The sequence below is a fragment of the Oryzias latipes genome, chromosome 22 (genome assembly GCF_002234675.1).
Source record: "Oryzias latipes chromosome 22, ASM223467v1".
Taxonomy (NCBI): domain Eukaryota; kingdom Metazoa; phylum Chordata; class Actinopteri; order Beloniformes; family Adrianichthyidae; genus Oryzias; species Oryzias latipes.
This window is the reverse complement of record NC_019880.2, coordinates 24,645-148,239: the sequence shown is the minus strand read 5'-3', so window position 1 is coordinate 148,239 and position 123,595 is coordinate 24,645. Positions and strand designations below refer to the sequence as shown.

General features: G+C 47.2%; 3 protein-coding genes and 1 non-coding gene across 10 annotated transcripts; all 4 read left to right on the top strand.

Moving 5' to 3' along the window:
- Positions 1-7,083: 7,083 nt before the first annotated feature.
- On the top strand, positions 7,084-33,673 carry asxl2 (additional sex combs like 2, transcriptional regulator). Of its 3 annotated transcripts, XM_023952047.1 has the most exons (14): positions 7,085-7,302; positions 11,880-11,928; positions 13,800-13,882; positions 14,013-14,015; positions 14,306-14,414; positions 15,101-15,236; positions 15,835-15,953; positions 26,403-26,517; positions 26,806-26,865; positions 26,993-27,153; positions 27,234-27,330; positions 27,408-27,513; positions 29,001-29,574; positions 30,159-33,673. In XM_023952047.1, the coding sequence occupies exons 3-14, from the start codon at positions 13,827-13,829 to the stop codon at positions 31,641-31,643; spliced, it is 3,021 nt and encodes a 1,006-aa protein (XP_023807815.1). In that variant the 5' UTR covers positions 7,085-7,302; positions 11,880-11,928; positions 13,800-13,826; the 3' UTR covers positions 31,644-33,673. The 3 variants fall into 3 exon arrangements, with proteins under 3 accessions (XP_023807814.1, XP_023807815.1, XP_023807816.1); XM_023952046.1 differs by lacking the exon at positions 11,880-11,928 and having other exon boundaries at positions 7,084-7,302; XM_023952048.1 differs by lacking the exon at positions 14,013-14,015.
- Positions 33,674-34,221: 548 nt separating this feature from the next.
- On the top strand, positions 34,222-87,797 carry LOC101172217 (dystrobrevin beta). 5 transcript variants are annotated; one of them, XM_023952053.1, is made up of 19 exons: positions 34,222-34,378; positions 39,828-39,954; positions 40,444-40,511; positions 40,574-40,654; positions 40,718-40,931; positions 42,829-42,914; positions 43,058-43,212; positions 43,286-43,388; positions 60,312-60,478; positions 63,151-63,275; positions 64,087-64,177; positions 64,680-64,768; positions 71,131-71,244; positions 71,356-71,452; positions 72,144-72,164; positions 79,706-79,865; positions 79,949-80,038; positions 80,114-80,164; positions 87,514-87,797. In XM_023952053.1, the coding sequence occupies exons 3-19, from the start codon at positions 40,445-40,447 to the stop codon at positions 87,531-87,533; spliced, it is 1,731 nt and encodes a 576-aa protein (XP_023807821.1). In that variant the 5' UTR covers positions 34,222-34,378; positions 39,828-39,954; position 40,444; the 3' UTR covers positions 87,534-87,797. The 5 variants fall into 5 exon arrangements, with proteins under 5 accessions (XP_023807821.1, XP_023807820.1, XP_023807819.1 ...); XM_023952052.1 differs by having other exon boundaries at positions 43,283-43,388; positions 64,683-64,768; XM_023952051.1 differs by having other exon boundaries at positions 43,283-43,388.
- Positions 87,798-97,630: 9,833 nt separating this feature from the next.
- On the top strand, positions 97,631-103,207 carry dkc1 (dyskerin pseudouridine synthase 1). The gene is made up of 15 exons (XM_004084715.4): positions 97,631-97,722; positions 98,451-98,503; positions 98,571-98,657; positions 99,173-99,264; positions 99,335-99,519; positions 100,181-100,245; positions 100,658-100,784; positions 101,060-101,190; positions 101,380-101,523; positions 101,595-101,715; positions 101,895-102,013; positions 102,094-102,197; positions 102,392-102,434; positions 102,705-102,857; positions 102,928-103,207. The coding sequence occupies exons 1-15, from the start codon at positions 97,707-97,709 to the stop codon at positions 102,985-102,987; spliced, it is 1,500 nt and encodes a 499-aa protein (XP_004084763.1). The 5' UTR covers positions 97,631-97,706; the 3' UTR covers positions 102,988-103,207.
- Positions 101,752-101,828, top strand: LOC111946895. Its single transcript, XR_002872708.1, has one exon. It is a non-coding gene; the product is annotated as a small nucleolar RNA SNORD83 (small nucleolar RNA).
- Positions 103,208-123,595: the final 20,388 nt, after the last annotated feature.

Below are 123,595 nucleotides of genomic sequence, written 5' to 3'. Positions count from 1 at the left end.
TGGGGGGTTCTGTGGTAGTGTTCTCCGTGAACTTGGGTTGGGGGGTCGCTGGTGTGGACATGTCCCCAAACTATCGTTTTCCCACCTCAGGACAAAGCCAGGTCTCTACATTCTATCATTCTATCACTTTTTTTATTTATTTATTCATTTATTGATGTGTGTGTGTGTGTGTGTATTTGCGGGGGGGGGGGGGGGGGGGGGTTGTCGCACGGTTTGTCTTGTCATCTTGTTTTTAAATTTTATTGTATTTTATGCACAGCACTTTGAGTGACATCTGTTGTCGAAAAAGTGCTATATAAATAAAGGTTGATTTGATTTGAATGACAAAAAGACACATTTGTTTTTGTCTATTTTATTTTTTGACAGATTTTGACAAAAACTCAGATTGTTGGTTGAGATTTCCAATAATTGGAATTTTTTCTTTAAATGTCCAAATATTGGAAACATGGTCGTTTGTGTGCATTTGACACATCCGCATCCCTGCTTTCATCTCCAGAACATCTATGATCCTGGTTCCAGAGAGAACCTCAGCATCTTCATCTCCTCCTCCTCCTCCTCTCTCTGGCGGCTCTCACCAGTCTGCTACACCTGACCTTTGGTCACACCTGAAACCCTCTTCCACCCGCTCCAACCTGCTGGACACCCCCCTCCCCCGCTGGACTGTAGACCCTAAGAACCTAAACCCCCCCGATCGTCTTTTGATCTTCCGGCATGTCCAAAGCGGGCTCAGTGGTCTTTTAATGATGATGGTGTCATGTTTACCTCAACTTCAAAAGCCGTATCCTTTCCTAGGACAGCTTCTGCAGAGCAGCAGTTCAGTAGAAGTTCCCCTCTGACTTGTGGGCGGGGCTGTTGGCGGGGACTTTGTTTACACTCTGTCCCTCTAGCTTACAGCCCTGACCTTACACTCCTACTGCAACGAAAATGCTGATCAAGACCAAAGCTATCCAGTCTGAGCCAGACTCCAGCTCAGACGAAGAAAATCAGAACGGAGGGCAGCTGGGGGACCCCCCCCCCCCCATTTCACTTGCTGTGAGCTTTAAACGCCATTTTTTCATTTGCTCCTGATTCACCACAGTTAGAATAAAGAAATGCTCAGAAACACAGTTTTAGGACGTCCCCCATCATCAGAAAAACGCTACAAGAGATTCAAAAGAGAAAAAACAGCATTTCCATCAGAAGGTCTTCAGTCCTCTGCCTTCTCCACCTCTCCTTCTGTAACCTCACTGTTCTTCGTCGGTTCCTCTCGTTCACACACAGATTCTCTGTATGTCTGTATGAAGCTCGTCTGCTGGACTTTTATATATGTAGTTGTAGATTTAGATAAGTTAATTCTTCTCTAAGAGTTCTGGTAAATCGCCTGTCCGTCCTGGGGGAGGATCCCTCCTTCATGTGGACACCCCTGAGGTTTCTTCTTTATTCCTGAATCTGTTTTTTTGGGAGTTTGCTTTACCAGGAAGGAGGAGCCAGTTTAGCTCGTGCTGGTTTGCGGCGCCTTCCGTCCGTGAGACCAGGGTTCGACTCCGGGCTGCTCCCTGTTCCCTTCTCTACCTCTGCCAGTTCCAAGCCTGGTTTGAGAATGTTGCGTCAGGAAGGGCATCCGGCATAAAACATTGCCAAATTTACCATGCGACTTGTTCGCTGTGGCGACCCCTGATGGGAGAAGCCGAAAGTGGAAGAAGCTTTACCAGGAAGGAGGGTCTAAGGGCAGGTCCAGTTTAGTTTAGTCTGTTTGTTAGTTCCATTTAGTATTTTCCTATTGAATTCTATGCAATCCTGATCCTTATGATTTTATGTTGTACTTTTTCAATTACCGGTACAAAGCCCATCGAGACGACTGTTGTTGTTATTTTGGGCTATAGAAATAAAATTGAATTGAAATGAACCTTCTCTCTGGATCAGGTTCTGCAGTTTCCATCGGTTGTTAGACTTTTATCTAAACTGCAGAGTGTAGAAAGCTCTAATCTTTGTTTACTTTTGTAAAAAAAAAATCTTTTGCTGACTGTTGACATGCAACAGAAGTACTCGTCTGCTCCACTCATTTTAATTTACAGAGAAAACCTGAACAAAATACCTTAAATACTGAAATACAGCAATTTCTACAGCACTGTAAACTACTTACTATTTAATAATAAAACAAATACAGTAAATATATTAATAGTTTTACGATTAAATGGTCATTTAGGTTGAACCTCAATTATTTTTTTGGTTAAACACATGACTTTTTGTGTTAGGGTCAGGATAAAAAATAACTGGATCAGGATAGAAGATGGTCAGGAAGGAACAACCTGGGAGGGTTCTTCAGGGTTTGGAACGTCATGTTCAGGTTCTGAAACAAGAACGATGGGATTAGGAACGACCACCAGGGGGCTGCTATAGAGGTCTGGAGGGGCTGCTGTTCTCGGTCTGGAGGGGCTGCTATGGAGGTCTGCAGGGGCTGCTATGGAGGTCTGGAGGGGCTGCTGTTCTAGGTCTGGAGGGGCTGCTGTTCTAGGTCTGGAGGGTCTGCTGTTCTAGGTCTGGAGGGGCTGCTGTTCTTGGTCTGGAGGGGCTGCTGTGGAGGTCTGGAGGGGCTGCTGTGGAGGTCTGGAGGGGCTGCTGTTCTAGGTCTGGAGGGGCTGCTGTTCTAGGTCTGGAGGGGCTGCTGTTCTAGGTCTGGAGGGTCTGCTGTTCTTGGTCTGGAGGGGCTGCTGTGGAGGTCTGGAGGGGCTGCTATGGAGGTCTGCAGGGGCTGCTATGGAGGTCTGGAGGGGCTGCTGTTCTAGGTCTGGAGGGGCTGCTGTGGAGGTCTGGAGGGGCTGCTATGGAGGTCTGGAGGGGCTGCTGTTCTAGGTCTGGAGGGGCTGCTGTTCTAGGTCTGGAGGGGCTGCTGTTCTAGGTCTGGAGGGGCTGCTGTTCTAGGTCTGGAGGGGCTGCTGTGAAGGTCTGGAGGGGCTGCTGTTCTAGGTCTGGAGGGGCTGCTGTTCTAGGTCTGGAGGGGCTGCTGTTCTAGGTCTGGAGGGGCTGCTGTGAAGGTCTGGAGGGGCTGCTGTTCTTGGTCTGGAGGGGCTGCTGTGGAGGTCTGGAGGGGCTGCTGTTCTAGGTCTGGAGGGGCTGCTGTTCTAGGTCTGGAGGGGCTGCTGTGAAGGTCTGGAGGGGCTGCTGTTCTTGGTCTGGAGGGGCTGCTGTGGAGGTCTGGAGGGTCTGCTGTTCTAGGTCTGGAGGGTCTGCTGTTCTAGGTCTGGAGGGGCTGCTGTTCTTGGTCTGGAGGGGCTGCTGTGGAGGTCTGGAGGGGCTGCTGTTCTAGGTCTGGAGGGTCTGCTGTTCTAGGTCTGGAGGGGCTGCTGTTCTTGGTCTGGAGGGGCTGCTGTGGAGGTCTGGAGGGGCTGCTGTTCTAGGTCTGGAGGGGCTGCTGTTCTTGGTCTGGAGGGGCTGCTGTTCTAGGTCTGGAGGGGCTGCTGTTCTTGGTCTGGAGGGGCTGCTGTGGAGGTCTGGAGGGGCTGCTGTTCTAGGTCTGGAGGGGCTGCTGTTCTTGGTCTGGAGGGTCTGCTGTTCTAGGTCTGGAGGGGCTGCTGTTCTTGGTCTGGAGGGGCTGCTGTGGAGGTCTGGAGGGGCTGCTGTTCTAGGTCTGGAGGGGCTGCTGTTCTTGGTCTGGAGGGGCTGCTATGGAGGTCTGGAGGGGCTGCTGTTCTAGGTCTGGAGGGGCTGCTGTTCTAGGTCTGGAGGGGCTGCTGTTCTAGGTCTGGAGGGGCTGCTGTTCTAGGTCTGGAGGGTCTGCTGTTCTAGGTCTGGAGGGGCTGCTGTTCTTGGTCTGGAGGGGCTGCTGTGGAGGTCTGGAGGGGCTGCTGTTCTAGGTCTGGAGGGGCTGCTGTTCTTGGTCTGGAGGGGCTGCTGTTCTAGGTCTGGAGGGGCTGCTGTTCTAGGTCTGGAGGGGCTGCTGTGGAGGTCTGGAGGGGCTGCTGTGGAGGTCTGGAGGGGCTGCTGTTCTAGGTCTGGAGGGGCTGCTGTGGAGGTCTGTAGGGGCTGCTGTTCTCGGTCTGGAGGGGCTGCTGTGGAGGTCTGGAGGGGCTGCTATGGAGGTCTGGAGGGGCTGCTATGGAGGTCTGCAGGGGCTGCTATGGAGGTCTGGAGGGGCTGCTGTTCTAGGTCTGGAGGGGCTGCTGTGGAGGTCTGGAGGGGCTGCTGTTCTAGGTCTGGAGGGGCTGCTGTGGAGGTCTGGAGGGGCTGCTGTTCTTGGTCTGGAGGGGCTGCTGTGGAGGTCTGGAGGGGCTGCTGTTCTAGGTCTGGAGGGGCTGCTATGGAGGTCTGGAGGGGCTGCTGTGGAGGTCTGGAGGGGCTGCTGTTCTCGGTCTGGAGGGGCTGCTGTGGAGGTCTGGAGGGGCTGCTGTGGAGGTCTGGAGGGGCTGCTGTGGAGGTCTGGAGGGGCTGCTGTTCTAGGTCTGGAGGGGCTGCTGTGGAGGTCTGGAGGGGCTGCTGTTCTAGGTCTGGAGGGGCTGCTGTGGAGGTCTGGAGGGGCTGCTGTGGAGGTCTGCAGGGGCTGCTGTTCTCGGTCTGGAGGGGCTGCTGTGGAGGTCTGGAGGGGCTGCTATGGAGGTCTGGAGGGGCTGCTGTTCTTGGTCTGGAGGGGCTGCTATGGAGGTCTGCAGGGGCTGCTTTGGAGGTCTGGAGGGGCTGCTGTTCTCGGTCTGGAGGGGCTGCTGTGGAGGTTTGGAGGGGCTGCTGTTCTAGGTCTGGAGGGGCTGCTTTGGAGGTCTGGAGGGGCTGCTGTGGAGGTCTGGAGGGGCTGCTGTGGAGGTCTGCAGGGGCTGCTGTTCTAGGTCTGGAGGGGCTGCTGTGGAGGTCTGGAGGGGCTGCTGTTCTAGGTCTGCAGGGGCTGCTTTGGAGGTCTGGAGGGGCTGCTGTTCTAGGTCTGGAGGGGCTGCTGTGGAGGTCTGGAGGGGCTGCTGTGGAGGTCTGGAGGGGCTGCTGTTCTCGGTCTGGAGGGGCTGCTGTGGAGGTCTGGAGGGGCTGCTGTTCTAGGTCTGGAGGGGCTGCTGTGGAGGTCTGGAGGGGCTGCTGTTCTAGGTCTGGAGGGGCTGCTATGGAGGTCTGGAGGGGCTGCTGTGGAGGTCTGGAGGGGCTGCTGTTCTCGGTCTGGAGGGGCTGCTGTGGAGGTCTGGAGGGGCTGCTGTGGAGGTCTGGAGGGGCTGCTGTTCTAGGTCTGGAGGGGCTGCTGTGGAGGTCTGGAGGGGCTGCTGTGGAGGTCTGGAGGGGCTGCTGTTCTTGGTCTGGAGGGGCTGCTATGGAGGTCTGGAGGGGCTGCTGTGGAGGTCTGGAGGGGCTGCTGTGGAGGTCTGGAGGGGCTGCTATGGAGGTCTGCAGGGGCTGCTGTTCTAGGTCTGGAGGGGCTGCTGTGGAGGTCTGGAGGGGCTGCTGTGGAGGTCTGGAGGGGCTGCTGTTCTAGGTCTGCAGGGGCTGCTTTGGAGGTCTGGAGGGGCTGCTGTGGAGGTCTGGAGGGGCTGCTGTGGAGGTCTGGAGGGGCTGCTGTTCTTGGTCTGGAGGGGCTGCTGTTCTAGGTCTGGAGGGGCTGCTATGGAGGTCTGGAGGGGCTGCTGTTCTTGGTCTGGAGGGGCTGCTGTTCTCGGTCTGGAGGGGCTGCTGTGGAGGTCTGGAGGGGCTGCTGTGGAGGTCTGGAGGGGCTGCTATGGAGGTCTGCAGGGGCTGCTGTGGAGGTCTGGAGGGGCTGCTGTTCTCGGTCTGGAGGGGCTGCTGTGGAGGTCTGGAGGGGCTGCTGTGGAGGTCTGGAGGGGCTGCTGTGGAGGTCTGGAGGGGCTGCTATGGAGGTCTGCAGGGGCTGCTGTGGAGGTCTGGAGGGGCTGCTGTTCTCGGTCTGGAGGGGCTGCTGTGGAGGTCTGGAGGGGCTGCTGTGGAGGTCTGGAGGGGCTGCTATGGAGGTCTGGAGGGGCTGCTGTTCTAGGTCTGGAGGGGCTGCTATGGAGGTCTGGAGGGGCTGCTATGGAGGTCTGGAGGGGCTGCTGTTCTAGGTCTGGAGGGGCTGCTGTGAAGGTCTGGAGGGGCTGCTGTTCTAGGTCTGGAGGGGCTGCTGTTCTAGGTCTGGAGGGGCTGCTGTTCTAGGTCTGGAGGGGCTGCTGTGGAGGTCTGGAGGGGCTGCTGTTCTAGGTCTGGAGGGGCTGCTGTGGAGGTCTGGAGGGGCTGCTGTGGAGGTCTGGAGGGGCTGCTGTGGAGGTCTGGAGGGGCTGCTGTTCTAGGTCTGGAGGGGCTGCTGTTCTAGGTCTGGAGGGGCTGCTGTTCTAGGTCTGGAGGGGCTGCTGTTCTAGGTCTGGAGGGGCTGCTGTTCTAGGTCTGGAGGGGCTGCTGTGGAGGTCTGGAGGGGCTGCTGTGGAGGTCTGGAGGGGCTGCTGTGGAGGTCTGGAGGGGCTGCTGTGGAGGTCTGGAGGGGCTGCTGTGGAGGTCTGGAGGGGCTGCTGTTCTAGGTCTGGAGGGGCTGCTGTTCTAGGTCTGGAGGGGCTGCTGTTCTAGGTCTGGAGGGGCTGCTGTTCTAGGTCTGGAGGGGCTGCTGTTCTAGGTCTGGAGGGGCTGCTGTGGAGGTCTGGAGGGGCTGCTGTTCTAGGTCTGGAGGGGCTGCTGTGGAGGTCTGGAGGGGCTGCTGTGGAGGTCTGGAGGGGCTGCTATAGAGGTCTGGAGGGGCTGCTGTTCTAGGTCTGGAGGGGCTGCTGTTCAGGTCTGGAGGGGCTGCTGTGGAGGTCTGGAGGGGCTGCTGTGGAGGTCTGGAGGGGCTGCTATAGAGGTCTGGAGGGGCTGCTGTTCTAGGTCTGGAGGGGCTGCTGTTCTAGGTCTGGAGGGGCTGCTGTTCTAGGTCTGGAGGGGCTGCTGTTCTAGGTCTGGAGGGGCTGCTGTTCTAGGTCTGGAGGGGCTGCTGTGGAGGTCTGGAGGGGCTGCTGTTCTAGGTCTGGAGGGGCTGCTGTGGAGGTCTGGAGGGGCTGCTGTGGAGGTTTGGAGGGGCTGCTGTGGAGGTCTGGAGGGGCTGCTGTTCTAGGTCTGGAGGGGCTGCTGTGGAGGTCTGGAGGGGCTGCTATAGAGGTCTGGAGGGGCTGCTGTTCGAGGTCTGGAGGGGTAGCCCTGGATCGGCGGTCACGCCCCTTCTGGTCACGTGGCTCCTCACAGTCAGTCCAACATGGCTCATGGAGCGACTCCGGCGCTTCGCCTGTTGCGGGATTTTCCCTAAAGCGGACGAGTCAGACTCCGCTTTGCCGCGGGACGTCGACGATGCGGGAGAGGCAGAAGCAGAGGAAGGGGCGGACGTGGGCGGAAGCCGCCAAAACGGTAGTCCGCGCGGCTGCGGTTCTTTTCCTTCAACCCACGGCGGTGTATTAGAGTTCATGACCCGGAAAGATGAAGGCAGCCTGAGGCCTACGGCCACGGCGCGCCGCTGAGACGCCCGCGGAAACCGTGACCGATGTCTGTGTGAGAGCCACGCGTGTCTACACAAACGCCAACCAGGCGGACATCTCCCCCACGAGCTTAAACGCGTGAAATAAACACGAAGTGTCCAAGTTTGCTAGCGGGGCTCGCGCTGTCTAGCCGATGCTAAGTCTGTCAACAAGTTTGTTTATTCGCCATTTAAATCCGGTAATTGCGTCATTTCCGTCGTGAGATCTACTCTATGGGGTTATTTTTATGTGGACATGAAAGTCCTTCACTTTGAAGCTCGTGACAACATTTATGTAGCGAGCGAGATTTGATCGGAATTGATGCTAACTCTGTTAGCTAACAATGCTAATGTTTTAGCACGGAGAGGACGGAGAAAGTTTGGTTTCTTTAAATGTACGGGGCAATTGTCTGGAGTTAGTGCAATAAAACAGCCCCGTGACACTGACAGCCGTAGTTACCCCGATGGAGTCCGTGATGAGGGGGTAAACAGGCGTATTTACCCCGATGGAGTCTGTGATGAGGGGGTAAACAGGCGTATTTACCCCGATGGAGTCCGTGATGAGGGGGTAAACAGGAGTATTTACCCCGATGGAGTCCGTGATGAGGGGGTAAACAGGAGTATTTACCCCGATGGAGTCCGTGATGAGGGGGTAAACAGGAGTATTTACCCCGATGGAGTCCGTGATGAGGGGGTAAACAGGAGTATTTACCCCGATGGAGTCCGTGATGAGGGGGTAAACAGGCGTATTTACCCCGATGGAGTCCGTGATGAGGGGGTAAACAGGCGTATTTACCCCGATGGAGTCCGTGATGAGGGGGTAAACAGGCGTATTTACCCCGATGGAGTCCGTGATGAGGGGGTAAACAGGAGTATTTACCCCGATGGAGTCCGTGATGAGGGGGTAAACAGGAGTATTTACCCCGATGGAGTCCGTGATGAGGGGGTAAACAGGAGTATTTACCCCGATGGAGTCTGTGATGAGGGGGTAAACAGGAGTATTTACCCCGATGGAGTCTGTGATGAGGGGGTAAACAGGAGTATTTACCCCGATGGAGTCTGTGATGAGGGGGTAAACAGGAGTATTTACCCCGATGGAGTCCGTGATGAGGGGGAAAACAGGTGTATTTACCCCGATGGACTCATGGAGTCTGTGATGAGGGGGTAAACAGGAGTATTTACCCCGATGGACTCATGGAGTCTGTGATGAGGGGGTAAACAGGCGTATTTACCCCGATGGAGTCCGTGATGAGGGGGTAAACAGGAGTATTTACCCCGATGGAGTCTGTGATGAGGGGGTAAACAGGAGTATTTACCCCGATGGAGTCCGTGATGAGGGGGAAAACAGGTGTATTTACCCCGATGGACTCATGGAGTCTGTGATGAGGGGGAAAACAGGTGTATTTACCCCGATGGACTCATGGAGTCTGTGATGAGGGGGTAAACAGGCGTATTTACCCCGATGGAGTCCGTGATGAGGGGGTAAACAGGAGTATTTACCCCGATGGAGTCTGTGATGAGGGGGTAAACAGGAGTATTTACCCCGATGGAGTCTGTGATGAGGGGGTAAACAGGCGTATTTACCCCGATGGACTCATGGAGTCTGTGATGAGGGGGTAAACAGGCGTATTTACCCCGATGGACTCATGGAGTCTGTGATGAGGGGGTAAACAGGCGTATTTACCCCGATGGACTCATGGAGTCTGTGATGAGGGGGTAAACAGGCGTATTTACCCCGATGGACTCATGGAGTCTGTGATGAGGGGATAAACAGGCGTATTTACCCCGATGGGTAACTTGGGTTAGGGTTTTGGCTTCCTAGTGGCTGAATGGCTCAGTTATTTAAGGGCAGGACGGGCGCATGGGAAACCAGGGTTCAATTCCCAGGGCAAGATGAGCTTCATCCAGCGGGGGTCCTTGGGCAAGACCCTTCACACTAATGCGTAACTGTGTGGCCACAATGCGTTTTATTTTTTAGAATGGTTCTGGAAAAACGGACTTCTTTGAATTCCTGATGTTCTTTGTTCTCCACTCCGCCTTAATTTTTAATAATTGGGACTCATCGTCTCACAAAGATGCACAAAGTAACGCACACAAATGTTATCGACACAGTTTAAATAAAGTTTTATCAGTACTCAGCCAAGTGGTTTATATCACAAATAAAGCTCAATTTTTTATTGACAAAAATCACGAGGAGCACCAGGAAGCAGAGATATAAAATAAGGTGGTCTGTTTCAACAGTGATGAAAGTCTTCCGGGAATTCCCGGAAATCCGGGTTTTTGAGCAAACCGAACGTACTTTACGGGAAATAAAGACCTGATCTCTACGGACAAATCGCTTTCCGGATTAGAAAATGGTCTGAAATCAGCTAATTTTAGCTTTATTTTCTATATTTCTCCGCAGATCGCTTCCTCTATGGTCGTGGCCATCTCTCGTCTTCCCGGCCTAATTGACCAATGACGGGACGTTTTAGTTGCTTTCGGATGCGTCGACGGATCTGATTGGCTCTGTCTGCACCACGTGGTCAGCGTGACTTGCTTCCCTAGAGACCAAAACTGGCAGACCCACGCTAAACTTTCACAAACACATCTGAAGAGTTTGCGATCAAATTTGTGTTAAAATAATGGCAGGCATCGTCATTATTGAGCGTGGTCACGACCTCAGTTGTGAGAAGACGATAAAAAACAAATTGAAGTGGTCTTGGCTGGAAAAAAAAGATTTTTTAAGGTAGTGTAGGTCAAATACTTTTTTGTGTAAAATAATCTCAAAACCACATTTTGAAATAATTTCAATTTTAGTTTTGAGTTTCAGTTTTTATTTTGAATACATTTCTCTATCTAATTTATTTGTATTTCCTAATTACCATGATTTAGTTCAGTATAGTTGACATTAATTACAAGTATTTGATGGTTTGGACCCGCACTCCCTTAAAAAATAATGTTTACAATGTTTAGCTTAGTTTGTATGTTTGTTTTGATATTTCCCAGATTACTTAGTATTGGTGTTAAAGAATTGATGTATTATGTTATAGAATTAAAGTTTAAAGCAGATCCCATATTTTGATGTAATTATAGTTTGAGAAAACAGTGCAAGTGGATGTTGTACATCAGTCATTTCTAAAGCAGAAATAATGTATAAATAACTGAGGTATTTTCATAGAATATCATAGTTACTGGTGTTCTTTTTGCCATTTGGGGCTTTGATGTTACTATATTTTAGCAATTGTATGTTTTGCAGCTTTAAGGAAAAGCGTAGATTGTAGGATTGTGTTACTTTGAGCAATTTTCGAAATTCTTTTTTGGGACCAGCAAGTCCTTAATGGAGAGTCAAACTAGGGGTTTGAATGACAAATCATGATGCTCCAATTAGTCTTAGTTTCTTGATAAAGAAGTGAATAACTAGCTGCCAGAATGCACCAGAATGCATCTAAGACCACGTATTTTTCCAAAATTTCGCTCTGTGCCCGCCATATCGCTCAAAGAAAAGTTCAGGGATTTTTTCCTTACCTGACTTTCATCACTGTTCAATGACGGTCCTGTCCCTCCTGTGTATTTGTTGTAAAAACCTTGCGTCTGTCTTTCTTAAAGTAGTGAAAGTTTTCAATAGTAATTTTTTACTGAAGGGATGTAGAAGTTTGAAGGCAGTGTGCCCCCCCCCCCCAGTTTATTTAAATGAAATGTTGTATACGTGCACTGCTCAGTGGAGCAGTGGTTAGCGCTGAGCTGCAGTTGTCCTTCAGACATTATTAGAAAGCAGCTACCAATCATTCTCGGAGGCTTAATCCTACGTCATCAGTCTGACCAATCAGAAGTGGTTAAAGTCTTCGCTTCCTTGTTCTTAATTCTGCTGATAAAGTCGCTCAGTTCCAACAAAAATACCAGCTAAAGCTCGTCTTTAGCGGTGTAGCTTTCCACAGAATCCGGTGTCAGACCGTGGAACAAGAGAACAAAACAATGAGTCTGTCTGCCATCACTACATCTCCCATGATGCATTGGGTTAAAGTGACAGCGTCTCAGCGTACAATGAATCTTCCTTGTAAAACGTCTTAAACCACAATGAACACACATTAGTTTTTAAATCTTTTAACTTAACTTTTATTCCATCTTTTAGAAAAAACAGCTGCAGCTTCCAGCTTTTTCTGCCACAATTATCACCAAAATGCACGTGAGATCATGGAGGGACTGTGGATCAATGCAGACTATGAGTTTCTCCTTTTTTTAATTTTATTTTTGGATGCTGGTGTGCCGCGGGATTTTTGTCAACGTCAAAGTGTGCCGTGGCTCGAAACAGGTTGAAAAACACTGGTTTAGATTGACGATGTGTTTAAGGGGTTGGACTTTTTCCAAAATGAGATTGATTTGCCTAAATGGAGTTAAATCGCGGTGCAACCTTTCTGTTCAAATTGTCTTGAATAGAAATCAAACAAAGACAGAAAGTCTTTATTGATATTTTATTTTCCTAACTTCTCAGAGTGAAACCTGGGGGGTGTTCCAGAAAGCAGGTTCTGCTGGCTCCCACGGTAAGTTTGAGGTTAAGGAAGTTGATAACCTCAGCTTTCTGTTCCAGAAATGGAGGTATGTTTCAGGGTAGATCAAGTTGCCATAGCAACTCATGCTCTGAACATAACCTGGTCTGGAGCAGGTTTAGTTGAAGGTTAGTTTGTTTACAGAGAGGGGAAGCAGCATGGCGTGTCCATTTGAAGATGATTTAGTGGATGAAGAAGCTCAGATAATACTTTTTCCACCATGAGAGGGTGATAAGACCACATATGGATGTTGGAAAGAGAAACTTTATACTTTGATCTAACTTCATTATTTGCTTCAGTTAAGATAAATCATTTGTTTGTTAAGTCAGCTTAAAAATAACACACAGTTTTCAGACAGTTATTTTACTTTCATTCGAATGAATTCAATTAAGTAGGTGTAACTTTGGTGCTGCTGTTAGATCGGCACCGCAAAGGATTCTGGGATACCTTTTCCTTTGCCTGTCTGGACGGATTTTTGTTTAAGTGTGGGTTTTTGACCAAATGTGTTTAGTTGTTTAGCTGTTTTACTGTGTTTCACCGTGTTTTGTTGAGTTGTTTATCCCTACCGTGCTTATGTCTCTGCACCATGAGTAAGAGTGAAGGAGAGGAGGATGAGTTTATATAGCACCCTTACCGGTATTTATTGTAATGACATTTACGGAAAATTCTTTAATGAAGTTTTGCGCAACATGCTTTTTTCCCCCCCCGTCCTTTTTATTGTTTTGAAAATGAGCATATCTGCCGGCTCATACTTAGACATATGAGAGATCAAGAAATATAATTAATTAAGATGGAAAAAATATTAATTGAATTGGAGTAATATGACATTTATTTAGATAAATACATAAATTTGAGTTGTATAAACAAATATTTAGTTTTATAGACGTAAGAAATTAGGTTGATTAAATTTATTCAATTATTTGGTACCAATAGAGGTAATTCATTTAAGGTGGCAAACTTGGATAAGTTATATATATATATATATATATATATGCGTCACAATGAAAATGGAAATTAGATCAGAAACTCGTGCGTTTACTTTGTCTGTTCTTCTACTACAAGCAAAAACTCTTTCTTTTGATGATGCAGCCGTGTTACTTTATTGATGGACGTATAATCTTCATACGCCGTCATTAAAACCTCAGACTCCGTCTCACTTCCGTCTCAAGTGTCGCGCTCTCTTTGGTTCTCCACGCGTTTCCATGATGACTCCGTAAATCGGCGATCTATTGAGAATGTCTTTATGTACCTTCCGTGCACGAGCATTAACCCAGGGTTACCAAGTCGAGGGCAATTACGCCTACTCATACCCGGTCTTTTGGAACCGACATACCCAGAGTAAGCGAGTTCAGGTGGATTTCAGCCAGAGTTCAGGCTTAAAGTCAGGCTAGTTTAAACATGATTCCTGGAATACCCCCCTGGTTCTGTTTGGATGAACACAGAGCTGATATCCGGTAACAAATTCATATTTTTACACCCAGTAGGTGAATAACTTTCCACGGCACTCCTGACCAATCCCCTACGGGACACTAGTGTACCGTGTCACACTGGTTTAACTGAGGCTCTGCGGCTGACAGCACCTGATCAGGAATTTACCTCCTGGCAGCAGCTAACAACAATTCCTTTGGGAATCAGTCGTTGGTATTGAATGAAAATCCTTTTTGGTCGTACCGGGTCAGGTTAGTTCTGTGGTACCACACCAGCCCTTGACAACAGGCCCAGTCAGAACCTGCTGATTTTTCTGATTTATCAGCTTTTATGAACATGCTTCTGAATTTAAACTTCAAATATTTTCAAAAGAAGAAGGCGACACTTTCCTCCCATGGTTTTGTTATCGTAACAGTTTCCCACGGTTTGCTGTGCAGGTCTTGGAAAAGTACCCCAACACGCCAATGAGCCATAAAGAGATCCTCCAGGTGATCCAGAGAGAACGACTGAAGGAGATCAGGTAAGTGCTGTGGCGGCGGCGGCGAACATTTCCACGCCGAGCCCGTCTCCAGTTCTTTATGCTCTACCTTTCTGCTATCTCTTAACACCTGTTTATTTCTTTTTGTTTCATTGTCACTGTTCTCATCCAGAAGGTAAGCAAAAGCCCCCCCCCCCGTTTTGGTTTGGGGGTTGTGCATGTCAGTAACTCCCCAGCTGCACGTGTCCTCTCACATGTCCTTGGTTTGATTCAGAGGACAAGCGTTCTTTTACGTCTTTTGACGTCACTTTGGACCTTTTCTGAAGAAATCCTGAAGCTTTTCTATGATGGAGGAGTAATTAGATTACTTCAGACTGATGGCTCCTCATAGAAAGGCTTTGGTTGTCAGTCCACCTTGATGACCCCCCCCCCACTTCAAAGGTGTGTTTGTTTTTCTCGGTCCAGTGGAACGTCGCCGCTAGCATGTCTGAACGCCATGCTGCACACCAACTCACGCGGCGAGGAGGGCATCTTCTACAAGGTTCCCGGCAGGATGGGAGTTTACACGCTGAAGGTCGGTGGACACGCCCCTCACTGAACCCATGACACACTCCATACAGGAACTGTGGAGACACGACTGAAGCTTAGACCTGAGGAGGAGCCAGGACTTATCCCACCTTCCTCATCCTCATCAGGATTTGGAGGAATGTGTGAGAAGAAGCACCAGAACGGTTCTTGAGAGCCAGGAGAGGTTCAGCCCTTTGAAGACCAGTTTGTCCTGGTTTGAAAGAAGGATGTCATCAAAGCTTTGAGATGACCTGAGTCTGTTTTATACGAACGCTGATGCAGAGAAGAGCTTTACAGAAGATTTACAGACAAAATAGTGTCTGTTGCAGTGTTGCAAATGCATTTACTCAGCTTGTAGTACTTGTACTGTGTATTGGGTTTCATACTTGAGCTGGCTTATGGGTGAGTACACACAAATAAAACTCAAGAAATAAACTGATTTTAAAAACGTTCAAATGGGTTTAATCGTCTCAAAGATGGTCAGTAATTATTTTAAATGAATAAATAATGACTTAAATCTTTTTTGCCCCATTTCACTACGGTTTAAAAAAGTGACATTACCTGAAAGTGGTTCAGGAACTCCAAAAACTGCTGTTTGCTTGACTTCCTGCCTAAAGGAAAAGCGGAGATCAGGTTCTCCGTCTGGACCTAACACGTAGGACCTTTAGCAGAACCTGTGTCATGTGTCTGCAGAAGGACGCGTCCGAGGCCGTGAAGGAACTGTCTGAGGATGACTCCGAGGACAGCAGCGAGAACCTGTCGGACTCCAGGAAGACGGAGAACAGCGCCGTCTGTCGGGAGATGAGGACAGGAAGGTGGATGCGCAGAGGTACCGCCCCAGCTTCAGCCACTGTGGTACTTTAGTTTCTGTAATGACCTATGAGGCGCAGCACTGATGGAAAGGAGAACAGATGAACGCTGCGCCCTTTGCTCGGTCGTGCTGTTTCCTGCTGTGAGCTGATTGGCTGTTAGAGTGTGATGCGTCAAGAGGGGTGTGGCCCTGAAAGTATCAGGAAGTGTCAGAGCAGCCAAAGCGGCTCCAGTTAGAGGAGAAGGTCTGCCTTTGTTTCCTGGACCAATGACCACAGCAGGTGGGTCTCACCGAGCAGAACCAGCACCGGCAGTTTGCAGAGCATCCCAGCCAATGGGACCTTTTCAGGGGGGAGGGGGTGTTCTGCTGCTTTGACGCTTGAAAACAACAGTTAAACAGGAAACTGATGTTTCTCTTGCAGTTAAAACCGTCACCACTTCCTTATTAAAAGCACAGATGACTGTCAGTGTGTGTGTGGGTCTGTGTGTGCCCGTGTCTGTGTGCACGTGTGTTTTGTGTGTATGGTTATGTGTGGGTCTGTGTGTGCACGTGTTTTGTGTGTGTATGTGCTCACACTCAGGAAAGTGTATCTGCTAACGTGTCTTTTGATTGACAGTCCCCTCCAAGCTGCAGTCACAGCCCCCATCTCCACAGCCGCGCTGCTCTTCCCCCCCTGTTCCTGTGGGGAAACTCATGTCCCCCTCCCAGAAGCACAGCAAGAAAGCTCTGAGACAGGTACTGACCCCCCTTTTTAACAGGGGAAACTTTAAGGTTTTCCCTCCTAAAGTTTGTCCCACTTTTCTGATTGGTGTTCCTGATTGTTGCCCTAACAAGGAGGAACAGAGGAAATGATCCCTGTTCTTCCTGTTCTCCCATTTTCCGTTCTTCCTGTTCTCCGGTTTTTTGTTCTTCCTGTTCTCCCGTTTTCCGTTCTTCCTGTTCTCCCGTTTTCTGTTCTTCTTGTTCTTCTGTTTTCCGTTCTTCCTGTTCTCCGGTTTTTTGTTCTTCCTGTTCTCCGGTTTTTTGTTCTTCCTGTTCTCCCATTTTCCGTTCTTCCTGTTCTCCGTTCTCTCTGTTCTCCCGTTTTCCGTTGTTCTTGTTCTCCTGTTTTCTGTTCTCCCATTTTCCATTCTTCCTGTTCTTCTTTTTTTCCCATTTTCCGTTCTTCCTGTTCTCCCGTTTTCCGTTCTTCCTGTCCTCCTGTTTTCCGTTCTTCCTGTTCTCCGTTTTTTTGTTCTTCCTGTTCTCCGTTTTTTTGTTCTTCCTGTTCTCCGGTTTTTTGTTCTTCCTGTTCTCCCATTTTCCGTTCTTCCTGTTCTCCCGTTTTCCGTTCTTCCTGTTCTCCCGTTTTTTCTTCCTGTTCTCCCATTTTCCGTTGTTCTTGTTCTCCCGTTTTCTGTTCTCCCATTTTGCGTTCTTCCTGTTCTCCTGTTTTCCGTTCTTCCTGTTCTCCTATTTTCCGTTCTTCCTGCTCTCCGGTTTTTTGTTCTTCCTGTTCTCCCGTTTTCCGTTCTTCCTGTTCTGCGGTTTTTTTGTTAATCCTGTTCTCCGGTTTTTGTTCTTCCTGTTTTCCCATTTTCCGTTCTTCCTGTTCTCCCATTTTCCGTTCTTCCTGTTCTTCTTTTTTTCCTGTTTTCCGTTGTTCCTGTTCTCCCATTTTCCGTTCTTCCTGTTCTCCGTTCTCTCTGTTCTCCCGTTTTCCGTTGTTCTTGTTCTCCCGTTTTCTGTTCTCCCATTTTCCATTCTTCCTGTTCTCCGTTTTCTCTGTTCTCCCATTTTCCGTTCTTCCTGTTGTTCCTTTTTTCATGTTTTCAGTTCTTGCTGTTCTCCCGTTTTCCGTTCTTCCTGTTCTCCCGTTTTGCGTTCTTGTTCTCCCGTTTTCCGTTCTTCCTGTTCTCCCATTTTCCGTTCTTCCTGTTCTCCCATTTTCCGTTCTTCCTGCTCTCCGGTTTTTTGTTCTTCCTGTTCTCCGTTTTTTTTGTTCTTTCTGTTCTCCATTTTTTTGTTCTTCCTGTTCTCCCGTTTTCCGTTCTTCCTGCTCTCCGGTTTTTTGTTCTTCCTGTTCTCCCGTTTTCCGTTCTTCCTGTTCTCCGTTTTTTTTGTTCTTCCTGCTCTCCGGTTTTTTGTTCTTCCTGTTCTCCCGTTTTCCGTTCTTCCTGTTCTTCTTTTTTTCCTGTTTTCCGTTGTTCCTGTTCTCCCATTTTCCGTTCTTCCTGTTCTCCGTTCACTCTGTTCTCCCGTTTTCCGTTGTTCTTGTTCTCCCGTTTTCTGTTCTCCCATTTTCCATTCTTCCTGTTCTCCGTTTTCTCTGTTCTCCCATTTTCCGTTCTTCCTGTTGTTCCTTTTTTCATGTTTTCAGTTCTTGCTGTTCTCCCGTTTTCCGTTCTTCCTGTTCTCCCGTTTTGCGTTCTTCTTGTTCTCCCGTTTTCCGTTCTTCCTGCTCTCCGTTTTTTTGTTCTTCCTGTTCTCCCGTTTTCCGTTCTTCCTGTTCTCCGTTTTTTTTGTTCTTCCTGCTCTCCGGTTTTTTGTTTTTCCTGTTCTCCCGTTTTCCGTTCTTCCTGTTCTCCGTTTTTTTTGTTAATCCTGTTCTCCGGTTTTTTGTTCTTCCTGTTTTCCCATTTTCCGTTCTTCCTGTTCTCCCATTTTCCGTTCTTCCTGTTCTCCGTTCTCTCTGTTCTCCCGTTTTCCGTTGTTCTTGTTCTCCCGTTTTCTTTTCTCCCATTTTCCGATCTTCCTTTTCTTCCTTTTTTCATGTTTTCAGTTCTTGCTGTTCTCCCATTTTCCGTTCTTCCTGTTCTCCGTTCTCTCTGTTCTCCCGTTTTCCGTTGTTCTTGTTCTCCCGTTTTCTTTTCTCCCATTTTCCGATCTTCCTGTTCTTCCTTTCTTCACGTTTTCTGTTCTTGCTGTTCTCCCATTTTCCATTCTTCCTGTTCTCCGTTCTCTCTGTTCTCCCATTTTCCGTTCTTCCTGTTCTCCGTTTTTTTGTTCTTCCTGTTCTCCGTTTTTTTGTTCTTCCTGTTCTCCCATTTTCCGTTCTTCCTGTTCTCCGTTCTTTCTGTTCTCCCGTTTACCGTTGTTCTTGTTCTCCCGTTTTCTGTTCTCCCATTTTCCATTCTTCCTGTTCTCCGTTCTTTTTGTTCTCCCATTTTCCGTTCTTCCTGTTCTCCTCTTTTTTTGTTATTCCTGTTCTCCCGTTTTCCGTTCTTCCTGTTCTCCCGTTTTCCGTTCTTCCCTTCCTCCTGTTTTCCGTTCTTCCTGTTCTCCGGTTTTTGTTCTTCCTGTTCTCCGTTTTTTTGTTCTTCCTGTTTTCCGTTTTTTTTTCTTCCTGTTCTCCCATTTTCCGTTGTTCTTGTTCTCCCGTTTTCTGTTCTCCCATTTTGCGTTCTTCCTGTTGTCCCGTTTTCCGTTCTTCCTGTTCTCCGTTTTTTTTGTTAATCCTGTTCTCCGTTTTTTTGTTCTTCCTGTTTTCCCATTTTCCGTTCTTCCTGTTCTCCCATTTTCCGTTCTTCCTGTTCTTCTTTTTTTCCTGGTTTCCGTTGTTCCTGTTCTCCCATTTTCCGTTCTTCCTGTTCTCCATTCTCTCTGTTCTCCCATTTTCCATTCTTCCTGTTCTTCTTTTTTTCCTGTTTTCCGTTCTTCCTGTTCTCCGTTCTCTCTGTTCTCCCGTTTTCCGTTGTTCTTGTTTTCCCGTTTTCTGTTCTCCCATTTTCCATTCTTCCATTTCTCCGTTCTCTCTGTTCTCCCATTTTCCGTTCTTCCTGTTCTCCCGTTTTCCGTTCTTCCTGTTCTCCCGTTTTCCGTTCCTCCTGTTCTCCCGTTTTCCGTTCTTCCTGTTCTCCCATTTTCCGTTCTTCCTGTTCTCCCATTTTCCGTTCTTCCTGTTCTCCCATTTTCTGTTCTTCCTGTTCTCCCATTTTCCGTTCTTCCTGTTCTCCGGTTTTTTGTTCTTCCTGTTTTCCCGTTTTCCGTTCTACCTGTTCTCCGTTTTTTTGTTCTTCCTGTTCTCCGTTTTTTTTTTCTTCCTGTTCTCCCATTTTCCGTTGTTCTTGTTCTCCCGTTTTCTGTTCTCCCATTTTGCGTTCTTCCTGTTCTCCTGTTTTCCGTTCTTCCTGTTCTCCCATTTTCCGTTCTTCCTGCTCTCCGGTTTTTTGTTCTTCCTGTTCTCCCGTTTTCCGTTCTTCCTGTTCTGCGGTTTTTTTGTTAATCCTGTTCTCCGGTTTTTTGTTCTTCCTGTTTTCCCATTTTCCGTTCTTCCTGTTCTCCCATTTTCCGTTCTTCCTGTTCTTCTTTTTTTCCTGTTTTCCGTTGTTCCTGTTCTCCCATTTTCCGTTCTTCCTGTTCTCCGTTCTCTCTGTTCTCCCGTTTTCCGTTGTTCTTGTTCTCCCGTTTTCTGTTCTCCCATTTTCCATTCTTCCTGTTCTCCGTTTTCTCTGTTCTCCCATTTTCCGTTCTTCCTGTTGTTCCTTTTTTCATGTTTTCAGTTCTTGCTGTTCTCCCGTTTTCCGTTCTTCCTGTTCTCCCGTTTTGCGTTCTTCTTGTTCTCCCGTTTTCCGTTCTTCCTGTTCTCCCATTTTCCGTTCTTCCTGTTCTCCCATTTTCCGTTCTTCCTGCTCTCCGGTTTTTTGTTCTTCCTGTTCTCCGTTTTTTTTGTTCTTTCTGTTCTCCGTTTTTTTGTTCTTCCTGTTCTCCCGTTTTCCGTTCTTCCTGCTCTCCGGTTTTTTGTTCTTCCTGTTCTCCCGTTTTCCGTTCTTCCTGTTCTCCGTTTTTTTTGTTCTTCCTGCTCTCCGGTTTTTTGTTCTTCCTGTTCTCCCGTTTTCCGTTCTTCCTGTTCTCCGTTTTTTTGTTAATCCTGTTCTCCGGTTTTTTGTTCTTCCTGTTTTCCCATTTTCCGTTCTTCCTGTTCTCCCATTTTCCGTTCTTCCTGTTCTCCGTTCTCTCTGTTCTCCCGTTTTCCGTTGTTCTTGTTCTCCCGTTTTCTTTTCTCCCATTTTCCGATCTTCCTGTTCTTCCTTTTTTCATGTTTTCAGTTCTTGCTGTTCTCCCATTTTCCGTTCTTCCTGTTCTCCGTTCTCTCTGTTCTCCCGTTTTCCGTTGTTCTTGTTCTCCCGTTTTCTTTTCTCCCATTTTTCGATTTTCCTGTTCTTCCTTTCTTCACGTTTTCTGTTCTTGCTGTTCTTCCATTTTCCATTCTTCCTGTTCCCCGTTCTCTCTGTTTTCCCATTTTCCGTTCTTCCTGTTCTTCTTTTTTTCCTGTTTTCCGTTCTTCCTGTTCTCCGTTCTCTCTGTTCTCCCGTTTTCCGTTGTTCTTGTTCTCCCGTTTTCTGTTCTCCCATTTTCCATTCTTCCTGTTCTCCCGTTTTCCGTTCTTCCTCTTCTCCCGTTTTCCATTCTTCCTGTTCTCCCGTTTTCCGTTCTTCCTGTTCTCCTGTTTTCCGTTCTTCCTGTTGTCCCATTTTCCGTTCTTCCTGTTCTCCGGTTTTTTGTTCTTCCTGTTCTCCCGTTTTCCGTTCTTCCTCTTCTCCGGTTTTTTTGTTATTCCTGTTCTCCGTTTTTTTGTTCTTCCTGTTTTCCCATTTTCCGTTCCGTTCTTCCTGTTCTCCGTTCTCTCTGTTCTCCCGTTTTCCGTTGTTCTTGTTCTCCCGTTTTCTGTTCTCCCATTTTCCGATCTTCCTGTTCTTCCTTTTTTCATGTTTTCAGTTCTTGCTCTTCTCCCATTTTCCATTCTTCCTGTTCTCCGTTCTCTCTGTTCTCCCATTTTCCGTTCTTCCTGTTCTTCTGTTTTTTCCTGTTTTCCGTTCATCCTGTTCTCCCATTTTCCGTTCTTCCTGTTCTCCCGTTTTCCGTTCTTCCTGTTCTCCTGTTTTCCGTTCTTCCTGTTCTCCGGTTTTTTGTTCTTCCTGTTCTCCTGTTTTCCGTTCTTCCTGTTCTCCCATTTTCCATTCTTCCTGTTCTCCCATTTTTCTTTCTTCCTGTTTTTTCCGTTCTCTCTGTTCTCCCGTTTTCCGTTGTTCTTGTTCTCCCGTTTTTTGTTTTCCCATTTTCCATTCTTCCTGTTCTCCGTTCTCTCTGTTCTCCCATTTTCCGTTCTTCCGGTTCTTCTGTTTTTTCCTGTTTTCCGTTCATCCTGTTCTCCCATTTTCCGTTCTTCCTGTTCTCCCGTTTTCCGTTCTTCCTGTTCTCCTGTTTTCCGTTCTTCCTGTTCTCCGGTTTTTTGTTCTTCCTGTTCTCCTGTTTTCCGTTCTTCCTGTTCTCCCGTTTTGCGTTCTTCTTGTTCTCCCGTTTTCTTTTCTCCCATTTTCCGATCTTCCTGTTCTTCCTTTTTTCATGTTTTCAGTTCTTGCTGTTCTCCCATTTTCCGTTCTTCCTGTTCTCCGTTCTCTCTGTTCTCCCGTTTTCCGTTGTTCTTGTTCTCCCGTTTTCTTTTCTCCCATTTTCCGATTTTCCTGTTCTTCCTTTCTTCACGTTTTCTGTTCTTGCTGTTCTTCCATTTTCCATTCTTCCTGTTCCCCGTTCTCTCTGTTTTCCCATTTTCCGTTCTTCCTGTTCTTCTTTTTTTCCTGTTTTCCGTTCTTCCTGTTCTCCGTTCTCTCTGTTCTCCCGTTTTCCGTTGTTCTTGTTCTCCCGTTTTCTGTTCTCCCATTTTCCATTCTTCCTGTTCTCCCGTTTTCCGTTCTTCCTCTTCTCCCGTTTTCCATTCTTCCTGTTCTCCCGTTTTCCGTTCTTCCTGTTCTCCTGTTTTCCGTTCTTCCTGTTGTCCCATTTTCCGTTCTTCCTGTTCTCCGGTTTTTTGTTCTTCCTGTTCTCCCGTTTTCCGTTCTTCCTCTTCTCCGGTTTTTTTGTTATTCCTGTTCTCCGTTTTTTTGTTCTTCCTGTTTTCCCATTTTCCGTTCCGTTCTTCCTGTTCTCCGTTCTCTCTGTTCTCCCGTTTTCCGTTGTTCTTGTTCTCCCGTTTTCTGTTCTCCCATTTTCCGATCTTCCTGTTCTTCCTTTTTTCATGTTTTCAGTTCTTGCTCTTCTCCCATTTTCCATTCTTCCTGTTCTCCGTTCTCTCTGTTCTCCCATTTTCCGTTCTTCCTGTTCTTCTGTTTTTTCCTGTTTTCCGTTCATCCTGTTCTCCCATTTTCCGTTCTTCCTGTTCTCCCGTTTTCCGTTCTTCCTGTTCTCCTGTTTTCCGTTCTTCCTGTTCTCCGGTTTTTTGTTCTTCCTGTTCTCCTGTTTTCCGTTCTTCCTGTTCTCCCATTTTCCATTCTTCCTGTTCTCCCATTTTTCTTTCTTCCTGTTTTTTCCGTTCTCTCTGTTCTCCCGTTTTCCGTTGTTCTTGTTCTCCCGTTTTTTGTTTTCCCATTTTCCATTCTTCCTGTTCTCCGTTCTCTCTGTTCTCCCATTTTCCGTTCTTCCTGTTCTTCTGTTTTTTCCTGTTTTCCGTTCATCCTGTTCTCCCATTTTCCGTTCTTCCTGTTCTCCCGTTTTCCGTTCTTCCTGTTCTCCTGTTTTCCGTTCTTCCTGTTCTCCGGTTTTTTGTTCTTCCTGTTCTCCTGTTTTCCGTTCTTCCTGTTCTCCCGTTTTGCGTTCTTCTTGTTCTCCCGTTTTCCGTTCTTCCTGTTCTCCCATTTTCCGTTCTTCCTGTTCTCCCATTTTCCGTTCTTCCTGCTCTTCGGTTTTTTGTTCTTCCTGTTCTCCGTTTTTTTTGTTCTTTCTGTTCTCCGTTTTTTTGTTCTTCCTGTTCTCCCGTTTTCCGTTCTTCCTGCTCTCCGGTTTTTTGTTCTTCCTTTTCTCCCGTTTTCCGTTCTTCCTGTTCTCCGTTTTTTTTGTTCTTCCTGCTCACCGGTTTTTTGTTCTTCCTGTTCTCTCGTTTTCCCTTCTTCCTGTTCTCCGTTTTTTTTGTTAATTCTGTTCTCCGGTTTTTTGTTCTTCCTGTTTTCCCATTTTCCGTTCTTCCTGTTCTCCCATTTTCCGTTCTTCCTGTTCTCCGTTCTCTCTGTTCTCCCGTTTTCCGTTGTTCTTGTTCTCCCGTTTTCTTTTCTCCCATTTTCCGATCTTCCTGTTCTTCCTTTTTTCATGTTTTCAGTTCTTGCTGTTCTCCCATTTTCCGTTCTTCCTGTTCTCCGTTCTCTCTGTTCTCCCGTTTTCCGTTGTTCTTGTTCTCCCGTTTTCTTTTCTCCCATTTTCCGATCTTCCTGTTCTTCCTTTCTTCACGTTTTCTGTTCTTGCTGTTCTCCCATTTTCCATTCTTCCTGTTCCCCGTTCTCTCTGTTTTCCCATGTTCCGTTCTTCCTGTTCTTCTTTTTTTCCTGTTTTCCGTTCTTCCTGTTCTCCCATTTTCCGTTCTTCCTGTTCTCCGTTCTCTCTGTTCTCCCGTTTTCCGTTGTTCTTGTTCTTCTGTTTTTTCCTGTTTTCCGTTCATCCTGTTCTCCCATTTTCCGTTCTTCCTGTTCTCCCGTTTTCCGTTCTTCCTGTTCTCCGGTTTTTTTTTCTTCCTGTTCTCCTGTTTTCCGTTCTTCCTGTTCTCCCATTTTCCGTTCTTCCTGTTCTCCCATCTTCCGTTCTTCCTGTTTTTTCCGTTCTCTCTGTTCTCCCGTTTTCCGTTGTTCTTGTTCTCCCGTTTTCTTTTCTCCCATTTTCCGATCTTCCTGTTCTTCCTTTTTTCATGTTTTCAGTTCTTGCTGTTCTCCCATTTTCCGTTCTTCCTGTTCTCCGTTCTCTCTGTTCTCCCGTTTTCCGTTGTTCTTGTTCTCCCGTTTTCTTTTCTCCCATTTTCCGATCTTCCTGTTCTTCCTTTCTTCACGTTTTCTGTTCTTGCTGTTCTTCCATTTTCCATTCTTCCTGTTCCCCGTTCTCTCTGTTTTCCCATTTTCCGTTCTTCCTGTTCTTCTTTTTTTCCTGTTTTCCGTTCTTCCTGTTCTCCGTTCTCTCTGTTCTCCCGTTTTCCGTTGTTCTTGTTCTCCCGTTTTCTGTTCTCCCATTTTCCATTCTTCCTGTTCTCCCGTTTTCCGTTCTTCCTCTTCTCCCGTTTTCCATTCTTCCTGTTCTCCCGTTTTCCGTTCTTCCTGTTCTCCTGTTTTCCGTTCTTTCTGTTGTCCCATTTTCCGTTCTTCCTGTTCTCCGGTTTTTTGTTCTTCCTGTTCTCCCGTTTTCCGTTCTTCCTCTTCTCCGTTTTTTTTGTTATTCCTGTTCTCCGTTTTTTTGTTCTTCCTGTTTTCCCATTTTCCGTTCCGTTCTTCCTGTTTTCCGTTCTCTCTGTTCTCCCGTTTTCCGTTGTTCTTGTTCTCCCGTTTTCTGTTCTCCCATTTTCCGATCTTCCTGTTCTTCCTTTTTTCATGTTTTCAGTTCTTGCTCTTCTCCCATTTTCCATTCTTCCTGTTCTCCGTTCTCTCTGTTCTCCCATTTTCCGTTCTTCCTGTTCTTCTGTTTTTTCCTGTTTTCCGTTCATCCTGTTCTCCCATTTTCCGTTCTTCCTGTTCTCCCGTTTTCCGTTCTTCCTGTTCTCCTGTTTTCCGTTCTTCCTGTTCTCCGGTTTTTTGTTCTTCCTGTTCTCCTGTTTTCCGTTCTTCCTGTTCTCCCATTTTCCATTCTTCCTGTTCTCCCATTTTTCTTTCTTCCTGTTTTTTCCGTTCTCTCTGTTCTCCCGTTTTCCGTTGTTCTTGTTCTCCCGTTTTTTGTTTTCCCATTTTCCATTCTTCCTGTTCTCCGTTCTCTCTGTTCTCCCATTTTCCGTTCTTCCTGTTCTTCTGTTTTTTCCTGTTTTCCGTTCATCCTGTTCTCCCATTTTCCGTTCTTCCTGTTCTCCCGTTTTCCGTTCTTCCTGTTCTCCTGTTTTCCGTTCTTCCTGTTCTCCGGTTTTTTGTTCTTCCTGTTCTCCTGTTTTCCGTTCTTCCTGTTCTCCCGTTTTGCGTTCTTCTTGTTCTCCCGTTTTCCGTTCTTCCTGTTCTCCCATTTTCCGTTCTTCCTGTTCTCCCATTTTCCGTTCTTCCTGCTCTCCGGTTTTTTGTTCTTCCTGTTCTCCGTTTTTTTTGTTCTTTCTGTTCTCCGTTTTTTTGTTCTTCCTGTTCTCCCGTTTTCCGTTCTTCCTGCTCTCCGGTTTTTTGTTCTTCCTTTTCTCCCGTTTTCCGTTCTTCCTGTTCTCCGTTTTTTTTGTTCTTCCTGCTCACCGGTTTTTTGTTCTTCCTGTTCTCTCGTTTTCCGTTCTTCCTGTTCTCCGTTTTTTTTGTTAATTCTGTTCTCCGGTTTTTTGTTCTTCCTGTTTTCCCATTTTCCGTTCTTCCTGTTCTCCCATTTTCCGTTCTTCCTGTTCTCCGTTCTCTCTGTTCTCCCGTTTTCCGTTGTTCTTGTTCTCCCGTTTTCTTTTCTCCCATTTTCCGATCTTCCTGTTCTTCCTTTTTTCATGTTTTCAGTTCTTGCTGTTCTCCCATTTTCCGTTCTTCCTGTTCTCCGTTCTCTCTGTTCTCCCGTTTTCCGTTGTTCTTGTTCTCCCGTTTTCTTTTCTCCCATTTTCCGATCTTCCTGTTCTTCCTTTCTTCACGTTTTCTGTTCTTGCTGTTCTCCCATTTTCCATTCTTCCTGTTCCCCGTTCTCTCTGTTTTCCCATTTTCCGTTCTTCCTGTTCTTCTTTTTTTCCTGTTTTCCGTTCTTCCTGTTCTCCCATTTTCCGTTCTTCCTGTTCTCCGTTCTCTCTGTTCTCCCGTTTTCCGTTGTTCTTGTTCTTCTGTTTTTTCCTGTTTTCCGTTCATCCTGTTCTCCCATTTTCCGTTCTTCCTGTTCTCCCGTTTTCCGTTCTTCCTGTTCTCCGTTTTTTTTTTCTTCCTGTTCTCCTGTTTTCCGTTCTTCCTGTTCTCCCATTTTCCGTTCTTCCTGTTCTCCCATCTTCCGTTCTTCCTGTTTTTTCCGTTCTCTCTGTTCTCCCGTTGTCCGTTGTTCTTGTTCTCCCGTTTTTTGTTTTCCCATTTTCCATTCTTCCTGTTCTCCGTTCTTACTGTTCTCCCATTTTCCGTTCTTCCTGTTCTTCTTTTTTTCCTGTTTTCTGTTTTTGCTGTTCTCCCGTTTCTCTTGTCTCCTATTCCCCTGGTTCCTCTTGTCCTTCAGGATCCTTTAGATATGAAGCTGAAGGTAAAGCTGGAACATGGGACTGTTCTAGTGGGTTCTGGTAGAAGCTTCACGCCGTGACGTTGTCCTGGTTCCGTTTTCTAGGCCTTGAAGCAGCAGAGACACCAGCGCAGACAGGTGGGGGGGCCACCGGTGTCCAGCCCCAGACTCCTCCTGAAGACCATCAAGGACATGGCTGAGAACATCTCAGCTAAGACTGGTGGGCTCACTTTCCTCAGCGCACCCCCACACACACACGAACACACTGGAAATGACCGGCACATAGAAAATATCCAGGAGGGGGCTATCATTGGGATGGGGGGGATATGTTTGCAGGATGGGGGGATAAATGTCCAGCTTTATTCGTCAACATCCAGGAGACTGAAGTCTGGTTGAAGAACTGCCCGGCTGTAGATGTTTTCCTGTCAGAAGCGCCTCCCTCATCACGGATGGCGCCGTGGAGATCCAAGGCTGCAGCTTCTCACTGTTTTTGGTCCTTTGTCTGCAGATTTGTGCCACGCCAGCGTTCCCAGGAAGAGTTCCCAAAGGTCGGGTCGTCTCAGTGCAGGTATTGTGGAAACATCCATCATGATGGGAGCGTTGTGCAGACCACTGTTGGTGTGTCCCTGCTGTGTTGGTGATGTGTAGACTCCTCTTCTGTGGTGACCTTTGAACCTCTTACTGCCCTGCTGCAGGGCATATCAAACGGACCAAGTGTAAGATTGACGTGGAGACGCCAGACTCCATCCTGGTCAACACCAACCTGAGAGCTATCATCAACAAGCACACCCTGTCCGTCCTGCCCCACGACTGCCAGCAGAAGCTGCTCCGCCTGCTGCCCGCCGTCGACCGACAGGTTGGCCTTCAGTCTTCCTGTATTTGGGGCAGATCGGTGCCGGGGGCTGAGACGGTCATGCGTGTGCTGGTTCTTTGCAGGCTTGCCTGGACGGCCTCCTGAAGATCACGGGCTCAGCTCTCAACAACGAGTTCTTTGCATCGGCGGCGCAGGCGTGGAAGGAGAGGCTAGCTGAAGGTCGGTTCACGACGGCGTTCATGGGGGTGTCAGCGGAACGCTGCACCTCCAGGTGAACACACCATTGTCTGTTGCAGGGGAGTTCACTCCGGAGCTGCAGCTCCGCCTACGGCAGGAAACTGAGAAGGAGAAGAAGGTGGAGCTGTGGAAAGAAGCCTTCTTTGAAAACTTTTACGGAGAAAAGTAGGTTTTCCTGAACAATGCCATGTCTGATGCACAGAAGGTCCATTTCAGGTCTGTTGGTCCTGAATGCACCTAGATTCAATTCAATTCAACTTTATTTGTATAGCCCAAATTCACAACAACAGTCGTCTCGATGGGCTTCGTATCGGTAATTGAAAAAGTGAAACATGAACTCAAAAGGATCATGAATACATAGAGTTCAATAGGAAAATAGTAAAATGAACTAACAAACTGACTAAGCTAAACTGGCATCTCTGCTCTTAGACCCCCCCCCCCCTTCTCTGTAGGGAAAAACTCCTAAAAAAACCTCAGGGGTGTCCACATGAAGGAGGGATCCTCCCCCAGGACGGACAGGCGATTTACCAGAACTCTTAGAGAAGAATTAACTTATCTAAATCTACAACTACATATATAAAAGTCCAGCAGACGAGCTTCATCCAGCCGTGGTTGGGGGGGGACAGTCCATGAATCACTGCAGCAAACAGAGACATGGAGAACTAAATGATGAATAATAGAATAGAGGAGAGGAAGAGTAGAAGTAGATGAGAAAAGAGGACAGAACCCCAGAGCACCATAGTTACCCCAGCTTCAACTTCTAGCAGCTACTAAAAACAAATAGTTATTAAGTTTAATTTAAACACACTAACATTAAGTTAAATAATCTCTGAATACTAGCTAGTCTGACAATAATCCAGTCCACAGAGGAATGTTTTCAGTCTAACTTTGAATGTAGAAACTGAGTCGGCCTCTCTTCCATGAGCTGGGAGTTTATTCCATAAGACAGGGGCTTGGTGGCTAAACGCTCTACCTCCAACCGTACTTTTACTAATTCTAGGAACCACAAGCAGTCCTGCATTTAGTGAGTGAAGTGTTCTGATTGGATGGTAAGGGACTATGAGGTCCTTAATATAGGACGGGGCCAGTCCATGTAAGGCCTTCTAGGTTAACAGGAGGATCTTGAACTTGATTCTAGAATCAACTGGGATCCAGTGAAGTGAAACCAACACAGGAGTGATGTGATCTCTTCTGCTGGTTCCTGCTAACAATCTAGCTGCTGCGTTCTGAACAAGCTGGAGACTTCTTAAGGAACTCTTAGGACACGCTGCTAACAAGGAGTTACAGTAATCCAGCCTCCACGTAACAAATGCATGGATGAGTTTTTCAGCATCACTCTTAGAAAGTAGATTTCTGATCTTAATCTACCAACATCTCAAGATGTTGGTTGTTTTCTTCATCAGCTGTTAAACCATTTTTGGCGTGCTTTTGAGGTGGGCGGAGCTAACTCCAGTCAAATGGTCAGTCCACTTCATGCTTCATTTTGCCCTGTGGGTGATTTAGGGGGTGCAGATGTCTGTGTGAAGGAAAGATGTTTTCAGATCTTCATTCATGAAGATGCAGAAGAAGCTTTTCGGTCCAAATCTCCCTGTCGTCTTCTTCACAGAACCAGGGTCACTTTGCAGTGATATTTTTCAAACTCTTCTCTGCAGGTTGGGGTTGAGCGTCCAGGAATCCAAAGAGCTGTCTCTGCCTAATCTGGATCAGAAGTTCCAGGAGGAAAAGCCAGAAGATTCCAGCCGGACCCAAACAGCCGACGCTGCAGCTGTGAGCTCTAACCCTCTGAAGGCCAAATGTAAGCTGATGAAGACCCGGGGCTCCGAGCACGCAGAGGAGCCCAAATGTGCAGCCCCCCCGTCTGAGCCCGGACCCCTAGACTCATCTGAAGTTTGGAAACCAGCAGAGCAAAGCTCACCTCGCAAACTTCCCATAAAAGAGCACGAGGAAGAATCAAATGACACTGAGGCCGCTCTGCAGACGGGCTCAGACCTCCAAGAGCATCTCGGGGAGGAGACGCCTGCAGCTCATGGCCAGGAGCTAACCCCCTCACCCAGCAGTCCCTCCCCATCCCTGAAGAGGAGGTCCGTTAGTGAGGCGGACGATGAGATGAGAGCAGAAAAAATGTCTCGCCTCTCCTCTGCGTCTTCAGCCTCCTCTGCGTCTCCTTCAGCATCATCCAGCCCCGCCACGCCCTCTCCGACCAACCAGAGGGTCCCTCCTCTGAAGGTAGGAGGTCTCAGAGGAGCGTCTGCAGTCGGCGTTCCCACTGAGCGCTCTTATGAACGCATGAACAGAAGAAACGTCAGGAAGCAGATATGCTGTCTCTTCTCCATAGCCCCTGCTAGACTAGATCCACATGGATTTTAATGCCATTTGGTCACATGATCCCCAATTAACACCAAATATGACATCAGCCGCCTAATAAATGTGAGCATTTATAAACCACCAGGTTATGATGATGAAGACTTAGATGGTTTATAAAAAAATACATTTGCAAAAAACAAGCCTTCAAACGCAATGCATTGTGGTCTATATTCACCAGTCTAGTGAACATCGATGTACACCAGTTTGTCACTAAGACTTCTGGGAAATATCCAGAGCACTGGATTTTTATTTGGACACCCCCACAAATGAATGAATGCGTTCGTATTGCACTAAAGGGGGAGTAGTGATGGACTCTTTTTGTTTAAAAGGAACCAAGGTTTGCAAACGCAGCAGACGGTCCAAACATGTAGTTCTACCGGAACACTTCAGGCTTTAGGACCTCACTTGCTCCAGATGTCATTTCCTCTGAACTTCCTGTCTTCCAGATTCCCGTGTCCCGGATTCTTCCTGTGTCACCCGGTCAGGGGAGCCCCCCCTTCAGCAGCCCGGGCCGTACCGGAGCGCGTACGCTGGCCGACATCAAAGCCAAAGCTCAGCTGGCACGAGCGCAGCGAGCGGCGGCGGCCGGGTTGACAAAAGGAGTCGGGCCAGGCCCCGGGCCGGGTCAGCAGCAGCCGTCCTCCGTCGCCTCCTCCCCCCAGGAGGTGTCCCAGTATTCCAGCTCACCTTCTCAGAGACCTCTGGACTCCATCTCCCCACTCAGCCCGGGCCAGCCCCCCCAGCCGGGCCAACCAAACCACAAGCATGGAGGCCGTCCTCCAGAAGGGGTTGGAGATGCTCCCCAGGAGGTCCAGGCTTCCTCCTCACATGCTGGGAAGGAGGTCCCGGGACATCGACCTCCTGTCCGGAGCAGCTCCTGCATCCCTGCAAACAATCCTCTGGTGACTCAGCTGCTGCAGGGCAAAGACGCTTCCTTAGAGCAGATCCTCCCCAAACCGCTGTCCAGAGGGGACACGCGCACCACAAACCCGCCCCCCATCTCCAGGGCGCCGCCCACTGCAGAGCTCTGGACGGAGAAGCAGGTGGCGCCCGCGGCGGGCTCCAAAGTCCTCAGGGAGCTCCCCGACAAGGAGACGCAGGCGCAGATCCTGCAGACTCTGATGCAGAGAAAAGTGCAGCTGCCCCCCCCGCAACACAAACTGTGGCAGCTGTCCCAGGACCCGCAGGCGCTGTCCAAGGTCTCCTGTGGGTTTTTGGGTCGGAAGAGGGCTCCTCGGCCCGCCATGACGGGGCATTACCTGCTGAATGTGTCCACGTACGGCCGCGGCGGCGAGTGCAGGAGGCCGCTGCACTCGCCGCCCCCCCCAAACAAGCCTGAGTGTGGTCTGCAAAGGGAGAGTAAAGACGATGCAGGGAGGGCGGTACTGGTGAAAACGGAGCAGGAAGGGGGCCCAGAACTGCCGCCTGAAAACAGGGAGCGTCTCCAGCCCCCCTCCAGTCCAAAGACTGAGCCTGGAGTGCAGGAAAATGCGGCAGGGGGGGTCGGCACCACCAAAGACAAAAGCCTTCAGCTGCAAAGACGCTCTTCAAGCTGGGAGCTATGCCCCCACCCCACTGACCCCACCCGCCAGATCCACAGAAGCCTTGAGGGCCCACTGTCATGTTACAGGGGCGCCATCAGCATGTCGGCCCCCCACGTCTCTGCAGGGAGCCCCCCAAGCACAGAGCCCGGTGCGGGGGCCATGCACGGCAGCGTCATGTCCTTTTCCGTGACCGTCACCACCATACCTGCCGCGGCCCAGGACCCGCCCCCACAGGCCTTCAGTGAGGGCGGGGGCCTGGAGGAGGTCCCCCCCCGATGCTACTGCAGGTTGAAGGCCATGATCGTGTGCCGGGGGTGCGGGGCCTTCTGCCACCACGACTGCATCGGCCCCTCCCGCCTCTGCGTTTCCTGCTTGGTGGTACGATGACGCTCAGACATTCATGCCAGCGGGATTCGAACCACCGAGTGCGATGACCTCACACTGGGTTTGGGGCCGGTCGACCTTTGGGGCGGAGCTGTTTGCACTCAGATCTATTTTCTTAGTTTCTATTGTGAGTCTAATGAGAGTCAAACCGCGGAGAAGATAATCAGCTTTGACACTTTTTGATAAAAACTTTGGACTTTTAGTTTGTGAGACAATCACTGTCAGAGGGAGAACCGCTGGTTCTGGATGGGCACTGCTGCACTAAAAACCTTTTGGTTCTGAACCTCTGAAGGTCATGGGCCTTCAGGTTCTTCCTACAAGCTCCTGTAAATGTGGTTCTTCTGGATGGACCTTCAGTGTGAATACCATCTTTTATGGGTTCTGGACTTGTGGTTCTGGACGGGTTCTGGATTTGTGGTTCTTTGTGGAACTGACGTTTGGCCTTATTTTCTGTTGATCTGTAGGGATGCGGCCTGGACACCAGAGGGCAGCACCGGTCCTTAGTGGCAATCAAAGGTAGCATGCTAACGCTACTACCATGCTACATGCTAATGCTTACAGCAGGTGGCCTTATTGCTGGGGGGGGGGCTATTTGGTAGAAAATTTTTGCTTAGAATTAATAGTTAAGAACTAATATTTTAAGCCCCGCCCTTCAGTGCTGCGATTATGATGCTAAAGTTGCGTTCACATCGAACACGAGTCGCGCGGCAAATCCACGTCGGCCGCCTCTCCTTGGCCCTGCGCCGAGTTCTCTGCTCGCCGCCTGTCCAGAAATGTGTTCATAGCTTGACGCCCCGGCCGCGTGTGGGAGGAGTGACAGCGTCCGAGCTCTGCTGGCCGGCAGACAGAGCTGCTGGATGGCGCCTCGTCCAGGAAGTATCCCGCCTTCGCCCAACAGTAGCCGGGATGGGCTCCTGCACTCCCGCGGCCCCGTTCGGTGTGAACGCAGCAGAAGTCTGATGTGGTCCAGATGCAGGGATGTCTCACCACATCTGGATTTGTGTTCTTAAGAGGTTTTTCATCAGTTTAGACTGAATATGATTGTAATGTAAAGTTGAAATTATGTTTCCTAGCGGAAAACAACCGATAAGGTCAGAACCTTCAGATTTGACGTCTACGGCCAACGGGCTTAGCTAACAGGGCTAGCTGGACCGCCATGACACGGCGCTAAAGGCCATTTCCACACGGAACCACAAACCAGCTTCAATGATTGGTGGATCCAGAGTATGAAATCACTTTAACACTTGTAGGAAAGCAAACAATCCCAGTTGTTGGAGAGCACTTCCACAATATGATTTGACGTCAGCTAATATTTATATTTGAGATCTTTTTCTTCAAAGCAAATCTATTTTGAAAGAACTTTGCAGCTTTCTAAAGGGTAAAAGGCCAAAGTTACTTAAAAACGAAATTATTTTTAACTGTCCAGTTAAAGTAATATATTTTAATTAATATATTTTATTAAAATAATGACTATTTTCTTCGTAGGAACGTTTTAGCAGGGTATTTACTGTAATAGAACATGGGCGGTATTTTTCTGGTGGTTTTTTGCAGCAGCACAGGTAACTTTGTACGACAGATTTATGCCATTCTGTGGGTTTCCCTTCATTGAGGTTGGGTTCCACTGGTTGTCTACATTTGATTACTTCATGCAATAGTTTTCTTTCCTGAATAAATTAGAAGGAAAGATGAGACGGTTGGTCTAAAAATGCCGTTTCCAGACTCTCGGCTCGGTTTCCAGATTTAAGCCTTTGGTGGAAAGTGGGTTTCTGGTACAAAGCCGGACTGCACCGTCTGAAAACTCAGTAACAACCTTCAAGGCAGCTGAAATCTTTGACGGGGGTGGGGGGTCAGGCAGCCTCCCCCTCACTGGGGTTACCTGTTCCTGCATTTAAAGCAGGTGATTCATGCTGGTTGCCATTTTGTAATGACCCATAAGGCACTACATAGTTAGTCTGGTGAATGTAAGACTGTCATCTGCAAATGTATTTACCAAACCCTAGCAAGTAAACTGAATAAATAAAGATTTGCTTGTTCTTGTTGGGGGTTTTTTTTGGGGGGGGGGCACATGGTATCATGAAAGGCACACTTTAAAAAAAAAAGAACTTTGTTCAGTTCAGAAACCACTGAAGACACATTTAAGTCATTTATTCAAATTACATTTAGAAAAGCTGATGTAAATGATTTTAATGTGAAATGAAATGTCATAGAAATATTTACTCTATGTGTTTTGATTCATGAGGCTTTAATAAACCAAACTATAAATAAACTCCATGTTAACGAGTTTGGACACCAACATCTCACACAGTGTGTCACATGCATCAACATAATTTTATACACAAATATAAAACCCGCTTATAATGACCTTGTGTTTATTCTGTTATTTAGTGTTGTTTTTAAAAATGTCTTTTAATTCTGAGATAAAAAGTTCACGTTCTTATTTTTTTAAACATAAATTAGACTTTAATTCTTCTTAACTTTTTTTTCTTGTAAACCAAGGACGTAAAAAAGACCTGGTGCAATGCATTGTGGTAAATGTGGTAACCCGCTGCCATCCGGACTTGCGCATGCGCACAGTGTCGTAGGTGTCGGTGCGGGTCTTCGGCGAGTGATGCTGCCGCGCGGAAGCGGCGCGCTCGTGCGTGTGTCCGCTGGCTCCACTGCAGTGGGAGAAAATACCCCCGTGTCCTGCCCCAGCGGCGTCCTTATGCCCCCCCAGCTGTAGACCGGATTCGTCCCAGGTAAGAGCCCCCCCCGCCTATGTTCCCGAACGGTAGATGATGAACGGTGCTGCCCCCCCCCCCCCCCCATCCACCATAGACACCGTGAGCCAGTCGGGCAACAATCGCCACGGCGTTTGGGCTGCCGTTTCCGTTCCGCAGTGTCACGGTGCCCCCCTCCCGGAGGATGTTGCAGAGGATGCTCCCCCCAGGTGCGGTTTCTGGCCCTTATGTCTTTTTAATCAAGCGGACGTTCAAACCTGTGACGTCATTAACAGATCGGGACATGGCGGGTCAGTCAACCCCCCCCCCCCCCAAGAAAAAGCGTTTTTCAGGAAGATGATGGTGTTAGGTTAGTTTGTCACGTGACATCGCATCTAATCAGTACCTGTGTGTGTGGAGAGGAGTCCCCCCCCCCCCCCCGGAATGTGACGTAACACCTGAGTTCAAACATGGGATCGTTTCTACTAAATATCAATGTCTCTGGTTAGGGTTAGGGTATCTTTGATGTTCCACCTGTTTGTTTCAGTTATCTGCCCCCATGCACCTTATTTGCCCTATCTGCCCCCATGGGGTATCCGGATCCGCTTTAAACTGGTTCTCCAGTTATCTGACTGGTAGATCTTTTGTATTTTCCAGGTTTAGGTCCTCCTCTGCATCCCTCACTTCTGGTGTCCCACAAGGCTCAGTTTTGGGACCTTCATTGTTTATTTGATATCTGCTGCCTTTGCAGCATAGTTTAAGTTCTTTTACTGATATTTCTCATCATTTTTATGCTGATGATATTCAGCTCTATGTTTCCTTTAAACCGCAGGATGTTTTTAAAATCCAGATTTTATGCAGGTGTCTGGATGAACAACTAAATGAAGCTAAAACTGAGGTTCTAGTCTGTGTTGCTGACAGTCGCCTCCCCCAGATAGTCCACAGGTTCGGTCCCCTTCCTTCCTCTATCAGGCCGTCTGTCAGGAACCTCGGGGTGACTCTAGACCCGGTTTTGCCCCTCGCCCCCCATGTCGGGTCACTTGTTCCTTCTTGTTTTTGTCATCTTAGAAACATTGCTAAACTGAGTCCAGTTGCGTTCTGAGATGGAGATTCTCATCCAGACTTTTCTATCATCTCGTCTTGATTATTGCAACTCCATCCTCACATGTTTAAGCAATAAATCTCTAGAACGGCTTCAGGTTTTCCAGATCGCTGTTGTGAGGATTTGAACTGAATCATCTACGTTTTCACGCGTCTCTCTGTTGTTAATCCAGCTGGACTGGCTCCACATCCTGGTTTTAACATCCAGAGCTCTAAATGACCAAACACCGGACTATAGAAAGGACCTTGTGCAGCCGTCCACCCCCAGCAGATCCTTGAGGTCATGTGACCAGCAGGTCCCTGAGGTCATGTGACCAGCAGGTCCCTGAGGTCATGTGACCAGCAGGTCCCTGAGCCTGAGGTCATGTGACCAGCAGATCCCTGAGGTCATGTGACCAGCAGGTCCCTGAGCCTGAGGTCATGTGACCAGCAGGTCCCTGAGGTCATGTGACCAGCAGGTCCCTGAGGTCATGTGACCAGCAGGTCCCTGAGGTCATGTGACCAGCAGGTCCCTGAGCCTGAGCTCATGTGACCAGCAGGTCCCTGAGGTCATGTGACCAGCAGGTCCCTGAGGTCATGTGACCAGCAGGTCCCTGAGGTCATGTGACCAGCAGGTCCCTGAGGTCATGTGACCAGCAGGTCCCTGAGCTCATGTGACCAGCAGGTCCCTGAGGTCATGTGACCAGCAGGTCCCTGAGGTCATGTGACCAGCAGGTCCCTGAGCCTGAGGTCATGTGACCAGCAGGTCCCTGAGGTCATGTGACCAGCAGGTCCCAGAGGTCATGTGACCAGCAGGTCCCTGAGGTCATGTGACCAGCAGGTCCCTGAGGTCATGTGACCAGCAGGTCCCAGAGGTCATGTGACCAGCAGGTCCCTGAGGTCATGTGACCAGCAGGTCCCTGAGCCTGAGGTCATGTGACCAGCAGGTCCCTGAGCTCATGTGACCAGCAGGTCCCTGAGGTCATGTGACCAGCAGGTCCCTGAGGTCATGTGACCAGCAGGTCCCTGAGGTCATGTGACCAGCAGGTCCCTGAGGTCATGTGACCAGCAGGTCCCTGAGCTCATGTGACCAGCAGGTCCCTGAGGTCATGTGACCAGCAGGTCCCTGAGGTCATGTGACCAGCAGGTCCCTGAGGTCATGTGACCAGCAGGTCCCAGAGGTCATGTGACCAGCAGGTCCCAGAGGTCATGTGACCAGCAGGTCCCTGAGGTCATGTGACCAGCAGGTCCCTGAGCTCATGTGACCAGCAGGTCCCTGAGCTCATGTGACCAGCAGGTCCCTGAGGTCATGTGACCAGCAGGTCCCAGAGGTCATGTGACCAGCAGGTCCCAGAGGTCATGTGACCAGCAGGTCCCAGAGGTCATGTGACCAGCAGGTCCCTGAGCTCATGTGACCAGCAGGTCCCTGAGGTCATGTGACCAGCAGGTCCCAGAGGTCATGTGACCAGCAGGTCCCAGAGGTCATGTGACCAGCAGGTCCCAGAGGTCATGTGACCAGCAGGTCCCTGAGGTCATGTGACCAGCAGGTCCCTGAGCTCATGTGACCAGCAGGTCCCTGAGGTCATGTGACCAGCAGGTCCCAGAGGTCATGTGACCAGCAGGTCCCTGAGGTCATGTGACCAGCAGGTCCCTGAGGTCATGTGACCAGCAGGTCCCAGAGGTCATGTGACCAGCAGGTCCCTGAGGTCATGTGACCAGCAGGTCCCAGAGGTCATGTGACCAGCAGGTCCCAGAGGTCATGTGACCAGCAGGTCCCAGAGGTCATGTGACCAGCAGGTCCCTGAGCTCATGTGACCAGCAGGTCCCTGAGGTCATGTGACCAGCAGGTCCCAGAGGTCATGTGACCAGCAGGTCCCAGAGGTCATGTGACCAGCAGGTCCCTGAGGTCATGTGACCAGCAGGTCCCAGAGGTCATGTGACCAGCAGGTCCCTGAGGTCATGTGACCAGCAGGTCCCTGAGCTCATGTGACCAGCAGGTCCCTGAGGTCATGTGACCAGCAGGTCCCAGAGGTCATGTGACCAGCAGGTCCCTGAGGTCATGTGACCAGCAGGTCCCTGAGGTCATGTGACCAGCAGGTCCCAGAGGTCATGTGACCAGCAGGTCCCTGAGCTCATGTGACCAGCAGGTCCCTGAGGTCATGTGACCAGCAGGTCCCAGAGGTCATGTGACCAGCAGGTCCCAGAGGTCATGTGACCAGCAGGTCCCTGAGCTCATGTGACCAGCAGGTCCCAGAGGTCATGTGACCAGCAGGTCCCAGAGGTCATGTGACCAGCAGGTCCCTGAGGTCATGTGACCAGCAGGTCCCTGAGGTCATGTGACCAGCAGGTCCCTGAGGTCATGTGACCAGGGTCTGCTGGCTGTTCCAGACTAAAGGTGACAGTCTTTGCAGCAGTGGCTCCATCCTCTGGAACTCCCTTCCTCTCAGCCTCAGATCTGCTGACTCAGTGTTTTCTGTAAAAAATAGATAAAACGTCTTTTTAAAATTGGTTTTTCATTCTTTGTATATTCTGTGTTTTACTGCGAAGCACTTTGTGATTTCTATCTTATACAAATAAAGTTTAGTATTATTATTCTACCTCCTTCTAACCTTCATTCTCCCCCCCTCATGACCACCTTCCTCATCCTTTGTCCATTTGTCTTCATCACTTTTCTTGTTGTGGCGTGTTTCCACATGGCTGGTAACTCCATATCGTTACAGGGTTTGTCCTTTAATCCCTTCACTACCGGAACTGGTAGCTGCCAATCAATACACAGCTTTGGGGGCGTGGCCAGCTACATCACTATGTTCAAAAACCATCAGCTGATTGGTGCATTTTATGTTTGGCTCAAAAGTGATTTAATAAACGCTGGAAATAGCTACAGGTAAAAACGGGCATTCTTCTTCTCCTCACAAGGGGCTGAACATGCAGCTTTAGGGGGCCCTAGGACCCCCCCCCCCATTGGGGCCCCAGGCAATTGCCTAGTTGGCCTGTTTGAAGAAACGGGCCTGGATTTACACACATTTCCATTTCTCCACATATAGGATTTTGTTCTGGTTTGACCGATGCGACGGCTTCTGTAAGACCACATGGACTCCCTCCGTGTTCCAGAATTGTACTTTCTAGATAACCTTTCTAGATAACCTTTCTAGGTCGACAAACTCCACAACAAATCTTAGACACTTTTGGAGAAAGGCCTCACAGCAGGAAATGCACACTGCAAACTTTTACAGAGGAAACCACCAAAGATTCAACGTTTTCTATTTTTTCATGGTTTTCTATGTCAAAATGTTACCTTGAAGGTTTCTTCTGTGTGGAATCTGCTCCTCACCTCCATTTCTCCTGAGCTCCTCCCCCCTCTATGACCCAGCCGCCGTGCCCCCCCCCCTGTCCATCATCAGTGATCGGTGACGGTTTAGCCCGAGCGTCCTGCTGGATGATGATGCCACAGTGTGCGATAGATGTCAGACATTTGGTCCAGGGGGGGCCCCATCCTCTGCTTCTTCTCTCCCGGGGCCTTAGTATTATGGTCTGCTCTATTTGGGATCTTTGGAAATGTGCCTCAGTGATGAAGGATTTAGAAATTAAAAGTGGGCCTTTAGTGAATTCTTCTCATTTTCTTTCATTTGCTTGGGTTAAAAACTCAAATTGTAACGATCATCTATTTCTTTTAGTGCTCATTCTTCTTTAAATTGATATATTTACACAACAGATTTGACTCTTTTGTCTTTTATGTAACACAAGAAAACCAAAACAACAGAAAAACCCAAATAGTATATTAATCCTCAGCCAGTCGTTTTCTTTAAATGTCCCGTTAATGTCTGTGCTGGAGCGTCTTCCTCTCAGAGTCCACAGTCACTCCCACTCCCGACACGTAGGCATCATCCACAAAGAAACCAAATCCAAACGTCGACAGGAATCCTCTCACCCACCAGTCGATTGTCCAGACGAGTCCAAACAGAAACAGATGCGTTAGATGCGCCTCTTTTTTCTTTTCTCTCGTAGACTCCCTGAAGTTTTCCCCGTCTCCACAGGATGCGCCCCCTCCCTCTTGCTTTGGTCCCCCCTTTATCAAATCAGTCACATGACCTACTGCTGACGTGTCCTTAATACAAAAAGATAACAACACATATTTTCTGAATGACATGTTTCTTTTGAGGAAATAGTCTTTACAATATTATGGGAAACTGGTGATTTTCACACAGAATTCATCATAATCTCAATTCTTTAATCAAATACTTTTGTGGCTACAAAATGACTGAAAACGTTGGCGCTTGGGGCCAACATTTCACCTGTTCTACCCCACATGAGACCTGCTGGCAGCATTTTGTCAGCGGCACGTGGAGGATGAAGATTCCCTCAAAGGAATCGATCGTTCTCTGGTTTCTTTGGGTTTTCTCCTCTGCAGGTTCTGGACCGGCCTTCCCACGGAAACCTTTGGAACCGGTGCTAGGAACTTCTAGAACATGACGTTCCCATCTTCAGGGCGGATATCAGTGAGGAGGAAATACTTCTGAAGAACCTGAACCCTGCAGGTGTGTTTACACCAGAGGAACTTCAAAATAAAAGCTTTTTCATGCTAGTCACATTTCAAGATGCAGTTGTGTTGTTCTGTTGTAGTTGTGTTCTACTCGGGTTGGAGTTCTGTGACTGTAGCAGTTTTCTGTCTGTTGTATTTAAAGTTGTGTATTCGTTTGTCTAATCTTTGCAGTTCATTGTGTGTTGTTTTAGTGATTTGTTTCTGTTATGTTGCAGGGTTCGGTTTCTGTTGGTGTAGTTGTGTGTCTGTTCAATCATAGTTCCTTGTGTGTTGCAAATGTATATGTTATCTCACGATTACGTTGTCCGTGTTGTAGTACTTTGTTGTGTCATAGGTGTGTTTAGATGTTGTCTCATCCTTGCATTTTTTGTATTGTGTCATAGTTGCTTTGTGGGTGTTGTGTCACAGTTGTGTTGTGTGTGTGTTGCAGTACTTTGTTGTGTCACAGTTGTGTCGTGTCATCCTTGCGTTGTTTGCGTTGCAGGATGATCGAGGAGGGCAGCCGGCGGTCTAAGGCGGCGGTGGAGAAGCGTCAGCTCTTCATGGAAATGAGTGCGTTGTTGTTGCAGATGGACGTCGTTTGTCGTTCTTCTTTAACCGATTCTTTGTTTCAGGAGCCCAGAACTTCGATGTGATCCGACTCTCCACCTACAGGACGGCGTGCAAACTCCGTTTCGTGCAGAAGAGATGCAACCGTAAGAGCCGCTGTTCTGGTCCGTTCGCCGTGTTCTGAGCAGGAAGTGACGCTTTTCTCCTAGTTCATCTGGTGGATGTGTGGAACATGATCGAAGCCTTTCGGGACAACGGCCTCAACGCGCTGGACCACAACGCTGAGATCAACGTGTCGCGGTTGGAGACCATCCTGTCCTCCATCTATTACCAGCTCAACAAGCGTCTGCCCACCACCCACCAGATCAACGTGGAGCAGTCCATCGGGCTGCTGCTCAACTTCATGGTGGCGACCTACGACAGGTACGACAGGAGCGCAGAGGAACGACAGGACGTTGGTGACGATGTCTTGAAGTTGAAAGGTGACATCTGGACTCAAAGTCTTCTGTCTTGGAAACGTTTCCTGCCCTCCAGAGACGGACGAAGGTTTCCAGGGTGGAGGACTTCAAGTCCAGACGCCACGATTTAGCTGCAAGACAATTACAGGAAGCTGAACCAGAAGAAGAAAGTCTTTGAAACGTCCTAAAAGAAGTCTGAATTAAGAGGCGATTCTGACTTTAACTGACAGAAACCAGACTAAAATCTTCTGTTTCCGTTTCTATCAGAAATCTTAAAGCTTAACAAATGTTTCTATTAACCGTTTTCAGCATCTGTAAGACTTTAATTCACTCTGAATTCCAAGGCAAGGCAAGGCAAGTTTATTTGTATAGCACAATTTTACACAAAGTAATTCAAGGTGCTTCACAAAACAGAAAAATGCATTAAAATCACAATACATCATAGAAATAATCAACGTAAAATTAACTTTAAAAGAAAAGAAAAAAACATTTTGAAAATTGATTTAAAAATAAAGGAAGGAAAGGAAAGAAAAGTGCAGATAGGACCTTTCAGTCATATACACGGCTAAACAGAAATGTTTTAAGTCTAGATTTGAACATGAACACAGAAGAGGCCTGTCTTACGACTTCAGGGAGGCTGTTCCAGATTTCAGCTGCAGAATATTGAAACGCTGATTCCCCTTGTTTAGTTCTGACTCTGGGAATCAACAGGAGGCCATACAGTGTTTTGGAGTTTTAGCCTTATTTGTTTTTTTTTCAAACATCTTCATTCAGTTTTTCTGAGCTTCCTACTCAACTCAAATGTTATTACCATTTATTTTCAAATTGTTTTCAAAATTCAGTTTAAAATTAATGTTTTTCAAATGAATAGTGTTTCTATTAATCTACTTTTATTCTTCTCAGAATGAACAGTTTTGAACTTTCTTTATAAAATGTGTCATGTCATTAAAGACTCTTTATTCTGTTCTATTGTGTTCTAGTCTATTATGTTCTATTCTATTGTGTTTTATTCTATTCTGTTATTTTCTAATCTATTGCATTTGTATTCTGTTCTGTTTTATTATTTTCTGTTTTATTGTATTCTATTCGTTCTATTCTCCTTCTATTCTTTTTTCTGTTCTATTCTGTTCAATTGTGTTTTATTCTGTTCTATTCTATCCTGTTCTATAATGTTTTATACTTTTCTGTTCTCTTGTGTTCTATTCTATTCTATTCTGTTCAATTGTGTTCTATCCTGTTCTATTGTGTTTAATTCTTTTTTATTGTGTCCTGTTCTATTCTATTCTATTCTATTCTATTGTGTTCTATTTTCTTCTGTTGTTTTCTGTTCTTTTGTGTTCTAATGTGTTTCATTGTATCCTGTTCTGTTCTATTCTATTGCGTTGGTTTCTATTCTCTTCCATTGTGTTTTATTCTACTTTATTCTATCCTGTTCTATTTTGTTCTAATCCCCTCTGTTCTGTTCTATTTTTTCTGTTCTATTCTGTTCTATTATGTTTGTTTCTTTTCTATCCTGTTTCATTGTGTTGTATTCTATTGTGTTCTATTCTCCTTTCTTCTATTATATTCTTTTTTGCTTGTTCTATTTTGTTGTCTTTTGTTGTCTTTGATTTGGTTTGATTATTGTTTGTTTCTATTCTATTGTTTTCTATTCTGTTCTATTTTTTCTGTTCTGTTTTGTTTTATTTTTTTCTATTCTATTCAATTTAAATGAACATTTATTAATGTCTTAAATCCATCTCCACACTTTAGACACACTTTATTTTCAGGAACACAATCTTTGCGTTCTTAGGACTCTGTTTCAGTTTTTGATGTCAAAAAGTGAAAAAGGTAGAAAAACATGAAACTGTCTTTTTCTCCAGTGACAGTCCGGGGAAGATGACCGTGTTCTCCATGAAGACCATGCTGGCCACCATGTGTGGAGGCAAAATTGTGGACAAACTTCGCTGTAAGACCAGTTTTGAGAGTGTTACATTTAGAAACATTTGTGTTTGTTTTCTTTGAGCACAACCTTCTGAACCTACATGCAGTAAATGAAGCTGAAAGCAGGGGGCGCTGTGGGTCCAATCACCAACTGTCTGCGGGTTTCAGACATTTTTTCACAGATCTCTGACTGCAGTGGACTGATGGTGTTTGCTAAGTTTGACCAGCTGCTCAGGGAGGTGTTGAAGCTCCCCACCGCCGTGTTCGAGGGGCCGTCCTTTGGATACACAGAACATTCTCTGCGGATGTGTTTTCCACAGCAGGTGGGATGCAGAAGACGCATTCCTACACGTCTTTCCCAATAAATGCACTGATGTTTGTGTTTGACACCAGAAGAAGATCCTGCTGAACACGTTTTTGGATGTGCTCATGGCAGACCCCCCCCCTCAGTGTCTCGTGTGGCTCCCACTGATGCACAGACTCGCTAACGTTGAAAATGGTGAGTTTTTGCCTGTAGGAAGGTTCGAACCCTGGATGGGACCTTCCTGTGTGGAGTTTGCATGTGTGGTATTTCTGTAGCTTCCCCCTACAGTCCATGAAATGATGACATAAAGAACCAAATCCGTCCAACGCCAACGTTCCATCCAGACACGCTGACGTTCCATCCAGACACGCTAACATTCCATCCAGACACGCTAACATTCCATCCAGACACGCCGACGTTCCATCCAGACACGCTGACGTTCCATCCAGACACGCTGACGTTCCATCCAAACACGCCGACGTTCCATCCAGACACGCTGACGTTCCATCCAGACACGCTGACGTTCCATCCAAACACGCCGACGTTCCATCCAGACACGCCGACGTTCCATCCAGACACGCTGACATTCCATCCAAACACGCTGACATTCCATCCAGACACGCCAACGTTCCATCCAGACACGCCGACGTTCCATCCAGACACGCTGACATTCCATCCAAACACGCTGACATTCCATCCAGACACGCCGACGTTCCATCCAGACACGCCAACGTTCCATCCAGACACGCCGACGTTCCATCCAGACACGCTGACATTCCATCCTGACGTTCCATCCAGACACGCTGACGTTCCATCCAAACACGCTGACGTTCCATCCAAACACGCTGACGTTCCATCCAAACACGCCGACGTTCCATCCAGACACGCTGACGTTCCATCCAGACACGCTGACATTCCATCCAGACACGCTGACGTTCCATCCAAACACGCCGACGTTCCATCCAGACACGCAGACGTTCCATCCAAACATGCCGACGTTCCATCCAAACACGCTGACGTTCCATCCAGACACGCTGACGTTCCATCCAGACACGCTGACATTCCATCCAGACACGCTGACGTTCCATCCAAACACGCCGACGTTCCATCCAGACACACCGACGTTCCATCCAGACACGCAGACGTTCCATCCTGACGTTCAAACCTGACGTTCCATCCAGACACGCCGACGTTCCATCCTGACGTTCCATCCAGACACGCTGACGTTCCATCCAAACACGCCGACGTTCCATCCAGACACGCTGACATTCCATCCTGACGTTCCATCCAGACACGCTGACGTTCCATCCAAACACGCCGACGTTCCATCCAGACACGCTGACGTTCCATCCAAACACGCTGACATTCCATCCTGACGTTCCATCCAGACACGCTGACGTTCCATCCAAACACGCCGACGTTCCATCCAGACACGCCAACGTTCCATCCAGACACGCCGACGTTCCATCCAGACACGCTGACATTCCATCCTGACGTTCCATCCAGACACGCTGACGTTCCATCCAAACACGCCGACGTTCCATCCAGACACGCTGACGTTCCATCCAGACACGCTGACATTCCATCCAGACACGCTGACGTTCCATCCAAACACGCCGACGTTCCATCCAGACACGCAGACGTTCCATCCAAACATGCCGACGTTCCATCCAGACACGCTGACGTTCCATCCAGACACGCTGACATTCCATCCAGACACGCTGACGTTCCATCCAAACACGCCGACGTTCCATCCAGACACGCTGACATTCCATCCTGACGTTCCATCCAGACACGCTGACGTTCCATCCAAACACGCCAACGTTCCATCCAGACACGCTGACGTTCCATCCAAACACGCCGACGTTCCATCCAGACACGCCAACGTTCCATCCAGACACGCTGACATTCCATCCAGACACGCTGACATTCCATCCAAACACATCGACGTTCCATCCAGACACGCTGACGTTCCATCCAAACACGCCGACGTTCCATCCAGACACGCCGACGTTCCATCCAAACACGCCGACGTTCCATCCAGACACGCTGACGTTCCATCCAGACACGCTGACATTCCATCCAGACACGCTGACGTTCCATCCAAACACGCCGACGTTCCATCCAGACACGCAGACGTTCCATCCAAACATGCCGACGTTCCATCCAAACACGCTGACGTTCCATCCAGACACGCTGACGTTCCATCCAGACACGCTGACATTCCATCCAGACACGCTGACGTTCCATCCAAACACGCCGACGTTCCATCCAGACACACCGACGTTCCATCCAGACACGCAGACGTTCCATCCTGACGTTCAAACCTGACGTTCCATCCAGACACGCCGACGTTCCATCCTGACGTTCCATCCAGACACGCTGACGTTCCATCCAAACACGCCGACGTTCCATCCAGACACGCTGACATTCCATCCTGACGTTCCATCCAGACACGCTGACGTTCCATCCAAACACGCCGACGTTCCATCCAGACACGCTGACGTTCCATCCAAACACGCTGACATTCCATCCTGACGTTCCATCCAGACACGCTGACGTTCCATCCAAACACGCCGACGTTCCATCCAGACACGCCAACGTTCCATCCAGACACGCCGACGTTCCATCCAGACACGCTGACATTCCATCCTGACGTTCCATCCAGACACGCTGACGTTCCATCCAAACACGCCGACGTTCCATCCAGACACGCTGACGTTCCATCCAGACACGCTGACATTCCATCCAGACACGCTGACGTTCCATCCAAACACGCCGACGTTCCATCCAGACACGCAGACGTTCCATCCAAACATGCCGACGTTCCATCCAGACACGCTGACGTTCCATCCAGACACGCTGACATTCCATCCAGACACGCTGACATTCCATCCAAACACGCCGACGTTCCATCCAGACACGCTGACATTCCATCCTGACGTTCCATCCAGACACGCTGACGTTCCATCCAAACACGCCAACGTTCCATCCAGACACGCTGACGTTCCATCCAAACACGCCGACGTTCCATCCAGACACGCCAACGTTCCATCCAGACACGCTGACATTCCATCCAGACACGCTGACATTCCATCCAAACACATCGACGTTCCATCCAGACACGCTGACGTTCCATCCAAACACGCCGACGTTCCATCCAGACACGCCGACGTTCCATCCAAACACGCCGACGTTCCATCCAAACACGCAGACGTTCCATCCAGACACGCCAACGTTCCATCCAGACACGCTGACATTCCATCCAGACACGCTGACATTCCATCCAAACACGCCGACGTTCCATCCAGACACGCCAACGTTCCATCCAGACACGCTGACATTCCATCCAGACACGCTGACATTCCATCCAAACACGCCGACGTTCCATCCAGACACGCTGACGTTCCATCCAAACACGCCGACGTTCCATCCAGACACGCCGACGTTCCATCCAAACACGCTGACATTCCATCCAAACACGCCGACGTTCCATCCAGACACGCTGACGTTCCATCCAAACACGCCGACGTTCCATCCAGACACGCCGACGTTCCATCCAGACACGCCGACGTTCCATCCAAACACGCTGACATTCCATCCAAACACGCTGACGTTCCATCCAAACACGCCGACGTTCCATCCAGACACGCTGACATTCCATCCTGACGTTCCATCCAGACACGCTGACGTTCCATCCAAACACGCCGACGTTCCATCCAGACACGCTGACGTTCCATCCAGACGTTCCATCCAGACACGCCGACGTTCCATCCAGACACGCTGACATTCCATCCAGACACGCTGACGTTCCATCCAAACACGCCGACGTTCCATCCAGACACGCAGACGTTCCATCCAAACATGCCGACGTTCCATCCAAACACGCTGACATTCCATCCAGACACACCGACGTTCCATCCAGACACGCCGACGTTCCATCCAGACACGCCGACGTTCCATCCTGACGTTCAAACCTGACGTTCCATCCAGACACGCCGACGTTCCATCCTGACGTTCCATCCAGACACGCTGACGTTCCATCCAAACACGCCGACGTTCCATCCAGACACGCTGACATTCCATCCTGACGTTCCATCCAGACACGCTGACGTTCCATCCAAACACGCCGACGTTCCATCCAGACACGCCAACGTTCCATCCAGACACGCTAACATTCCATCCAGACACGCTGACATTCCATCCAAACACGCCGACGTTCCATCCAGACACGCTGACGTTCCATCCAGACACGCTGACGTTCCATCCAAACACGCCGACGTTCCATCCAGACACGCCAACGTTCCATCCAAACACGCCGACGTTCCATCCAGACACGCTGACGTTCCATCCAAACACGCCGACGTTCCATCCAGACACGCCGACGTTCCATCCAAACACGCCGACGTTCCATCCAGACACGCCGACGTTCCATCCAGACACGCCGACGTTCCATCCAAACACGCTGACATTCCATCCAAACACGCCGACGTTCCATCCAGACACGCTGACGTTCCATCCAAACACGCCGACGTTCCATCCAGACACGCTGACGTTCCATCCAGACACGCTGACATTCCATCCTGACGTTCCATCCAGACACGCTGACGTTCCATCCAAACACGCTGACGTTCCATCCAGACACGCTGACGTTCCATCCAGACACGCTGACATTCCATCCAGACACGCTGACGTTCCATCCAAACACGCTGACGTTCCATCCAGACACGCTGACGTTCCATCCAGACACGCAGACGTTCCATCCAGACACGCTGACGTTCCATCCAGACACGCTGACGTTCCATCCAGACACGCTGACGTTCCATCCAGACACGCTGACGTTCCATCCAAACACGCTGACGTTCCATCCAAACACGCTGACGTTCCATCCAGACACGCTGACGTTCCATCCAAACACGCCGACGTTCCATCCAGACACGCCGACGTTCCATCCAGACACGCCGACGTTCCATCCAAACACGCTGACATTCCATCCAGACACGCTGACGTTCCATCCAAACACGCTGACGTTCCATCCAGACACGCTGACATTCCATCCAAACACGCTGACGTTCCATCCAGACACGCTGACATTCCATCCAAACACGCTGACGTTCCATCCAAACACGCTGACGTTCCATCCAGACACGCTGACGTTCCATCCAGACACGCCGACGTTCCATCCAGACACGCTAACGTTCCATCCAGGCACGCTGACATTCCATCCAAACACGCTGACGTTCCATCCAAACACGCAGACGTTCCATTCAGACATGCTGACGTTCCATCCAAACACGCAGACGTTCCATCCAGACACGCAGACGTTCCATCCAGACACGCTGACGTTCCATCCAGACACGCTGACATTCCATCCAAACACGCTGACATTCCATCCAGACACGCTGACATTCCATCCAGACACGCTGACATTCCATTCAGACATGCTGACGTTCCATCCAAACACGCAGACGTTCCATCCAGACACGCAGACGTTCCATCCAGACACGCTGACGTTCCATCCAGACACGCTGACATTCCATCCAAACACGCTGACATTCCATCCAAACACGCTGACATTCCATCCAGACACGCTGACATTCCATCCAGACACGCTGACGTTCCATCCAAACACGCTGACATTCCATCCAGACACGCTGACGTTCCATCCAAACACGCTGACGTTCCATCCAAACACGCCGACGTTCCATCCAAACACGCTGACATTCCATCCAAACACGCTGACATTCCATCCAGACACGCTGACGTTCCATCCAAACACGCTGACATTCCATCCAAACACGCTGACATTCCATCCAGACACGCTGACGTTCCATCCAAACACGCTGACATTCCATCCAGACACGCTGACGTTCCATCCAGACACGCTGACATTCCATCCAAACACGCTGACATTCCATCCAGACACGCTGACATTCCATCCAGACACGCTGACATTCCATCCAAACACGCTGACATTCCATCCAAACACGCTGACGTTCCATCCAAACACGCTGACATTCCATCCAAACACGCTGACATTCCATCCAGGCACGCTGACGTTCCATCCAGACACGCTGACATTCCATCCAGGCACGCTGACGTTCCATCCTGACGTTCCATCCTGACGTTCCATCCAGATACGCCGACGTTCCATCCTGACGTTCCATCCTGACGTTCCATCCAGACACGCTGACGTTCCATCCAGACACGCTGACATTCCATCATGACACGCTGACGTTCCATCCAGACACGCTGACGTTCCATCCAGACACGCTGACGTTCCATCCGAACACGCTGACGTTCCATCCAGACACGCTGACGTTCCATCCAAACACGCTGACGTTCCATCCAAACACGCTGACGTTCCATCCAGACACGCTGACGTTCCATCCAAACATGCTGACGTTCCATCCAGACACGCTGACGTTCCATCCAGACACGCTGACATTCCATCCAGACACGCCGACGTTCCATCCAAACACGCTGACGTTCCATCCAGACACGCTGATGTTCCATCCAAACACGCTGACGTTCCATCCAGACACGCTGACGTTCCATCCAGACACGCTGACATTCCATCCAGACACGCAGACGTTCCATCCAAACACGCAGACGTTCCATCCAGACAGGCAGACGTTCCATCCAGACACGCTGACGTTCCATCCAAACACGCAGACGTTCCATCCAGACACGCTGACGTTCCATCCAAACACGCTGACGTTCCATCCAAACACGCAGACGTTCCATCCAGACACGCAGACGTTCCATCCAAACACGGAGACGTTCCATCCAGACACGCAGACGTTCCATCCAGACACGCTGACGTTCCATCCAAACACGCAGACGTTCCATCCAAACACGCAGACGTTCCATCCAGACACGCAGACGTTCCATCCAGACACGCTGACGTTCCATCCAAACACGCAGACGTTCCATCCAAACACGCTGACGTTCCATCCAAACACGCAGACGTTCCATCCAGACATGCTGACGTTCCATCCAAACACGCAGACGTTCCATCCAGACACGCAGACGTTCCATCCAGACACGCTGACGTTCCATCCAGACACACCGACGTTCCATCCAGACACGCTGACGTTCCATCCAGACACGCTGACGTTCCATCCAGACACGCTAACGTTCCATCCAGGCACGCTGACATTCCATCCAGATACGCTGACGTTCCATCCAGACACGCTGACGTTCCATCCAGACACGCTGACATTCCATCCAGACACGCCGACGTTCCATCCAAACACGCTGACGTTCCATCCAGACACGCTGATGTTCCATCCAAACACGCTGACGTTCCATCCAGACACGCTGACGTTCCATCCAGACACGCTGACATTCCATCCAGACACGCAGACGTTCCATCCAGACATGCTGACGTTCCATCCAAACACGCAGACGTTCCATCCAAACACGCAGACGTTCCATCCAAACACGCAGACGTTCCATCCAGACACGCAGACGTTCCATCCAGACACGCTGACGTTCCATCCAAACACGCAGACGTTCCATCCAAACACGCTGACGTTCCATCCAAACACGCAGACGTTCCATCCAGACATGCTGACGTTCCATCCAAACACGCAGACGTTCCATCCAGACACGCAGACGTTCCATCCAGACACGCTGACGTTCCATCCAGACACACCGACGTTCCATCCAGACACGCTGACGTTCCATCCAGACACGCTGACGTTCCATCCAGACACGCTAACGTTCCATCCAGGCACGCTGACATTCCATCCAGATACGCTGACGTTCCATCCAGACACGCTGACGTTCCATCCAGACACGCTGACATTCCATCCAGACACGCCGACGTTCCATCCAAACACGCTGACGTTCCATCCAGACACGCTGATGTTCCATCCAAACACGCTGACGTTCCATCCAGACACGCTGACGTTCCATCCAGACACGCTGACATTCCATCCAGACACGCAGACGTTCCATCCAAACACGCAGACGTTCCATCCAGACAGGCAGACGTTCCATCCAGACACGCTGACGTTCCATCCAAACACGCAGACGTTCCATCCAGACACGCTGACGTTCCATCCAAACACGCTGACGTTCCATCCAAACACGCAGACGTTCCATCCAGACACGCAGACGTTCCATCCAAACACGGAGACGTTCCATCCAGACACGCAGACGTTCCATCCAGACACGCTGACGTTCCATCCAAACACGCAGACGTTCCATCCAAACACGCAGACGTTCCATCCAGACACGCAGACGTTCCATCCAGACACGCTGACGTTCCATCCAAACACGCAGACGTTCCATCCAAACACGCTGACGTTCCATCCAAACACGCAGACGTTCCATCCAGACATGCTGACGTTCCATCCAAACACGCAGACGTTCCATCCAGACACGCAGACGTTCCATCCAGACACGCTGACGTTCCATCCAGACACACCGACGTTCCATCCAGACACGCTGACGTTCCATCCAGACACGCTGACGTTCCATCCAGACACGCTAACGTTCCATCCAGGCACGCTGACGTTCCATCCAGATACGCTGACGTTCCATCCAGACACGCTGACGTTCCATCCAAACACGCAGACGTTCCATCCAGACACGCTGACGTTCCATCCAAATACGCAGACGTTCCATCCAGACACGCTGACGTTCCATCCAGACACGCTGACGTTCCATCCAAACACGCTGACGTTCCATCCAGACACGCTGACGTTCCATCCAAACACGCAGACGTTCCATCCAGACACGCTGACGTTCCATCCAGACACGCTGACGTTCCATCCAAACACGCTGACATTCCATCCAAACACGCTGACATTCCATCCAAACACGCTGACATTCCATCCAGACACGCTGACATTCCATCCAGACACGCTGACGTTCCATCCAGACACGCTGACGTTCCATCCAGACACGCTAACGTTCCATCCAGATACGCTGACGTTCCATCCAGACACGCTGACGTTCCATCCAAACACGCAGACGTTCCATCCAGACACGCTGACGTTCCATCCAAACACGCAGACGTTCCATCCAGACACGCTGACGTTCCATCCAGACACGCTGACGTTCCATCCAGACACGCTGACATTCCATCCAGACACGCTGACGTTCCATCCAAACACGCTGACGTTCCATCCAAATACGCAGACGTTCCATCCAGACACGCTGACGTTCCATCCAGACACGCTGACGTTCCATCCAAACACGCTGACGTTCCATCCAGACACGCTGACGTTCCATCCAAACACGCAGACGTTCCATCCAGACACGCTGACGTTCCATCCAGACACGCTGACGTTCCATCCAGACACGCTGACGTTCCATCCAGACACGCTAACGTTCCATCCAGGCACGCTGACGTTCCATCCAGATACGCTGACGTTCCATCCAGACACGCTGACGTTCCATCCAAACACGCAGACGTTCCATCCAGACACGCTGACGTTCCATCCAAATACGCAGACGTTCCATCCAGACACGCTGACGTTCCATCCAGACACGCTGACGTTCCATCCAAACACGCTGACGTTCCATCCAGACACGCTGACGTTCCATCCAAACACGCAGACGTTCCATCCAGACACGCTGACGTTCCATCCAGACACGCTGACGTTCCATCCAGACACGCTGACATTCCATCCAGACACGCTGACGTTCCATCCAAACACGCTGACGTTCCATCCAGACACGCTGACGTTCCATCCAGACACGCTGACGTTCCATCCAGACACGCTGACGTTCCATCCAGGCACGCCGACGTTCCATCCAGACACGCCGACGTTCCATCCAGACACGCAGACGTTCCATCCAGACAAGCTGACGTTCCATCCAGACGCGCTGACGTTCCATCCAGACACGCTGACATTCCATCCTGACGTTCCATCCAGACACGCTGACGTTCAATCCAGACACGCCGACGTTCCATCCAGACACGCTGACGTTCCATCCAGACACGCTGACATTCCATCCTGACGTTCCATCCAGACACACCGACGTTCCATCCAAACGCGCTGACGTTCCATCCAGACACGCTGACGTTCCATCCAGACACGCTGACGTTCCATCCAGACACGCTGACGTTCCATCCAGGCACGCCGACGTTCCATCCAGACACACCGACGTTCCATCCAAACACGCTGACGTTCCATCCAGACACGCTGACGTTCCATCCAGACACGCTGACGTTCCATCCAGACACGCTGACGTTCCATCCAGGCACGCCGACGTTCCATCCAGACACGCCGACGTTCCATCCAAACGCGCTGACGTTCCATCCAGACACGCTGACGTTCCATCCAGACACGCTGACGTTCCATCCAGACACGCAGACGTTCCATCCAGACACGCTGACGTTCCATCCAGACACGCAGACGTTCCATCCAGACAGGCAGACGTTCCATCCAGACACGCTGACGTTCCATCCAAACACGCAGACGTTCCATCCAGACACGCTGACGTTCCATCCAGACACGCTGACGTTCCATCCAAACACGCAGACGTTCCATCCAGACACGCAGACGTTCCATCCAAACACGCAGACGTTCCATCCAGACACGCTGACGTTCCATCCAAACACGCTGACGTTCCATCCAGACACGCTGACGTTCCATCCAGACACGCTGACGTTCCATCCAGACACGCAGACGTTCCATCCAGACACGCAGACGTTCCATCCAGACACGCAGACGTTCCATCCAAACACGCAGACGTTCCATCCAGACACGCAGACGTTCCATCCAGACACGCAGACGTTCCATCCAGACAAGCTGACGTTCCATCCAAACACGCTGACGTTCCATCCAGACACGCTGACGTTCCATCCAGACACGCTGACGTTCCATCCAGACACGCTGACGTTCCATCCAGGCACGCCGACGTTCCATCCAGACACGCCGACGTTCCATCCAAACACGCTGACGTTCCATCCAGACACGCTGACGTTCCATCCAGACACGCTGACGTTCCATCCAGACACGCAGACGTTCCATCCAGACACGCTGACGTTCCATCCAGACACGCAGACGTTCCATCCAGACAGGCAGACGTTCCATCCAGACACGCTGACGTTCCATCCAAACACGCAGACGTTCCATCCAGACACGCTGACGTTCCATCCAGACACGCTGACGTTCCATCCAAACACGCAGACGTTCCATCCAGACACGCAGACGTTCCATCCAAACACGCAGACGTTCCATCCAGACACGCAGACGTTCCATCCAGACACGCTGACGTTCCATCCAAACACGCAGACGTTCCATCCAAACACGCAGACGTTCCATCCAGACACGCAGACGTTCCATCCAGACAAGCTGACGTTCCATCCAAACACGCAGACGTTCCATCCAAACACGCTGACGTTCCATCCAAACACGCAGACGTTCCATCCAAACACGCAGACGTTCCATCCAGACACGCAGACGTTCCATCCAGACACGCTGACGTTCCATCCAAACACGCAGACGTTCCATCCAAACACGCTGACGTTCCATCCAAACACGCAGACGTTCCATCCAGACACGCAGACGTTCCATCCAGACACGCTGACGTTCCATCCAGACACACCGACGTTCCATCCAGACACGCTGACGTTCCATCCAGACACGCTGACATTCCATCCAGACACGCAGACGTTCCATCCAGACACGCAGACGTTCCATCCAGACACGCTGACGTTCCATCCAGACACGCTGACGTTCCATCCAGACACGCTGACATTCCATCCATGTTCCATCCTGACGTTCCATCCAGACACGCTGACGTTCCATCCAGACACGCCGACGTTCCGTCCAGACACGCCGACGTTCCATCCAGACACGCTGACGTTCCATCCAGACACGCTGACGTTCCATCCAGACACGCTGACATTCCATCCATGTTCCATCCTGACGTTCCATCCAGACACGCTGACGTTCCATCCAGACACGCTGACGTTCCATCCAGACGCGCTGACGTTCCATCCAGACACGCCGACGTTCCATCCAGACACGCCGACGTTCCATCCAGACACGCCGACGTTCCATCCAGACACGCTGACGTTCCATCCAGACACGCTGACGTTCCATCCTGACATTCCATCAAGACACGCTGACGTTCCATCCAGACACGCCGACGTTCCATCCAGACACGCTGACGTTCCATCCAGACGCGCTGGCGTTCCATCCAGACACGCCGACGTTCCATCCAGACACGCTGACGTTCCATCCAGACACGCCGACGTTCCATCCAGACACGCCGACGTTCCATCCAGACACGCTGACGTTCCATCCTGACATTCCATCAAGACACGCTGACGTTCCATCCAGACACGCCGACGTTCCATCCAGACACGCTGACGTTCCATCCAGACACGCTGACGTTCCATCCAGACGCGCTGACGTTCCATCCAGACGCGCCGACGTTCCATCCAGACGCGCTGACGTTCCATCCAAACACGCTGACGTTCCATCCAAACACGCTGACGTTCCATCCAGACACGCTGACGTTCCATCCAAACACGCTGACGTTCCATCCTGACGTTCCATCCAAACATGCTGACGTTCCATCCAGACACGCTGACGTTCCATCCAGACACGCTGACGTTCCATCCAGACGCGCTGACGTTCCATCCAAACACGCTGACGTTCCATCCAGACACGCCGACGTTCCATCCAGACACACTGACGTTCCATCCAGACACGCCGACGTTCCATCCAGACGCGCTGACGTTCCATCCAAACATGCTGACGTTCCATCCAGACACGCTGACGTTCCATCCAAACACGCTGACGTTCCATCCAGACACGCCGACGTTCCATCCAGACACGCCGACGTTCCATCCAGACACGCTGACGTTCCATCCAATCACGCTGACGTTCCATCCAGACACGCCGACGTTCCATCCAGACACGCTGACGTTCCATCCAAACACGCTGACGTTCCATCCTGACGTTCCATCCAGACACGCCGACGTTCCATCCAGACACGCCGACGTTCCATCCAGACACGCTGACGTTCCATCCAGACACGCCGACGTTCCATCCAGACACGCCGACGTTCCATCCAGACACGCCGACGTTCCATCCAGACACGCTGACATTCCATCCAGACACGCCGACGTTCCATCCAGACACGCTGACATTCCATCCTGACGTTCCATCCAGACACGCTGACGTTCAATCCAGACACGCCGACGTTCCATCCAGACACGCTGACGTTCCATCCAGACACGCTGACATTCCATCCTGACGTTCCATCCAGACACGCCGACGTTCCATCCAGACACGCTGACGTTCCATCCTGACGTTCCATCCAGACACGCTGACTTTCCATCCAGACGCGCTGACGTTCCATCCAGACACGCCGACGTTCCATCCAGACACGCCGACGTTCCATCCAGACACGCAGACGTTCCATCCAGACAGGCAGACGTTCCATCCAGACACGCTGACGTTCCATCCAGACGCGCTGACGTTCCATCCAGACACGCTGACGTTCCATCCTGACATTCCATCCAGACACGCTGACGTTCCATCCAAACACGCTGACGTTCCATCCAGACACGCTGACGTTCCATCCAAACACGCTGACGTTCCATCCTGACGTTCCATCCAGACACGCCGACGTTCCATCCAGACACGCTGACGTTCCATCCAAACATGCTGACGTTCCATCCAGACACGCTGACGTTCCATCCAAACACGCTGACGTTCCATCCAGACACGCCGACGTTCCATCCAGACACGCCGACGTTCCATCCAGACACGCTGACGTTCCATCCAATCACGCTGACGTTCCATCCAGACACGCCGACGTTCCATCCAGACGCGCTGACGTTCCATCCAAACACGCTGACGTTCCATCCAGACACGCTGACGTTCCATCCAAACACGCTGACGTTCCATCCTGACGTTCCATCCAGACACGCCGACGTTCCATCCAGACACGCCGACGTTCCATCCAGACACGCTGACGTTCCATCCAGACACGCCGACGTTCCATCCAGACACGCCGACGTTCCATCCAGACACGCCGACGTTCCATCCAGACACGCTGACATTCCATCCTGACGTTCCATCCAGACACGCTGACGTTCAATCCAGACACGCCGACGTTCCATCCAGACACGCTGACGTTCCATCCAGACACGCTGACATTCCATCCTGACGTTCCATCCAGACACGCCGACGTTCCATCCAGACACGCTGACGTTCCATCCTGACGTTCCATCCAGACACGCTGACTTTCCATCCAGACGCGCTGACGTTCCATCCAGACACGCCGACGTTCCATCCAGACACGCCGACATTCCATCCAGACACGCAGACGTTCCATCCAGACAGGCAGACGTTCCATCCAGACACGCTGACGTTCCATCCAGACGCGCTGACGTTCCATCCAGACACGCTGACGTTCCATCCTGACATTCCATCCAGACACGCTGACGTTCCATCCAAACACGCTGACGTTCCATCCAGACACGCTGACGTTCCATCCAAACACGCTGACGTTCCATCCTGACGTTCCATCCAGACACGCCGACGTTCCATCCAGACACGCCGACGTTCCATCCAGACACGCCGACGTTCCATCCAGACACGCCGACGTTCCATCCAGACACGCTGACATTCCATCCAGACACGCTGACGTTCCATCCAGACACGCTGACGTTCCATCCAGACACGCTGACGTTCCATCCAAACACGCTGACGTTCCATCCTGACGTTCCATCCAGGCACGCCGACGTTCCATCCAGACACGCCGACGTTCCATCCAGACACGCCGACGTTCCATCCAGACACGCCGACGTTCCATCCAGACACGCTGACGTTCCATCCTGACGTTCCATCCAGACACGCTGACGTTCCATCCAGACACGCCGACGTTCCATCCAGACACGCTGACGTTTCATCCAGACACGCCGACGTTCCATCCAGACACGCCTACGTTCCATCCAGACACGCTGACGTTCCATCCTGACGTTCCATCCAGACACGCTGACGTTCCATCCAGACACGCCGACGTTCCATCCAGACACGCCGACGTTCCATCCAGACACGCCGACGTTCCATCCAGACGCGCTGACGTTCCATCCAGACACGCCGACGTTCCATCCAGACACGCCGACGTTCCATCCAGACACGCTGACGTTCCATCCAGACGCGCTGACGTTCCATCCAGACACGCTGACGTTCCATCCTGACGTTCCATCCAGACACGCTGACGTTCCATCCAGACGCGCTGACGTTCCATCCAAACACGCTGACGTTCCATCCAGACACGCCGACGTTCCATCCAGACACGCTGACGTTCCATCCTGACGTTCCATCCAGACACGCTGACGTTCCATCCAGACGCGCCGACGTTCCATCCAGACACGCTGACGTTCCATCCAGACGCGCTGACGTTCCATCCAGACACGCTGACGTTCCATCCTGACGTTCCATCCAGACACGCTGACGTTCCATCCAGACGCGCTGACGTTCCATCCAAACACGCTGACGTTCCATCCAGACACGCCGACGTTCCATCCAGACACGCTGACGTTCCATCCAGATGCGCTGACGTTCCATCCAGACACGCTGACGTTCCATCCAGACACGCTGACGTTCCATCCAAACACGCTGACGTTCCATCCTGACGTTCCATCCAGACACGCCGACGTTCCATCCAGACACGCCGACGTTCCATCCAGACACGCTGACGTTCCATCCAAACACGCTGACGTTCCATCCAGACACGCTGACGTTCCATCCAGACACGCTGACATTCCATCCTGACGTTCCATCCAGACACGCTGACGTTCCATCCAGACACGCTGACGTTCCATCCAGACGCGCTGACGTTCCATCCAGACACGCATACGTTCCATCCAGACTCGCCGACGTTCCATCCAGACACGCCGACGTTCCATCCAGACACGCTGACGTTCCATCCTGACGTTCCATCCAGACACGCCGACATTCCATCCTGACGTTCCATCCACAGACACGCTGACGTTCCATCCTGACGTTCCATCCAGACACGCCGACGTTCCATCCAGACACGCTGACGTTCCATCCAGACACGCCGATGTTCCATCCAGACACGCCGACGTTCCATCCAGACACGCTGACGTTCCATCCAGACGCGCTGACGTTCCATCCAGACACGCCGACGTTCCATCCAGACACGCCGACGTTCCATCCAGACACGCCGACGTTCCATCCATACACGCCGACGTTCCATCCAGACACGCCGACGTTCCATCCAGACACGCCGACGTTCCATCCAGACACGCTGACGTTCCATCCAGACACGCTGACGTTCTATCCTGACGTTCCATCCAGACACGCTGACGTTCCATCCTGACGTACCATCCAGACACGCCGACGTTCCATCCAGACACGCTGACGTTCCATCCAGACACGCCGACGTTCCATCCAGACACGCCGACGTTCCATCCAGACACGCTGACGTTCCATCCAGACGCGCTGACGTTCCATCCAGACACGCTGGCGTTCCATCCTGACGTTCCATCCAGACACGCTGACGTTCCATCCAGACACGCAGACGTTCCATCCAGACACGCCGACGTTCCATCCAGACACGCCGACGTTCCATCCAGACACGCTGACGTTCCATCCAGACGCGCTGACGTTCCATCCAGACACGCCGACGTTCCATCCAAACACGCTGACGTTCCATCCTGACACGCTGACGTTCCATCCAGACACGCCGACGTTCCATCCAGACACGCCGACGTTCCATCCAGACACGCTGACGTTCCATCCAGACGCGCTGACGTTCCATCCAGACACGCTGACGTTCCATCCTGACGTTCCATCCTGACGTTCCATCCTGACTTTCCATCCAGACACGCAGACGTTCCATCCAGACACGCCGATGTTCCATCCAGACACGCTGACGTTCCATCCAGACGCGCTGACGTTCCATCCAGACACGCTGACGTTCCATCCTGACGTTCCATCCTGACGTTCCATCCTGACGTTCCATCCTGACTTTCCATCCAGACACGCAGACGTTCCATCCAGACACGCCGATGTTCCATCCAGACACGCTGACGTTCCATCCAGACACGCCGGTGCTCCTACATTTCAAACATCCAAACTTTTCTTGTGTCTGATCTCCCAGTCTTCCACCCGGTCGAGTGTTCTTACTGTCGCTGTGAGAGCATGATGGGTTTCCGGTACCGGTGCCAGCAGTGCCACAGTTACCAGCTGTGTCAGAGCTGCTTCTGGCGCGGCCACGCCAATGGCCCCCACAGCAACCAGCACCAGATGAAGGAACACTCGTCTTGGGTGAGCAAGACCGGCTGTGTGTCATCCTGGGTCCTGGTCTGGGTCTGGGTCTTGGTCTGGGTTGTGGTCTGGGTCTGAACGAACCGTCAGCAGGAGCGTTTATGGTAAATGGTGAATGCTGTATACTTGTATAGCGTTTTTCTACCTACAAGGCCCAAAGCGCTTTACAGTCACACACACACAGACATTCACACACAGACATTCACACAAACACATTCACACACACACATTGACTCACACATTCAGACACTGATGGCGGCTCCGCTGCCCAACACTGGTGCCAACCTCCCACCAGAGGCAAGGTGGGGTTCATTGTCTTGCCCAAGGACACTTTGACACATGGGCGTGCAAGGCGGGGATCGAACCTGCAATCTTACAATCATGGGTCGACCGCACCACGGCAGCGCTTTATGAGGTTCTCCTCATCCTGGAAGGAGGTTCATTGAGTCTTTGTGTCACGTCTGCCCTTCATTCCAAAGGAGCTTTTCAGTTGAAGTTCCTTTTGAATCTCTTGAAAACTCTCTGAATGTGTCCTTATCTGGAGTTCAGGTTTTTAAGGATGTTTTGGATCACTATATTTCCATCAATATTTCCATAAAATGAGGAATTAATCTTTCTGGTTGTTCAAGGTACGCTATTAAGTCATCGACAAACAATCCTATTTTATGTTCAACTGCATTCACTGAGACTTCTTTAATTTCAGGTTTTTCCTGAATTTCCTGTGCCAGAGGCTCGATAAAAAGAGCAAACAGAGTCGGGTAGAGTCCGCCACCCTGCCTAGTCCATCTGTCCAATTTCAATATCCCTGTTAAATTCCCGTTTATTTTAATTCTTGCAGTCGGTTGTGAATACATTGTTTTTATTATTTCTACCGATTTGTTATTAAATAAAGACCAAGAATAAAAAATTCCAATTGACACTGTCATAATCTTTTTCCGCATCTATATGTAAGAGAACTGTTCTATGTTCTTTTTGGCTCTTTCAGTTATATGCAAGGTTCTCCTAATGTTACTGTGCCGCTGGTCTTCATCAATAAGGTCAAGTAGAAATGTGTTTATCTTATTGCAAATTGTAGATGTATATATTTTGGAGACCGTCACTTATTACCTGATGAGCGGTAGGATTCCAAGATGACCAGTTTTCTGTCGACGTTTTCACCAACAATTTGACTAAATAACTGTTCCCTCCATAAACGGGATTGTTTTCAGACCTTGGCCCAGAAACAGTTTCCTGGTTATGTTGTGAGTCAGTCCGACAAACTGACGGGTTGTGTTTTTACGTCTGTAACACTTTTGCTAATAAACATCTCAGACCAAACTCTGGTTTTTCACAGGAAAAACCTGCAGAATCTCAGACCGACTGATAGTTTTTGACACACCAAAACAATCTAAGTTGGTTGCCACGGTGATGTTTTCTGACAGACTCATAATTTTATGATCATGTATGATTGGAGTGGGGGCATAGATCATCTCCAGAAGTCAAACTTTTGATTCCAACTTTTCCTGAAGCAAAGGTCTAAGCCTTAGACCTTTGTGTTCTTTAAAGGATGATACCGCGGCCGCGTGTGGGAGGAGCTACTGGTTCTGGTCTGATCGCTGCATGGAGCGATGTGTGCATCAATGCATGGTAGACACTGAGAATGTGGAGAGATCAGGTTTATTATTTTGAAGAGTTCTACTTGGTAATCATGTTTCCATGTTTGAGTTCATAAAATCATCCCAGAGAAAGTCTCTGTTTCAACTCCTGCAGGGAAAGCTGCGTCTCAATCTGACGCCCGTGTTTGCATCTCTGACAGAGTTTGAAGCCAAAGCCTCTTTACCTGCTTTTCCTCTCTACCTGTTCACCTGTTCACATCCTCTGCTGCTGAGAGTTGTTTCCCCCGCGCTCCTCAGTCTGTCCTACACAGAGAGCACAAAATACGGTCATCATAGGTTGACACGGTAGTCGGGGCGCTCCAGCGCAGCACAAGGATGAAAGAGCCGGACGCAGGTCATAGCGGGGAGAGAGCGGGTTAAGCAAATGAATGGAAGAAGGCGGCCCGCTGAAGAAATATTCAATATTGTACACATTTTATTATTAGTCTGAACTATCTTTTATTTAAAAAAATCTTTTATTTTATCAGTCCAGTACGAAAAAAAACATCAACAAAAGCTGTGTTGGGCGGTTTTTGGCTGGGTCTGGCGGTTTTCAGATGACTTTTGGGCTGGAAAACTGTGACTGTATCTGGCAACACTGGCGCAAACTCTCTGTCATCAGAAAGTTGGTCTCTGCTCCGCGGCACGTCAAGTTCCCGGCAGAAGACCACTCCGGACAACCAGAGTGTTTATTGAAGCCGCCCCGCGTGCCTCCTCCTGCTATCAGCTCTGCAGGTCTCGCCCGATAAATACGAGCTCATTAAGGAAGCTGTTTTTGACGTGGCACTCGCTTCGTACGGAGCCATCAGCGCCTTTGAAATGCCATGAAAAATGAACAAACTAAAATAAAATTTAATTATTATAAAATACTCATTATTTTCCAAAGTCACAGGGAGCCACAACAGATGGATGAAAGAGCCACATGTGGCTCCGGAGCCATGGGTTGCCGACCCCTGGTCTAAGGATTCTGAAAATCAACTTCTCCAGGGCGGTCTGGAAGCTTGACCTGATTGTGATCTGTCTTGCCCCCTCCCACAGAAGTCCCCAGCCAAAAAGCTGAGCCATGCTATCAGTAAATCTCTGGGCTGCGTCCCCATAGGAGAACCCCCCCACCCCATGTTCCCCGAGCAGGCAGAGAGACCATTAGAACCCCCCCACACTGTGTAAGTATGTCATCAGCTATCATCACACAGCAGGTATGTTCCCGCCCCCACCCACTCATTCTCATGGTAGATGGTTGTAGCATGTCGTTCTTGTCGAGCCACTGCCGTCAAACCTTACAGCTACGACGAAGCTTAGACCGCGTTCGCTTACAACCGGCATTTCTGAAGTTTAGAGAAATTCCAGGACAAAGTTACAGGAACCAGAGACCAAAAAGGGTCCAAGGACAGGAGGAGTCGTCCAGGAGGTCATGACAGAAGATCAGACCTCACTGGACTCAGGTCAGGTCAAAGGTCATGATCCAACAGTCAGAAAGAGACTTTAGGACAAACATGGATCCATGAGAGACGCTGCTGAGGAACAGGAACATCTGGAGGTTCCACTGGACCTCTGGACTGATGTTCTAATCAGACACAAGACGAACTTTCTGGAACATCTCATATTTGGCTGATCGTCTAAATAATGGATGAGGCCTCATCAATCCTGCCTCCGATCTTATAAACCATCGTGTTTATGGGATGAATTATGTCAGCAACTGGAGAAGATGATGGTCTTTGATTTATTTTTCTTCATGACATCTCAGTTTTCTGGTTTGTAGAACAAAGCATGTTATTTCTTCTCTTGGTTCTTTAGTCATTCGGTTGTTTGTAAGAATGAAACATTAAAGAGTCGTGGAAATGTTCATCCAAACAGACTCTGAATGAAGAAGAGAGTAGTGTTTATTTTATTTGATCTGTCCAACATTTTGCTTCTCTTCCATGAAGTGATCTGGGAAGTTGGGATCCGGAATAATCTGAGTTTGATCTCCTACAGGATCCTGGAAAGTCCCAGTCGTCTGGATGAAGAGCACCGGCTCATTGCGCGATACGCTGCCCGGCTGGCAGCTGAAGCAGGGAACTCTGCGGTCAGTTTTGGGATTCACTTCTGTTAGTTTGTTTTTAGGATTTAAACTCAACGTTTGCAGAAATCCTCAGTACTTGAATTTATCTAACAGTTTATGTTCGTAATCATCTGATCAGAGTCAAGATATCACCTTATTGGTGGCCCCTTCACCTCTGTTTTCATTTCTAGTCTGTACAGATGGAGAAACCATAGATTTGAGTTTAGTTCAGAAAACCAGTTTCTGTCTGCGCTGCTGGTAAAAAGGTAAAAAGGTAAATGATAAAATGGTAAATAGGAAAAGGTTGAATAGTAAATGACATGTACTTGTACAGTAGAGCGTTTTTCTACCTTCCTTGTAAGTCCAAAGCACTTTACACTCCCATTCATCCACACATTCACACACTGGTATCCTCAAGTCAGAAAATATCGACCAAAAAAGCTTTTTTTCAGCCTGGTTTCTGTGTTCAGGACTGTGTTGTTTCATCTGCTCAGCAGTGTGAACTCGGTTGTCTTTGTCTCTCCAGCAGCAGTGTCCACCTGCAGACCTGGGCTTTAACTTTGATGCTAGCAAACAGCAGAGGCAGCTGATCGCTGAGCTGGAGAACAAAAACAGGTAAAATCTGTACCTTCATGCGCAAACCAAAAAGGACCAAGGCCCCCCAGCTCAGCTGTCACATAAGGCTGAGGTGGGGGGCCTGTGGTTGTGGCTTACGGACATAACAACAGTACGGAGCACCTGGTCTATTTGGAGTCTCTAAATTGGAGACCAGAAAGTGTTCTAAAGGAAACCCAGAGGTTCTAATGGGAGACTTCAGTTCCCAAGAGAAGAACCGCTGATTCCTGAAAGGTGTGATCGAGAAGACTAGCCTCACGGATCTAAACCTGAAAGGTGATTCGTTATCAGACGTCTGTTTCAGAACGGCCATAACGATAGTGAAGCAGATTATTAGGTTAGGTTAGGTTAGGTTAGCAGAGGTCACAACCACATGCTAACCACACGATAACCACATGCAAGCCATGCCTTAACCACGCGCCAACTACATGTAACACTACGAGTTAGCCTGTTAAAACCAAACACCTGGAAATCATGTGACTAAAATCCTGGACCAATATCAGAAGAGGTAAGCACGCTCTGGGAGGATAAAACCTTGCAAAGAATAGATAGAACACGTTTAATAACAAAATGTAGATAATAAATAAATAAATTATTCCTTTCACAAATTCCTACAACAAACAGTAACTATGGGTGCTTTTATATCAATTAGTATGAATGCCAGCTGAATACAAAAGAATTAAAGGAAAAGGGCCCAAAAGAAAAATATGTCTGTCCAGTAAGTCTTTAACGTCAGTCAGTGTTCAGAGTTTTGTCAATGTACATCTACATCACACCGTCCACGCGCGTAGGCTTGTGTCCCGCTCGTTGGTCTATGAATCCCGGTTCTGGCTCGCCATCTTTTTAACTCACTTTGGGGAAGAACAAAAAAAAAAAAACCAACCTGCACGAAGCAGTAGTGGTAGTTCTCAATTTAGAAATAAAAAACTGTTTTTGTCTCACTTATGTTCTAAATATCTCTATCTACTTATTTACTGCACAGTAGTATTCTCTCACTGTATCAATGAAAAGGGAATTTCAGCGACAAAATTAACATAGCTGCAAAATAGTTTTGGTTTTACAGCAACACAAAAAAATGTGTATAGAAAAATATATACAAACGGTCATCTGTCAAACTGCAGAGAGGAAATAAACAAGGTTGTGCTTGGTCTCCACTTTTATTTGCATTATATTTAGAGCCATGGTTCTCGACCGGAGAAATGTGGTTTGCCACCTCTCGGTGGGTGGAGTCTCCCTGCCCCAGGTGGAGGAGTACTGTGGAGTCTTGTTCACGAGTGAGGGAAGACTGGAGCGTGAGATTGACAGGCAGGTCGCTGCCCCCGCGACCCGGTCCAGGATAAGCGGAGGAAGATGGATGGTTGGATATTTAGAGTCGCTGGCACTATCAATTAGACAAAACAGAGACATTAAAGGAATAAATATTCAAGGAATGGAACACAAACTTGTGTTTTACACAGATAATATGTTCATATATTTGGAACAACCCACAAAATCTTTACCTGAGCTGATGAATTTGTGCAAAAAATTTGGGAACTTATCTGGGTATAAATCAATATGGATAAATATGGAAAAATACTTACCTAGCCACAGGGGTTGCAAGCCAGTTGCCTCTGTGCCGGTCCCAAGCCCGGATAAATAGAGAGGGTTGCGTCAGGAAGGGCATCCGGCGTAAAAATTGCCAAAATAACCATGCGAATCATCCACAACACTTTAGACATACCGGATCGGTCGAGGCCCGGGTTAACAACGACCGCCACCGATGCTGTTAACCTACAGGGTGTCGGTGGAAATTTGACTACTGTTGGTCGAAGAAGGAGGGGAGGCAGAAGGGTCCGTGGCCAGAGAGAGAAGGGAAAAGGCAGGAACATAGGTTTGAGAATAGGGACTCTTAACGTTGGCACAATGACAGGGAAAGGCAGAGAGCTGGCAGACATGATGGAGAGAAGAAAGGTAGATGTACTGTGTGTGCAGGAGACAAGGTGGAAGGGCAGCAAGGCACGTAGTATTGGAGGAGGATACAAACTGTTCTATCATGGTGTTGATAGGAAGAGAAATGGGGTAGGAGTGATTCTGAAGGGGGAGTTTGTAAACAGTGTTCTAGAGGTGAAAAGAGTCTCAGACAGGATGATGAGCCTAAAGTTACAAATTGAAGGGGTGATGGTGAATGTAGTCAGTGGGTATGCGCCACAGGTTGGCTGTGAGTTAGAAGTGAAGGAGAGATTCTGGAGTGAGTTGGATGAGGTCATAGAGAGTATCCCCAGAGGAGAGAGAGTTGTTATTGGAGCAGACTTTAATGGGCATGTTGGTGAGGGCAACAGAGGTGATGAGGGGGTGATGGGCAGGTTTGGTGTGAAGGAAAGGAATCTGGAAGGACAGATGGTGGTGGACTTTGCAAAGAGGATGGAAATGGCTGTGGTCAACACTTACTTCCAGAAGAGAGAGGAACATAGAGTGACATACAGAAGTGGAGGTAGGAGTACTCAGGTGGACTACATCCTGTGTAGACGAGGTCATTTGAGAGAGGTTAATGACTGCAAAGTGGTGGTAGGAGAGAGTGTAGCCAGACAGCACCGCATGGTGGTGTGTAAGATGACTCTGGAGGTCAGGAAGAAGAAGAGAGGGAAAACAGAAAAGAAGACCAAGTGGTGGAAGCTACAGAATGAAGAAACTTGTGAGGAATTTAGGCAGAAGTTGAGACAGGTCCTGGGTGGTCAGGATGAGCTTCCAGATGACTGGGAAACTACAGCAGAGATTATCAGGGAAACAGGTAGGAAGGTGCTAGGTGTGTCATCTGGAAAGAGGAAAGACGGTAAAGAGACTTGGTGGTGGAATGAGGAAGTACAGGAATGCGTCCAGAGGAAGAGGTTGGCTAAAAGGAAGTGGGATGTAGAAAGGACTGAGGAAGGTAGACAGGAGTACAAGGAAGCGCAGCGTAGAGTGAAGAGAGAGGTGGCAAAGGCCAAACAGAAAGCTTACGATGAACTATATGACAGGTTAGACACAAAGGAAGGAGAAAAGGACTTGTTCAGGCTAGCCAGACAGAGAGACAGAGATGGGAAGGATGTGCAACAGATAAGGGGTGATTAAGGACAGAGACGGAAAGGTGCTAACAACCCAAGAGAGTGTACAGAAAAGATGGAAGGAGTATTTTGAGGAGCTGATGAACGAGGAAAATGACAGGGAAAGAAGGGAGGAAGATGTGGTTGTTGTGGAGCAGGAAGTAGCAGAGATTGGAAAGGATGAGGTTAGGAAGGCTCTGAAAAGGATGAAGAGCGGAAAGGCCGTTGGTCCTGATGACGTACCTGTGGAGGTATGGAAGTGCTTAGGAGAGACAGCAGTGGAATTTCTAACGAGGTTGTTCAATAGGATTTTAGAGAGTGAGAAGATGCCTGAGGAATGAAGGAGAAGCGTTCTGGTTCCGATCTTTAAGAACAAGGGTGACACGCAGAACTGCAGCAACTATAGAGGAATAAAGTTGATGAGCCACACAATGAAGCTGTGGGAAAGAGTAGTGGAAGCCAGGCTTAGGAAGAAGGTGGAGATCTGTGAGCAGCAGTATGGTTTCATGCCCCGTAAGAGCACCACTGATGCCATTTTTGCTTTGAGAATGTTGATGGAAAAGTACAGAGAAGGTCAGAAGGAGCTGCATTGTGTGTTCGTAGATTTAGAGAAGGCGTATGACAGGGTGCCGAGGGAGGAGCTGTGGTACTGTATGAGGTCGTCTGGAGTGGCAGAGAAGTATGTCAGAGTAGTTCAGGACATGTATGAGAGAAGTATGACGGTGGTGAGATGTGCTGTAGGTCAGACAGAGGAGTTCAAGGTGGAGGTGGGACTACACCAAGGATCAGCTTTGAGTCCTTTTTTGTTTGCTATGCTGATGGACAGGCTGACAGATGAGGTAAGACAGGAATCTCCCTGGACAATGATGTTTGCGGATGACATTGTAATTTGCAGTGAGAGTAGAGAGCAGGTGGAGGAACAGCTAGAGAGGTGGAGGTTTGCTCTGGAAAGAAGAGGCATGAAGGTCAGTCGTAGTAAGACAGAATACATGTGTCTGAACGAGAGGGATCAAGGTAGAAGCGTTAGGTTACAGGGGACTGAGGTGAAGAAGGTGCAGGAGTTTAAGTACTTGGGGTCAACAGTTCAGTACGATGGGGAGTGTGGAAAAGAGGTGAAGAGGCGAGTGCTGGCAGGTTGGAGCGGGTGGAGGAAAGTGTCAGGAGTGTTGTGTGACAGAAGAGTGTCAGCAAGACTCAAAGGAAAGGTGTACAAGACAGTGGTGAGACCAGCTCTGCTCTATGGGTTAGAGACGGTAGCAGTGAGACAGAGACAAGAGGCTGAGATGGAGGTAGCGGAGATGAAAATGTTGAGGTTCTCCTTAGGAGTGACCAGGTTAGACAGGATAAGGAACGAGTACATCAGAGGGACGGCTCATGTTGCCTGTGTTAGCGACAAAGTTAGAGAAGCCAGACTGAGATGGTTTGGACATGTTCAGAGGAGGGATAGTGGATATATTGGTAGAAGGATGTTGGAGATGGAGCTGCCTGGCCGGAGGGCAAGAGGACGGCCAAAGAGGAGATATATGGATGTCTTAACAGAGGACATGAAGTTGGCTAACGTTAGGGTAGAAGATGTTCATGATAGAGTGAGGTGGAAAAGGATGATTCGCTGTGGCGACCCCTGATGGGAAAAGCCGAAAGAGAAAGAAGACTTACCTACAAATACCTAAATAATTCTTTTCGGGCAGCTCAAATGAAGACGCTGATGAACTGGTGTGATGTGAGCTATAAAGCTAAATGGAAAGACAGGAGAAGAGGAGAATTCACCTGCTATTCCTATACAAGCAGTCCTGGTGGACTCAAATATCCAAAAATACATGTTGGTATATATGTTGACAATGTTGGTAATCCATAGGTAAAGTTTACACTTTCTGTACAGAAAAATGTAGCTAAAGAATTAAAACTAGAAAAGAACTTGTTAATATTCAAATAATATGCCTATGATTCTAATGTTGCTCGCAATAAATTGGATTCTTGTTTTAAACATTGGTCTTCCAAAGGGTTACCAATATTTGGACGTTTGATTAAAGATGGCAATGTTAAGTTTTGAAACAAAAATAGTTTTAAAAAGCAGGACTTCTATCAATTCCTGCAAATGAGGCATTATATAGACACAAAGTTGGAGTAAAGGTTGAAACTAAAGATCTGGTTGAGATTCTTACAAAGACATATAAAGGTAAAAAACATATTTCTGCTCCATGCATTTTTGACAAATAAGAATCCCGAACACGTGAAGACAATATGGGAGAAAGAGGGCGGAGTGAATTTAATGCCGGATGAATGGACATCCATATGGAAACACCAATGGAAATGTACCGCTTCACAAAGATGGAGAGAATTTGGATGGAAAACTTTGATCAGATTCTTTTTCACACCATCTCAAAAGACTCATTATGATGGAAACCCTCCGTTATGTTGGAGAAAATGTGGAAACCAAAGAGCACATCATGTCCACATCATGTAGACATGATGTGGACATGATGTGGACATGATGTGCTCTTTGGTTCTTCTCATCAAACCATACTGGACTGATGTTCATAGAACATTGCAAAGGAACTTTAAATGGACATTTCCTTTTGAAATTAAAACTATTTATTTTGGATATATGCCACAGGAATTGTCTAAACAGGATAAACACTAGCTGGGAGCCCTGTTGGTTGCAAATAAAAAGGGCTTAACGAAGAATTGGTTTTCCCAAGATGTACCAACTTTAGCAATATGGTGGGAATTAACGTTAGAATATATAAAATGGAAGAACTAACTGCACATTTGATCAAAAAATAAAGCTGGTTCATGTTATGCTGGGAAAAGTGGGTCCAACACGCCAACTTACATATGTCACATTTATTTAAAAATATACAAAAAAAGAAATAAATAAATACTGGTCACTCCCAATTGTTCAATGTTTCTATATTCTACAAAAAAAAGAAAATAATCTTTTTTTTGAATGTTTGGGTATTAGAAATTCTGAGCAACTTCAAATTGTAGTGCTTGCTGTAACTAACACTGTAACTTCAAAACTTAGAAATAAATAATAATTGTTAAAAAAGCTCAGGTTCCTGAAAATCTACCAGCTTCAGGGTTTTAGAGGTTGTCCTGAATTTTCTCTTATAGAATTTATTTGTGAAAAAGATCATGAGAAAAGAATGAAAAACACAAACTGAAGGGTTTCTACATTTATTTTCTTAATTGATATAATATAAAACATTAATTTATCTTTGTAAATGTTTATTGAAACGTACAGCATTAAAAATGTTTTTGGTTTCATGAACCAACATTTCCTGCCTGCCTTTTGTGCTCCAGGGAGATCCTGCAGGAGATCCAGCGGCTGCGTCTAGAGCATGAGCAAGCGTCCCAAACAACGCCAGAGAAAGCCCAGCAGAACCCCACCCTCCTGACAGAACTGAGACTGCTCAGGTGTGTGTGTGAGACCCCCCCTCCCTCACTCAGCCACTCTGTCTGTAGGATGTGTCAGTATGTTGTTTTTGACCTGCAGCAGCAGCTCTTCAGTCTGTTTTCTGCCTGCAGGCACAGGAAGGATGAGCTGGAGAGGCGCATGTCTGCCCTGCAGGAGAGCAGGCGGGAGCTGATGGTGCAGCTGGAGGGACTCATGAGGTTGTTGAAGGTAAATCCTGTTTCTACATCCATAGTCCTGAATCTCCTGTTCGACTCTGCATAGGCACAGCTGTGAGGTTTGAAGAACAGAAACATTAAGATCTACTTTATTCATCCTCGTAGGGAAGTGAAGTTGTAGTATCAGCACAATAGGATAAATATGTACAAAATATACAGGGAACAGTAACTCAGACATACATGTATGTCTTCATATACACAAACATAGCATTTGACAAATTACCATAAAATAAAAATAAAGTAAAATACCCAGTTAATGGTAAATGGCGTATACTTGTATAGCGCTTTCTACCCTCTTTCTAAGGCCCAAAGTGCTTTACAGTCACAGTCCCATTCACCCGTGCACACACACATTCACACACTGGCGGCGGCTCCGCTGCCAAACACTGGCGCCAACCTCCCACCAGAGGCAAGGTGGGGTTCAGTGTCTTGCCCAAGGACACTTCGACACATGGGCATGCAAGGCGGGAATCGAACCTGCAATCTTATGATCATGGGTCGACCGCCCTACCGCTGCACCACAGCCGCCCCTAGAATGTAACTGGAAGCTTAAAGACCACCTGAAATGAGTCAACTTGTCCATTTGATAGCCTGTGGTCTGGACAGGTGTGTTTACATGCCCTGCAGATGTGAATGCCCTCTTCTTCTCTTGCTGTTCCTTCATGCTTCTGTTTGCTGACCAGGACGAGGAGCAGAAACAGGCCGTAAGTTCATCTCTGTTCTGTTTTAGCTGTTTGTTGAACAGAATCCGGCAAATAACTGTAACCGTTTAAGACGGATGTGCTCAACCAAAAATGATGGTGACTGATCCTGCTGCTTGGCTTTTGGGTTCTGCTGTGTTCCACAGTCCTGTCTCTCTCTGAATCAAATGGATCACTGTCAGTCTTTGTCAGTGTCTGGTTTTCAAGTTTCAGCTTGGTTAGTTCCTGTTCCCGACGCTTGTTTTGCTTCTAGGTTTTTCTGATCTGCTGTCTCCTGGAGATGGTTGCATCTGCTTTAAGTTCTCTTGGTTGTTCTCATCCTGTTTTATGTGTTTTGGCTTCTTTATTAAAGCTATCGGATAATCTCAGATTTGTCAGGGTCTTCCTGCTGCTGGGTTTATCTTTACTAGCCGTCCTGTAACAGTTCTTCTCACCTCCTCCACCACCCATTTATTCACAACTTTAGAAAATATGATTATATTTTTCATATAATTAGACTTAGAATGAGCGATTTGATAACCTTGTTATCAAAGTTAGTTATAGCAGCACTCTCAACTCAACTCAACTTTATTTATATAGCACTTTCATACAACAGTAGTTGAGACAAAGTGCTGAACACAACAGTAAAAAACATTAAAACATGTTGGGGGGGGGGGACACAGAGGAAGATAAAACAATAGAAAACAGTAAACAGTTAGAAAAACAGTGGTCTTCATATTGGGTTAAAAGCCAGAGCATAAAAATGGGTTTTTAAACGGGTTTTAAAAATGGACAGTGAAGGGGCTTCTCTAATGACCAGCGGCAAAGTATTCCACAGCTTTGGAGCGGCTACAGCAAAAGCTCTGTCCCCTCTGAGCTTCCGTCTGGACCTCGGTACCTCCAGGAGCATCTGATCAGCTGATCTGAGGCACCGTGCCGGCGAATAGGGAGAGAGAAGCACCTGATCGTTTCTTCTTAAATTTGAAAACGATTTATTTAAAGGGGCAGCCACACCCCCTCCTTGAACTGTAACCTTGCTATGGAGGAGTTTGAGGGTCTTTTTCACAAGTGAAGAAAGGGGGGGGCCTGAGGTTAAAAAGTGGAAAGATGCAGCAGCGACAAAAACAAAAAGATTATGAAGATTAACAGAAAAGATGTTGAACATGAGAAAAACATGTTTATTTAGCCAGAGAGGAGGATTCTGGATGAAGGAAGACATGAAGGTAGCTGCTGGTAGAGGATGAAGAATAGATGAAGGTAGCTGCTGGTAGAGGATGAAGAAGACATGAAGGTAGCTGCTGGTAGAGGATGATGAAGACATGAAGGTAGCTGCTGGTAGATGATGATGAAGACAAGAAGGTAGCTGCTGGTAGAGGATGAAGAAGACATGAAGGTAGCTGCTGGTAGAGGATGATGAAGACATGAAGGTAGCTGCTGGTAGATGATAATGAAGACATGAAGGTAGCTGCTGGTAGAGGATGAAGAAGACAAGAAGGTAGCTGCTGGTAGAGGATGATGAAGACATGAAGGTAGCTGCTGGTAGAGGATGAAGACATGAAAGTAGCTGCTGGTAGAGGATGATGAAGACATGAAGGTAGCTGCTGGTAGAGGATGATGAAGACATGAAGGTAGCTGCTGGTATAAGATGATGAAGACATGAAGGTAGCTGCTGGTAGAGGATGAAGAAGACAAGAAGGTAGCTGCTGGTAGAGGATGAAGAAGACATGAAGGTAGCTGCTGGTAGAGGATGATGAAGACAAGAAGGTAGCTGCTGGTAGAGGATGATGAAGACATGAAGGTAGCTGCTGGTAGAGGATGATGAAGACATGAAGGTAGCTGCTGGTAGAGGATGAAGAAGACATGAAGGTAGCTGCTGGTAGATGATGAAGACATGAAGGTAGCTGCTGGTAGAGGATGATGAAGACATGAAGGTAGCTGCTGGTAGAGGATGAAGAAGACAAGAAGGTAGCTGCTGGTAGAGGATGAAGAAGACATGAAAGTAGCTGCTGGTAGAGGATGAAGAAGACATGAAGGTAGCTGCTGGTAGAGGATGATGAAGACATGAAGGTAGCTGCTGGTAGATGATGAAGAAGACATGAAAGTAGCTGCTGGTAGAGGATGAAGAAGACATGAAGGTAGCTGCTGGTAGAGGATGATGAAGACATGAAGGTAGCTGCTGGTAGATGATGAAGACATGAAGGTAGCTGCTGGTAGAGGATGAAGAAGACATGAAGGTAGCTGCTGGTAGATGATGAAGAAGACATGAAGGTAGCTGCTGGTAGGATGAGATGAAGGTAGCTGGTAGAGGATGAAGACATGAAGGTAGCTGCTGGTAGATGATGAAGACATGAAGGTAGCTGCTGGTAGATGATGAAGACATGAAGGTAGCTGCTGGTAGAGGATGAAGAAGACATGAAGGTAGCTGCTGGTAGAGGATGATGAAGACATGAAGGTAGCTGCTGGTAGAGGATGATGAAGACATGAAGGTAGCTGCTGGTAGAGGATGATGAAGACATGAAGGTAGCTGCTGGTAGAGGATGATGAAGACATGAAGGTAGCTGCTGGTAGAGGATGATGAAGACATGAAGGTAGCTGCTGGTAGAGGATGAAGAAGACATGAAGGTAGCTGCTGGTAGATGATGAAGACATGAAGGTAGCTGCTGGTAGAGGATGAGGACTGAGATGAAGAAGACATGAAGGTAGCTGCTGGTAGATGATGAAGACATGAAGGTAGCTGCTGGTAGAGGATGAAGAAGACATGAAGGTAGCTGCTGGTAGAGGATGAAGAAGACATGAAGGTAGCTGCTGGTAGAGGATGAAGAAGACATGAAGGTAGCTGCTGGTAGATGATGAAGACATGAAGGTAGCTGCTGGTAGAGGATGAAGAAGACATGAAGTAGCTGCTGGTAGAGGATGATGAAGACATGAAGGTAGCTGCTGGTAGAGGATGAAGAAGACAAGAAGGTAGCTGCTGGTAGAGGATGAAGAAGACATGAAGGTAGCTGCTGGTAGAGGATGATGAAGACATGAAGGTAGCTGCTGGTAGAGGATGAAGAAGACAAGAAGGTAGCTGCTGGTAGAGGATGATGAAGACATGAAGGTAGCTGCTGGTAGATGATGAAGACATGAAGGTAGCTGCTGGTAGAGGATGAAGAAGACATGAAGGTAGCTGCTGGTAGATGATGAAGACATGAAGGTAGCTGCTGGTAGAGGATGAAGAAGACATGAAGGTAGCTGCTGGTAGAGGATGATGAAGACATGAAGGTAGCTGCTGGTAGAGGATGAAGAAGACATGAAGGTAGCTGCTGGTAGAGGATGATGAAGACATGAAGGTAGCTGCTGGTAGATGATGAAGACATGAAGGTAGCTGCTGGTAGAGGATGAAGAAGACAAGAAGGTAGCTGCTGGTAGATGATGATGAAGACATGAAGGTAGCTGCTGGTATAAGATGATGAAGACATGAAGGTAGCTGCTGGTAGAGGATGAAGAAGACATGAAGGTAGCTGCTGGTAGAGGATGAAGAAGACATGAAGGTAGCTGCTGGTAGATGATGATGAAGACATGAAGGTAGCTGCTGGTAGAGGATGAAGAAGACATGAAGGTAGCTGCTGGTAGAGGATGAAGAAGACATGAAGGTAGCTGCTGGTAGATGATGATGAAGACATGAAGGTAGCTGCTGGTAGAGGATGAAGACATGAAAGTAGCTGCTGGTAGAGGATGAAGAAGACATGAAGGTAGCTGCTGGTAAAGATGAAGAAGACATGAAGGTAGCTGCTGGTAGAGGATGAAGAAGACATGAAGGTAGCTGCTGGTAGAGGATGATGAAGACATGAAGGTAGCTGCTGGTAGAGGATGATGAAGACATGAAGGTAGCTGCTGGTAGAGGATGAAGAAGACATGAAGGTAGCTGCTGGTAGAGGATGAAGACATGAAGGTAGCTGCTGGTAGATGATGAAGAAGACATGAAGGTAGCTGCTGGTAGAGGATGAAGAAGACAAGAAGGTAGCTGCTGGTAGATGATGATGAAGACATGAAGGTAGCTGCTGGTAGAGGATGATGAAGACATGAAAGTAGCTGCTGGTAGAGGATGAAGACATGAAGGTAGCTGCTGGTAGAGGATGAAGAAGACATGAAGGTAGCTGCTGGTAGAGGATGATGAAGACATGAAGGTAGCTGCTGGTAGAGGATGAAGAAGACATGAAAGTAGCTGCTGGTAGAGGATGATGAAGACATGAAGGTAGCTGCTGGTATAAGATGATGAAGACATGAAGGTAGCTGCTGGTAGAGGATGAAGAAGACAAGAAGGTAGCTGCTGGTAGATGATGATGAAGACATGAAGGTAGCTGCTGGTATAAGATGATGAAGACATGAAGGTAGCTGCTGGTAGAGGATGAAGAAGACATGAAGGTAGCTGCTGGTAGAGGATGAAGAAGACATGAAGGTAGCTGCTGGTAGATGATGATGAAGACATGAAGGTAGCTGCTGGTAGAGGATGAAGAAGACATGAAAGTAGCTGCTGGTAGAGGATGATGAAGACATGAAGGTAGCTGCTGGTAGAGGATGAAGAAGACATGAAAGTAGCTGCTGGTAGAGGATGATGAAGACATGAAGGTAGCTGCTGGTATAAGATGAAGAAGACATGAAAGTAGCTGCTGGTAGAGGATGAAGAAGACAAGAAGGTAGCTGCTGGTAGAGGATGAAGAAGACAAGAAGGTAGCTGCTGGTAGATGATGATGAAGACATGAAGGTAGCTGCTGGTAGAGGATGAAGACATGAAAGTAGCTGCTGGTAGAGGATGAAGAAGACATGAAGGTAGCTGCTGGTATAGAGATGAAGAAGACATGAAAGTAGCTGCTGGTAGAGGATGAAGAAGACATGAAGGTAGCTGCTGGTAGAGGATGATGAAGACATGAAAGTAGCTGCTGGTAGAGGATGAAGAAGACATGAAGGTAGCTGCTGGTAGAGGATGAAGACATGAAAGTAGCTGCTGGTAGAGGATGAAGAAGACATGAAGGTAGCTGCTGGTATAAGATGAAGAAGACATGAAAGTAGCTGCTGGTAGAGGATGAAGAAGACATGAAGGTAGCTGCTGGTAGAGGATGATGAAGACATGAAAGTAGCTGCTGGTAGAGGATGATGAAGACATGAAGGTAGCTGCTGGTATAAGATGATGAAGACATGAAGGTAGCTGCTGGTAGAGGATGAAGAAGACAAGAAGGTAGCTGCTGGTAGATGATGATGAAGACATGAAGGTAGCTGCTGGTATAAGATGATGAAGACATGAAGGTAGCTGCTGGTAGAGGATGAAGAAGACATGAAGGTAGCTGCTGGTAGAGGATGAAGAAGACATGAAGGTAGCTGCTGGTAGATGATGATGAAGACATGAAGGTAGCTGCTGGTAGAGGATGAAGAAGACATGAAGGTAGCTGCTGGTAGAGGATGAAGAAGACAAGAAGGTAGCTGCTGGTAGATGATGATGAAGACATGAAGGTAGCTGCTGGTAGAGGATGAAGACATGAAAGTAGCTGCTGGTAGAGGATGAAGAAGACATGAAGGTAGCTGCTGGTATAAGATGAAGAAGACATGAAAGTAGCTGCTGGTAGAGGATGAAGAAGACATGAAGGTAGCTGCTGGTATAAGATGAAGAAGACATGAAAGTAGCTGCTGGTAGAGGATGAAGAAGACATGAAGGTAGCTGCTGGTAGAGGATGAAGAAGACAAGAAGGTAGCTGCTGGTAGATGATGATGAAGACATGAAGGTAGCTGCTGGTAGAGGATGAAGACATGAAAGTAGCTGCTGGTAGAGGATGAAGAAGACATGAAGGTAGCTGCTGGTATAAGATGAAGAAGACATGAAAGTAGCTGCTGGTAGAGGATGAAGAAGACATGAAGGTAGCTGCTGGTAGAGGATGATGAAGACATGAAAGTAGCTGCTGGTAGAGGATGATGAAGACATGAAGGTAGCTGCTGGTATAAGATGATGAAGACATGAAGGTAGCTGCTGGTAGAGGATGAAGAAGACAAGAAGGTAGCTGCTGGTAGATGATGATGAAGACATGAAGGTAGCTGCTGGTATAAGATGATGAAGACATGAAGGTAGCTGCTGGTAGAGGATGAAGAAGACATGAAGGTAGCTGCTGGTAGAGGATGAAGAAGACATGAAGGTAGCTGCTGGTAGATGATGATGAAGACATGAAGGTAGCTGCTGGTAGAGGATGAAGAAGACAAGAAGGTAGCTGCTGGTAGATGATGATGAAGACATGAAGGTAGCTGCTGGTAGAGGATGAAGACATGAAAGTAGCTGCTGGTAGAGGATGAAGAAGACATGAAGGTAGCTGCTGGTATAAGATGAAGAAGACATGAAAGTAGCTGCTGGTAGAGGATGAAGAAGACATGAAGGTAGCTGCTGGTATAAGATGAAGAAGACATGAAAGTAGCTGCTGGTAGAGGATGATGAAGACATGAAGGTAGCTGCTGGTAGAGGATGATGAAGACATGAAGGTAGCTGCTGGTAGAGGATGATGAAGACATGAAGGTAGCTGCTGGTAGAGGATGAAGAAGACATGAAAGTAGCTGCTGGTAGAGGATGATGAAGACATGAAGGTAGCTGCTGGTAGATGATGAAGAAGACATGAAAGTAGCTGCTGGTAGAGGATGAAGACATGAAGGTAGCTGCTGGTAGATGATGAAGAAGACATGAAGGTAGCTGCTGGTAGAGGATGAAGAAGACAAGAAGGTAGCTGCTGGTAGATGATGATGAAGACATGAAGGTAGCTGCTGGTAGAGGATGATGAAGACATGAAAGTAGCTGCTGGTAGAGGATGAAGACATGAAGGTAGCTGCTGGTAGAGGATGATGAAGACATGAAAGTAGCTGCTGGTAGAGGATGAAGACATGAAGGTAGCTGCTGGTAGAGGATGAAGAAGACATGAAGGTAGCTGCTGGTAGAGGATGATGAAGACATGAAAGTAGCTGCTGGTAGAGGATGAAGACATGAAGGTAGCTGCTGGTAGATGATGATGAAGACATGAAGGTAGCTGCTGGTATAAGATGAAGAAGACATGAAAGTAGCTGCTGGTAGAGGATGAAGAAGACATGAAGGTAGCTGCTGGTAGATGATGATGAAGACATGAAGGTAGCTGCTGGTAGAGGATGAAGAAGACAAGAAGGTAGCTGCTGGTAGAGGATGATGAAAACATGAAGGTAGCTGCTGGTAGAGGATGATGAAGACATGAAGGTAGCTGCTGGTAGAGGATGATGAAGACATGAAGGTAGCTGCTGGTAGAGGATGATGAAGACATGAAGGTAGCTGCTGGTAGAGGATGAAGACATGAAGGTAGCTGCTGGTAGAGGATGATGAAGACATGAAGGTAGCTGCTGGTAGAGGATGAAGACATGAAGGTAGCTGCTGGTAGAGGATGATGAAGACATGAAGGTAGCTGCTGGTAGAGGATGTAGAGGACAGACGGAGGAAGCTGATTGGCTGTGGAGACCCTGAAGGATCCTGGAGGAAAAGAAGATGCCGTAAGGATTATTCCAACGTTTTTTTTTTTTTATCATTTCAGTCACAGTCTGGAGGTTCCCCCCATTCCTCCCCCAGCCACGTTGCTGGATGTTCGATGCCCATGCCCATACGCTCAACCTCAGCAGGGTCCACTCCAACCCACACTCCACAGGACTGCTTCTCTGGGGTGGGGGGGAATGTGCTGGAGGCCTTTGCTCAGGGTGGGTGTGTTTGTTTCACAGTTCCTCGTTGTTTTTAATTCAAAGAATTTTTCTTTTAATCTGAAAAATGCTGTGACCCTCAGATGTACCCAGGAATCTCCGGAATGACCTTTTAGTTGCTGCTGATTCCATCACCAACACCATGTCATCGCTGGTGAAGGAGCTTCACTCTGGTGAGGCCATGTCCCGCCAGGCGCCACGTCCTCAGATGTTTGCTCGTTCTGAAATGAGGTGTGTTCTGTCTGCAGTGGATGATGCAGCTGAAGAAGAGGAGAGCATGAGGAACGGAGCAGACAGAGGTGGATCTGCTTTTCTTACTTTGATTTGATTTGATTTGAAATGGTTTATTTCAAGCAATCAATAGAAATAATACACAAAAACAATATAATCATCAGTTATACATTCATACAGTAACTAATCAAACTTAGGATAATTAGACATAATTAATAAATATTGCTTGAAAGGGAGTGGAAGAAACCTTTTTACCTAGAGACAAACCAACCAAATCCCAGTTTGTGGTCCCTTATTTGTGAGGGACGTATTTACTGGGCAAGAGAAACTATTTCCTGTATTTCAGGGTGTTTGGGAATCTCAGTCCTCCGCCTCCTGGGAACGTCTATTTTAAGATACTGGAGAAGAAGGTCTCACCAACATTTTTTGGTTGTTGTTGATTTGAAATGGTTTATTTCAAGCAACCTAATAAGAATAAAACACAAAAACAATCCAATCATCAGTTATACATTCATACAATGACGAATCAAACTTAGTATAATTAGACATATTAATAAATATTGCTTGAAAGGGAGTGGAAGGAAGCGAACTTTTATAATCCCACCCTTGTTGTACCATAACCATTTTATTACATGATTTATCATTATCCGGTGCATAACTATATCAGACAGAATTAAGAATCCTGAAATATCCGCCACCTGATTATAAGCCAAACTTATTACATTTTTAAAGGATAAAACAGTTTGTACATGCATAAGCTGCATGTGCCCACATTGAAACGTGTTGTAGAATGAGGATGTGTATGTGCTGAAACCGCACGCCGGGTGTGTAAGAAAGAGGGTAGCCTAGACAGGGCACACATTTTGAACTCCCTCCTTCTCTTCCCCAAACCCTCCTCCTTCAGTGTGTGCGTGTGTGTGTGTGCGCGTGTGTGTATGTGTATGTGTCTGGTCTAAGGCCTGGTCCAAGCCACATTCAATCTACGTTCACCGTTTAACTTCGTACACCTCATCAGCTTACTCTTTTCCACATTCACTCTCAACTTCCTTCTGTCGCACACCCTTCCAAACTCCTCAACCAAACTTGTCAAGCTCTCCTCTGAGTCAGCCACTAGTGCAGTATCATCTGCAAACAGCAACTGATTCACACTCCATTCGCTGCCGTCAGTATTCACCATGCTCCCACCCGTACCTAACACCCTTTCATTCACCTCTTTTACCACATCAGCACTCTCCCATACACTTTGCCTACAACACTCGACAGACTAATACCCCTAAAACTACCACACCCATACTTTTCACCCTTACTCTTGTACAGGGGAACCACACACGCACTCATCCAATCAAACAGCACCTGTCCACTTAGAAAACACACATTCAACAATCTCACTAACCACTCAATCACGATCGCTCCACAACACTTCAGGCATTCCACAGCACACCCATCCAGACCTGCAGCCTTTCCTACTTTCAACTTTCCCACAGCTTGCTCAACTTCCTCTCCCGTAATCAACGCTTCATTCAACTCTCCCAATACATTCAGTCTACTTTCCCTTCCATCCATCCCAATCACAGCATCCCGATCTTCCTCCACATTCAACAGCCTCTCAAAATACTCCGCCGATCTTTTTCTTACTGCATTCCCCTCATTCAACATCCTTCCATCCTCTGTCTTTACTTTCTCCTCCCTCCCCGACACTCCCTTTCGCACCCTCTTCACCTCCTTCCAAAACATTTTCTTGTTCTCTCGAAAATTATCAGTCAACTGTCTGCCCCACCTTTCATCCGCAGCCGCTCTTGCCTCACGCACAGCTCTCTTAGCATCCCTTTTCTTCTCTTTATAACACTCATATGACTCCCTGTCCTTTCTCTGCAGCCATACTTCGTACGCACATCTCTTCTCACCTACAGCCAACCTTACATCCTCGCACCACCATTCACTTCCCTTTCTTAGACCACCCCCAACACGTCTCACACCACACACTTCCTCTGCACGTCCAACCACTGCACTCTTGAACTGTTGCCATTCTTCCTCCACTCCAACAACCATTTGCTCCTTCACCATATTCCTCTTGCCACCTAATTCCTTCTGATACTCACACATTTTCTCTCTGTTCTTCAAAACACTCACTCTCAGAACTTTTCTTGCCTCCCCACTCTTTCTCGATGACCATGGCATACCCACACGCAACCTTCCGTCCACCAAATAGTGATCAGACATGACTCCACTCTCTCGCCTCCTCACACTTACATCCAGCAATCTACTACATGCAACCTTTGAAACCACCACATAATCCATCAGTGCTTTATCAATCACTCTTCCACCACTCTGCCTCACCCACGTATACTTATGGATCTCTTTCTTTCTGAACCATGTATTCCCAATCACCATCTCTCTTTCAGTGCACATTCATATCATCTCACCATTATCGTTCTTTCCAGGAACACCATGCACGCCAACAACACCCTCAATTTTCTCATCACCCACTCTAGCATTCAGATCTCCCATCAGCACTACATTCACATTTGCTCCAAATCCTTGCAAACACTCATCCAAGTCGTTCCAGAAGGTCACTCTCTCCTCTTCATTCCTCTCACTGCCAGGACCATATGCACTCACCAACGCCCACAGCTCCTTCAGAAATGTCACTTTCACCCACATCAGTCTTGGTGAAACCTCCTTCCATTCAACCTCATGTCGTCTCACCTAACAGCTCACCAGCAAAGCCACACCTTCTCTTGCTCTCCTGCTCTCTACACCAGACATTCTCCCACTCATACTTCCAAACACACACTCACCCTTTCCCTTTCATCTTTGTCTCACTCAGTGCTAACACGCTCATTCCCCTCCTTCCGAACATCCTTCCAATCAGATCTCTTTTGCTTCCGTCCGTACTACACCCCCGCACATTCAACGACCCAATCTTATGGGTTTGGGGAGGTAACCTCCCCTTCCCAACTCTGCCCTGTCCGTAGTTAGGAATATAGTTACAGGTGAGAGGATTCCCAGTCCTCTCGCTCTGTCCCTTTTAGTCGCCTTTTACGACATGTGGCTGGTTAAAAAAAACATACCGGTAAAAGTCACTGAGAACAGCAGTAACTTATAGGCCTCTGTGCGGCACGCGCCTCCTGTGCACTGAAACCATGGAAGTGTTCCTCCTCAGTGTCGGATTGGAATAGCATTCCTTCTGGTCAGATGGTCGTTTAGATAAGCAGCAGATCCCTTCAGGTTTCTTCTTTGATTCATCGGAGCTAGTTTGTGCTTTATTTATTCTTTTTTTTTTAACTTGTCCTGTCCAACAGCTGGGCAAACAGATGACAGCTGAAGGCCTCTTGTGTTTAACATATTTTACTTTGACAACAGGGGTTATGAATCTTCTGACAAACCAGAGGTATGTCTGAATAAACCCCTTCTGTAATTTAGACTAAATCATATTAATATTAATTATGTTTATAACAATCTTTTGTTGGACCGAACAGAAAAGAAAATGAGGGAAGAAGAGAGGGATGTTACACAGGGGGGGATAGGAGGGGGATTATAGAAAGGGGGGTTAAAACCATGAAGCAGCATAAAGCAACAAGATACTGGATGTTTATCATTACGGTAAGGTTCAGATGTAATACAAATCTCGTAGGGGCGGGGGCTGTCCACACACACACTCAAATGTTATAAACACACCTGTTAGCTGCAAAAATGTCCACAAGTCAACATGAACACATTACAAATATTGTTCACACACGGTTTGTGTTTTTGATTCACAAACCTGATGAGGATCGCTGGTTTATCCGTCTCCTTTCTCCTGGGGATCGGGTGGCAGGTCTCCATGGTGTTAAGATCCAAGGAAATCTCTTTAGACATTAAAAACTTCCGGTTCCGGGTTGCAGCACAGGACGCGTGTGTGGCTCTCTGCAGCTATACAACTATCTTCAAACAACTTAAAAAGTTGATTTTCTCCAAAAAGGAGAGCGGACCATGGCCCCCAAGAAAAGCCAGGAATACGAAGACCTTAAAAAGGCTCTTGATGATATCCAAGTTACGTTGTATCCCTTTATGGAACAAGTGAATGCTAAGCTAACGCCGCTCACAGTGCTATTGGAAGATTTCCTGAGGCTCCGCGTTAAAAACGAGCAACGAGAAAACCGGGTCGAGATTCTGGAGAAAAGACTGGATGATGTGGAACCACAAGTAAGGATGAATAATGTCATTCTCACTGGAGTACCGATGAAACCTTGGGCAAAGCAGCTGGAGTTAGCATTGCTAATGCTAATAGCGCTAGCAGTTCTGAAACGGTGACCCGTGCAGAGTCTGTGGAACACCAAGTGGAATCATTTTTCACATCTAAAGGGATTTCCCTGGATTTCAATACCATCGAGACCTGCCACCCGCTCCCCAAGAGAAAGGAGACGGATAAACCAGCGATCCTCATCAGGTTTGTGAATCAAAAACACAAGCTAGCTCTGATGAATCAAAGGAGGAATCTCAAAGTTTCTGCTGCTTATCTGAACGACCATCTGACCTGAAGGAATGCTGAAATCTCCAAACATGCCAGGCTCCTCAGGAAGCAGAAGCAGATTGAGAACACTTGGGTTAAAGGCTGCAGGATTTATATCAAACCACTCGGCCCACCGGACCGGGCCAAGGTTCTGGTTGTGAACACCATGAAGGACTTTGAGAAGTGTTTGATCACGGTCGTCTGAACCAACATGCAGTAATAAATCAAAGAGCAAAATAATTTCAAGAAATATTACGCCTGGATGCAACACTTTTTCCATAAGTCTGAAGTGACCTAATTATCAACAAAGATCTGACCTGCAGACAACTTGACCTCAACTCTTAGGCGCCGCTGATATCAGCTGAAGAAGGATATGGACCTCCATCTAATGTCTGCAAGACATAACAGCGAAGAGAACTAGAAGCTTTGTTTTAAACCGAGAAGAACAGCTGTTTATCAGCAGAATAAGAAATACCAGCCTTGGTCTTTCGACAAATAAGGACCCTTTTTGCTTTTTATTTTTTGCTTCATAGCATTACTTTATCATAAAAAAATAAAGAAAAAATAATTAAATAAATATATAAAAACACAAAAAATAATAAAACAAATGATTAATCAATTATTGAAAATTGTCAAATTGATTGACTTTTAATTATATTACTTCATTTGCTTAAAAAAAAAAGATAAGTTGATTCATGAATTTTTCCTAATGAAACATAATTTTGTACATATTATTAACTTTTGATACTTGACCAAATTTTTCTATAAAAATTCCTGAAACAGTGTTTTGTCTATTTTACTGATACAGTATTATTTTTTTATCATATCAATGACTTTTAGAAGTAACATAATCTGCATGTATTTTGGATACTTTATTGCCATGTTGATTTCTAAAAGTTATTTACAAAATAATTTCAGTAATTCATCCTTGTCATGTGCTTTCTAGGAACGGGATATTGATAAATCATGTAATAAAATGGTTACGGTAGAACAGGGGTGGGATTATAGGGCGGCCGTGGTGCAGCGGTAGGGCGGTCGTCCCATGATCGTAAGGTTGCAGGTTCAATTCTCGCCTTGCACGCCCATGAGTCGAAGTGTCCATGGGCACGACACTGAACCCCACCTTGCCTCTGGTGGTAGGCGGGCGCCTGTGTTTGGCAGCGGAGCCGCCACCAGTGAGTGAATGGGTCTGTGACTGTAAAGCACTTTGTCCTTGTAGGAAGAAAGGCGCTACATAAGTATACGCCAATTACCATATAAGTTCGCTTCCTTCCACTCCCTTTCAAGCAATACTTAATTTTATGTCTAATTATTCTAAGTTTGATTAGTTATTGTATGAATGTATAACTGATGATTGTATTGTTTTTGTGTATTATTCCTATTTGATTGCTTGAAATAAACCATTTCAAATCAAGTAAAAAAAAATGGTGTTCCAGAGACTCTCCATCGCTCCCCGTTTCAGAAGAACTGTTAGCAATGCTAGCGCTATTAGCATTAGCAATGCTGACTCCAGCTGCATTCATTCAGTGAAAATGATATTATTAGTCCTTGCTTGTTGTTCCAAATTGTCCAATCTTTTCTCCAGAATATCGACCCGGTTATCTTTTTGCTCGTTTTGAGCTTGGAATCTTCGGCAGTCTTCAATTAGCTCCATGAGAGGAGTTAGCTTAGCGGTCACTTGCTCAATGAAAGGATACAACGTAGCTTGGATATCATCAAGAATCTTTTTAAGGTCTTCGTAGTCATGGTTTTTCTTAGGGGCCATGGTCAGCTCTCTTTTTTTGGAGAAAATCAACTTTTAAGTCACTTGAGGATAGTTATTTGGCCGCCTTGAGCCACACGCGTCTGTGCTGTAACCCGGAACCGGAAATCCCATTTCCCATCCCATCCCAACATTTGAACCCTTAGATTCAGGGCCAACAGTTTTGTTTCTGTCCTGGTTGTGGAGCAGTGATGGAGTTGTACACCCTCCATGGGTGTGAAAATTTTGGACGTTGGCTGGGTTTTCAGTTTCCCTGGTTTTTGTCATATTTTAAGTTTTTTTTGTGACTCAGAGCAGTTTCAGGTTACATAGACCTGGGAGTCTGTTGCAACCATTCTTACCATTCATAATCAATTCCAGCTCCTCTCCATGAGGAACTTTAAAAAATAGTTGACAGCGAGGGAAGATTAAAGCGGGAAATTGCCAGGGGTTGATTGTGCCAGATTTTGTGGCGCCATCATAATGCGGTCGCTTTACCGGTCCGTTGTGGTGAAGAGAGATGAGCCACAAAGCAAACCTCTCAGATCACCGGTTAATCTCACCTATAGTCATGGGCTCTGGTTTATGACCCAAAGAACGGGGTCCTGAAAACAAGCGGCTAAAATGAGCTTCCTCTGTTGGGTGGCTGGGTGCTCCCTTAGAGAAAAGGGGAGGAGCTTACTCACCCGGAGAAAGCTCAGAGTAGAACCGCTGCTCCTCCACATCCACAGGAGCCAGTTGAGGTATTCGGGCATTTAGTTCGGATGTCCCCATGGTGCCTCCTTGAGGAGGTGTTCCGGGCATGTCCCACTTGGCGAAGGCCCCGGGGAAGACCCAGGACGTGCAGAAGAGACTACGCCTCAGGTTCCCCCCAGGGGAGCTGCAGGAAGGTTTGGGCATCTTAGCCTATTCCACTCTTTTTTTCATATTTTTTCTTTTATTCTATTTTTTTCGTTCTAATGCTTTGTGAAGCCTGTCAACATGAGGTTGACGTCAGAGGAGGAACTGTGCATGAGCATTGAAAACACACAGGAAACCTACAGTCTGAACCCCCCACCCCAAGAGACAAATGATGAAATGATGGACAGCTTGATCCCTGCAGCATCTGTATTTGTGAGCCGCCGCGCTGCAGGAGATGACAGCTCCACAGGAAGACTGACAAGCTCTGTGTTTCTGTGTCACAGTGAGGGCGCCGAGGCACTGAGGGAAACCAGAAGAAGCATGGCCATCATCTGGGAGGAACCGGCCCAAACGGACCCCCCTGACTTTCACACGAAGAGTCATGCATGCATGCAACATTGCAGGACTTCACCATGTGAAACAGCTTGGTACAGAGATGTGTCTGAAATAATTCTCGTGTTTGTCGTCCTGTGAACAAACTGCTGTGATGACCCCCCCCATAACTGCAGTGGGACCCCCCCCCCACTACAACATCAGAGCGTTCTGTAGATAAAACATCCCCCCCACACCCCCCGCCTGCTTTGCTGTCTTTTTGCTGCTATCATGACACCCCCAGACTCAGAGAGAGGGGGAAATCTCAGTCTAGAGAGCTTTGCAGATAAATTGATGCTTGTTGGTCAACGTTTTAGCACTGATTGGGTATTCAAATTGACTAACCATAATCAGACCAAGCAACAAGACTGACTTTAAAATTGATCAATCAGATGAAGCTTCCTAGATTTCACATTTACTACTCCAAACAGCAGGCAGAGAGGTGCGGGCTTTCGGGCTTCTTTCCAGCGTCTGACGTCACAGAAACCCAATGAAACCGAGGACAGTTCTGCTTTTGGACTCAAGTTTCTTACAGAACTTTTACCTCAAATCAAAAATGCTGCAATCTTTGTCAAAACATGACAGAATTGCAGAAAGTTTGAATTTTAGAGGAGTGTGTTCAGCCTGTCATTAATGATGGCAGTGATCCATCATGTGTGATGCTGACCAACAGAGGCTCCTTTCTTGTTCAAATGTGTTGTTTTAAGGTCCTCTGTTCTCTCGTCTTTGTCCTCTCAAGCAGGCGGTCTTTCATCTGACTTTATCTCATTGCACTTCCATATTTACCCAGTGGCGGTTCTACACTAACTTACTCCCTGGGCGAGTAACCCCACCAGCGACCCCCCCCCCCTACACACACACACACACACACACACACACAAAATTTGACAACATCCTGCTGTGTTCCCTATCTTCTATTTAGCCATTTTACACAAAAAATGCATGAATTTTCTAGACTCGTATTACAGGGGGGTCAAACTCAGTCACACAGGGGCCTATGTTAAAAACACGCTTAAGGTTTTGGGCTGAAGAAGATAAACATTTACTGAACACACTAAAGCTAAACTTTTAAACCTTTTAAACTGAACTTTTTGAACATAAATATGAATAAAAACAGGAACACAAGTTAAACCTTAAATAAGTTGTAATATTTTGTTCTCCATATAAATATATTCTGTCAAAATTATACAAATATGAACATGCTGCAGGACCAAAAGCAAAGAAAGCCTGGAAATATTAATACGAAATTATATCAAATAATTCCATTTTTTTGCTCTTTCATCATTTTTTAGAGCATTATTTTTTTAGAGCTGGACTCCTGCTTCATTTTTAGCAATAATTTCTTAATGTGAGACGTCCTGTGTGTGTCTTTGTGAAACATATCAGAGGGATTAGATCTAAAAAATAAAACTTATTGTGATTAATATGTTTAGGTCTTATAAAACATTAAAGACTAAATCTTAGAACTCAGTGGGATTACTCCAAAAATATTTGGCATTTCCCTAAATTTGTGCAACACCAACAGCAGAAATCCTCCAAAAAAACTCAAGCCTAAAAAAATGGTCTGCGCTCACCCCCCCACCCCCCCCCCTTCCCCTCCCCTTCCCCTTCCCTCTGACACACGCGGCTCCGTCTCTATGACGACAGCGCGCAGCTGCGGCCCAGAGTTGATTGTCAGATAGAAAAAGACTCCCAATCACCTCTTAGTGTGATTCAGCCAGCCACCGGTGAGTTGCGCCCCCCTCTCGAGTTTTTGACTTATGTTCCAAAGACTACCGCAAAGAGGTGTGGCCGCAAGCGTCTTGCAGCAGAGGGCGGTGGTCACGTGCGCATCGGGTCTGCTGTGTCGGAGCAAAGAATTGTGGGAAATAATCTCCATTGCCTGCTTTTTTCGAAATTGGGTTGAGCACGGGTGTTTGTTCTGCCTAATTCCTTTTCATGTGCCTGTTTTACGTTGTTTCACTCTGAGGTATTCTTTTTTTTTTTTTTTTTTTTTTTTTTTTTGCACCATAAGTGTGAAGAGCAAATAGGAGGAAGACATTCTTAAGAGTCTGATGTGTCAATTAAAAGCATTAAGTGTCGGCTGCTGAAGCAATTTCAAATTAAAAGCTCCAAGCTTCCTCTTTGAATATAGTATGTAGCACATTAGGTGTAACGCAAATGCCGCCCCGTATGAAGTGCCGCCCTGGGTGACCGCCCACATCGCCCATATCAAAAACCGCCACTGTATTTACCCAAATAGAAACCAGTGCAATCATTGGAAAGACCACAAAAATGTTTACTTTCAAACACAAAGAAAAAAATGTCACTTTCATGACAACCTGGAAGCCGCTGTTGATGCCTCTAGCTATAACTTCAGATCAAAGTCTTCAGAAAAAAGTGGATCGATCGACGTCCATGTTTGATTTGCGTCATGCCGATGTCTGCAAATGCTTGCTGTCGTGAAAGATGCAGCTTTGGTTGGTTCAGAGTTGATTTTTAAGGATTTATTTAGAGAGGATATGTTTGAATGTCATCCTAAGAAACTCAAATCCTATTTTCCTCACCACAGACACGTGTGAAGCAGGCAGCCCCCTCCCCAGATGAAATAAATCGGTGTTTGTGCTCTGTAAACTCATACTTCTTGTACACATTTGTTTGTTGATTTAAAAAGATTTTCTGTCACATTAACCTGTTTTTGTAAATAAAAAAAGTGAAATATATTAAACATAATTTAGAATTGGCTATAAGCGCTATAAAGGTTATGGCATTAACCATTCATTTCTTCTATCATTTCATTTTTCAGAGAAATGCAACAAGAGCCGTACCAGTAATGGGGGGGGGGGGGGGGGTTCTATCACTTGGTAAACTCATTTTAACACAGTTAACTCCCAACTCAAATCTAAATCAGTTCAAACCTGAATAATGTTGCGTACACAGAAACCTATAGATTTTATTTTATTTTCTACTTTAACTATATTTAATTACTTTAATTATATTTCAGGCATACAGTCAAACCCAAAGTTATTCAAAGCCTTGATGAATTTTGTCTGAACCTCTTCAGACCTAGCATGCACAACATGCGTGGACATTGCATTTTGGCTTTTATTACCACGGTAGTAATTTTTGGCTTAACTGCGGCCCTGTGACTTTTGTGTAGAGGGTTAGCTCAAATATTAGCTTGGGTCTCGAGAGGTTAAAGTTACCATTAGTCAACTAGCAAAGGAAGTTATCCAAAGATTACTCAAAATCAACATATAAGACAATGTACAAGATGCATCATTACACAGAAATATTTCGTAGCTTCTATTTACATGTGAATAAAAAGTAGGTTAGTCATAATTATTCCTACATTTTTCTCAATTTATAACAGTCTATGGGAAACTCAAAAATTCTCTGTTTTTCAGATCAGCGCTGAGGCCCTCTAGTGGTGGGCAGATGTTACTGTTCCTATAGGGCAGGGGTGTCAAACTCATTTTCACCGTGGGCATCAGCATAGTGTCTGTCCTAAAAGCGCCAGATATAACTTATACATGTTACTAAATGTATTGAAAAACAAAAGTAACAATTTCAAGAATCATGAATTTTTATTTGTCACATACAAAGTTATATTTAGCAAATACAACCAGTAGTGAAATGTACGCCAGGTCCGCTCCGTGGACAGTGCAAATAATTAAGGAAAACAGCACAGATGAAAATATACATAATATATACAAGTAAAGCTATGTAAAGATGAAATAAGAAAAAATGTGAATTGTAAAATTAAATGTAGAACGCAAAATAAAGTGCATGAATGTAAACTGTAGACTAAGATCATTAAGATACACGTTTAGAGTTTAAGAGCCTGATGGCCTGGGGGTAGACGCTCCTCCTGAGTCTCTCGGTCTTTGCCATCAGGCTACGGTAGCGCTTACCAGATGGCAGCAAAGTAAAAGTATGATTACTGGGGTGGGTGGAGTCTTTGATGATTTTCGCAGCTCTACTTCTGCAGCGTTTGAGGTAAATGTCCTGCAGAGAGGGGAGAGCAGACCCTGAAATGCGTTCGGCTAAGCGCACAACTCTCTGCAGGGCTTTGCAGGCTTGATTTGAGCTGTTCCTATACCACACTGTGATACACTGAGTCAATAAACTTTCTATAGCTCCAGTATAGAAGGTTTTCACCAATTTTGACACAAGCTTTAGGGCAGGGGTCGGGAACCTTTTTGGCCAAGAGAGCCATAAACGCCACATATTTTGAAATGTAATTTCAAAAGAGCCATACAATAATGTAGTGTCCCTTTCCCACACTGAGGCACGGAGACTTAACCTCTTTTAAGGTTCTCTATTCTGTTTACTGCAGACCGCAACAAACGCCGTACGATTAATTCATCAACTCCTGAATCTCTCCCGCCGAGACGAGAGAACTTCTCCCAACTTTATATTCCCCCCTCCCGCTCCAGCCCTCCCATTTCCCTTATTCGGCCCATAGCTGAACCCCATTGGTCCAAACTAACAACAGGCTGAGCGACAGAACTGAAGGCCAATCAGATCTCTGCTTGACGCGTTCAATGAACTCCAGAACTTTTAACGCTGCCCAACAGCTAAGTTAAACTCAGTCCGCTACAATATGTTTAAAACTAAATATACAAATGAATGTGTGTATTTGATGTAATTTCAACACTTTTAAAGTACAATAAGTCTGTGGATTCTTTTTAATAATATTGTTATGCTGTTGCCGATAAATGAGGCGTTGAGACTTTAAACCTGATCTTAGGTTGGTCTGAATGTTCTGTAGATGTGAGAAAGACTGCTCACATGCAGACGCGGAGCCAAACACACCCACCCACGCTGCAGTGAGTGACGGGTAGCGGGTTTTACGTTACTAGAATCCCTGCGCGATTCACTTGCTACCTGTGCCCACAACTCCACCCCCCACCCTCTGGTTTCTTCCTCACACATCCCGTCCCCGCAACTGCGCGCTCTTTCTCAGAGACGGGAGCGCGCAGTTTTAGGCACGGCAATTCACAGGTTTCCGGGTGGTACAAACACTGTGAAATAATAGATAATAGTAAGTGATAGTTTTCTCTCCAAGCACCGCTACTACTGCGCGCCTCTGGCATCGCATCGCGCCCGAGAAGGACTGGTCTAATGAAAAAAAGAAAAAAAAAGTATAATTAAAGATTTGTCTGCGAGCCACATGTGACAATCAAAAGAGCCATATATGGCTCGCGAGCCATAGGTTCCCGACCCCTGCTTTAGGGGGTCCTGTAGCTTCAGACATAGGAGGAGTTTATTTGTATAAACCTCTTTGGTATTTGAAGATAAAGTTCATATTTGTGGCGTTTCTTAATGTTAAATAAGTCATTTATTTATTATAACCTTTAAATTGACAATTACAGTTGCATAGAAAACAAATGTTTGCTTGTTAATCTAGCATAAATCCTTTTGAATTGTGTCTGCTTATTAAAATCCATAAACTCCATTAATGAAGGATCAAACTGTCCCAAGTGAATAGAGAAAAATAACATAAAACTGAGCTACAAAAACATGTATTACACGTGAAACATTTCACAAAAAAGGCTGCACACAGCCTTGCATCCAACTGATGGTTTGATGACAACAATTTGTCTGCATACACACATAAGACCTGCAAACACTGAATACTTACAACAGCAGCTGCACATGAATAATATGTAATCAACTACATTTTAATTTTTTTTAAGAAATTAAAAACTTTTATGCTCTCGCAGGCCACATAAAATGACACGGCGGACCACATTTGGCCCGCGGGCTTTGAGTTTGACACGAGCAATAGGGGGTCCTGTAGCTTCAGACATAGAAGGAGTTTATTTGTATAAACCTCTTTGGTAAAGTTCATAATTGTGGGCGTTTCCATGAGGACTGATGACAGAGGGAAAGTGGGGTGTTAGAGATGGGTGGCAGACAAAGGAGGAGCTAAAGAGGTTGGAAAATGATTAAAGAAGTGTCCACATACACCCATCCACACACTGACACATTACAAATTCACTTTTTGGCAGCGCTATACCTTCACACATATATCTGCATACAGACAAATATTATTATTTGTATGGCTCCTTAAAATGACCGCTGTCAAACAAGTCGGCTTACATTAAAAACCCGGAAACATTAAAAACAACAACTAAGAGGTTAAAACAGTTAAAGCTAAAAATGATAAATGTCAGAAAAAAAGCAAAACAATAAAACCAGTGAAACAACAGCAGAGCAGAGTCTCCTGCTGAGTCCAAAGCCTGGATATAAACAAAGATTTGGAGGAGTCTTAAAAATGGACACTTCTGCTAATGCTCAGCTGTAATGTGTTCCACAGCGTCCGTGCACAGATGGAAAACGCTCGTTCCCCTCTAAAATCCACAGGCAGCCAGTAGAGGGTGTCCAGGTGGGCGTGATTTGGTTCCTCCTATTTACTCCAGAACCCGGGTATCAGAGTTCTGGACCAATTGGAGACTTGAGAGAGACGACTGGCTAATTCAAAAATAAAGAGAATTACGGTACTCCAGCTTAGATGTCATGAAAGCTTGGATTACTGTCTCAGAATGTTGTTTTGGTAAAAATTGATTTACCTTCACCAACTGCCTCAAAATTTTACCACAGAACTATTTAACAGTCAAGTTTAAAACCCAGGCCCTGGCCTGGGTGGCGGGCTCGGTCGCCCGGGCGGCGGTTGTTCCCTGCCTGTTCCCGTGTGGCGTTGGGGGGATTCCGGCTGCCGCTGCTGCTGCGGTGGGGGTCTTGGGGTGGGGGTGGCTGGGCACTCTCCCTCCTTCTTTTCACGTTCCACCATCCATTTTAGAAGAACATAAAACCTCACCTGAGCACTGGTGTTAGCTCACCTTTGCACTAATAGCTTGCATGACTGAATGACTGAAATATTTCACACTAGTTGGTTTTAAGGATAAGTATGCGTGTGAACACTCTCTGTTTTGTGTACATGTCGACAGGTGGACATTTTTGCAACTAACAGGTGTGTTTATAACATTTGAGTGTGTGTGTGAACAGGCTCCGCCCTTTTTGTACTGCATTTGAACCTTACCATAATGATTAACAACCAGTAAACTTGTTGCTTTATGCTGCTTCATGGTCTTACCCCCCTTCCCCTCCTATTATCACCCTCCTACCCCCCCCCCTCTCTCTAGCGTCCCTCTCTCCTCTTCCCCTCTTTCCTTTTCCGTCCGGTCCAACACCAAAGATTTTCAGACATGATTGAAATTAATAAAGTTTGGCCTCAATTACAAAAGGGGTTTATTCAGACATACCTTTGGTTTGTCTGAAGATTAATAACCCCTCTTGTTAAAGCAAAATATGTCCAACACAAGAGGCCCTCAGCTCTCGTCTGTCTGCCCAGCTGTTGGACAGGACAAGTTAAAAAAAAAAAAAAAAAAAAAACGTTTAAAATCACTGTCCGTTTTAGGATGGATGGATCAGGAATGAGGACATCAGAGAGACAGCATGTGTTAGAGGTTCTGGAGATAAAGTCAGACTGAGATGGTTGGGACAAGTCCAGAGGAGAGACTGAAGGATGCTGAGTCTAGAGCTGCCAGGGGTATAGAGGAAGACCAGAGAGGAGGAAGACATGAAGGTAGGTGCTGGTAGAGGATGCAGGAGACGGACGGAGGAAGCTGATTGGCTGTGGAGACCCTGAAGGGAAAAGCTCAAAGGAAAAGAAGAAGATATCCGAGTTGTAACTGACCGTGGATCAATGCTGTAAACTGTTATTTTTATATTCTATTCCAAAAATCCCAGTTATGATGATCAAAGCTGAACCAGGTCCAACTCTATCAAGCAAGGCAAGGACCAGCACTTCCCTGTCTACATGAATGAGAAGAAGGACATCCTGTGGTGTACAGAGATGAAATATTTGCATTTTCATTCCAAATCTTTAGGGTTGTTACTGTGACAGTGGAACATCTTTTTTTTGCCCTGTCAACGTCTGACGCGACTTTTTTCTTTTCTTAGTTCATTTTTCAGGGGCTGGGGGACCAGTTTTAATTTCTTTGTTTTATTTATGGGTCATAATTTTTAGCCAAAAGGCGAGGGACTCCATGTTTTGGGGAATTTTCTTTCTGGGGAGGCTAAGTTGGCGGTGTGGATAACGAAGAAAAATCGGGTACGGTTGGGTCAGACGATGTTATGTGTACTTTTAAGAGACTTTTGGTGGCTAGGTTTAGAATCGAGTTTAGTTTTTACAAGCTCACATGTACACTTGATATTTTTGTTAAAACATGGGCTGTGAAGTATTGTGGATGGCAATAATATTGTTTCCATTTTGACTAATACTGGTTTATACGCTGGTTTTTGCTCTGATTTCAAACATTAATTCATTCATTCATTTTCTTCCGTTTATTCCCTTTCGGGGTCACGGGGCTGCCGGAGCAGGGGGCACCCTGGACAGGTCGCCAGTCTGTCGCAGATTTCAAAAATTCTTTCTTCTCATAACTCTTTGTTTCTGAATAAAGGACGTGCAGATTAAATGACATCAGAGATCTTTATTTCTGTTTGGTAGAAGGATTCCAGATGTTACATAATCTGAAGGAATGTTGTGATTTTACTGTGTTTTACTTTTGAACCTATACAGTGTCCTTGGGTGTTTTGAAAGGCCCTTTTAAATGTAATGTATTATTATTATTATTAAATGGAGCTTGGAAACTTCATTCTGGTCTCAGCAGTGTAGGAAAGAAATCTTTGCTTTTCAGTTCTTTCCATCCATGCATGTTCAGTAGTCGAGACGAGAGTGGTAAAGCAAACAAGGATTCAACCGGATTAAAAATACACGAAGTTTATTTCCCTGACAATAGTTCTAGAGCACAGATTAAACATTAATGCAGATATATCTGGATTCTCAAGTAAAGACCTACTGACGCACAAGTTACATGCGAATTACATGCGAATCGTAGATTTTCCTAAGAACAGTAAAGTCCGTCCAAAACAGTCTTTTAAACATGTGTTTGACACTCCTCCTTCTGAAAACATCATGACCACTGGATCTCCGCCCCGGAACACTCTGATTCGTCAGCCGGTATCCCTTGTGCTTCCACCGGCCAATAGCTGAAGGTTGCCAACTCCAGATCCGCTCGCCTTTCAAAGGGGCGACAGTGGCTCAGGTGGTTGAGCGGGTCGTCCAATGATCGAAGGGTTGGCGGTTCAATCCCCGCTCCCACCAGCCAAAATGTCGTTGTGTCCTTGGGCAAGACACTTCACCCTCCTTGCCTCCAGTGTGGCTCCACTGGTGTGTGGATGTGTATGAATGATCCCGGTGATGGTCAGAGGGGCCGTAGGCGCGAAATGGCAGCCACACCTCTGTCAGTCTGTGGCTGTGGCTACAACCGTAGCTACCATCACTAAGTATGAATGAGGAGTGAATGAATAATGGACACAATGTAAACGCTTTGGGTGTCTTGAAAAGCGCAGATAAATCTAATCCATTATTATTATTATTATTATTTCACCGGCGCACACAATCCAACGATCAAGAGTCCTCATCTGGTCCAAATAAATCCTACCAGCCAAACGGATACTCCATCACCGGCACGTGATCAGAGGTCAGCTTCATCCTCCACATGAGAACAGGAATCTGAACACTTTCCCTAGGATAAGATGTTCAACCCAGATAGTAGAAATGTAGTCCATGACATATTTATTCCATCTCTGGAAACTCCTAGATTTGCACAAAGAAGTCCTAGTTGCTGCTGCAACTACAAAGCACAAGTGAAGGTCACTGGAGAATAAGTCCTGATGAGTTCACTTCACACTAAAGATAAAGCTGTAACATAATGAAGAATAAGATATTAAAACATACATTTTCTACAGCAGTTTCCTTCAGAAACAGATCTTCATAAATGACATTCATTAAGTGTCTCTTTGGGTTGGAAGTTCGGGAAATAACCTTCTTATTTTATAAGTCTTATTCCTTTTCTGAGAGTTTGTCAGTGCCCGAGACTCTGGATGAATAAAGAGCCTAAACCCTGGTTAACTAGTTTTTCGGTAATCCCAATACATGAGAGGAAATCCAAAAGCTCTCTAGCCCCGCCCCGGATGTGGCTCGATCGTCTTCCGGTGCTCGTAGACCAAAGAATAAGAAGGCGGACGCTCGCACGCAGTCACTTGGAAGAAGATGGCGGAGGTTGAAGGTAAGGGCGACCCACGTGGTTCTGAAGTTTTGCCAGAATCAGAACCGCTACCCTTAATGCAAAATCAACACGCCCGCACGGCGTTACTGACGCAGTTCCCATCGCACGCGCGGCGCGTTCTGCAGAGCAGGCCGCGCACCAAAGCAGGCCGAACCGCGCCACGTGCGTCCTGCTCCGGGCGGCCTACACGATAAACCGGGTCAGATTCGGTTCGCTTTTGGAGGTCTGCTACTTCAGGGGTTGAGCGCTTCTTTGGATTCCCGCCCCGCGTGGTCCTTCCAGTCCACGTGACGTGCAGGAAACGCCACGTGCGTTGGGAATAAGTCGTTAGTTTTTAACAAACACCTGTTTGATTCAAATGTGCGCGCGCCACAATCAAAATGGGAAACACAATTAGGTTCTGACTAGTTTATTATATGACAGTTTTTGGGTCGAACGGATCAGAGCCGAACTGCAGTAAAACGTGGCTCCGTTTCATGTCTGCACCGGTTCTAACCGGTTTACGATCAGTGCAAACGTTTCCACCTGCGGGGTCTCCAAAACGGTCAAAGATTTTGTTGATGATTCGAGACAAAAATCTACGAATTCAAGATTTTTAAGGATCCATTGAGATGACTTTAGCAGTAAAGCAGCCCCAAAGCATGATGCTTCCACCCCCATGCTTCACAGTAGGTAAATGGTGTTCTTAGGACGCCACTCCACTAATCTGCTGTTCCGTGTTTCTGCAGTAGCATCTGTTAAAAAGAAGAAAGGGAAGAAAGTCTGCGATGAAGAAGTTGGGGTGAGTGATGTTGTCTGGAGTAAAGGTAATCTCATGGATCTGCTGGAGCTGACTGTTTGTTTTCCAGGAGATCCAGAGGAGTGCTGACTTTTTCATCCAGCCAGAGTCCAAGGCAACATCTTTAAACACATCACAATGGCCCCTCCTTCTCAAGGTCAGCTCCACCTCGACCCCTGCCTGGGTCATGTGACATGTTGGCAATGTTGGTGTGACATGATGAAGCAGTTTATCCATTCTCTGAGCACTGCAGTCTTGGCGTTTCTTTGCCCGTCTCCATCTTTGGGGCCTGGTCTCTGCTGGTCACCAACTGTGACCTGGCGTTCTGCCAGGTTATAGGAGGTGACCGTGTAGAGGTGGAAGCGACCAGACTGTTGTCAAGATGATGCTCTGCTCTGATCACACGCCGCCTTGAAACAGGAAATGTGTGAGCAAACAAAAAAATGGCTATGTGGTCCAGGCTTCACTATCCGGCAGTGATTCAGATGGCTACTTTTTGGAGAGTATGTTACGAAAAAGTAGTACCAGCATGGGGTCAAAGGGCATGAGAATATTTGGGCAACCTGGTACTGGGGTTGGTTTCTCCCTTAGACAAAAAGCTAATTCAGGATTTAACGCCAGGTGTTCGCTTCGGTTGGTACATCGACCTCAAACTGTTTCCTGTTTTGGCAGAACTTCGATAAGCTGAATGTGCGGACGGGCCACTACACTCCCCTGCCCAACGGCAGCAACCCCCTGAAGAGGAACATTGCAGATTACGTCAGGTACATTCACGTTGCGTAGGGTCAATGCTATGACGCAGATTGCATAATGACACTGCCTCCTCTACTTAAGGTCTGGCTTCATCAATTTGGACAAGCCAGCCAACCCATCATCCCATGAGGTGGTTGCGTGGATTCGTAGGATTCTGCGAGTGGAGAAAACTGGACACAGTGGGACGCTGGATCCCAAGGTCACTGGCTGCCTGATTGTGTGTATAGACCGTGCCACACGATTGGTCAAATCGCAGCAGAGTGCAGGTACGGGTCCTGAGGGTGTCTGGCTGGGTTTTGGGCTTCAGGTCTGATTGGCAGATTACAATCACTAAGACCTGAGAGGGGATGGGTCTGATCCAGAACTAGAGCTGAGGATCCAAAGGCTTTTCTACTCTTCATTCTCTTCAATGTCCCCCTCCACTTCATCCGTACTGATCTAAACCAGACCCCCACAAATCTGTTTCTATTTAGTTTTTGCTTTATCTAAAACTGTGAATTTTAGTCCAGACAATGAAGATGGAAAAGGACACTCTAGCTTTAATAAATGAAAAGACAAAAAACGGATACTGATGATCCGAAATCAAACCTTTTGCTGATGCTTTAGTAACGCATATGGAAGCACGGGGGTCATTTCAGCAGCAGGCCATCTCTGACCGCCCTGGTCCACGTCAGGACGTTTGCTGAATATTTTTGTGCGCGCACACCTGGCTGCTGCAGTCAGCTGGCCTGACGTCTGTCTTTGCAGACACCATGTGACCATGGGTCCGCTACAGAGTCAAAGTACAAGGATCTGCTTCTGTCACCGGGCGATCCTCAGTCTGCCAGCACTGTGTGATTGGCCCACTTCACCTAAGCACTGGTTCCTTTAGCTGCGAGCCATTTGGGAGCCGTTGATTGGTTGAAGCCTGACTGTTCTGTGTTGCAGGTAAAGAGTATGTGGGGATCGTCCGGTTGCACAATGCAGTGGAGAACCAGCACGCTCTGGCCCGGGTAAGTCTGACCTGATGATCCAGTAAGAGCTTGCCTTAAGCACACACGGCTGAGGCTTGAGGTTCTGGAAGGTCTTGCATTTAAACCCTCCAGAGTAAAATCCTATTTCAATTCTTTTTTTTTTTATTGCAAACAAAAAGAGAATTGTTACATACATGAAATACAATGAAACAAAGAAGTGGTTTCATTTTGTGCACGGAGCCTCTTTGTATTGAAAACTGAAGGTTGCAGACATGAATGTGGGTCATTTAATCAGGAACAACATATTCTTGTGTAATCAGAACATTTCAGGTCATTGTTTTCTTTCTGAAATATGGAACTGAGACAATAATATGGTGATAATGGCGTGTAAGCAAATGATAATGACGTAAACCCTAACATTACTCCCTTTTTATCATTTGATGTATTTTAGGCACTGGAAACGCTTACAGGAGCCTTATTCCAGCGGCCGCCACTGATCGCTGCTGTGAAGCGCCAGCTTAGAGTCCGGACCATCTATGAGAGCAAACTGATAGAGTATGACCCGGAACGAAGGCTGGGTAAGAACCCGGCACTGCCACTTTGTATATTAGGCTCCATCCGTCACTTTGATGGTTGTGATGAAACTCACCTGGACAGGTGATAAAGTAGACCTTGGAACCTCCTGGGACTTAAGTTTATCAGCTTGAGAACTTCAGATTTAGTACCTGGAGCGTTTGCTGTTCACAAACAGGACCCACCAAGCCCCCCAGTGCTGGTTCCTGCGGCTGCTTTAGGAGTTGGAAGTTCAGTCGCTGATGTGTGGTGACGGCCGTGCTTTGCTGTTGTGTTGCAGGCATCTTCTGGGTGAGCTGTGAAGCAGGAACATACATCCGGACTCTGTGTGTGCACCTGGGGCTGCTCCTCGGCGTTGGCGGTCAGATGCAGGAGCTGAGGAGAGTCCGATCTGGCGTTTTGGGGGAGAAGGTCAGCCCTGTTACCTGTTGGTGTGAAGTCACCTGTCCAGAGTGTTGAGTGCAGCTCTGCTGCTTGGTGCAGACCTGAAAATTAGACTCTGGAACATTAACGGCAGCTGAGAATCTGAAGTGCGGTGTGTGTCCAAACTACGGAGTCTTTCTTCTGCCACATCTGCGCTGAGGGCTTGTGTTCTTCCAGGACAACATGGTAACCATGCACGACGTTCTAGACGCGCAGTGGCAGTTTGACCACAACAAGGACGAGACGTACCTGCGAAGGGTCATTTTCCCCCTGGAGAAGCTGCTGGTGTCGCACCGGCGGCTGGTGATGAAGGACAGTTCGGTGAGTCTTCCTGGAAGGTTTTCAGTGCATTGAGGCGGTGCAGTGTGGTCTGATGCAACACAACTTTGTAGGTCAACGCCATCTGTTATGGAGCAAAAATCATGCTGCCAGGTGTGCTCAGGTATGAAGACGGCATCGAGGTTAACCAGGACATTGTTGTCATAACAACCAAAGGAGAAGCCATTTGCACAGGTGAGGTTTGTGAAGGACATGTACAGGTGTGTCCAGGCCACATGATGACTAGAGAAGCTGCAGCAGCCTTCGGGCCGTGGCGACCTTTTATCTATCACCCTTGTCTGATGGCCTGTCGGTCCAAACGTTCGATTCCTGGATAAAGCAGACATAAGTGACAAATGCTTTCTGCTCTCCAGCTGTTGCCCTGATGACCACGGCCGTCATCTCCACATGTGACCACGGCTTTGTGGCAAAGATCAAAAGGGTGATCATGGAGCGGGACACTTATCCTCGGAAGTGGGGTCTGGGCCCAAAGGTATGACACTTCCTGCTTTTACATGCTGGTTCTTGGATTATTAAGTTGTGGTTGAGACCAACCAACCTGTTTCTGGTTAGGCGACTCAGAAGAAGGCGATGATTCAAAAGGGTCTCCTGGACAAACATGGAAAGCCCAACGGCAGCACGCCACAGGACTGGAAAGAGCACTATGTGGACTACAGGTATGGCGGTGGGCGGAGCAGTCCGTCTGACCTGCAGACAGTTATCCCTCTCTGAGCTGCCGTGCTCCTGGAGGGAGTCGCTCTGCTACAGAAACTCTCAGTTGGAGCTTCTTCCAGCACTGGTGTCATGAAGCCCACCTGAGGACATTACTGTGTTGATCACCTGCCAAACTAACAGAGTTCTGTTTCCACAGCGTCTCAGTGGCAGCAGCAGAAGCTCCTGACTCTTCAGTGAAGGTAAAAGATCTGCTTCTAAAGGTCACCTGCTCCAGTTCGGCTTTAAACTTTCCAATTTGACTTAATTTGTCAGTTTTTGCTGAATAAACTTTTCCCATAAAAGTTGGATTTTGGTTCCAAGGGATTTATTTAGAATATCTTATTTTATATGCAGCGAAGTGTTTTTTCTGTGGAACATGATGCAGGAACTCTATAAACCTGGGTTCTGTTCTGCATGAAGTCCACGTGAAAGGAAGCGAATGTGGCTTGAAGCAGCCTTTTGTGTTCCAGAGGAAAAGGGAGGCATCAGGCAGTGATGGCGAAGCGGCGCCCACGAGCGCGTCCCCAGAGGAGATGAAGAAAGAAAAGAAGAAAAAGAAAAAGGAGAAGCGGTCCAGAATGGAGGAGGCGGAGCCACAGGAGACGGACACAGTGCAAGATCAGGTCTGTAATAAACGAGGGAACACAATGGGCTGGACCATCCAGAAGCTCTGAACAGTCTCCTTTCCTACAGGTCACAGAAAGTGCCAAGAAAAAAAAAAAGAAGAAACGAGAAGAACCTGGCTCGGAGTGATGATGTCATAAACGGGCTTGTCCGAACTTCTAATGGGCCTCAGCAGTCTGTGGCGGTGTCATGGCGTCTGTGGGGATGGCGTGTTTTGTGCCTGCAGAAACGACCTCATGCTGACAACATTCAGAAGCAGAAGAGTTTTTGTATAGAAGTGATCAAATTCTTGTGTAAATATTTTACTTTTTTATGGCAAAATAAAATAAATTTTCTGTTTGGAACTGAACAGTTAATGGTGCACTGGTGAGCCAAAAAAAAGATCTGTGGTCTGCCGTAACCCTGGATTACAAGAAAATGGGTTAGATGGAACACTAGGGGTTGGTAGCCACATTTTTTGTATCTTCAACACAAATGTATTCATGTTGATTTAAAGAAAAAGGGTACTTTTCAATACGAGGCAAGAAGGGGGGGCAGGTGCTGAAGTATGTACCCGACGGGCATGAACCCGTTTTGTTTCTGATAGTTTTTAGGTCAATTTGTAACAACCTCGGTATGGATGAGTTTGGCTGATAAAGTCACTGAATGTGGATTTCAGTGAAAGGTCAGACGAGGTAGAAGCAGGGAGAGAGAGGAAGGTACTGTCCCACCAAAAACTGATTGATGGAAACTAAGGAGACAAACGCTGAAAGAGAAGAAGCAGTGATGCAGTGAAAGCCCACAGAGAGGAAACAGCTGGTCAGGAGATGGAACCAGTGAGAGGCCATGCCCAAAACCACCTGGACTAACTGACCCCCCCCAAGTCATGCAATTTCACATACAACAATGTCTAAGTGAAATCACACTGAGGGATGTCCTCCCTGCTGTTAATTCCTTGAGGAAATGACACCAATCCAGACGTTCAGATGATGCAGTTATCACTGAAAACATCAGCTTGGTTCTGGTCCTCTGTCTTGATGAGCTGTCCAATCTTTGAGGCGACTGCAACCACAACTGATGCACTGCAGCAGTAAAATGTAGACTTAGCAGCAGCATCTAACAATGTAGGGTTAGTGCTCCACGTGCCCCTTTTTAAGATTCAGTACCTGACCTGCCAAAGATCCGAACGTCCCTGTTGTGCAGCTCATTTCTTTTCTGTAATGTGTTCATCCGTCCACATGAGGGCGCTGTCTAGGTCATACTCGAGGCCAAGCCAAATCCGTTTGTAATTAATGTCAGATCTGAGGACAGCTGCGGTCCAGCGTTGAGGTAGGACGTTTCGCTTTTTTGTTTAGATCAGAGTCTCACTGCAGAAGCTGAACTTCAGGTTGGAAGATTTTCTATTTTTTCTATTTTACTTTTTCTCTTTCACTGTGATATTCTGTCTAAACTAGAGCAGCAGCTCCTTGCTCTCATGAGGTGAAGATGTTTCCCTCTCTGGAAAAACTTAGTTTATTTACAAATACAACCAAACTATTCTGTTACAAAGTTACATAGTGGGAATTGAACCCTCATCCTTCTGCCTAAGGAGACCAAGTTAGTAACAGTGAACTGTTCTGTCTTCAGCCCTGCTGCATATGGAAGCGATTCTGTAGCATAAATAAAAAGCAAAGTCAAAACCAGAAATGCTTTTTCATTTTCAAAATGAAGCTGCATTTTTTGACTCAAAAATATAATGAAAAAGCAAACCACCATTTTGGTGGTTTGCTTTTTCATTTCCTTCCTCAACACAGCTTATTCTGTCACTTAATTAAAGTTAAAATGAAAATGGTATTTGACATTTCATTTTCAAGACGTTCTCTGGTAAATGTGTAGCATAATTCATTTAGAAATTTATAATTTGACAATTAAAATGGATTAACAGAAATGCTTTTTAATTTTCAAAATGAAGCTGCATTTTTTGACTCAAAATTAAAAAGAAAAAGCAATATTTCAAAATGCTTTATCATTTTATACTTAAAATCGTTTATTCTGTGTCATAATTAAAGCGAAAATGCAAAGATGGGATTGCATTTGCATTTAACATCCACCCTGCGCACTTTGTCACAATATTCATTTCGAAAAAGCATTAGCAGAGGGGAGGCGGGGCGATGACGTCACTGCTTTCTCAGTGTGTACGGCCGCTGACCAGTGTTGCCAGATTGGCCGGTTTTCCGCCCAATTGACTACAAACTGACTACAAATTGACTACAAACTGTCGCCCAACTGACTACAAAATTAGTCAGTTTGCAGATGATAGTGCTTTACTTCAAAAAAACGTTGCAGAGGTTGTTAAAGCTCTAAGCAGGATTCAGTTATTTTCCAAAGTATCAGGATTCAAACTAAATATTTCAAAATGTGAAATCCTCCCCGTTCACTTGTGTCAGCAGCAAACTATTGAAGCCATTAGGGTTCTTCATGAAGTGAAATATCTGGGTGTATTATTGTCTACAAACACAATAAGGAGGGAAGAAGTCAACATTACAAAACGATTGTTTGATATAAAGAAAAGTTTGACTCTTTGGTTGACAAGAGATTTGACTATTTTTGGGAGAAATCTGTGAACCAAAGCAGAAGGCGTCTCTAAGATTATTTATCCCTGTTATTCTTTATTCAAATCCCCTCCAAACATTAAGAAAGTTAACTCTATTATTTTTCAATTCATATGGAAAAAACAAAACACATTCTATCAAACGTTCCCAACTGGTCAAAAGTTATGATAATGGTGGCATCAATGCTCTAGACTTTGAAGCTATGGTCGGTACTTTCAGAATTAATTTTTTCAAAGCTCTTCTGGTTGATAATAACTCCATGTGGTTTCATATTCCAACATCCATCTTTAAACATTTAGGAGGCATAGACTTCCTTTTGAAATGTGATTCTGAAGTCAACAAGATTCCATTCATTTTGTCCAACTTCCATAAACAGGTTCTTCAGTTTTGGAAAATGATATTTAATCACAATTTTACCTCATGGATCAACATTATGGAATTATAGAACAGAATTAGTTGGTTGGAAATCTATATTCAAACAGGATTGGTTTGACAGGAACATTGTTTTTGTTACAGATTTAACTGACAGTGACGGTAATTTATTGACTTTTTCTCCTTTTATAGATAAATACCATCAAACCTGCAGCCTTAAAGAATTTAAAAAAAGTATGTCGAGCTTTTCCGGCTGCTTTGATTCATTTAATAAAGAACAATGTTTTAACTTCTCATAGAACAATTATCTCATTACCAAAATTACAGATAAATGGATTTGATCTCTTAGATCTCGAACTAAATAACAATCTTTTAAACAAGTATAAAAGAATTTATCATGTACATGATCGAGCCTCTTTTAGATCATTCTCTTATTCCAACAGCCAATCTCTGTTAGACACTCAAAGTATATTAAATGGCCTGTTTTGCCCCAAATTAAAGAAACTCATTTCAAAATAATTAATGAATATTATCATGTCTATGAAATTCTTCAAAGCAGATTATTTTAATTTGATGTGAAATCTTGCACTTCTTGTAACTCAAATGAGGAAACTCTGGAACATTTGTTTTTTTTTTAATGTAGTTATTCTAAGGATTTCTGGACTCACATAAGGAATTGGATTAATTTAAAACCAAACATTCCCACTTTTGGTATTTCTGATGTCCTGCTGTTTATGGAAAATATAGATTATTCTTTCTCAAATATCATTAATATCATCTTACTTTTGGGAAAATACCACATCCACTGTTGCAAGTGGAGAGGTTCCAAGCCCTCCTTCCCAGGTTTTATTAACGAATTTCAAATTTTATATTATTCCTCACTGAAAAGATTACAATCCTCGGTAGGTGTTAAAATAATATCTAAACAAATTTCCTTGTGGCTGTTATTCTAGTTTCTTTCCTGTGCTATCATTTGGCTCCTGATATATATATTTTGTTTGCAAATATCTTTTTATTGTTTTTAAACACATGAACAAAGTTAGAAGCATTGAAACAGCATTTATTGAACGAAAAACAAAAGAAAATAAAAAATGAGTACAAGAAGGTATCAGGTTGAAATTTTCCTCCCTTCCAGGATACTGATCACAATGTTAACTATATGTCATAACCTTTTCTTGTTTTGTACATGAACCATTTTTCCCAGTCCTTCAGAAATGTTCCCTCCAAATAACCCAGATACATCACAAGACAGGTTCGGGGTATATTATACCTGAGTGTTTCACATATAGCAGAATGGGTGGTGACCCAGAAGGGCTTTATTTTCTCACATTCCCAAAAAATATGTGTCTGATTTGAGTCCTTATCCATGAAGGTTCTCCAGCAGAGTTGCTGAGTTTTAATTAGTTTACCCTTGATTTGTGGTGTTATTAAATATCTTATTTGGTTTTTCCAAGCAGAATCAGAATCACTTTATTTGCCAAGTACAGCGCATGTACAGGGAATTTGACTTGATTACTTGTGCTCTCGTGCAAACTAGCAAGGTAAAAGAATAAATGATAAAAAGATAAATGATAAAAAGAAGGTAGATGGAAGGTAGCTGTATGAATAAATAAATATAACTAAATAAAGGAATGGATTAAAATAGAAAAGTCAAAAAATGCAGCAGCAGTAATTCCACTTTGACATTTGTGGTTGTTCAGTGTCCCTGAGTAGTCCAGAGTCAGGAGTTCATAAGAGTGACAGCTCGGGGGAAGTAACTGTCTTTGTGGCGAGTGGTTTTGGTTCGCAGTATCCTAAAGCGTCGCCCTGACGGGAGGAGGCTAAAAAGGCAGTGTCCAGGATGAGAGGGGTCTTTTACGATCCTGCCAGCCCGCTTCCTGGCACGGGATCGGTACAGGTCCTGAATGGGGGGAAGGCTGGAACCAATAATCCTCTCAGCAGATCTGATGATTCTCTGTAGTCTGTTCCTGTCGTGTCTGGTAGCTGAACCAAACCAGACCGTGATGGATGTGGTCAGGACAGACTGAATTATTGCCGTGTAGAAGACGGTCAGCAGCTCCTGAGGGAGGTTGAACGTCTTAAGTAGTCGGAGGAAGAACAACCTCTGCTGAGCCTTTTTCCGGACAAAGTCAATATGAGCGGTCCACTTAAGGTCCCGTGAGATGGTGGACCCCAGGAACCTGTGTGAGTCTGTTGAGGGGACAGTGCTGTTGAGAATTGTGAGTCCTCCTCAAGTCCACTGTCATCTCCACTGTTTTAAGTGAGTTCAGCTCCAAGGGGTTCTGGCTGCTCCAGAGGACTAGCTGCTCCACTTCTCCTCTGTATGCAGTCTCATCACCGTCCCGGATGAGCCCAATGACTGTGGTGTCGTCTGCAAACTTCAAGAGTTTCACAGAGGGGGCTCCTGATCTGCAGTCATTGGTGTAGAGGGAGAAGAGCAGAGGGGAGAGAACACATCCCTGGGGGGCGCCAGTGTTCAGGATCCGGGTGCTGGATGTGAAGCGACCCAGTTTTACCTGCTGCCTCCTGTCGGTGAGGAAACTGATGATCCACTGACAAGTGTGTGTGTGTGTGTGTGTGGGGGGGGGGGGCACGGCAAGCTGGGACAACTTCTGGTAGAGGAGCTCTGGGACGATGGTGTTAAATGCAGAGCTAAAGTCCACAAATAGAACTCGTGTGTATGTGTCTGCAGAGTCCAGGCAGGTGGTGCAGGATGTAGTGGAGAGCCATGTTGACTGCATCATCCCCTGACCTGTTTGCTCTGTAGGCAAACTGCAGGGGGTCTAGCAGAGGCTCTGTGATGACCTTCAGGTGGTTCAGCACCAGTTGTTCAAAGGATTTCATGACTACCGAGGTGGTCTGTGGTCATTAAAGCTACGTTCACACTGCAGGCTGAAACGACCCAATTCCGATATTTTCATGACAGTCTGAATGACACAGATCCGATCTTTTCAATTGCGACCCAGGCCCCGTGGGTTTGCCGTCCTGATTCCGAATTGTAGCCGTTCTTTTCAATTGCGATCGCCGTCTGACCGGCCAGGCGACTTGATTCCGAACTGTACGTCATCGACACGCAACAAACGTCATCATTCTGCGTTGAAGTAGGCGGGAACGAGAACGTAAGCATTAACCATGGTGGACGATGCTGCTGAGACCAGTCAGTGGAAGGGAAGGGAGATCCTCGATTGGATTAATATTTGGGGTAATCGCTCTATTCAGGCCAAACTCCAGGGCTCTTATCGCAACTGGGCAGTTTTTGAGTGTGGTGTTGAACCTTTCCCGCGATAACTTTTTTTTCTTTCTCCCCTTTCCGACCGTGCTCAAGCGCAGGGGACCCGAGGCGATCCTCCTCCTCCTCCCTGTAAGAGAGGCCGACTCAGTTTCTACATTCAAAGTTAGACTGAAAACATTCCTCTGTGGACAGGATTATTGTCAGACTAGTTAGTATTCAGAGATTATTTAACTTAATGTTCTTTCTCTTTCGGCTTTTCCCATCAGGGGTCGCCACAGCCAATCATCCTTTTCCACCTCACTCTATCATGAACATCTTCTACCCTAACGTTAGCCAACTTCATGTCCTCTGTTAAGACATCCATATATCTCCTCTTTGGCCGTCCTCTTGCCCTCCTGCCAGGCAGCTCCATCTCCAACATCCTTCTACCAATATATCCACTATCCCTCCTCTGAACATGTCCAAACCATCTCAGTCTGGCTTCTCTGACTTTGTCGCTAACACAGGCAACATGAGCCGTCCCTCTGATGTACTCGTTCCTTATCCTGTCTAACCTGGTCACTCCTAAGGAGAACCTCAACATCTTCATCTCCGCTACCTCCATCTCAGCCTCTTGTCTCTGTCTCACTGCTACCGTCTCTAACCCATAGAGCAGAGCTGGTCTCACCACTGTCTTGTACACCTTTCCTTTGAGTCTTGCTGACACTCTTCTGTCACACAACACTCCTGACACTTTCCTCCACCCGCTCCAACCTGCCAGCACTCGCCTCTTCACCTCTTTTCCACACTCCCCATCACACTGAACTGTTGACCCCAAGTACTTAAACTCCTGCACCTTCTTCACCTCAGTCCCCTGTAACCTAACGCTTCTACCTTGATCCCTCTCGTTCAGACACATGTATTCTGTCTTACTACGACTGACCTTCATGCCTCTTCTTTCCAGAGCAAACCTCCACCTCTCTAGCTGTTCCTCCACCTGCTCTCTACTCTCACTGCAAATTACAATGTCATCCGCAAACATCATTGTCCAGGGAGATTCCTGTCTTACCTCGTCTGTCAGCCTGTCCATCAGCATAGCAAACAAAAAAGGACTCAAAGCTGATCCTTGGTGTAGTCCCACCTCCACCTTGAACTCCTCTGTCTGACCTACAGCACATCTCACCACCGTCATACTTCTCTCATACATGTCCTGAACTACTCTGACATACTTCTCTGCCACTCCAGACGACCTCATACAGTACCACAGCTCCTGTCATACGCCTTCTCTAAATCTACGAACACACAATGCAGCTCCTTCTGACCTTCTCTGTACTTTTCCAACAACATTCTCAAAGCAAAAATGGCATCAGTGGTGCTCTTACGGGGCATGAAACCATACTGCTGCTCACAAATCTCCACCTTCTTCCTAAGCCTGGCTTCCACTACTCTTTCCCACAGCTTCATTGTGTGGCTCACCAACTTTATTCCTCTATAGTTGCTGCAGTTCTGCATGTCACCCTTGTTCTTAAAGATCGGAACCAGAACGCTTCTCCTCCATTCCTCAGGCATCTTCTCACTCTCTAGAATCCTATTGAACAAACTCGTTAGAAATTCCACTGCTGTCTCTCCTAAGCACTTCCATACCTCCACAGGTAGGTCATCAGGACCAACGGCCTTTCCGCTCTTCATCCTTTTCAGAGCCTTCCTAACCTCATCCTTTCCAATCTCTGCTACTTCCTGCTCCACAACAACCACATCTTCCTCCCTTCTTTCTCTGTCATTTTCCACGTTCATCAGCTCCTCAAAATACTCCTTCCATCTTTTCTGTACACTCTCCTGGGTTGTTAGTACCTTTCCGTCTCTGTCCTTAATCACCCTTATCTGTTGCACATCCTTCCCATCTCTGTCTCTCTGTCTGGCTAGCCTGAACAAGTCCTTTTCTCCTTCCTTTGTGTCTAACCTGTCATATAGTTCATTGTAAGCTTTCTGTTTGGCCTTTGCCACCTCTCTTTTCACTCTACGCTGCGCTTCCTTGTACTCCTGTCTACCTTCCTCAGTCCTTTCTACATCCCACTTCCTTTTAGCCAACCTCTTCCTCTGGACGCATTCCTGTACTTCCTCATTCCACCACCAAGTCTCTTTACCGTCTTTCCTCTTTCCAGATGACACACCTAGCACTTTCCTACCTGTTTCCCTGATAATCTCTGCTGTAGTTTCCCAGTCATCTGGAAGCTCATCCTGACCACCCAGGACCTGTCTCAACTTCTGCCTAAATTCCTCACAAGTTTCTTCATTCTGTAGCTTCCACCACTTGGTCTTCTTTTCTGTTTTCCCTCTCTTCTTCTTCCTGACCTCCAGAGTCATCTTACACACCACCATGCGGTGCTGTCTGGCTACACTCTCTCCTACCACCACTTTGCAGTCATTAACCTCTCTCAAATGACCTCGTCTACACAGGATGTAGTCCACCTGAGTACTCCTACCTCCACTTCTGTATGTCACTCTATGTTCCTCTCTCTTCTGGAAGTAAGTGTTGACTACAGCCATTTCCATCCTCTTTGCAAAGTCCACCACCATCTGTCCCTCCAGATTCCTTTCCTTCACACCAAACCTGCCCATCACCTCCTCATCACCTCTGTTGCCCTCACCAACATGCCCATTAAAGTCTGCTCCAATAACAACTCTCTCTCCTCTGGGGATACTCTCGATGACCTCATCCAACTCACTCCAGAATCTCTCCTTCACTTCTAACTCACAGCCAACCTGTGGCGCATACCCACTGACTACATTCACCATCACCCCTTCAATTTCTAACTTTAGGCTCATCATCCTGTCTGAGACTCTTTTCACCTCTAGAACACTGTTTACAAACTCCCCCTTCAGAATCACTCCTACCCCATTTCTCTTCCTATCAACACCATGATAGAACAGTTTGTATCCTCCTCCAATACTACGTGCCTTGCTGCCCTTCCACCTTGTCTCCTGCACACTCAGTACATCTACCTTCCTTCTCTCCATCATGTCTGCCAGCTCTCTGCCTTTCCCTGTCATTGTGCCAACGTTAAGAGTCCCTATTCTCAAACCTATGTTCCTGCCTTTTCCCTTCTCTCTCTGGCCACGGGCCCTTCTGCCTCCCCTCTTTCTTCCACCAACAGTAGTCAAATTTCCACCGACACCCTGTAGGTTAACAGCATCGGTGGCGGTCGTTGTTAACCCGGGCCTCGACCGATCCGGTATGTCTAAAGTGTTGTGGATGATTCGCATGGTTATTTTGGCAATTTTTACGCCGGATGCCCTTCCTGACGCAACCCTCTCTATTTATCCGGGCTTGGGACCGGCACAGAGGCAACTGGCTTGCAACCCCTGTGGCTAGATTAGATTATTTAACTTAATGTTAATTTGTTTAAATTAAACTTAATAATAACTATTTCTTTTAAAAGGCTGCTAGAAGTTGAAGCTGGGGTAACTATGGTGCTCTGGGGTTCTGTCCTCTTTTCTCATCTACTTCTACTCTTCCTCTCTTCTCCATTCTTGATCATTATTCATCATTTAGTTCTCCATGACTCTGTTTGCTGCAGTGATTCATGTATTCTCCCTCTTTCCCCTCCTGGGGAGTGGGAGTTCTTCCAGACTCCTGTTGGCTCATCCATGCTCCAGTTCCTGACCGTTTACCTCGCCTTTGCTCCTGCTCCTACACCTGGCTGTGGTTCCTGTCTCCGGCTCGACTCGCGCCTTTGACTGTCCCCACAACTCCGTCTGGATGAAGCTCGTCTGCTGGACTTTAAATATGTAGTTGTAGATTTAGATAAGTTAATTCTTCTCTAAGAGTTCTGGTAAATCGCCTGTCCGTCCTGGGGGAGGATCCCTCCTTCATGTGGACACCCCTGAGGTTTCTTGTTTTTTTCCGGAATCCGTTTTTTTTAGGAGTTATTCCTTACAGAGAAGGGGGGTCTAAGGGGGGTCTAAGGGCAGGGATGCCAGTATAGCTTAGTCAGTTTGTTAGTTCATTTTAGTATTTTTCTATTGAACTCTTTGTATTCGTGATCCTTTTGATTTCATGTTTTTCTTCGAAGCCCATCGAGACGACTGTTGTTGTGATTTTGGGCTATACAAATAAAATTGAATTGAATTGTTCTGATCCTTAAATTCTCCGGAATGGGTTAATAGAGAGTCCATAGCATTTATTCTGGGGGAAACCTTCTTTTATTACCGCCCTCTTTCCTCCGTAACACACAACATGAATGCGCGCACACACTGCCCCCCCCCCCCCTATTCTCTATCGCGGCACGCGCTTGCACACACACACACACACACGCGGGGGCGCGGCCCCAACACATGCACATTCCTCTTCCACTACAGTGGGTACAGACGATCCCGACTCCAATGCCTTCTTAAAATGAGAAGATTGTAATTGTGCTGCTCCTTCGTGAAAATAAATTTAATATTACAAAAAGAGCTCCGCTTTTGACAACACTGTTGTTGACATCCATTGTTAACGTTGGCTCTGCAAACAACAAGTGACGTCGTTCACCGTTGAGTATTCTTCTGGCTTCTGCGCATGCGGGTCTCGTTTGGGTCATGTCACGGTCACACCGGAGATCACAAAAGTTCGGATTTACTTGGAAATGTGAACGGTCTAGCAAACAAATCAGATTTTTTCAAAAAATCCGAATTGAGCATTAAGCCCTGCAGTGTGAACGTAGCCTTATAGGCTGGAGAGAGAGACTCCATCGGGTCCTGGAGCCTTCCTGATCTTCTGCTTCTGTAACTGTTGATGCACATCTCGTTAGCAGATGATCAGTGAGTGATAAGGGGGCAGGTGTGGGGGAGGTTGGGATTGAAGGTAGATCCTGTGTGATGGAAATGGTGGCTGAGGGGGAAGGTGGTGATCTTTCAAACCTTGAGTAGAAGTCGTTAAGCTCCTCAGCCAGGTGGTAACTGTCTGAGGGGCGGGGGGATGGTCTCCGGTAGTTGGTGATGGTCTGCAGGCCTTTTCAAACTGCAGAAGAGTCATTGGCAGAAAACTGGTCCGTCAGCTTTGCAGTGAAGGACCTCTTTGCAGCCTTGATCTCCCTTTGTTAGCTTGTTTCTAGCCTGCTTATACCGGTCCCGATCTCCACTCCTGTAGGCCTCTTCTTTGTCCTGACGTAGCTGCCTCAGTTTAGCAGTGAACCATGGTTTGTTGTTGTTGTATGTGGAGAAGGTTTTAGTCTCCACACACATGTCCTCACAGAAACTGATGTAGGATGTGACAGTGTCAGTGAGTTCGTCCAGGTCTGAGGCAGCAGCCTCGAAGACACTCCAATCAGTGCAGTCAAAGCAGGCTTGCAGTTGCATCTTTGACTCATCTGACCATCTCTTCACAGTCTTCACTATGGGCTTAGCTGATTTTAGCTTTTGGCTATAGGTTGGGATAAGATAGACTAGGCAGTGGTCGGAGAGTCCCAGGGCAGCGCGGGAAACAGAGTGATATGCGTCCTTTATTTCAACCTTGAGGTTTGCTCTGTTAAAATCCCTGAGTATAATCACCAGAGAGTCAGGGTGGTTTCTTTCAACCTCTGTGATCTGGTCAGCGAGTTGCTGTATCGCCTCTGTTACGCACGCCTGTGGTGGAATGCACCGACCAGCACGAACGAGGAAAACTCCCGGGGAGAATAGAATGGTCTACAGCTTATGAAAAAAGACTCCAAGTGCGGGCTGCATGTCTTCTTTAGCACAGTGACATCTGTGCACCAACCTTCGTTTATATAGAAGCACGTTCCGCCTCCCTTAGATTTCCCCGACAGAGCGGTGTTGCGGTCCGCGCGTTTCAGCTGGAAGCCCGGCAGGTGAAGTGCGCTGTCCGGGATGTGTTCACTGAGCCAGGTTTCAGTAAAGCACAGGGCGGAGGAGCAGCGAAAATTCGAGTTTTTGTTTAGGAGAAGCAGCAGTTCATCCACTTTGTTGGCCAGAGAGCGGACGTTTCCTAGGTGTATGGCTGGTAGAGCGGTGCGTAAACAACGCTGCCTCCGTTTGACCAACTCGCCTGCCCGCTTACCGCGTTGACGCCGTTTCATAAGTCCACACAGGGCTGCTGCACTTCCGATCAGGATCTCCAAAAAAACATACGTGTGAGTGAAAACAGGATTAAAAAGTCCGGCACTGGACTGCCCGATGTGCAACAGCTCTTCTCTGCTGAATGTAACCGCAGTGGGAGAGCGGAGAGCAACGCTAAAAGGGAAAAAAGTGCGAGAGAGCACAGCACCGAGGCAGCCATCCGCGGCGCCATCAGACGTGAAAAACTAATTTCTCGCCAATTTAGGGACTGCGTCGTGGTTTGGTGAACTTTCCACATATCGTACCACATCTCCTCTGAGATTTTTTCTCTCAAATCCTTTTCCCATTTTACTTTGACATATAGAGTTGACCCCACTTTTGATTCCATAAGGTGCTTATATAGAACGGATATGACTTTGGGAATATTTTCACTGTAGGCCTGTATAAATGTCTTAATTATTGGGTGTATTTTGTGTTCCTCTGTTTTGATTCACTTTTCATAGTAGTCTCGCATTTGCATATATCTGAATAGGTCCTGTTTTATTAGACCATATGTGTCTTTAAGTTCCTGAAATTCTCTCATTTCACCTTTCTTTAACATTGTGCACATGGCCGTTGTGGGTACCGGATGTTCTCGGGTTGCCGGATGTTCTCGGGGTCCTTCAGGGTCCTTCCAATGAGTTATATCACTAGAGGAGACATCACGTGGTTCCTCATAGGAGGAGAGCACCGCCATCTTGGTGAGGTCAAGTTTTGAAGACCAAACCACTTTTATAACATTTAATAAAGAGCTCTGTTTTTACTTTCAATCACTTCATTATATGAAAAAGAAGAATGGCTTGAAATTGCTTAGTTTTGTTCAGAAATACAAACTTCACGAGTACCCCTAACTTAACTAGTATTGGACTACTTGGATTTTTTCTATGTTCCTTTATTTTATTTTATTTTACTTGTGTTTTTATTTATTTGTGTGTTATGTTCATTGTTTCTTTTTTTCCCCTCTATTCTTTATTTTCTATGTCAATATGTTATATTTGGCAATGGTTACTGATCTTCGAGGCAATATTGATTACATCGTTATTGTTCGTTGTTAACGTTAATGTCATTGTTAATGTATGATACCGCAATTGTCAATAAAGTTTTTTAAAAAACTTAGCGACGTTAACTCATTGGTCGTGGCAACTTACAGCCAATCAAATAGTGCGACGTCATCATTGGTCGAAGGACCCCGAAGGACCCCGAGAACATCCGGCAACCCGAGAACATCCGGTACCCACACCGTAATACCCTTTTCAGCCCATTGTTTGAATCTGTGGTCAAATTGTGCAGGTCTAAATTTTTCGTCATATTCTGTCCATTTCAGCAATCTGATTTCTTTACCAAGTTTTTGTTGTTTTATAACATAATACCAGTTCTCAAGAGTATATAATGTTATTGGATTTAGATCTAGATGTGCTTTAGCAGTGGCTGGGATCCCATTTTCCCCCATACATGTTTGAATTGGGAATCTGGGTGCAAAAAGTTCTACATCTGTCCATCGGGCAACATATTCTGTATTACACCAGTATACTAAACGATGTATTTGGGCAGCTCTAAAGTATTCTTTTAGATTAGGTAAGGCCCTTCCCCCCTTTATATTGGGTAGTTGTAAAGTGTGGTATCGTATTCTTGATCGTTTTCCTTCCCAAATAAATCTTGATCCCATTTTTGGAATTGGGATTGTGGGATCTTTACTGGGAAAGCTAGAAAGAGGTAAAGGAACAGGGAGGGACACGTGATGCTGTAGTATCGCGAGAGCCGACGAGAGGAGTGTGGTGAGTTTACTTGGCGGCGCGTAAGTTGTGAACAAACATTTTTGATTTATTTAATTACACCGCCATATTTAAATAATCCAGAAAGTTTAAAAAATAAAAATCTGAAAAAGTTTGTCAAGCATTTGCCAGCCTGGATGACCTGGAGGACCTGGAGGATCTGGAGAATTACATCGACGAGTGTTTCAATACCTGCCTCATGAAGAAATCCAACACCGCCACTCCGTCCACCAAACGCAACCGTCCCGAAGACGGGGGCTGCCTCCTCCCCAGGCAGCAACATGAGTGATATCCTGGATTCAATTGATAAAAGGCTCTCCAGCCTTGATTGCCGTTTAAATCTGCTGGAGATCCTCCATAAGGAATTCCAAGGTCTGCGAGAGTCTCTGGAGTTCAGCCAACAGCAGGTGCAGGAGCTCGCAGCGGAGAACCAGGCCCTCAGAGAGACCGTGAAGACCTTGGGCCACGACACCGCCCGTCTCTCTGAGGAAAACCGATCCATCAAGGAAACCCTCCTGGATCTTCAGGCGAGGAGCATGAGGGACAATCTAGTGTTCGCAGGGATTCCAGAAGAGGCAGGGGAAGTCCCGGAGAACATTGTTAAGTCCTTTATAGAGGTCCACCTGAAACTCCCCAAGGAAGAAGTCCAGAAGATCTCCTTCCACAGGGTTCACCGGCTCGGAGGAAAAAGGCCGGACAATCAGCGTCCCCGTCCTATTGTTGCTAAATTTGAACATTATAAACAAAAGATGCAGGTAAAAAGCAGAGGGCGCGAGCTGAAAGACACACATTATAGCGTGAATGATCAGTTTCCAGGCGAGATCCTCCGCCGTCGGAAAATCCTCTTCCCGCTGAGGAGGAAGCACCTGTCTGCTGGAGCCCGTGCGGTGGTTGCCGTTGATAAACTTTTTGTGAACGGCAAGCTGTTCCGGGACCCAGAGGTAACACCCTGGCTGTGCTGAAGGCTTTCAGAGGCGCACTGACATCTGCGCTGCCCAGAAGAAACCCGCAAACTTATTTAACTAGGAAATAATCGGATCATCAATAATCCACACCTCTCAGGAAAAGTGTTTTTTCTTTCTCTCACATTCATGTTTCTGTTGTTGTTTCGTTGTTTTTGTTTTTTGTTCTTTCTCTTTCCCTCTCTCTTTTCTCTTGTCCCCCCCCCTTCCCATGTCCTCATATGTGAATCAGGTAAAGTCAACGCAACCACGGTGAGTATTTATTTATGCACGGAACGGGCGCGCGCGCATACTAGCGCGCATAAGAGCATGCACACGCGATCCCGCACACACACGTTGATAAACTGCAAAAACCTCACTTAGGCTCACACAGGACGCACGCAACATGCAGCTCACAGCCAAGACACGTTCACCCACAACGCATAGCGCTTGTCAGTGTAGCAGGTACGCACAGCGGGCACGCGCACACGGACGGGCACACGCACTATTTAGCCTTGCACTCTCCCGGTTAGAACAGCTATGAACAGTCTTAACATCGTTAGCTGGAATGTGCGTGGACTTGGTTCTGGGCCAAAGAGATTGAAAGTGTTAAATCACCTGGATGATCTTAAAGCAGATATAGCTCTGCTGCAGGAGACCCATTTATCTTTATCAGCTGGTCAACTCCTGTGCTGTTCCCAGTATCCAGCTATGTATTCTGCCAGTTTCAACTCCAAACAAAGAGGGGTTGCAGTTTTGATTAATAAAAATGTTACATTTACTCATAAGGATACAGTTACTGACCCAGAAGGCAGATTTGTAATCATTAATATATCCATTCAGAATAAAGACTTTTGCATCGCCAGCATCTATGGTCCTAATTTTGACGACTCTTCCTTCTTTCACAGATTCTTCACCTCACTCTCAGTTCACTCTGACTCCACAATCATTATAGGAGGAGACGTCAACCTTGTTTTGGACCCTGAACTTGACAGACTCAGCACAGCAGCAAACCAGCGTACATGGCAGTCTGCAAGTATTCTAAAGCAGTACATGAATGATCTGGGTCTCTGCGACGCTTGGCGCTCATGTCATCCAAGCACTAAGGGGTTCACCTTTTTTTCTCCAGTTCACCATTCACAATCTCGTTTAGATTATTTATTAGTCAGTAACTCCCTTTTGAAAGAAATTAAAAGTTCCAACATTCATCCAATTATTATCAGTGACCATGCACCAGTTTCTGTTACTATTTCAAGGGAAGTACCCAGACCCTCGGGTTCAACCTGGAGGTTTAATACGTCTCTGTTAAAAGACCAGGAATTTATTGAATTCTTTAAAAAAGAGTGGGCAACCTTCTTAGAATTCAACGATACTTCTGAAATATCACCAAGTATTCTTTGGGAAGCAGCAAAAGCAGTCATGAGAGGGAAAATCATCTCTTATTCAACGCATAAAAAACGCAAGGAGAAAGCAGATTTATTAGAATTAGGAAATAAAATAAAAACTCTGGAGACTGCTTATGCTGCTTCTGCACAGGAACACATACTGGGGGACCTGAAAAATTTAAAGCTGCAGTTAAATGACATCATCAATAAACAAACACAATTCCAGATACAAAGGCTTCGACTGGAAAGATATGAAAACTCAAATAAATCTGGCAAATTTCTAGCTAATCAGCTTAAAATTAATAAAGAAAAATCAACAATCACTTCGATTATGGACCAAACAGGGAATGTCACCCATGACCCGGTAAAAATTAATAATGCGTTTAAAGACTTTTATCAAAACTTATACACTCCACAGATCAATCCATCAGAACAAAGCATCAACTCATTTCTCAACAATATAAACCTGCCCAAGTTAAACGAAGATCAAATCACAAATTTAGACTCTCCGCTCTCGTTGTCTGAGCTTCATGAAGCTCTGTCACTTATGCCTAATGGTAAAGCACCAGGGCCTGACGGCTTTCCTGCAGAGTTTTATAAGGAATTCTGGGAACAACTGGCACCAACGTTTTATAAAACGGTAAAATTTATCAATGAAAGCCAATCTCTACCACCTAACATGAACTCTGCCAACATTATCCTTCTTCTAAAACCAGACAAAGACCCCACGAGTCCTTCAAGCTATCGCCCCATTTCTTTAATTAATGCAGATGTAAAAATTATCTGCAAAGCACTAGCACAGAGAATAGAAAAAGTCACTCCTCACATAATTGACTTTGATCAAACTGGATTCATCAAAGGCAGACACTCGGATGACAATGTCCGCAGACTCGTTAACATAATAGACTTTGCCACCATCAAAAACCAGGAAATGACTATACTATCACTGGATGCTGAAAAAGCCTTTGATAGAGTAAACTGGAAGTTCCTCATTGCTGCCCTCCATAAGTTTGGGTTTGGAGAATCATTCATCAATTGGATCAAAATATTATATCACAACCCCAATGCATCAGTTAGAACTAATAAACAGACTTCCAACAGGTTTTTTCTTGGAAGAGGAACTAGACAGGGTTGCCCACTCTCCCCCTCTCTTTTTGCAATATTTATCGAGCCTCTAGCTGCAGCAATAAGACAGAATGAGAGTATTAAAGGAATTAAAACCAAACACAGCCATCATAAAATTAGTCTCTATGCAGATGACATATTACTGTTTTTAAGTAATATACATTCTGTAAATGAAACGGCAACAATCATTAATGAATTCTCTTCTATATCAGACTATTCCATTAATTGGAATAAATCTGTTTTATTACCACTGAACAGTAATGCGGAGCAAGGACTCACAATACCAGTTAAATCAGGCAATATAAAATATCTAGGTATTTATTTTTCCCCCAAAATATCAGAACTGGTGCTGCTAAACTACACCCCATTACTGAAAAACATACAGGACGATCTAACACGCTGGACCAACCTGCCTTTGTCCCTTATGGGCAAGGTAGCCACGGTAAAAATGAAAATCTTACCCAAAGTTAATTATCTCTTCTCAATGATTCCCACACAACCGCCATTAAAATGGTTCAAAACATTAGACTCATCCATATCAAGCTTTCTATGGAACAATAAACCTGCAAGAATTAGTCTAAAAACTTTAAAATCTGCAAAAAGCTGTGGAGGATTAGAATTACCTAACTTCCACAACTACTTTCTTGCAAATAGATTACAATACATCTTAAAATGGTTAAAAAATAATCCAGAAACCAACTCATGGTTAGACTTGGAACAGGCGTTATGTGGAAAGATCAACCTGTCAGATCTTCCATTTATTAGTCAAATAGTTAAAAGACAGGATTGTTTCAAAAGTATTAATATAAATGCCACTTTAACAGCCTGGTGGGAATTTCTCAAAATATCAAAATCATCAATTCAACTGTGCAAAATGACACCCATCTGGAACAACCCAGACATCCTCATAAACAAAAAAATTATCCACTTCCCAGCTTGGCAAGCAGGGGGCATAAAACAACTAGAGCACATAATTATTAATAGAAGATTCATAACTCCCCAGGAACTTCAAGACAAACACGGAATATATAACTTCTTGGAATATCAGCAACTTAAATCAATTATTACTAAAAAGTTTAAATACAGAGACAACGATTTAAAGCTACCAGATGTAGTTACCACTCTGATCAATTTCTCAATGAATAAAACTCTCTCCAAAATATACAAACTTTTATGTAATTTAGATAACAATATTTCACTTCCGACAACAAAATGGGATGCGGATTTGAGCTTCAGCACAGATGAAAGCTTCTGGTCAGAACTTTGTCTAAACACCTTTAAAATGACAAAAAATCCAAATCTGCAGCTAATCCATTTCAAAACTCTTCACAGAATTTACTACACTGGACAGAGGATGTTCAAGATGGGTCTCAGTAACTCAGACATTTGTCAGCACTGTGACAGTAATCTACCCGACAATTACATGCATGCACTATGGTTCTGCACGCCTGTCCAGGCTCTCTGGCAGCAGGTATGTGCCGATCTATCAGTCTGGCTTAAGGTTTCAATCACAGCTTCACCGTCACTTTGTGTGCTTGGTGACATGAGTGCCATCGATGTAGAAGGAGGATTAGCATCTATCATTTTCATAACTCTTTGCATTGCTAAAAAAACTATTTTAATAAATTGGAAAAGCAAAAAAAATATAAATATAAGTCAACACAGAAATCTGCTGCTTGATCATATCAGCTTGGAAAAAATGTCAGCCCAAAGTTCAAGTAACTTTGAAAGAATTCGGTCTCTCTGGTCTCCCATAGCTAACTCCGTGACTTAGGGGGTGGGGGGGGCATGGTCGTCGCTGCTCCTTGCCCTTCTGCCGTGGGCCGGGGTGGGGGTCGGGGCCTCCGGTGCCTGGCCGGGGGTGGTGGGGGCTCCGTTGGTCGGGGGGTCGGGTCCGGCGCCTGGGTGGGGCGGCCTGGGGCGCTGCGTGGTCCTCTGGGCTTGGGTGTGGGGGTGCGGGGTGGGGGGTGGGGTGGTGGTCTGGCTTGGCTTGGGGGGGTGGTCCCTTTGCCTGTGCTGGGGGGGGTTGGCGGGGGGCGCTGCTCGGGGGGGGGGGGCCAGCGGCGCTGGATGGGCTTCCCGTCTACACCTGGGGCTGGGATCGGCCCTTCCCTGGCTCTGGGGCGGGACGGGACAACCCTCTTGGGGCCCCCGGTCGCTCTGGGTGTCATCCGCTTCGGCTGCGGGGTCTGGGGGTGGGGTGGGGTGGGGGTCTTGTCGGCCCTGTCCTGTGGGGGGGCATTCTGGGGGAGGGGGGGGGGGCACTATTGGTACGGGGCAGGGGGGGTTGACGGGTCGGGGTCTCCGCTGAGGCCATCGGCGGTTTCCCCGGCCGGTTGGCTGCCTCGGTCCCGTCGAGGCCTGACCAGAGCTCTTCTAGGGCCGGCGTTTGGGGGTGGGGGCCTGGGCTTGCTCCGGGGGGGGCCGGCGCTTTCTGGCTCCCCTCTCTCTGTGTGGGGGTGGTGGTGCTGGGCCTGGGGTGTCTGCGCCTCCGGGGGTGGGGCCCCGGGGCTGGGTGGGCCTGGCCCCCTTGCTGGGGGGGGGGCGGGGGACGGCTGTTTGACCACCGGGGGACAGTCTATCATCTGTCCCCAACTTACCCCCTTCCTCATATAACCTCATAATAGGGTGAGGGGGTGGGGGGCTTAGCCTGCGATGAGCCTTGGGGGGGGGGTTTACTAGGCAGTGACCCCCCTCCTGTGGTTGCCGTATGGAGTGGGCCCCCCCTCTTTCGGTTTTATTTGCACCTTAGACATGTAGGGCCCTTGGTAGGGGGGGTGCTTGGACATCACTGCCAGCAAGCAGCGGATGTCCTCCTAGCACCCTACCCGCCAATTTTAACCGCACCTTAGACATTTAGGGCCCCTTGGTGGGGAGGTTGAGGGGACGTCACTGTGAGTAATCAGGAGACGTCCCCTTAGTGCCCTACCCGCCAATTTTAACCGCACCCCCCTTAGTACAAACACCCCTCCCCCCTCAATATATACATCCCAACATAAACACACACACATGCACACACACACTCTCTCAAACACACATACACGCACACACATTTTGCAAGGAAGGTGGGACCTAGGACCATCTGTCCCCTGCCTCTTCCCTGGTGGGGGGTACGGGCCCCTTTGCAACGGCGGCTGTGTCCCCGGGGTGCTGGCCTCCTGGGCCCGGCGGTGCTCTCTCCGCGCGGTGGGGGGGTTCACATTACATCTGAGCCGGGGGTGTTCGTGTCCCTGGGGGGTGGGTTCTGGTCCTTGCTCCTGAGTGCTGGGCCCCGCCAAATTTCCAA

Excerpts from the sequence above, each read along its gene's own strand:
- asxl2 (XM_023952046.1), top strand. The coding sequence starts at position 7,246 with ATGCGGGAGAGGCAGAAGCAGAGGAAGGGGCGGACGTGGGCGGAAGCC. Across the intron at positions 27,154-27,233 it reads TGCCCGCCGTCGACCGACAG|GCTTGCCTGGACGGCCTCCT; the intron begins GTTGGCCTTCAG and ends GGTTCTTTGCAG. Across the intron at positions 27,514-29,000 it reads GAAAACTTTTACGGAGAAAA|GTTGGGGTTGAGCGTCCAGG; the intron begins GTAGGTTTTCCT and ends TCTTCTCTGCAG.
- dkc1 (XM_004084715.4), top strand. Across the intron at positions 101,191-101,379 it reads CTGGCGTTTTGGGGGAGAAG|GACAACATGGTAACCATGCA; the intron begins GTCAGCCCTGTT and ends GTGTTCTTCCAG. Across the intron at positions 102,198-102,391 it reads GAGCACTATGTGGACTACAG|CGTCTCAGTGGCAGCAGCAG; the intron begins GTATGGCGGTGG and ends CTGTTTCCACAG.
- LOC101172217 (XM_023952051.1), top strand. The coding sequence starts at position 40,445 with ATGATCGAGGAGGGCAGCCGGCGGTCTAAGGCGGCGGTGGAGAAGCGT. Across the intron at positions 71,453-72,143 it reads GACTCATGAGGTTGTTGAAG|GACGAGGAGCAGAAACAGGC; the intron begins GTAAATCCTGTT and ends TTTGCTGACCAG. Across the intron at positions 80,039-80,113 it reads GGTGAAGGAGCTTCACTCTG|TGGATGATGCAGCTGAAGAA; the intron begins GTGAGGCCATGT and ends TTCTGTCTGCAG.